This window comes from Mytilus galloprovincialis, chromosome 4 (genome assembly GCF_965363235.1).
Source record: "Mytilus galloprovincialis chromosome 4, xbMytGall1.hap1.1, whole genome shotgun sequence".
NCBI lineage: Eukaryota > Metazoa > Mollusca > Bivalvia > Mytilida > Mytilidae > Mytilus > Mytilus galloprovincialis.
In genome coordinates, this window is record NC_134841.1 from 94,379,348 (window position 1) to 94,501,243 (window position 121,896).

General features: G+C 32.2%; 4 protein-coding genes across 6 annotated transcripts; 3 read left to right on the forward strand and 1 right to left on the reverse strand.

Annotated features, from left to right (window-relative positions):
• Positions 1–2,331: 2,331 nt before the first annotated feature.
• Positions 2,332–22,713, reverse strand: LOC143073443 (uncharacterized). The gene is made up of 7 exons (XM_076248994.1): positions 22,523–22,713; positions 10,555–10,790; positions 7,500–7,703; positions 6,489–6,622; positions 4,868–5,022; positions 4,016–4,133; positions 2,332–3,179 (listed from the first exon to the last, which is right to left on the reverse strand). The coding sequence occupies exons 2-7, from the start codon at positions 10,748–10,750 to the stop codon at positions 2,931–2,933; spliced, it is 1,056 nt and encodes a 351-aa protein (XP_076105109.1). The 5' UTR covers positions 10,751–10,790; positions 22,523–22,713; the 3' UTR covers positions 2,332–2,930.
• On the forward strand, positions 14,875–16,724 carry LOC143073787 (uncharacterized). The gene is made up of 2 exons (XM_076249544.1): positions 14,875–15,793; positions 16,660–16,724. Exons 1-2 carry the CDS (start codon positions 14,875–14,877, stop codon positions 16,722–16,724), a joined length of 984 nt encoding a protein of 327 aa, XP_076105659.1.
• Positions 22,714–31,435: 8,722 nt separating the features above from the next.
• Positions 31,436–52,200, forward strand: LOC143073444 (polypeptide N-acetylgalactosaminyltransferase 13-like). 2 transcript variants are annotated; one of them, XM_076248995.1, is made up of 11 exons: positions 31,436–31,576; positions 32,826–33,436; positions 34,324–34,490; positions 38,535–38,712; positions 40,441–40,641; positions 43,906–44,023; positions 46,157–46,345; positions 47,832–47,966; positions 48,515–48,619; positions 51,080–51,214; positions 51,941–52,200. In XM_076248995.1, the coding sequence occupies exons 2-11, from the start codon at positions 33,012–33,014 to the stop codon at positions 52,064–52,066; spliced, it is 1,779 nt and encodes a 592-aa protein (XP_076105110.1). In that variant the 5' UTR covers positions 31,436–31,576; positions 32,826–33,011; the 3' UTR covers positions 52,067–52,200. The 2 variants fall into 2 exon arrangements, with proteins under 2 accessions (XP_076105110.1, XP_076105112.1); XM_076248997.1 differs by lacking the exon at positions 46,157–46,345.
• Positions 52,201–64,158: 11,958 nt separating this feature from the next.
• LOC143073445 (polypeptide N-acetylgalactosaminyltransferase 1-like) lies at positions 64,159–119,700 on the forward strand. Of its 2 annotated transcripts, none has more exons than XM_076248998.1 (10): positions 64,159–65,099; positions 106,460–106,626; positions 109,159–109,336; positions 110,101–110,301; positions 111,155–111,272; positions 111,740–111,928; positions 112,269–112,403; positions 114,060–114,164; positions 114,928–115,062; positions 116,877–119,700. In XM_076248998.1, exons 1-10 carry the CDS (start codon positions 64,630–64,632, stop codon positions 117,000–117,002), a joined length of 1,824 nt encoding a protein of 607 aa, XP_076105113.1. In that variant the 5' UTR covers positions 64,159–64,629; the 3' UTR covers positions 117,003–119,700. The 2 variants fall into 2 exon arrangements, with proteins under 2 accessions (XP_076105113.1, XP_076105114.1); XM_076248999.1 differs by lacking the exon at positions 64,159–65,099 and adding an exon at positions 80,177–80,340.
• Positions 119,701–121,896: the final 2,196 nt, after the last annotated feature.

A 121,896-nucleotide genomic window follows, 5' to 3' on the forward strand; every position in this document is an offset into this window, starting at 1 on the left:
TGAGTTATAAAAGAAGTAACGCAGTGTAGAGCACATTCACTGATGAGTGTTGTGTAGACGAAATGCGCGTCTGGCGTATTAAAGTATAGGGCCTTTGATAACTAATCATAATACTCGCACACATTATGGTGTATGATATAACAATACCCAATTAAAGGTTTTTTAAAAGGTCGATTGACAACTACTTCTACAACAGATCTACCCATTGCCGTCAGCAGTATAAACTAGAGGCTCTAAAGAGCCTGTCTCGCTCACCTTGGTCTATGTGCATATTAAACAAAGGACACAAATGGATTCATGACAAAATTGTATTTTGGTGATGGTGATGTATTTGAAGTTCTTACTTTATTGAACGATTTTGCTTCTTACAATTATATCTATAATGAACTTTGCCCATTAGTAACAGAGAACTATATTTGGTAAAAATTTACATAAATTTACCAAATTAATGAAAATTGTTAAAAATTGACTATAACGGGCAATAACTCCTTAAGGGGTCAATTGACCATTTAGGTCATGTTGACTTATTTGTAGATCTTACTTTGCTGAACATTATTGCTGTTTACAGTTTATCGCTATCTATAATAGTATTCAAGATAACCAAAAACGTCAAAATTTCTTTAAAAATTACCAATTGGACGGCAGCAACCCAACAACCAGTTGTCCAATTCATCTGAAAAATTCAGGGCAGATAGATATTGACCTGATAAACATTTTTACCCCATGTCAGATTTGCTCTAAATGCTTTGGTTTTTGAGTTATAAGCCAAAAACTGCATTTTACCCCTATGTTCTATTTTTAGCCGTGGCGGCCATCTTGGTTGGTTGACCGGGTCACGCCACACATTTTTTAAACTAGATACCCCAATGATGATTTTGGCCAAGTTTGGTTAAATTTGGCCGAGTAGTTTCAGAGTAGAAGATTTTTGTAAAAGTTACTGACGACGGACGACGACGATGACGGACGACGCCGGACGCTGGACGCCAAGTGATGAGAAAAGCTCACTTGGCCCTTTGGGTCAGGTGAGCTAAAAGGAATTGTAGCCTATAGTAGAAATCGACAAATTTGTAAGTGTAAACACAGCTCTCCCACTCATCTGACTTAATTGAAATCCGTCTTTACAGGCAACAGGCTAAATTGATCTGCAACTAATGTTTGTTTAAAAATCAAGATAATGGAAACACAAAAATAAATATCAAATACACATCTTATGTCTATCAAATGCATTTTCAGGTACTCAATGGTATGTAACATAAATTCGTGCAACATAAAAAGAGTGTTTGATGATTGCATGATGAAAAACCCCAAATATATACATAAAATGTCGAAAAACATCCCCAAGCAATATTGTAAACTTTTGAATTAACTAAAACAGTAGAGTATAAATGATAAGTTCATCAGTAAACTCCAAATAGAGTATGATGAAACGGTAATCATCTCTTGTTGTGCATAAATCACCAAGGCGATCATATACATATTCAAAAAGGGGGAAGACCAGAAAATTCTGACAAAATCAAATGTTAGATTAGATAAATCAACGGAACAAATGGAAAACAACTATCATATTCCTGACTTTGTACATACATTTTTAATTGAAGAATAGAAAGCAACTGTCATATTCCTGACTTTGTACATACATTTTTAATTGAAGAATAGAAAGCAACTGTCATATTCCTGACTTTGTACATACATTTTTAATTGAAGAATAGAAAGCAACTGTCATATTCCTGACTTTGTACATACATTTTTATTGAAGAATAGAAAGCATTCCTGACTTTCAACAGGCATTATGGATGAATGATTGTAGACCAGAGACACATAACGTACTATATTTGTTTCTTGAGTTAGTACATTGGATCTATTTTGACAGAGTGAAATGCCTCTTGTTATTTGAGAATCCAAGTTGGTTCACTGTTAAAGAATATCTGTTTCACAGAAGACAAAGGGTATACTCAAATCCGCTCCACCAAATCTCTTGAAATGAGAATATAGATTTAGACTTGTCAGCGGATTTGTACTTATATCAGTAACACGATGGGTGCTTCATGTTGAGCTGGATTCGCCTACCCTTCAAGATCACCTCAGATTCTCCCTGGTTTTGTAGGGGTTGTGTTGCTCAGTCTTTAGTTTTCATTTTTATGCTTTGTTTATTGTTGTTTGAGAGTTATGCATTTTATTTCAGTCTTCAACAGTTTTTAAATTTGGGTATATCAGTTTTATTTTTCCACCCAGACTGTTTATAGGGTTGGAAATTGTTCACATTGAGTATAGATTCAGGGGAGTAATACATATTCTTCAAAAGTATCCAAAAGATTTACAAAAACACAAAACTAAAAATGCATTACTTTTATTAAATAGTTAAAAATATTACAAAAGATAGTGGGTCTATAGAATTTGAACATATATATTTCTAAACATATATAAAACAATAATAACTTTGAACACATATAAAAACAAGAGCTGATAAGTAAAGATTCTACCACACCATGTTGTTAATAGTATATTTATACACTCAAGATAGCCAAATTTGGATTTCAAACCTATGTGAAAAACACAAAAAAATCTAAATCATATTGCATCAAATTATAAGATAAAATCTATTTCTGACAGATTACCTACTTTTACTTATGCTTTTTGATAAATTATATATTTTTAAAAGTTCTAGAAAGTGTGAAGATCAAACCAAAAGCAATCGAAATTTAAATATAATCACAACTAAAAGACAACCAACAATAACAAAACATTACAAGTATAACTTGGTTTGACAACATGAACCCCAAGATGATCTCAGGAGGTCCAGAACAGTAAGTATTTCCTGCTCAATATAATAACATATGTGCTTCACACACATTTTGAGAACCCCATATAAATTTAAAAAAATAGACCTTATTTATTGTTAGAGATTATGAATGGGTACCGGTCCAAATATGTCAGTGTCCCTGTCTGTTATACTGCTCACTAGAAAATGTATAAACAGAATACAAAGATATAACAAGTTTGACAATTGGTGTTATCAGTATTGTCATAATGGGTATAAAATAATATTGAATATAGTGCATGACATCTCTGATGGTTACCAGTCCAAGTAATGTCAGTGTCCCTGTCTGTGGTACTGTCCTCCAGTAACTAATCATATTAGATAACTTTGTTATATCTGCATTCTGTTCCAATGCTTCACCCTGTAAAATATGTTTTCCATCAACAATGTGTAGACTTACAAAGTAATATGGTGATCATTTAGAGCTAGGGTACTATTTTCTGTTTAGATGATTTCTGCTATCAAAAGAGCTACTGAAACAATGCTTTTTATGGTCAAATTCAAATATATTTTAGAAAGTTTGACTGAAGAAATCATAAGTTTGTTGACTGTTATAAAAACCATGTAACAGATAACCATGGATACGTCTTGGAAGTAATAATCATGTTCTCCTTTATGATTTATCACTAATAGCAACTTGTCAGTAGTTTTGAGCGACATGTCAATAGCAACTAGAGGAATTGGAACTACTTACCCTTCCTGAGAACACAAGTTCAAATCAGGTTAATATAATTCAAGGTTTATTTCTAAATCCTGGGTTTCTCATTATATATTTTTGGAATTATGTTGTTTTTTTAAAGTGGTTTTTTTTCTTGGAAATAGTGTTACTTTGCCTTTGGGGCCTTTCATATCAGACTCTATAGTGTGGCTTCATTCCTTGTTGAAGGATGTACCATGAACCATAATTTCTTATCATTTTTGTCATTTCAACTCTGGTTAATAGTTGTATCATTCTCAATCGTACCATATTTCCATATTTTTAATTATTTTGTACTCCGTTGTATTAGATTTTGATTAAAAATGCCTCTTAGTATCATAAAACTTTATTTAGAAATAATCAAAGATTTTTTTAGTAGATTAAATTAGATCAATTCCATAGAAATCATAACAAAGAGTAGGTTTAATTCATCAAATTGTTTTAAAATACTTAAGATATTAATGTATGGACCTAAAAACTTACTAAGATGATATACTTACTAAAACATATACTAGTCTGGTAACATTACTTTCTATTGCTGATTCTACAAGGTAGGCTACCATCAAAAAATAAAACAGGGCTCCAGTCCATGTGCTGATTACGACTAATATACTGACCCTAAGATTAAACAAATAAAATATAAATACAAATAGATATGAAGTACTGTTGATTCATAATTTTTGTGGGTACCCCTTTTTTCTACCAGTAAAAAAATTCAAAAATTCAAAAGCTGAACTCACAAAATAATAAAAAAAATTGTTGCTATAGTATTCTGAATTGACAATGATTAAACACAAGGACAATAAATCTGAAAAAGTATACTATTTTTTTTAACATAATTATGGTGTCATAAGAGTTGCATTCACAGAGTGTCATTCAGCAACAGTTGGCTAAATAAGGTAAACTGGTAGTAGGTGTCGGATGGATTCAAGGAGTGTTAAGATGTTGTAACACATCACTGTCAAGCTACTGACTATTTATTCTTGTCAGTACTTTTTGAGAAAACTGTGATGAAATACATGTTTGTTTTCATTCAACATGATGAAAAAAAAATCCAAGTATCAGTAAACAGGAAGTTGTTGAGTGATGAATTTGAAAATGCACCACACGGTAAAGCTGATTTATATCAACCCTGAAACCAAATTTCAGAAATTCCTGTATTGTCGTTCCTGAGAAAAGTGCCAAAAAAATATTCATGAGACAGACAGACTGAAGGATGGATGGACTGACAAATGGACTGATGGATAGACAGAGGTGAAACAGTATACCCCCACTTTTTTAAAGCAGGGCTATTATTAACATACAAGGTGATAGCAATATAACTCCTTTTTCAGATAATATACTAAACTTACCATTGTTTAATTCTGTTAGGTGACAATTTACTTTTGGCAAACATATTGTCTACCAGAAAGTAGATAAGAAATCCCATCCCTCCACAATAAACCAACATATACATCACATACATCAGTGGAACACGACTCATGTCAAAAGACGAGTGAATCTGTTGCTGTAATGGAATGGAATTAATAATTTAACATCTCCTCTTTATTTTTTATGTGATGTTTTGAAAAGCTAAATATGGTTTAAAAAGAACATAAATTTCAATACTCAAAGGGCAATCACTCTGCAAAATAACAAAACAACAGAACATTCACAGCTGAAAATAACAATCTAACAATGTAACAAGTTTCATTATACTATATGTAAAACAAGTTATGTAATTATACAATTTAAAAAATTAAACTACTCCTCTAAAAACAACAATTGACAAAAAATTGCAACCCCCCCCCCCAAAAAAAAAACCCCAACAAAACAAATTGGAATCTATACCCATTAAAACATTTATGCAATTCCTCAAATGGTCCTAGAACCTTTATTCCCAAAAAGATATAAAGTTCTGAAAATACACAATTTTTTCCTTATGTAAAACAAAAGAAGCAGACTAGGACCCTGTTTGAACAATGGTTGCACATAAAAACATGCACAGGAGACATGTTTTCACCATCATAAACACTTCCACAACCCAGCTCATTATGAATGTTCTTTGTTTGGAAAACAATTGACCCCACCAATTTGTCTTATTAACTATAATGTATTTTTTTATTGGGCTTATTAGAAATCATGAAGGTCTATTTCATAGATAGTCACTGATTTCTCCAAATCTTAATGTACATAAAATCTCTACAACTGGGCGGCCACAAAGGCCTTGAAATTATCAAATTCTAAAAGTGTATCCTGTAATACTGTGGGTAAGTACTAACATCATATATTCAACCTAAATTTTAACCATGATCAATGACCCATGAAATCATACCTTTGGGGTATTTCATATATATTGATGAATATTGTGGTTAATTTTAGAAGAGATATCATATAAGAGGGTGATAAAGGGGGTACTGAACACGGAAACACTTAAAAAAAAAATCACAAAAACGTAGCAGGAAAAATAAAAATCGGGAAAATCAAAGCATGAGAAATAAAATTGTAAATATTAAGGAAAAAAGTACTAGAAGTTATTACTCAGCCGTTCTTGGAGATCATGTAGCCATTATCAATGGACATGAAGATGGACTTTATTACACAGCATACATAATCAATAGAAAGTAGAATGGTTACAATATACATCAATTTCTATAAGATTACACAAGTTTCAGAAAACACACTGACTTTAAATTAGTTCCAATTTACTTTTTAATCAAATGTGGAATAATGTAAGCATGAGAAATTAAGCACACCGACACGAAACATGGAAAATAAATAAGGGGAAGAATGAAGCACGCACATGGAACCAAACACGAGAAAACGATAAATAAAACACCAAAACACGAAAACATGTGAAATAAAAAGGCTGAAAACATTGTACGAAAATAACCCTTTACCACCCTCATATAAGATTCACATAAAAAAATACCTTATATTGTAAAAGAAAATGAACCATGAAATTGATGCCACATTCTTCATTTAATTACTTACAATAAGTTTTCTATATTCTTTGTGCCATCTTTGTAAACCACTGTCTAAAGATGACTGACTCACTGATATGTAATGGTTGCCATGGAAATCTTTTAGTACATTGTGATATTTATACAATTCTTCAATTGTTGATCCTGTGAATACAAACATTCCCATGTTAAGAAAATGATTAGTTAAAAGAAATCTTACATGTATAAATATGCAATGTTGATCTATTTGCAATTGTTGGGGGATTTTTCCTCAGGAAGGGGGATTTACTATCTACTACGAGGAAGGGATGAGTTGGTATTTCAACATTTAAAACCATTTTCTGCATTAGAAAATGCCTGTACCAAGTCAGAAATATGACAATTGTTGTCCATTCATTTTATGTGTTTGAACCTTTAATTATGCCATTTGATAAGGAACTTTCCTTTTTGAATTTTCCTATGAGTTTAGTATTTTTGTGATTTTACTTTTTTCAAGGCTTCATAATATATGATAAGGGTGAGAAATTCTGATTAACAATGTTATTATAACAAAAATTTCTAAAACTGTTGAATTAAAAGTAAGATGTTTTGATATGCATAAAATTACAGTGGTTAATGCATCAGATATTTGTCAAATATATTATAACTTCTTCAAGAAGTAGTGTAATAAAGCTTTTAATACATGTGTAGGTCATTTGTTATAGGGTATGCATATTTTTAATATTCAATATATATGAAAAGATAATTGCAAAATTTTCCTCCATCTACACATTGGCCATACAATTTCCAATCCTTATTAATCCCCACCACATATTAGCCTTGTCATTTGTTGACTAATGTCATATCTTCCTACCTTTTGTAATTTGGAGAATTTATTATTGATGGTATATTATTGATTGCTTCTTATTTATAGGATAGGGACGATTTAGAGCTTGACTAATGTGAAGACACATGTCTATTGTTGAAGACTGCAAGATTATTGTTGTTTTGTTGATGTTTCATTGATAAAAACTAGTACCAAAATATATAAATGAACTCATACCATGAAGTTTATTAAAGGCTATAACAACAGCTACCAATAAGAAAACAGATACAATAAGAATTTCGATGATTTCTCGCCGTGACAATCTCATGTCATCCATCCCAGGCCACAAACACACTCCTCCCCCAACATTTAACTTGTCTGCTTTCTGTCGTACACTGCTATGTTTGCTAGCCAACAATTCCCTATCTTTTAACACACGCCCTAAAATAGAAAACAACATTTCATGACGTATCTATGCAATCAAAGTTCTTTTCAAAGTCAAAGAGCTTCCCATTTCAAATTTGTTCACAATGATTTCTGAATGTTACAGCATGGTTTTATTGTATTTGAAAAACAAACCAATTCATTCCTACCCATCAAAGGAATTAAAGGGGAAGACTCTCCTATTCACTCCTTTCTAGTCATAGAATCCAAATTCTGATGTGACAGGAACAGGCAAACTGCCAAACTAAATATTTGCATCAATGACAATGAGAGACTTTAGTTATGGTTCTAAATAGATGACAAAATCCATGACTTAAGTTATACATAGAGTACATTAGGTGAAATCTTAAACTCTGTTTAATACAGACATAACAAAACCATCTAGTTCACCATCATAGGACAGGGATAAAACTTAAGACTCTGGCAAAGGTAGCCCACAGCTGAAATTGTGTAGCCCAGATATATAGTCCTATCTAAGAAAAGCAGAAATATTAGTAGCCCACACCAAATTTTAGGGGCCATTGGCCTGTGCGCCCTGCTAATTTCATACCCTGCATGTAAAGACATCGTAACAGTCCTAACCAGATGCTCCGCAGGGCGCAGCTTTATACGACCGCATAGGTTGAACCCTGAACGGTTGGGGCAAGTATGGACACAACATTCAAGCTGGATTCAGCTCTAAATTTGGATTGTGATTAAATAGTTGACACAGCATAGGTTTTGGACACAGAATGAATGTGGTCTAATGAACTTAAAATAATTTTTTTGTCTTTGAGCAATCACTATGCTGTTGAATATTAATCCTCTCAAAAAAATGTTTGAAGAAATTTTCTTTTTATTTATGAAATCTGAAATGAGAAAAATTAAACCCCTCCCCCACCATTTTTTTTCACATCCCCCTTTCCCTTTTTTCAAAACTGATCTCAATTCAAATTTCTAATGGAGTTTGCAACAATAACTACTCATTTAAATACATCCTAAAATATTAAAATGTAACAAAAAGTGCTTGTTATCACTGAATGGTAAAGAGTGTTTTAATTTATCAGTTGGTAGTAAAAGTGAATATACATTGTGCATTGTATAAAACAATGATTTAAGTTGATTCAACTACTATTCTGGACAAAGAAAGATAACTCCAATCAATTGAAAATTTCTTGCTATTGCACAATATTGTGCAATTAGATATTTCTTGCTATTGCGCAATACTGTGCAATTGAAAATATTTGCTATTGCACAATACTGTGCAATTGAAGATTTCTTGCTATTGCACAATACTGTGCAATTGAACATTTTTTGCTATTGCACAATACTGTGCAATTGAAGATTTCTTGCTATTGCTGAATACTGTGCAATTGAAAATTTCTTGCTATTGCACAATACTTAATATAATAATTTTGGATCCTGATTTGAACCAACTTGAAAACTGGGCCCATAATCAAAAATCTAAGTACATGATTAAATTCAGCATATCAAAAAAGCCAAAGAATTCAATTTTTATTAAAATCAAACTTAGTTTAATTTTGGACCCTTTGGTATTTAATGTAGACCAATTTGAAAACGGGACTAAAAATTAAGAATCTACATACACAGTTAGATTTGGCATATCAAAGAACCCCAATTATTCAATTTTTGATGAAATCAAACAAAGTTTAATTTTGGACCCCGATTTGGACCAACTTGAAAACTGGGCCAATAATCAAAAATCTAAGTACATTTTTAGATTCAGCATATCAAAGAACCCCAAGGATTCAATTTTTGTTAAAATCAAACTAAGTTTAATTTTGGACCCTTTGGACCTTAATGTAGACCAATTGGAAAACGGGACCAAAAATTAAGAATCTACATACACAGTTAGATCCGGCATATCAAAGAACCCCAATTATTCAATTTTTGATGAAATCAAACAAAGTTCAATTTTGGACCCTTTGGGCCCCTTATTCCTAAAAACCTGTTGGGACCAAAACTCCCAAAATCAAACCCAACCTTCCTTTTATGGTCATAAACCTTGTGTTTAAATTTCAAAGATTTCTATTTACTTATACTAAAGTTATGGTGCGAAAACCAAGAATAATGCTTACTTGGGCCCCTTTTTGGCCCCTAATTCCTAAACTGTTCAGACCTCAACTCCCAAAATCAATCCCAACCTTCCTTTTGTGGTCATAAACCTTGTGTTTAAATTTCATTGATTTCTATTTACTTATACTAAAGTTATTGTGCGAAAACCAAGAATAATGCTTATTTGGGCCCTTTTTTGGCCCCTAATTCCTAAACTGTTTAAACTAAAACTCCCAAAATCAATCCCAACCTTCCTTTTGTGGTCATAAACCTTGTGTCAAAATTTCATAGATTTCTATTTACTTAAACTAAAGTTATAGTGCGAAAACCAAGAAAATGCTTATTTGGGCCCTTTTTGGCCCCTAATTCCTAAAATTTTGGGACTAAAACTCCCAAAATCAATCCCAACCTTCCTTTTGTGGTTATAAACCTTGTGTTTAAATTTCATAGATTTCTATTCACTTTTACTAAAGTTAGAGTGCGAAAACTAAAAGTATTCGGACGACGACGACGACGCAAGACGCAAGACGACGCAGGACGACGACGCCAACGTGATAGCAATATACGACGAAAAATTAAAATTTTTGCGGTCGTATAAAAAGGAAATTTATCAACATCAGTTGATTTAATTTTTATAAAAAAATTCTCTTACAAGGTCGGATTATCTCTCACCTTTGTAATTTCAGGTTTTCGAGTCTGTGACTGGTGTGTTTTCAGGTTTTGTGTGGATGCTTCCCCTACCTATGTTTCAGATGGGTCTGTGTTTCCAGCATGTAAGTGATAAATCTCTTACCTGGGGTCATTTTAAGTTTTTCTAGTGTTGGACTGATCTGTTTATCTAGTTTTCCTTGGCTGTTTTCTATCTGTCGCTCCAACCTTTCTCTTAGGTGATACAGACCACTACGGGAGGGTGTTGACATGACAGTTGGTGTACCCAATGGTGGACGCTGTTTTACATCACTTGTAGATTCTTTTTTTCTAGCTGCCATGTTGTTTCACATACATGTATTCTCAATTGGAATTTGCTACCTAAAAGGTCAACAGGACAATAAAACATCTGTTAATCTTTACAATATCATCCAACCTTAATTCCTTTGTTTGCATTTCAGAAATCAGAGCAAGAGCTTTCCAGTGGTCTAATATAAAAAGTTACATAAAAAAAACCAGGAACTTAAAAGATATAAAAAATAAGTTGTGGTGTGATTGCCAACAAGGCAACTCCTTTCATAAAAACAAATGACACAGAGGTTAAAATCTATAGGTCAGAGGTGGATTTAGGATGTGGGCTCCTCCCCCCTTTTCTGCGAAAAAATTGGTTGATGATATAGGGAATCACTGAAGCATGACCAGAACAGGCCCCCTCTAAGGCAGTCAGTGGACCCCCACTTATGAAAAGTTCCAGGTTTCTCCACTGTAGGTCACCATACCCCAACAATAAGCAAAGCATCTACCTCATAGTTAGCTTTAAAAGGCCTAAAAATAAATCAATTCAAACATTAGAAAACAACAAGATAAATCTAAATATTGATTACTTAATAAAACTAGAGGCTCTCAAGAGCCTGTGTCGCTCACCTTGGTCTATGTGCATATTAAACAATGGACACAGATAAATTCATGACAAAATTGTGTTTTGGTGATCATGATGTGTTTGTAGATCTTACTTTACTGGACATTCTTCTTGCTACAGTTATCTCTATTTATAATGAACTTGGCCCAGTAATTACAGTGGAAAATATATTCTACAAATTTACAAAAATTTACAAAAATGACTATAAAGGGCAATAACTCCTTAAGGGGTAACTTGACAATTTTGGTCATGTTGACTTATTTGTAGATCTTACTTTGCTGAACATTATTGCTGTTTACAGTTTATCTCTATCTATAATAATATTCAAGATAATAACCAAAAACTGCAAAATTTCCTTAAAATTACTAATTCTGGGGCAGCAACCCAACAACAGGGTGTCTGTTTTGTCTGAAAATTTCAGATCTTGACCTGATAAACAATTTATCCCTTGTCAGATTTGCTCTAAATACTTTGGTTTCAGAGATATAAGCCAAAATCTACATTTTACCCCTATGTTCTATTTTTAGCCATGGCGGCTATTTTGGTTGGTTGGCAGGGTCACGCCACACATTTTTTTAAACTAGATACCCCAATGATGATTTTGGCCAAGTTTGGATTAATTTGGCCCAGTAGTTTCAGAGAAGAAGATTTTTGTAAAAGATAACTAAGATTTACGAAAAATGGTTAAAAATTGACTACAAAGGGCAATAACTCCTAAAGGGGTCAACTGACCATTTCGGTCATGTTTGACCTTTTTGTAAATCTTACTTATTAACATTATTGCTGTTTACAGTTTATCTCTATCTATAATAATATTCAAGATAATAACCAAAAACAGTAAAATTTCCATAAAATTGTCAATTTAGGGACAGCAACCCAACAACAGGTTGTCCGATTCATCTGAAAATTTCAGGGCAGATAGATCTTGACCTGATAAACAATGATACTCCTTGTCAGATTTGCTCTAAATGCTTTTGTTTTTGAGTTATAAGCCAAAAACTGCATTTTACCACTATGTTCTATTTTTAGCCATGGCGGCCATCTTGGTTGGTTGGCCGGGTCACCAGACACATTTTTTTAAACTAGATACCCCAATGATGATTGTGGCCAAGTTTGGTTTGATTTGGCCCAGTAGTTTCAGAGGAGAAGATTTTTGTAAAAGTTAACGACGATGGACGCCGGACGACGACGCCGGACGCCAAGTGATGAGAAAAGCTCACTTGGCCTTTTAGGCCAGGTGAGCTAAAAATGTTATAATACTGTTATCTTGGAATTGTGAACAGCATGTTTTTTTCTGAATTTTATGTTGTTCCATATATTCATCACAATTTCAGAAAAAAAGTGGTTGCAGTATCATCTCCCCTTCCTGTCCTTTCCCTAATATATAAGTCTACACATCAGCTACATGTATTGTGAGTACACATGGTTTTTATAAAATTTACAGTGGAAAATCCATCACTGTATTAAATATAATATTACTGCTTACTGTTTTGTACTAATGTATATTATTATAGTTCAACATGTTTAACATGTTTAATCAGCTTTTGTAATTTTGAATATTTTTTTTATTCATTTTTATTTAAAAAAAACATGAATTTTAAAGTTCCCTAGATAAAAAAATTTAATAATTCAACTTGTATTTGTATAATGAAGCCTTTATCAAGTTCTTTTAATCAACTGAAATTATCGTTATCTTAGTATTCTGTATTTATCTGTGTATTTAACCACCTTGACTTACAACCCATGATCAACCAAACTACATACAGGGTACCTTATCAAGGTACTATATACATTGTATATATATATGTTACAGGCATTTTCTAAATTTAGGCATTTTGTAAAATGACTGAAAGTTTTAGGCATTTTCTAAAATGCCTGCAAGATTTAGGCATTTTACAAATTGACTATTTTTTTCAGGCATTTTATAAAATGCCTAAAAAAATTGTAAGGCATTTTACAAAATGCCTAAAAGACTAAAACTGAATGGAATGTACTCAAAATTTAACGACTGGAAATATCAAATAGATAATTTTATTCTATCATTAAACGTAGCATGCAACTTAAACAGTTACAGTTTTATGATTGTAATTAAATCATTCACAATAACACTGAAGATGACAATTATTTGTTGCTACATGTAATGTTTGGATGACAGCGACTGTTACACATTTGTCCTGACTTTTTGAAAAGACAACGTTTAGTGTTACATCTAGTCTTACCACTAGCACTATAGCCACATTTTGTGTAACTCTGATCATCACACAAAGAAACTTTACTGACAGCTTTTCTAAAGGATATTTCATTATCATAATTTACAGATTGAATAGCAATAAAATTACTGTAAGACAGTTCAAACTGATATTGGTGTAAAGTCCACGTAGTTTTCCATCTTTAATTCCCAGTTGATAACCATGCTCTTTCTTTCCAGTGACAACAGCTAAAAGGTTACGCGGGTCTCCTTTCCCTCGATCCACATAGGGAATTGCAACTAACACATTCGCTCCAACACCTCTGTCAAAACTCTTTCCGATAGATTTCTCATCCTGACAGCTTGTTTTGTCATGGAGTCTGATGCATGCCTTCTTTCATTTCTGATGTCTTCATTTGAACACAGATGACAAGTAATAGTTTCAGACATGTTTCCTTTTGAATACAGCTCATGTATGTACTGTGCACAAGTCAAAAACTTGATATTCGAAAGTATGATAAGATGAAACGTTACTTTTCATTGGATGTCATATCGATTGCTCATTTGAAGTGAAGTGTTTTAGGCTAGCTCGCCGTCTGACTGGGGATTTCTAACAGGGGTAAGAAAATACGGTTTAAGATGATACGCCTAGTAAGTAACCACAGTCTGCATGGTTTTCCAAGTACGCTTTAACTCCACTCTCATTCCAAATAAAAGTTTCTTATTTGATAATGTCCTTTTTTTTATTTGACCAATTGTTAAAATATACCTTGAGTGCATCATATTTTTATTTTCAATATTTTGCCAGCTGAGCAATTCAGGCCCCTAGGAGCCTATAGATTTTCTTATTACTGTTTGTTATGAAAACTTTAAAATAACTTATAGCTCAACAGAAGAAATGTACCTACCTTTGCATATGATGATAATCCGAAGAATGTCCTATTATTCCAATCTTAATTTTGTTCAAAATAGTTTTATATTTTTCTCTATTCCATATAACACTTTTCTGTTAATTGTTTTTTTAAATATTTGTTCTGCCATAATAACCCTTTTTTGTAGCTTAACAATAGATTTTGATCGTCTATTTCATGTATTTTATATTTACACAAGTTTGCTTGAAACAGACCAGGCAATTTGTGAAATTTTCATTAAAAATTTCAGGCATTTTACAAAATGACTAGGTTTTTTTAGGCATTTTGTTAAATGCCTGTCAACTTTAGGCATTTTACAAAATGCCTAAAAATTCAGTCATTTTACAAAATGCCTAAATTTAGAAAATGCCTGTAACATATATATATATACCATTTATAGATATAAATTTAACCAGAAATAAAATCTGTCATATCTATTCATCTAAAATGGCGTTCTCTCAGTCTGTTATAAGAAGTCAAGCCCCAGCTAAATGTGGACTATGTGAGACTGACCAACCAATCAAATGGAAGTGTATTGATTGTTGTAAAATACTGTGCAATCACTGTAAAGAAAAAGTACATCCAGAATTCCAAAATGCCAAAGATCATAAGATAGTAAACATCAAAGATGTGGGACAACCAATAGTTGTAGAACTAAACATTAATAAACAATATTCTACTGAAGTGTCTGGAGTAGATTATATGTCTTATTGTGATGATGATTCACTATGGATAAGTGATAACAAAGATAAAGTATTACAGAGAGTAAAACCTGAAGGAACCAAACTGAACATACTATCTAGCTTTAATATCCCCGTCTATGCTATGGCTATTACTCAAACAAATAATCTACTTATATCCGCACTGGAATCAAGACTTAAACAAATCAGTAATACAGGTACACTGACAGACTCAGTATATAATGTGTCACCATTCCATTCTGCAGCAGTCCATATCACCAGTGACAATAAAGTTCTAGTAGGATGTATTAATAAAGACTACCCTGAACCAGGAAGAACAGTTGTAATACTGATGAATCAGAATGGAGACCATGAGAGAGTGTATGAACATGATCAACATAAACAACCTATATTCACTGTTCCCTGCAGTATAACCAGTACCAGTAATGGGAATATTTATGTGGTGGATATAACAAGTTATGGCAGATATAGAGTAGAAGTGTTAGGACGGGGTGGTGATATCATCAATATCTATACAGGAGATACAGAGATCAACAGGGACAGACCATTCCATCCAACAGACATAGTGACAACACCTAGAGACAATGTTATTGTAGCTGATGTCAGAACTAATACCCTTCATATCCTGAACAATGCTGGCCTACTGATGACATGGTATAAAACAAGTGACATAAACATAATGTATCCATTGTCTCTTGCTTTCTCTCCAACAGGACACCTCTACATAGGATGTACTAGCACATCCAAGGATGCCAAGTTATATGAAGTGACAGTCTCAGGATGGTAAATTGATGTGACTAAGAAACAAATTCTTTAAATTATGCATAATATTATGTTTCATTGCTTTAAACTTCATGCACCTGCACCAGTATAAAATCTAAAGACGGATATTCATGTAGTGGTTTTAGTAAGTACTATGATGGCATATGTAGAGTAAAGGTGTAAGGACAGGTTACCAGGAACGCCGACATTTATATTCGGTGAACTCTTCAGGCTGTTAAAACATTCCATATAACATTTACATTTATATATAAAACAATTAAAAACTGTTGCTAAAAGTATTAACTGGAGTTTTGTTTTATTTATGAACAAGAGTTGAGCTGGAGTTGACAGGAACCCAGGTTTTATGTGCTGTGAAGGTGAGAATTTTTTTGAATGTAATCAAAGGGTAATTAATTAAAAAAAAAAAATGTGGTCTGAGAAGGTAACAATTTGAAATTGTACTCTTTTGACCTCAATATGGACCAATTTGATAATAGGGCTTTAAATATTGTTGTAAAGTATTCGTTACACTAACATTAGAATAAAACACAAACTCAACTGAATCCTTTAATAATCCATTTGTATCATGTTACAGCATTTTATTAATGGTTATCATCTCATTAATATTATCAATGTTCTTGTTTATATATAAAATATATCTCCGTTAACTCCGTTGCACGATTTTATAATGAGTAAATAACAAAGAAAACATACAATTACAGGAGTCATTAAACACTTAAAGGAGTCAAATTATATTATATTCAAACAGAGTTACAGGTAAATAAGGAGGAGTTGGAGTTTCCTAACAAATATGAAATTTTAATGCAAGGTTAGCAATGTTAAATTCAGTATATCAAATAACCCTTTTTATTTGTCTCCTACCGACGAAGTCAAAATGGACTTTAGGTTTGCACTCTGTCTGTCTGTCTGTCCTGGCATCTGTCAGTCTGGCAAATCAGTTTTCCACACTTTGCTTTAAGATGTTGATTTGATATTTGTTGTATTGTTTTATCATGACAAGCTACAGTTCAAGTTTAAATTTTGTTTTGGTCTGAGGATTTTTTGCAGAGTTATGGTCCTTGGACTTAGAAAATTCACTCAAATAATCAGTTTTCCACACCTTTTTTGTCATGCTTGATGATATATATTGGTTTGTTATTTGTTGTAATGTTTTATCATTACAAGTTACAGATAAAGTTTAAATTTTGTTATGGTCTGAGTATTTTTTGAAGGGTTATGGTCCTTGGACTTTTTTTCATCGTACTTGAAGATATTAACTTGATAGTTTACACCATGAGACATTACAGATCAAGTTAGAATTTTGTTCCAATAAAATGAATCTTTAACAGGTAGGGACTGTATTGCCATGAAATACTCACAGAATACTTATTAAATCTTTGTTGAGATCTAACAAAAACTTAATTTGGATTCTGATTTGGACCAACTAGAAAACTCAGTCCAAAATCAGACATCTTTTTCATCAGATCAAAGAACAAAGATTTGAATTTTTGATGACATCAATGGACCCATTGAACCACAATGTTGAACAATTTGAAAACAGGATATTATTAAAGTCCAATATAAAAAATATAAAAGACAGATTTACCATATTAATAAAGAACCAAAGAATTCAAGACTTCGATGAAACCCACTTGGACCTGAGAACAGAACACCAAGTTGATATAACAAGCAATTTGGAAAAATCAATTTGTCGGTTTCTATTATGGAAATAAAAGGAAAAACAGTGTTCAGGGAGATAACTTTTGTAAAGAAAAGTATTTCGTCAAACAGGGTAGGAATAAGTGCTACTGTGCCTTATCATGTGCAATATATCTAATCAGCATGTTACGAAACAAAAAAACAACATGAAAATGATGTTGGAATCTCAGAAAGATATAAGAAAAAAATTAATCAGAACAAATTCTAAATGTTTAATTTTCCATAGAAAAGTGAACAAATCCTAATAAGTTAAGCAGGCTAAAAATATAAGTGTGTGCACTCTTGTCTTAACATATATACCATGTATACCAGGTATGTAGGACTCAAAAGTGAAATGGTATTCTAAAGTGTGCTGGTCACAATAAAGTGAAATGGCCTACATAACTTTTTGTACGTAAATGAGTCTGTTAGTTTTCTCGTTTGAATTGGTTTACATTTGTCATTTCAGGGCCTTTGCGGTATGGGCTTTGTTATTTGTTGAAAGCTGTATGGTGACCTATAGTTGTTAATTTCAGTGTCATTTGATCTCTTGTGGAGAGTTGTCTCATTGGCAATCATACTACATCTTCTTTTTAATATACGATAAAGTGCAATTTTGTCAGACATACATGTAAAAGTACGATCAGATAATACACTAATGTGTGATGGTATGACAAAGTCAATGTGCAACGTATGACAGGATAAAGTCCAATGATGTAACAATAATGTGGATCAGACAATGATTTTTGTTTTATTGATATATCAATCAGTAGTCTTTCTCTTTTGTATTGTTTTACACTGGGTCATTAATAATATAGCCAAAAATAGCTGATTATTTGTTATGGGCCAAGACTTTATTAGATAAGATTATTAGTTGCATTCACAAACAACATTAGGGGTTGGATAGATAGTTCATAGTACATCTTCTTAGTCAAAGTAAGATAGTTGTCAAAAAGTGTAATGGATATATATCTACATTGTAATAGATTGTTAATCTGGACTTTGTTGGTTTATATTTCATATATCTGCTGTTTGTTTATTGTTTTCATGTATATATTTAGGTTGTTGTTTTACACTGGTTGTTTTGAGGTCCTATGGTCTTAATGGAGTACTATGTGGTGAAAGCCAATGCTTCAAGTTCAAGGTCATACTACATTGTATAACCATAACCTGAAGTTAAAATTGAGGATGGAAATGCACACATTAATGACATACGGGCTTGGCAAGAGAGTCTTATTGAAAATCATATTATGCTACTGCACATCTGTTTGTCCGGTTGCTGTCTGGTTGATATACATGTATAATCATTTTTTAAAAGAAATAACAACCCATACTGATTTTATTCAAAGAATTATTCAAGAAGTAAGAAAAAAAAAAGACTTTTCTGCACCAAGTAATTTTAATTGAATGTCTCTTTGTAATTTATATAGAAATTAAGTCAACATATTCCTGCAGTAATGACGAAAATATCCCAAAGTGTGATAAATTGTTTCTCTCTTCTTTCTTTTCTTGTGAAATAAAAACCCTTAATTTGGACAAACATCCTAGTCATAATGCTGTCTAACATTGCTTACATGTACGTTATTTGTACATCGATACTTTTGCAGAAAAAAACCCAACATTTTAGGGTGTTTAAATGAATAGCACATTCCATCACACTTTAGTGTGAACCATTACATTTAATCTTGACCATTGCGCTTTAGCATCTCAATCACACTTTTGAGTCCTACATAAAAATATGGTATAGCTTATGTTTTACACAAAAAATATATGAGTTGTGTTATATATTTAAAAAATCATAATTGAATTCTTCACTTCAACCATTTATATATAAAGTCAAGGACAGATCAAACATGTCAGACAGACATAAACACTTTACAATCTTCTTACTCCAAACATACAAACAAATGTAGTTGACCTATTGATTATACTTATAGGAATTGATACAATGATTTAACAATAAAACATTGACCAATGAACCATGAAAATGAGGTCCAGGTCAATGAAAACTGCATGCAAGACAGACATGTACAGTTAACAATAATTCAATACAACACATAAAGTGGCCATATACATTTTCTAGTGTCTAAGAAATACATTAAACTACAATTAAATAGCATGGTTCAATGAAACCTGAAAAAAGTTCAAGGTCAGATGAAACTTGCTAGACAGATATGAATACCTTATAATCATGCCATATATACATGTACCAAATACAACTATCTAGATTGCTCATATTTACTTAGAAAAATACCCCACCACAAAATCTTGTCAATGACCAGAGAACAATGAAAATGAGGTCAAGGTCAGGTGATACCTGTGAGTTAGACATGTACACAATCTTTCCATACATTACATTTAGTTATATATCATATATAACAGTCATATTGCTTCATTACAAAATGTATGGTATCACGGATACAGACTTTATCTGTCACCAAAAAACTTTACTTTGATCAATGATCCAAGGGAAAATAACAATACAACTATTTTTGTTTATTGCTGTGTATTAGATGTGCCTTGATGTGCCTTGGTTAATTCCCTTTAAATTGGACAGATTAATTATTTAGTATTTAAATGTTGATTTTAAGTTTAATTTGATTCAAACATAGTAAGATAAAAGTAAGGATTGTTAATTGTACTGTTTTAGTATTTAACTTTGATGTTTTTATAATTTTTTAAGAATATTCATTTATTTAACTTTTCTTCAGTACCTTTTATGTTAAAATTGTCCTGTTTAATTACAAGTTTAGGAATTTGTTTGATATTCAGTCAGAGTGGGCCTTGCACAGGCCTCCAAACACCTGCTGGAATGTATAATTCCACTTCAGGCTCTCCGAAACTAAAACAGTACCACATGCACTTGAGCATAGAGTTAGCCACCACTTCGTTGCAGTTCGCCAGAGTTATTCACCCGTTTAGGGTGCAATTTTTATTACTTTTAATACGCAACACGAAGCTATTTTACTTTATTTAAGACTAACTCTGGGAACACTTTATTTTCATTTTACATTTGAAATTACTCTATTTTTGAACTTCAGTTAAGAAAGTTTTCTAACTCTTGATTATCTGACTTTGTTTAATGCAATTATGGTACATTTGTGAATAAAATATAGGTTCATTTGATTAATTGTCTGTTGTTCAGCCATAATCTGATATCAGGTATCCCGATGGTCGAATAGGGGCAAAGTACTGGCCACTACACATCCCAGGAGGTGTCGTCACCGACCCCCTCCATTACAGCTGTAATTTTAGCAAACAGTTTTGTACTTACATGTACATTTTGTGCCTGATCACTGATTGATAAGTTATTACTAATATTTTTTTTTTAATTACTGTACATCAGTGCACCTTGAAATTTTGACAAGTGTGGCTGTCATGTTCCTTTATTCCCTTACAGACTGAGTGTACATGTTCATTTACAACATTCAGACCGTAAAGCCATTAAATTTTACAATTGACAAATACCATGAATACACTAAAATAAACTTTTTTCCAACTTTTGATTTATTTACACAATAAGAAGAATTTCAGTTTAATATACTCAATTATCCCTAAAGGCAGAAAATTCCAAACAAATTTGACAGTAAAAAGGCCTAATACAAGTTACCTTTTTATTAAAATTATTGTATTCAATCAGATTTGCTGTGTTTCATTCCTTAGTCAAGATTTTGTTGAATTTACAATGTTTGTATTGTATTATTATCTAATAATTATAAGGGGACAAAGTCCCCTATAATAGTAGAAAAATCAAAAAAAAAAAAAAAAAAAAAATCGGGAAAATTTCCCGAAATTTTCATTGTACACATGAACTCAAAATCGTTCAAACATTTTTTTGGTCACTTTTTTAAATTCCCTTATTTGCGCAGAAATGTACTTCCTTCTTCAGGTCTCCTTTGTCATGAGACTTTGAGCAGAATATACATTTTAGCAGTCCAGTAAAATATAGGAAGGAACACAATAACAATTTACTTTCTAATTATTTTTTTATATGAAAAAACATTACCTGATGATAGCGTTTCTTTGTTTACATTGAATATGAGGTCATAACTAAAATAACGTCACAACTAAAATCCCTAACAACAGAACCAAAATCGGAAACGTTATGGTATTTCCGTTTCTTTTTTAACAGATTTAGAACTTTAAAAAAATTAATTATACAGACTTCGTCCCCTTTCACAGGTAATGCCTGCCTCATATTAAGTTACAAATATTATTTGCCATTCTCTTCACTGAATTCACAAAGTCCCCAAATTACCGATAATTCCTAGTGTGTATAATTCAAGCTTCATTCCTGATCTTATGACATTTTATTGTAAAACAGGATGTAGGGTCACATAGTCTACAAATGCCAATTTGACTTCTGCCTTTGGTAAAATGCATAAGTTACTAAAGTTTGAATTGAGATTCACTGTCATAGGTGAAATTGTAGGTACATGTACATGGGACGAATACAGGTGCTCCACTCACTGACTCAGTATAAATAAATGTTAAAGGGGATCATAACCTTACAGTTACCTGTATGAATCACTCAATGGGAAGAATCTGAGAGTCTATTTTATAATAATCACTAACTTCTGTTATGTGTTTTTTTTCTCTCTACATATAAATACTTCTTAGTAACTCAGTCAACCATGTTTGTCAAAAGTTTCATATAATTACTCCGTAACTCACCAAAACGTACATTGTAATACTAAAAATAAATTAAAAAACTAAAAGTATATATACATAATATTTATGTTATATGAATTTAAGGCGCAATTACTACATAAGTAAACCGCCTACCAAAATCAAAAACAACAACAACAATAATCACTAACTGGAATAGTCAATTGAAGATTTTAAAATACTCAACAAGTTACAAGATTGAATAATTTCGAAATCCAGGCAACACCACACACACTTACATGTATAAATCGAATAGCAATACAAACCTTGATTCTAAACTGGAATGTCTGCTTCCCTGGCATGCCTGGCTAACAATTGAATCAATAATCTGATAAATTCTTTTCTTGATATTGATCTGTTCAATCCTATTCTGTTAGTTTAAATATTGAATTTCCCGCAATAATATTGGGTATAAAGGGGTAAGGGGACAGAAACTTAGAAATAATGATCTTATTTCCAATCAATTCTTGCGGATATCCCTCCCTGGTAAGAGGACAACCCTTGAAGCATTATCTTTCGCCCCACTTCTATTATAGGATTAAACGCCTTTTTAAAGTTTTTATTGGTGTATAAACTCGACCAATTCACTCACAAACAAAAAACTCCTAAGGACTTTTATGATATGTTTGTGAGTGACTTGGTGCAGTTTAACACCAATAAATTCCTTTAAAATTGCATTTAATCCTTATAATTCTTCAAAATTGAAGATCGGGAATATATTTTTCCTCACTTGTTACCGCTATCACACGTAAATTGTATATTATGTCATTGAATAGGGCCTGGCGCTTGATGATTTATCCTGCAATTAGCCTGCTAATTAGATATAGAAAGATGTGGTGTGAGTGCCAATGAGACAACTCTCCATCCAAATAACAATTCATAAAAGTAAATCATTATAGGTCAATGTACGGCCTTCAACACGGAGCCTTGGCTCACACCGAACAACAAGCTATAATGTACAAATAACAGGTATATGCAAATATTTTTTTTTGCTTTATTTGTACTTGTACACATTAAGTATCCTGTTACCCCACTTTCATGTTGAGCAAGCGGTAATATGAATATTTCTGTTTCCAAACCAGTTCCTTTTGGGTCCTCTTCGCGGTCCGCGTTTCCATTTTGTCGTTTTTTTTGTGAAATCTGAGACAATGATTTAGATTTTAATAACTTAATTCAAGTGTTGGAAGTAATTTCAGGATAAACACAATATATGTACATTGTCAGAAATATAAAATTTATTTGTACTCGCTGCTAAACAGGAGAAAAGCTCGGTCTTTCCACCATAGGCACCAAGTTTAGATTCTACGAAATTAATTCTATAAACTTTGTACAAATCAGCACTTATCCCACGCCTTGCTCAATGTCGAATGCATCATATATAAATCCTTTCCTTTTATAAATGTATCATATTATTCTCTGAGACTCTATACAGGTTATCAATCATTAAAATGCATTGTTCTGAAATACCCAAATGATATAGTTTCTGATTAGGTTTGTTTGACGAACTACATGGAAAGCAGATTTTGCGTCTATCAATCCGTATATTGTTTTTTTTCTTCAAATCCTTACTTTCTCTTTTGAATACCTCCATGATTAGGACTGCTATGAGTGGAGCAGTGTTTTCAATAAAACCATACTGGAGAGAGTTTTGATCTTCCAATATGTTTGGATTTGTCCCTTATTTAAGTATGGTTTCTATTATTTTTTAAACGAATGAGTAATGGTAATTCCTCTACAATTTTCTAACTGAATTTGAGATGTTTTCTTTATTTTTTGAAGATTGGTGAGAGTACCAGCTTTCGAGTTGTTTGATAAACAACAATGCTGAAATGATGCGTTGGTGATTTTAAGCAATGTGTAATCAAGTTGTCCCCCTCCGATTAGGAGGCGTTCTGCAGTACTACCAAAAATGTCAGCTGGTTTGTTTCTATTTAACTTATGTAGGGATTTCTCGATGATCTGTAGCTACTTCTTCATGCTTGTAGACATCTATACATATTTAAATAATTTGAAGATATTCTGAGTCAACCAAATCGTAATAACTTGATGAAATTTGATAGGATCGGATTATTTTCCCAACTTTAGCAAAACGGGTCTTTCAACCTTCAGTGTTTCCACCTCTCAGACTGGTTTCATCTACTTGAAGTTCATCAATGAATCGATTTGATTTCCATCTTTGTTTATTTAATGAGCTGGTGGAAAAGACTATCCATTGTTCTTGCATCAATGATTGTTTGTCTCTCTGTTATCTGAAGTTTGGCATTTTCGGCTCTGCGTATAGTTTTGTAAGGTCATAAGTTGTTTTCTTTCTATTTAAAAATATAGGATTTGAAGGATTGACCGGTCTGCCGTTGATATTATCGGTTTTCAACTTACTTTCATTCATAAACTCATAAATTTCTTTGCTACTTTTGTTGCTTGAGGTAACTAGAAGGTTTTCATCAAAATCTACCCGAATAAAGATTGCATTTGTTCATATAATATATCAATATATTCCTGAAATTAAGCTTCTATACGACATATAATAGATATATTCAAGGAGTCATTTGTTAGTTATTCCTTTCTTTCCAAAACATTGAATTCTTTCATTTCCAATAGGTGAAAGGATGATTCAGTTCTTTTTTCAAGAGTACTACAACCCCCTCCACCTCCCTTCGGCATACGGTATGTGATGGAGGCAGTGGATCTCTTTCATCTACTGATTTACCTATACCAATAAGGTTTTCATTTAATTCCTTTAGTAAGTTAAATTGGCAGTTGAATAGCCAAGCTCTTGTATCAGGCATATATCAAAATGATTTGTAGTTTAATTCAGCAAAAAATGGTCAACATGTTAAATTGTTTTTAATGCTAAAAGTTAAAAGTTTGACAGTTTTAAGACGTTATCTACATTATTTACACTATTAACAATCTGACTGTCTTTTATGTACTTTCTATTGCATTAATCAGCTGATTCAGTAATTTTGGTCTATTCTGGATAAACCAAAATAGTTGTATGATTCATTTCGAGTAGTATAAAAGATAAGTCTAGCAATACAATTTTGCCTAGAGGTAGCATGGTTTTGTTGTGGTGGAATATAAGGTTTAAACTGTTGTAATCTGGGGGTCGTCCTTATACATTTATGTGTTCTGGTAGTATGCTGTATCTCAGTTTTTTTTAAATTTGTAATTGCCTAGTACTTTACCGGTATTGCGCATGGGTTTCCTCATACTTGTTGGTATAGCGAGTATCATCATGAAGTTGTATTCTATCAGAGTGGTTGTTATCACAGTATGAGCTTTATGCTGTTTGTATCAAAATGATGTTTTGTTAACTCGGTTGATCAACGTTGGAATTGTTTCTGATCGGCTCTGAGAAATAAGCTACTACTTCTGGGTTATCTTTACCATGATCATTCTGTGAAAGTAATTTAACAAGTTAATTGTCAATTTTTGATAGAACAAAACGGGTCACTTTATCTCGTACGCAAATAATTAATTTGTCAGTTGCTTTTTCTGTGCAGTTGTTTCGTGGTTGAGAATTAGTTCCTTAGCTTTAAACATTGGCTGTGCTACTTAAATGGAGATTCTTCTATTTAAAGTTTTTTGGTAGTCTGCTCTAGTTCAAAATTTTTTTTTCTGCTTGGATAATCTCTCAGTTATATTTTCTTTTTCTTTTGAGTCATCATTTCTTCCAATTTTTTTAGTCTCTGTTCTAGCTGACGTAAGTCTTTTGATTTATCAGATGAATATTGCTGTATGTTGAGCATAATTTGTTGTTTCGCTTGGTTATTTATCAAGAATTATGAACGGTCTTCTCTAAACTGTTGAGGAAGTGTGTAGGGTCACCCCTGTTTTTATAGAATCGGATAATGCATGCAATATAAAAAAAGAAGATGTGGTATGCTTGCCAATGAGACAACACTTCGCAAGAGACTACATGATAAAGAAATATAGGTCACCGTACGGCAAGTTTTTTGTCGATGTAGTAGTTTTCACTGGTTCGGAATCTTAAGGAAGAGAAAGGATCAGAGCATTTTTGTTGGTTTCTAACAAAACAGGGATAGCAAACATCTAAATCAGCAATAAAGCATTCAATGTGGAATAGTCTATTTGCCAATTTCCGTAATTGACCCTGTAATTACAAATCCCTTTTTTTTAGTTGTCTCCCTTATGAGGGACATTTTTTTTTAATTTGCAATGGAGAGCTAGCAGAAAGAGCAAATTTACCTTTGTGTAATGTGAGTAATCTATAAGATTTTCAAGTCTTTTAATTAATGAAATTGTTGTTAGGCTTAATACTTTTGACATCAGAAATTATTTTTCATGAAACTTATATTTCATTTAGAAATCTCTTTTTAGAAATCATACAACATCTTCTAACTGTTATATTTAGTTTTTTTTCTTCTTTCATCTTTGGTTGAAAATCCATGTGAACATAAAACAGACTAGAACACATGAGATCACCATACACTTTGTGAGGTTCGTGATGAGTAGTCTTAAGCTTTTTTTATCCGTGTTTTGTGGACTAGTGTGGCATGAGTCTTCGATGTCCCCTTATTTCTTACGCCTCTTTGTATGTGTTTATATAGATCTAGTAACATAATGCTAATGAATAAGTGAAAACAATCATCATTTGCAGCATCGAACAAACCATAAGAACGTCCAAATAAATATTGTACTTATTTATATAAAGTATCCTTTTGATATTGAAATCCCAACGTTGATATCGAAAGGTAAATGTTGTCATGACGTGGTGCATATTGAATATTGAATGATGATTGAAAATCAAATGCTGCAGGATAAAAAATAATATAGAATTTTATTACAGAATACTGTATGATATAATCTCTTGTGCCCCAATCGTTTCAGTCTATGGCGTCAAAATGTGTCAGAAATAAAATAAAATGATAGCTTTCAATGAAAAATACAGATGAGCATTTCTTGCTACTCTGATGGTAATCATAAGTGGAGAAAGAACTGCTTAGCTTCCCAAGATTATCGATGGGATTTTCTATTAGGTGTATGATGTTGCTTAATCCTTACTTTTCTGTGTAGTGTTTTGTCGATGATTGCCTATCTATTTATCCGTTCCCTTTAGGACATCATGATATTCGCCTTACAGTTTCACATATAGAAATAATGACATATATTGTTTGACAATGGGACAATAATCCACCCATTACTAAGATGAAATTAATTATAGATCTCATTTTTTTTTTAAATTTTCCCTCAGAAATTATCATCATTTGAACGTTGTAGTCGACTTGATATTGATTACTTGATAATTGAATGTGTTACGTTGAATGTTCTTTTTATGTTATTAAAACTGTGTTGATTGTAGAATAGTAAACCTCTTAGTATTCATCAAAGAGGATTGGTATGATGATGGAAGTGTTTAACGACCTTGACTGGCTTTTCAGCACTCGCACGGTCGGTAAATTGGTATGTTTACACAATCAGTGCTTACGTAAGGGCATACGATACAGTTTTGATCATATATTTACATTTTGATATACAATTTCCATATAGACTTTTTTTTACCTGATTAAATCAAATAATTAAAAAAAGTAATAAAAAATACCTTCATATGTGCTGCTTTTTGAGTAAAATGAGGTCAAAGTTCTGTATATTTGCTAAAAATTTGGATTTGGAAGAACGCAAAACTTTTTTTTTGTATTTTCCGTTTCGAAAGAAAGTCACAACTTTTTTGTTTTAAAAAAAATCACAAATTGTGTTTTGGTAAATAATTTGTAATTTCTGTATTTTAGTAGTATCCTTAAAAGTTATACATTTTTTTATTCAGAAATAACTCATATTTATCAAATGTTTATGAATGTAGAAACAAACATAATTTTTTGCTATATATTTATCAAATTTAAAAAAATTGCACCATTAACGTTTTCATGGAAATTGGCACACATTATCTTCTCGCGTAATCAAACCAAATGGCATTTTAAAAAGAGGAATCATGAACTCGTTTTCAAGTTTGATAAGTTTGAATGATAAAAATCAGTCGAAAACTGAATCTCTTCCCGATAAGTCACCGTTTGACGCGAAAATAACAAATTACGTTAGCAACATCATTACCTCCCCTGTAACTGTATCGTATGCCATTAACAGCAGATATATCGACCCAGTGTTAGTTACAGCAATAGCGGCATCTTTTTTGAACACCAGATGCAAACTTCGACAATTACCGTCGCTCCAGTGATGTTCGAGGATAGAAATTTGAAATTCTAAAAACTAGTTGACCCAGTAGTAGTAATACATCAACAGTCAAATGTTTTAGGTTCAGCAAATGCGTATTTTGACAATTAATGCATATTCAGTAATGGTCGAGGGCAACATATTTGAAATTTCAAAAGCGCATTAAAAAATTTAAGATCAATACCGTTATTTATATATTGTCAAATTATTCCAGGAAATCAAATACATACTTGTATAATAAATAATTCATTTGTTACATATACAAGAGATTTGTTAGTTTCTATGGGAAAAATATTTAAAAGATGTAAACCTTCTGTTACAAATTGTATTAAGATGAACATTGATATATGTTAATGTAAAAATATTATAGCAAGATAATTTGCTACACTGAACACAATCCATAGAGATCATACGGCAGGTGTAAATTATGTACATGACCTCTAGATTATGTAGAAATTACAAATGTACATCAATACAATTTATTTTATTGAAAAGAATAATAGTGGAATAACACTGGAAAGGGTATCGTTCTTTGTATTTATTTGTAATGTAATATAATATTTAACTTTCTAGGAAATATGTCTTGCGTTATTACAAAATTAAATGGTAAGTTATTTTTGCAAAACTACGAATCTACACCTCTTCTGTCAACGATGTGTGAAAGGAATCGCTGTAATTAATCTTTACAGTGTAGACATATAGATTCAGAGTTTTGCCAACCTAAAAAATAATATTGGTAATTGTTTTTTATTCTTACTATTAATATTAATGCTTTTTGTTTATTATTTAAGTAAAATGCGATCGCTCAAGAAAGGGAGAGTAGATTTGATTAACATTTAAATCATATCAAAGTGTTCTGTTCCCCCTTTGTGTTCCTTTGTATGGTTTTTAAACTTTTAAAATTTGCCAAGAATAACAAACACAAAAATACCAAATCCCTTAATTTTCAAATTCAACTGGTTTCAGTAGATATTTACTTGTAATTAATTCTCTTGCGAAAATGTCAATTCTTTTTTTTTTTTTATAGATAAACTCATCATAGATAACATAATTGAACATTCGTATTTGCGCCATATGTACGTTTGTTCTACAAAAGACTCATCAGTGACGCTTCAATAAAAAAAAGTACGAACTTGAAGAGCATTGAGTACTAAAACTTCCTAAATATTTGCCAAATATAGCTAAGGTAATCTATTCCTGTCGTTTAAAAGCCAAGTATTTAAAAAAAAATCTATTTTTTGTATGATATCGACCATATCAATGACAGCTCAAGTGCTGACTACTGGGCTAAAAAAGAGAGACGAAAGATTCAAGAGGGACAGTCAATCTCATAAATCGGAAATAAACTAACAACGACATGGCTAAAAATGAAAAAGACAAACAGACAAATAATAGTTCACATGCCACAACATAGAAAACTAAAGAATAAGCAACACGAACCCCACCAAAAACTAGGGATGATCTCAAGTGCTCCGGAAGGGTAAACAGATCCTTCTCCAAATGTGGCACCCGTCGTGTTGCTCATGTTATAACAGATCCGGTAAATAGTCTTAATTCGGTGGGTCACATTAATGAAAGGGAAGGGGATTGTAGTTACGACGTAAAGAACTAATCCGATATCATCTGTAAAACGGTTATTCCATAACGGTCAACCAACTCGTGATGGCGTCCCTAAAATTAACGATGGGATGATTTCAACTTCATCATTTGGAACTCTTGGTTTAATAGCTTTCTTGTTAACAGCAACCTTCTTTCAAGAAAATCTTGATATATCATTTGAGAGATGTATACCCCGTATGCAGGTGCTGCTGGAATGTTGCTACTTAGAAATAGAAAGTTCACAATTGGAAAGCTGAACTCATCTCTTTTGTCGTAAAGTCTCGTTTTCAACCGACCCTCATTGTCAATTTCTAGATGTAAGTCAAGATATGAGGCCGAATTAACTGTATCTGTTGTATCCTTTATCTCTAGTTCGATGGGATAGATGCGTTTAACATAGTCACGAAATTTTGAATTATTTAGTGAGCAAGAAGAGGGGCACAATTTGGTTCTCATTGGAATGCCGACAGTCTGTTGAAAAACATGTTCTCCGAACGTAACAAATATGTTGTCAATCAAGAAATTACGCATCTTGATAATGTCAGTATCAGAGAATTTTTTGTTTGAATCAGGGTGATTCTTTTCAAGGAAGGATTTATCCCTCCCTAAGACAAGATACTTGTATCTACGTTGGCCATTCTTTTTATGAAACAAAGCAATACCAACTCTTTCAATTTGTCTTTTAGTTTGGAATGTGGAATGCTTGTGTAAAGTGTAGAAACGTCAAATGTTTCAATACTATTGCAAGATGAAAGAGAGTTAGATTGTATGTACTCTAAAATATCTTTGGAATATTTTAGTATCTGATTCACGTCACCTCTAGAATAGGCAGTCTCACAATAACTTGGAAGTCCGGCTCTGATAAAATAGATGTTAATAAGTTAGAAAGAGCTTTCGTGGAGCACTTGGAAGACCAAGCAATATACCGTTGTTTGTAAGGACACTTATGTAATATAGGTATCCAATACAGAGAAACATTGTACCAATGACACAAAATTTTTAATGATTGATATCTTCTATCATAAGCATAACAATTTTTAGAACGTCGACTGCTTTATAATTGACTGCTGGATCATAAAACATATTAAGATTTGTTTTTACAAATATGGTATTGATCATTTTTTATGAAAAATACATATTTTACAGTCAAAGCATTCTTAGGAGGAAACATGTTTTTTTTTATTACTGAACGGCGTTTTCAATTCTTATTTTATTATTAACTGTTGATATGACTAACTTCTTGTATTTCAAATCTATTTGTAATTTAAAACGAAAAATCACGCCTTATTTAATATATACCTAACCACTATGAATAAACACATAGTGATACAAAGTTCTACCTGTTTAAACAATCTGAAAGCATTGAAAAATTATCCATGCATACCCAAAGATGGAGTCAATAAACAAAACCAATACAAATAAAAATATATGCATTTCCGGGTAGATTCCTATCCAAAATGACAGACTTAGATGAGGAAAACTATGAATTTGATCGGAAAAGGATTTACTTTGGAATTATAATTGATATTACGGTAAGTTTTTGGAAGGATAAGTCAATTAAATGTAAATATGGGAAAAAGCTGACATACCCGGAACATATATTACTGAAAACATAGCTATTTATTGATTTTTTATATACTATATAAGCCTGTTAATTAAATTGAGTCTTCTTGAAGAACATCATAAAAGTAAAAAAAAAGCCACACAAAACATGGTATGTGTCTTTTCTATTTTTAAAATGCATCAACCTGTGACAGTTGTTTCAACAAAAGGTTTTATCACCTTACTTCTAATGCATTCTGCACACCCTAGGCAAAAAACAAATCGACATTCTTATGGCATATGCTTTATTTGCATTTTTAAATTTTCAAATCTTTCGAAACCCTTGTTCAATTGACAGGTTTACTGTCAAATAAACTTATCAGCAAGAGTAATGCCATCTTTCAAACATCCAAAGTATTATCATTTAAAGATATTAACTGTGAACAACAAATCAGAATGAATTATTTTTTTCATATCGATCTAAATGACGATAATGGTTGGGGCATACATGCAGTATTCATATCCCCCTAAAAATCTTAGTTTAGTTATTTTTCTTTATTCGTGTTAATAAGGTGCTGGACTATTGACAGATATTATCATAATTTACTTGCTGAAGGTTTACTCAATGAAGATAACACCAGCCCAGTAGTCAGCACTTCTGTGTTGTCATTGATATGGTCATAATTATAAATTAATTGGTTAACAAAATTGTTTTACCTTTAAAGAAAGTTATCTAACCAGACGGCAGTCGAGAAAAGCATTAAAATTGTACGGCCATTGTTAACTGAAAGATGGAAAGGCCTAAGGTCAAGGGGTTTGGTTGAATCTTATTTTAAAATTTCACAAATTACTATGTGTGTAAATGTCAGAATTTATATTTAAAAACAATAATTTTGAAAAGCCGTATTATTTAAATGAAAAAAAAGCTATATATATTTTTCATAAAAAAAAAGTCACTGTACTCTTTTCATTTTCGCATTCAAAATATTTTGAACTTTTACAAAATGAGGGAGGTTGTATTATTACACATTTTAGACTACATTGATACAATGCTCTTTTTTCAGTTAACATTAATAGTAAGTTAAAAAAACATGCTTTTACAAAATCAAAACAAAATTTAAATGCAAAATAATAGTTAAATGATATCTGAGATAATACTTTGCTGAGGATTTTTACTGATTCTATATTATTGTGTTAAAGAGCTTTGTCCTAATCGTACACATCACCTTTAATTTTTAGGCGCCAGTTTGACAATAGTTTCTAAAGAGTAGCATACAATGAACTCATTTGAAAAGACAAAGTACAATTTGCCTACAGGGATTTAGAAATAGTATGTGTATCCATATATCTAAATATGTACTTATATGAAAATACTACAAAAGTACAGGAACATTTCCGTATATAAAGTGCGTTGAAAATGGAAGTATGAAACTGAGGACAAGATATTTGGGAGGAAGTTTGTTTTTTTGTGTATTATTTTTGACAACGCAGTTTTATTTATTGTCTGGAAGGTATCAAAGTATATTTAGAAAAATAATTAACATACGAGGGACTTATGAACATTATTCCAAATCGTCAAATATAAATGATGATCTTTCCTTCGGAAACATAACCGTTTCCATAACAGCTGAGCAGTTTCGATTGATTCCAAATATAAGAACTGGGAATCCTCTTATAGACGAATATGGGGATAATGATTTAAACCGTTTAGGAGAAAATGGAAGAGCTGTTATGTCAACGGAGAAGGAACAACTGAATATATCTGACATACTGGAAAAATATAGATTAAATATTATAGCTAGTGACTTAGTTCCTTTAAACCGAATGGTTCCAGATTCTAGACCACCAGGGTAAGTGCATTCATGATTATGATAAAAAAAAAATAAACAGAACCGTACCAAATTGGATTAAATAAAAATCGAAATTGGCATTGATCTATATTAGCTAAAAGAAATAAAGAAAAGACAGCAGGTTGTAGAAATAATATATAAAGAAGGCAACAGTAGTATACCGCTGTTCAAAAGTCATAAATGCAGGAAAATCACTTTTTTCATTACTATGTAACATAACTTAAACTTGGACAAAGCAAAATCGCTTAGAAATACAACAGACATTCAATGGCTATAACTTTCAACGAAAATCATTGTATAATCATTATTATAAAATTTGTATAGCTCAAATAGTCGTTTAGGATTTTCAACCCTTTTGTGAACAAATGAAATTGTGGCATAGTTTCCGAATGTAACAATTTGGTTATGATAGCTAGCCCCTTGAGTGAACTGCGTGGTTGTGATAGCAAGCCCCCTCGGGTGAATTGCATTGTTTTGGTAGCAAGCCCCTTGCGTGAATTACATGTTTTCACTAATTTTGCAAATCACTAGGCATAAAGTTCGTTACAATACAGACTGCCTGGTCAGAAATCGGTTTGGTATTAATCAAATTGTTTTATAACTTCTTTTGAGCCTAGTTTAAAAAGGATATTTACAAGTAAGCTAAACCCTAGATTTCGAACAGCTGCAAAATATTAATAATATTATAATTTGATTATTTTCTATTAGATAAGTTCCCATAGTATTATGCATGAAATTTGTAACTGGTATTTATTAATATGATTATCTGTATACTGACATTTATATTCACTTGAAAGAAAATGCACTTCATGATATATACACATTGTAGACAAATGATGGATAAATACAAACCATTATACAATTATATTTTTATTACTTATTTCCAGATGTAAAAACATAATATATAGTAATGATTTACCAAAAACCAGTATCATTATCCCGTTTTACGACGAATGGCCATCGATATTAATACGCACTGTATATAGTATTATCAACAGAACCCCAAGACATCTTCTACAGGAGATAATATTGGTTGACGACAACAGTCAGTTGGGTAGGTAAACACCCCCTTGCATACTTTGATATCTTTTATAAAAGATACATATTGTCATAAAAAGAAAATAATTGCTAAACTCCACGGCAAATTAAAAAAGAGAGATCTATAAAAACTGGCAAAATCAAAGGTTTTAACCAACGGAACGGAAAATCTTTCTTGCTTTGTACAAGCATAGTCCAAGGAAGATAAGTAAAAAAAAAATAACAAGAATTACATGAAATAACAAGGATAGGTTACCTATTTTCTCCCTTAAATGACGTTTAAACAGAGCTATAGCAATCATTATTACCTAGTGGACATACAAATGTGGTATCTCAACCATGTTCGCTTGTTTGTTTTCTTCTCCCAACTAAAGACATTAGTATTAGTATAAAAAAGTATGGGCTGAAAAGATTAAAAATACCCATATTTCACATGTCGAGTATAAAATTAAGTAAATCATAGCACATTCTTAATCTGTTATAAGTAAAAATGGTTCAAATATCCTTGTGGTATCTTCCGTCTCTAGTCGATAAACTTTGTGCTTCTGAATCGTAGTTTCCCTTCTCTTTCATGAATGTGACCAACTCCGCCTCTATTCGATAAACTTTTTGCTTCTGAAGCGCAGTTTCCCTTGCCTTTCATGAATGTGACCAACTGAATTAGACTATTTACCAGATTTGTTATCACATAAGCAACACGACGGGTGCCACATATGGAGCAGGATCTGCTTACCCTTCCGGAGCACATGAGAGCCAGTTGGGTTTCGTGTTGTGCCATGTGTTCTACTGTTTGTCTGTTTGTCTTCTTTCATTTTTTGCCAGGCGTTGTCAGTTTATTTTCGATTTATGAGTTTGACCGTCCCTTTGGTATCTTTCGTCCCTCTTCGACATACCAAGATCAGGAATGCTCAAAATTCGTGTCAGATTTACCAATGAATTTCTTAAAGAAGAAGGATGAAAGATACCAGAGGGATAGTCAACCTCATAAATCGAAAATAAATAACGCCATGGCTAAAAAATAAAAAGACGAATAGACAAATAAGACTACAAAATACACAACATAGAAAACTAAAGATTAAGCAACACAAACCCCACAAAAAACTAGGTGTGATCTCATGTGCTCCGGAAGGGTAAGCTGAAACTTAAATTAAAAGCCTGACGTTTTGTATAAACGCATGCTTATTGTTGCAATCGATATGTCGATCTCCTGATTTCGTTATTGTTGTGTTGTAAAACTTTGTCTTAAGTTTTGAAAGTTGTGATTTTGAAATGGTTTACGTTTTCGTCGTCTTTAGGTTTTTTGCCCAGTTTATGTGAATGTCTTTTATGTACCTTTTGCCTTATTTTCGTGTTCCGTTTTTACGTTTTTCCAACATTTATTATTTCAATATTCAAAACTAAAAAAATATGTTCGGAATTCCGTTGTATTTCCACTATTTCAAACTAAATGATTGACAATAAAGAAAAAGTAATTTAGATACACGCATTTTGCTTGCAATACATTCCCCAGTTTCATCAAAATTAGTATTCGTTCCTTTGGGAGATTGGAAATATTGAAGAATGACGACCCTAAGTGAACTTTTAATAAGCACACACTGGATTAAAAGATTTAAACAGGAAGCTATCTTTTCTATACTGCCACTCGAGGATAATGTTGATACAATAGTACTTACGATTTCGAACAAGTGAATGATGTTTTAATTTTCGTAAAATACTTCATGTTATTGAGGATTATCAAAAATATTTTATTTTACAAATTTTATTGCATTCTTCGTGTGCAAAAATTAAATACAGTTTGATTGTTATTGATATTAACTTATGAAAACTTTAAGAAAAATACGTTTCAGTTAAAATTGATCATCTATAAAAAAAATTGTATTGATTTCATCATTTTAACAAAATGTTAATCATATTTTAAAACTTATTGCTAGGTCATATTTTTATATCAAAATTGGTTCTGTTGATTTTACTTCATTTGATATTGGACGAATTAGAATTTTCCTCGGAGTTTTCTCTTTTAGAGGTTGGTAAATTTAAAACGTCTCCAAAGTTTCAGAAACTTTATAGTTTACGAATATGCTCAAATAATTACCTTGATTGAGTGTTACTTAATGTACCATTTTTAAAGAATAATGGGGATAAAACTCTGTGGCACTGATTAATTCGCATCCGTTTATTTCTGAATGCCTCACTTCAACTAAATATTCAACTTCTTAATATCAAACATTGAAACAACAACATGATATATAATCATAAAGTCTATGTTGCATATCAAAGATTATCATATTTCATAGGACCTTTAACAATTAAACACATTTTTTTCTCGATTGGTGATGACGTTATTTTACGAAAAAGTGGGTCTTCCACTGAAAGGTAGTACGACATATGACATTGGTCCCCATTATTCTTAAAAATGGCATAAGGAGTTATATATTTAATGGGGATAATTATGTTTAATAACACATTCCTCAATATGCTTATTCGTCAATGAGGCTGGGTCTCTCCTTTGCAACATACGGGTTTTTCAGAGCCAAACAGATAAAGGACAGGGAACCAGTCTGATACGTCAACGTATCAGATACTTTCGGTACATTTTCAACTGACCGACCTCTAATGGTAACATCTTTTTTATCTACAGAAAAATTAACATATACATAAGACGCAACTGTTTTTTTTCTTCTGATGTTTAAATATCGTAAATCCAGTTCGAATATTGATACCAAGGTAAATATATTAAAACAATTGAGTTAAATAGTCATTTAAAGGCAGAAACTTTTATTTACATTTGGAAAGATAAAGTTAGCTCTATTTGGCAAAACGTTTAGGACTTTTAGTCCTTAATGCTCAACTTCGTACTTTATTTGGACTTTTTTACCCTTTTGGATTCGAGCGTCAATGATTAGTCTTTTGTAGACGAAACACGCGTCTGGCGTAAGCGTAAATATAAAATTTAATCCTAGTATCTATGATGAGTTTATTGGTCTTAAAGCTGTCTATATGTTTTGAAAAAGAATTTTATTTGATCTCTTTAACTTTATCTATTTGAGCGTCATAGGTGAGTCATTTGTAGCTGAAATGCGCGTAGAACGAACACAATTATAAACCTGGTATCTTTAAAGAATTTGTTTTATTTCCACAAAGTAACAGTTTTGTACGGCCCTTTCATGATTTTTTTTTTACTATCAATTGGTCGATGGAAATAGTGGATGGAGGTCTCATCCCTCAGGGTATTAAACACTCAATAGTCAGCATTTCTGTGTTGACCTGAAATATCATTGATTTGATTATATTGATAAATAACTGTTAAAAAAATCTTGAACTGCTCGAAATACTAAGGAGGTTCTTTCCCGGGAAACTATTACCTTAAGTTAGCTGTATGTGGCAAAACCTCTTCAAAATTGTACATGTACTTTATTTGGATTTCTAACTCGGTTAAATCTAGCGTCACTTGTGATACTTTTGTAGACAACACGCGCATCTGATTGGAGATATTTCAATGCGACTGTCATACAAGTTAGAGGTTTAGCAAGCTATAAAGTCAAGTTTATTCCACCCTTTTCTGCATGACGAAGTTCATGTTCGAAGTCAGGAATATTACAGTTGTTTTCCATTAGTTTGATGTGTTTGAGCGTTTGATTTTGCTATTTGGTGAAGGACTTTCAGTTTTGAATTTTCCTACAAGTTCGGCATGTTTGCTATTTTACATTTTTTTAAGTACTTGCGATCAAAAATAAATGAGACAAACAAACACCAGTACAATATCTTTTTAACACTTTATGGTGTGTTCATATCAGTAGTTGTACGATCTGATATCATGAAACTTTTGTGAGCAGATCACTTTTGTGAGCAGATCTGATTATACTAATCAGCGGTCTACAGTCGTTATATGATGTATCAACAACATTTTTCAGTGTTATTTAAGAGTAGATAAACTGAATTACAAAAAGGAACAAAATTCAAATTATCAAAGTAATAAAGGTTGAATATTCATTGTACTTGAAAATAAGACACATGTTAACATCAGCTTACAGATAATATACATTAAACGATATATTTTCAGTTGAACTAAAATCTCTGCTAGACAACTATATCAGAAAAAAGTTTCCAAAGGGTTTAGTAAAACTGATACGAAATCCTACACGTGAGGGATTAATAAAGGCGAGGATAAAAGGATGGAAACAATCAACGGGGGAGGTAGTTGTCTTCTTTGACAGCCATATGGAGGTTAATATAGACTGGTAAGTGTAATGGTTGTCACATAAGTCTCTCACAATATTAATTGATTTAAAAGGGATTAATAAAGGCGTGGATAAAAGGATGGATATAATCGGCGGGGAAGGTAGTTGTCTTCTTTGACAGCCATATAGCAGTTTATAATGACTGGTAAGTGTAATAGTTGTCATATAAATCACCCGCAATGGATTATGTGAGCGGAAGTGTTTTTTTTTTTAAATGACATATATTGAAATGCAATAATTCTTCTAATGTTTAGACACTGTCATTTAAGCCGACTAGTGTCCTTGCACATGATGAAGTAACAGTATTTACCGATGGTCATATCTCATAAATCGTTTTTAAAACATACACCAAGGTTACAAACACAACTTGAAGAAATCGTATGCATTTCAAAGGATCAAGATATGTGTGTCGAAAAAATAAGAGTCTTATACGTTTGCATCACTAGCAATGAGAGTACAAATCAGACAAAAAGTCTCAATCTTGAATAAGAATCAACCAATAAAATTTATCAGTCTATAATATATATACATGTTGCTATGTATAAAACAAAAACTGAAATTTTAATATTCACAGTGAGTTCAAAAATAAAGTAAAATTAGTTGTTATGAAGGGTTCATTTGGTTATGTAAACTGACAGAATGTTTTTTAAATGTTACAAGTTGTTTATTCGTACTAAATATACACAATCATAAATAATAGGAAGAAAAAGGACATCAATACATTTTGACCAATATATAAAAAGATCCTAAGCATTGAAACGTGCTAACCCTCTCACTTTGATGACAGTCTCATTAATTTCCATTATATTTACAATGATCGAATTTTAAGAACATAACGACAAAATGTCGTATGACTATTTGAACAAAATCTAATAAAAAAGATACTGTAACTTTAACCATTAACATATAGAAGGATTATAAGCTCCAGACACGCCACTATATGGACATTATGTAAAATGAGTCGTATTTTTGATTTTTGAGAAACGTTCATTTGAATAACAAAAAGTTAAATCACAAAAATACTGAACTCCGAAGAAAATTCAAAACGAAAAGTCCCTAATCAAATGGCAAGATCAATGATAAAACATATCAAACGAATGGACAACAACTGTCATATTCCTGACTTGGTACATGCCTGCATTTTCAAATGTAGAAAATTGTGGATTGAACTTTTTTTATCGCGCTAAACCTCTCACTTGTATGACAGTCGTATTAAATTGTTATATTTACAACGATAGGTGAACAAAACAGACATAATAGGTAAAATAGTCAAAATATGGGTACAGCAGTAATCACTGTGTCACAATCTCAAAACAAACAAACATTTTTAAAACAAAAAACACAAAAAGCATCTTTTAAATTAAAAAAAAAACCATGCATTGCTTCGCGTGTTTGACGTCATAAAATCTAAACGTCACATGTAAGGAAATATAAAATAATAGTACCCTTAAATTTGTTTTCTTCAACAAAATTATAATATCACATGGGGAATGGTAGTATACAGGGTTAAACAATCAATAGTATGTTAGAACTAATTTCAGGAACAGACCGAGATTTAAAATTGTCCAGAAGTTCTTTAGAATTCTTAACAATCCACATATGTCTTTTCTAATATACTAGAGCGTAACTGATGAATCCTCTGAGACGAAACACGCGTCTCGCGCGAATAAAATTTCAATCGTGGTATATATGATGACTTTATTTTGATTGAATTGAATGTTGTTTTAGGTTACAACCGTTACTGACTGCTGTAAAGAAAGATAGAAAAACAATAGCCATGGGTATGCTGGATTATATAAACAGCAGAACACTGGAGTATGCACATTATCCGGGTTATTTTACAAGATACGGGTTTGATTGGAGATTGGTATTTTTCGAAACGTTTTTCAGGCCAGACCAAATTGGTTCAAACATAGAAGACCCAAGACCGTATGTTCTAATAGTAATTTTATCATTATTAACAATAGTACTTTGTTACGATCCTCCGAGTTAAGTCGAATGCTACAATATATTTACGATAATGTTAAGCATATATTATCATATGAAATATAAAATGGAATTGGTGAATGTGTCAAAGAGACAGCAACCCGACCAAAGAATAGAAATAAAGGCAACAGTAGTATACCGCTGTTCGAAATTCATAAATCGATTTAGAAAAAAATCCGGGTTACAAACTAAAACTGAGGGAAACGCATCAAATATAAGAGAAGAAAAAAAAACTACGACACAACAGAAACACTACATTAAAATGTAACACACACAGAAACGAACTATCATATAACAAGGGCTATTTTACTGACTTGGTACAGGACATTTTAAGAAAATAATGGTGAGTTGTACCTGGTTTTGTGGCATGCCAAATCTCCCGCTTTTGTGCCAATGTTAAATATAACATTAGAATGACATTCTTACATGACAGGACTACAAAACGAATATGGATGAACATATAGGACAGAGAATCACATAAATTATAGCTAACAAAAGTTAACAGGTTTAAAATTTAATACGCCAGACGTATATTTCGTCCACACAAGACCAACCAGCGACGCCCAGATGAATAAAGTCCGAAAGTCAAAACAAGTACAAATTTGAAGAGCACTGAGGTCCAAAAGTTCATAAACGTTGTGACCAATACGGTTAGGGTTATCTGCCGGGAATAAGAACATCCTCATGATTTAGAATAATTCATACTTTTGCAGACAGTAAATATAAAATGACTATATAATAGATATACGTGAAAAAACCGAATTGTAGAAAAACAGTTGAAGGCCATCAAAGAGTCTTCAACACAGCGATAAAATACTACACCTATACTTTGGCAATGCACAAGGTCGTGTTCAATTACTCAGACTGTTAAAGTTTTCTTGACACTAAATCCATTGGATTTCGGATGTGTACTGACTGATATTTTAGTCTTAGATACATGATTTTTGTATAAGTCGCCATTGATTTTGAACTACCTTTCAGTAACTGGAGTAGTTCTTTTTTGTTGTTAGGGATGTATAAATACCCAGCCACTTCCAGTCTGGGTTTTTATTACATGTGTTTCTGCTTTTTATCGACCCGATGAGTGAACTCTTTTTCATCAGATTTGTATAGTTTGTTCTTTATTACTACTCTCTCAGGTAAGTGAGACAGTGAAGCGCTCACAAACATATTTAACCCTGCAACATGCTTTATGTATCTGTCTAAAGTCAGGAGTCTATAGTTTCAGTGGTTGTTATTTGGTCATGTATGTCATATTTATTTTTCGTGAATTGGTTTGTTATAACGTTGGCCGATAGTTTTCTCAATGAATTGTTTCATATCTTTTATGTTTGGGACTTGTATATCCGAGTATATACGAAATGAGTTTGTACATTATTGAAGGCCGTGCAGTTGCCTTTCATTACCTACATCCACTTTGTTTTGACTTTAGTGGATAGTTTTCTCATTTTCTATCAAACCACCTCTCCTTATCTGCATATAGAAGTAGTCATTTTGACATTTGTAAATGACATAAACTAATAAACAGTTTCGTGATTATATCATGTCTTAATGTATGTCTAAACGGTTTAGTCTTATAAATAAAGGCATCAGCAGTATACCGCCGTTCGAAAGTCATAAATCGATTGAAATAAAACAAATCCGGGTTACAAACTAAAACTGAGGTAACCACATCAACTACAAGAGGAAAACAACAAAACAATGGCAACACTGAAGTGCAACAAAAAACTAGAGGCTCTTAAGAGCCTGTGTCGCTCACCTTGGTCTAAGTGCATATTAAACGAAGGACACAGATGGAATCATGACAAAATTGTGTTTTGGTGATGGTGATAAGTTTGAAGTTCTTACTTTACTGAACGTTCTTGCTACTTACAATTATCTCTATACATAATGAACTTTGCCCATTAGTAACAGAGGAAGTTATTTTGTAAAAAATTACCAACATTTACCAAATTAATGAAAATTGTTAAAAAATTACTATAAAGGTCAATGACTCCTTAAGGGGTCAAATGACCATTTTGGTCATGTCAACTCATTTGTAAATATTACTTAGCTTAACATTATTGCTGTTTACAGTTTATCTCTATCTATGATAGTATTCAAGGTAATAACAAAAAACGGCCAAAATTCTTAAAAAATTACCAATAGGGGGCAGCAACCCAACAACCGGTTGTACTATTCATCTGAAAATTTCAGGACAGATAGATATTGACTTGATAAACAATTTCAACATGTCAGATTTGCTCTAAATGCTAAGGTGTCAGAGTTATAAGCAAAAATCTACATTTGACCCCTATGTTCTATTTTTAGCCATGGCGGCCATTTTGGTTGGTTGGCTGGGTCACCGCACACATGTTTAAAATTATAAACCCCAATGATGATTGTGGCCAAGTTTGGTTAAATTTGGCCTTGTAGGTGCAGAGGAGAAGATTTTTGTAAATGATTACAAAAAATTATGAAAAATTGGTAAAAAATGACAATAACGGGCAATAATTCCTTAACGGGTCAACTGACCATTTTAGTCATGTTGACTTATTTGTAGATCTGACTTTGCTGAACATTATTGCTGTTTACAGTTTATCTCTATCTATAATATTCAAGATAATAACCAAAAACGACAAAATTTCTTTTAAAATTACCAATTCAGGGGCAGCAACCCAACAATCAGTTGTCTGATTCATCTGAAAATTTCAGAGCAGATAGATATTTACTTAATAAACAATTTAACCCCTTTCAGATTTGCTTTAAATCTTTGGCCAGGTCAGCTAAAAACCAATCGACAATGCAACACACACAGAAACGAACTATAAGATAACAACTGCCATTTTCCTCACTTGGTACAGGATATTTTAAGAAAAAAAATAGTTGGTTGAACCTGGTTTTTCGGCTAGCCAAACCTCGTGTTTTATGGCAATTTTAAATATTACACTTAAACGATTACACTAAATGACAGGACTACAATACCAATAAATACAAGAAAATTACGGACAGAGATATACACAAATAAACATTACAATAGGACCTTTCGACATACTAATAGTTATCAAAGGTAACAGGCTTATAATTGTATACACTATAAGTGCGTTTCAGCTACATATAATAGATATAAAACAACTAAAACATCAACCTGTTGATTAACAAAAACAAAATAAAAACATTCTATCATTTCTATAAATATTGTATTAGTTGAGGATGTATATTATTCAGTGGTGTTGTCATGGTTGGTCCGGCTTATGCAGTTGATAGTAAATATTTCGGTGAAATTGGTGCATACGATGAAGGAATGAAGATATGGGGAGGTGAAAACCTAGAATTTCCATGGCGGGTAATAATTATAAATTACAAATATTGTTATTTTTTCATATATTTAAAAATAGTCAATTGTACTGAAAAGGAGGTGGGTTAATGTTACCAAAGGTGAGTCAAACAATGAAACCCACAAGCCGAAGAAAAAAGCCGACTAGATAGAGACTATCATTCTATAGAACAGATATGAATGATGAATACTTGAACACGTGCATGTAGGTCTTTATATGACCTAAACAGAAACAGAATGAAAACAATGAATATTAAATACGTGAACACGTAGGGCGCTTTATATGACCTAAATAGAACAAGAGTGCACACGCTGAAATGTCTCGCCTTCTATACTAATCATTGATATTATGTTGATAGTCCTAAGTATAAAGCTAAGCTTTACTACAACTGTCACATACACTTTACATTAACCAAGATACTAAACAAAGACCAATGAACCTTGAAAATGAGGTCAAGGTCAAATGAACCATGCCAGGCAGACATGTTCAGCTAACAATGCTTCTATACAACATATATAGTTGACCCATTACTTATAGTTTAAGAAAAATAGACCAAACACAAAAACTTAACACTGTGCAATGAACTGTGAAAATGAGGTCACGGTAATATAAAACCTGCGCGACTGACATAATATAGTTGACCTATGGCATATAGTATAAGATAAAAGACCAAAACTCAAAAACTTAACTTTGACCACTGAACCATGAAAACGAGGTCAAGGTCACATGACATCTGCCCGGTAGACATGTACACCTTACAATCATTCCATACAACAAATATAGTCGACCTATTGCATATAGTATGAGAAAAACAGACCAAAACACAAAAATTTAACTATAACCACTGAACCATGAAAATGAGGTCAAGGTCAGATGACACACGCCAGTTGGAAATGTACACCTTACAGTCCTTCCATACACCGAATATACTAGCCCTATTCCTTATAGTTTCTCAGATATGGACTTGACACCAAAACTTAACCTTGTTCACTGATCCATGAAATGAGGTCGAGGTCAAGTGAAAACTGTCTGACAGACATCAGGACCTTGCAAGGTACGCACATATCAAATATAGTTATCCTATTACTTATAATAAGAGAGAATTCAACATAACAAAAAATTTGAACTTTTTTCTCAAGTGGTCACTGAACCATGAAAATGAGGTCAAGGACATTGGAAATGTGACTGACGGAAACGGTAACATGAAGCATCTATATACAAAGTATGAAGCATCCAGGTCTTCCACCTTCTAAAATATAAAGCTTTAAGAAGTGAGCTAACGCCGCCTCCGCCGTATCACTATCCCTATGTCGAGCTTTCTGCAACAAAAGTTGCAGGCTCGACAAAAATTATGAAAGTAACGAATTGTGAATACTTTAAAACACGTAGTGCGCTATATGACCTAAGTAGAAAAATAATGAAATAGACAAACATATATCATCACGTTTTCTATTTATTTATATACCAATGAATGCCGAAAAAATGCGTAGGGCGTGATATGACCTAAACAGAAAAATAATGAAAACAATATACATGCTATATATATACGGTACTCCAACACGTAGGGCGCAATATGACCTAAACAGAAAAACAACAAAGAATGGTGATGCTCAACAAGCAGTGCACTTTATACCTAAACAGAAAAAAAATGAAAATCATGAATGCTAAATATGTGAACACTTAGAGTGTTTTATAACATAACACAGAAAAAGAATAAAAAACCATGAATGCTATATACGTTAACACGTAGGGCGAATTATGACCTAAACAGAAAAAGAATGGCCAACACCATTTTAGTTTCACTTCAATTTGCTCGAGGAAATACAACTCAAGTGCCTGGCCAATTTCTAAATTTTTCAATCGCAGTATGTTATAAATCACATCAGTCGCTTATCAATCTTATTATATTTTTTTAACATATCACAATATACACAACGCTTTGACAAAATATGAACAAATTCTATTATTTTTAATTTATACTCCCATACCGCCTTAGATTGAAAATCGAAGTTTGTTTTGGAGCTTTGGACTCCATCTAGGGAATGCACAGTTAAGTCTTCTGATGAAAGTGTGTTCATCGTCGTATTTAAAGATTTGTTTCTCTCAGGTTTTAATAAATAATTCCAGTACTGATTATACAGGTGTGGATGTGTGGAGGTAATCTTTTACATTTTCCATGTTCACGAATCGGACACATCGCTCGATTTCAGCCATATTCGTTTCCTGGTGGAAGAAGACATATTGAGGCATATAACTATAAAAGAGCTATGGATGTTTGGATGGAACCAAACCATAAAAAATTTGTTTACAACCACTATCCTGAAATGGAGGTATGTTTCAAAGAGTTGATAAACATGTCACTACAGAGCAGGCATCCCTTCAGATGAAGAAAGACCGAAAATACCATTGTCAAAGGAAAACAAGAAAAACACAAAAAAAAAATCTGCATAGCGAGTAATGGATGAAATTTTACACTAGGTTATCTCACTGTAAGCCATATTGTTTAAGGCATTCAAATGCATATATGCAGAGGACTTCGAAAATCTGACCAAAAGCCAAAACATGACAAGCGAACTTCCTCAATATATAATGTAGATTACTCGTCAATCGACATAAACGTATGACACTACAGAGCAGGCAATGACAAACCATCAGTCGAAGAAAGACAGAAAATGCCATTGTCAAAGGAAACCAAGACAACACAACTGTATAGCGAGTAATGGATGAAATTTTACACTAGGTTATCTCACTATGTTAAGCAAAATAAAAGTGATTCATGAGGTTTTCTGGTCCCTGTTTCACAAAGGAAACGGGGACAGATTATCAAAAAACCGGACATGGTTTTCCCGTTTGAATGGTTTTACACTAGTCATTTTATGGGCGCTGCTGTTCGGTGCGAGCCTAGTCTCCGTGTTAAAGACATTACTTTGACCTATAATGGTTTACTTTTACAAATTGTGACTTGGATACATTGCACTCATACCACATCCTCTTATATCTTTTTACATTTGCATGGTGAGAGCTAAGCTTTAGCTGCGTGTGTGAATGATATGACAAATTTTACATTAGGGTTAACTCCCTTATAGCAGAATAAAACTTTTGTGTTGTGTTTGTTGATAGGCACGTCAAGTCCTCTTTGAAATAAGATTGTACAATTTGCAATGTTGTTCTAAACATCAAAGTTTAACATAGAGCCCTATGGGAAAAGATAGCCAATGTTTGGTCAGAAACCATGTCAGACATCTAAACATACTATCCACAGTAATCTGTGTCTACACTTGTAAAGTTCTTAAAATAAAATCAAAACGTAGAAATAGAGAGAAATCATTATTAAGTTGATTACCAATTAAGTTATCTTAAAATTCATTTGTTGATCATATATGTCTTATCTATTTCCGTAAACATTTTCTTTCTTCAAATCTATAATACTTTTTAGAAAATAGCATAACAAACAGTTTACAGTTTATCTATATAATAAATGACAATTTGTCGCATCTGGGGCTACATGAATAGTATAGTCTCTTGGTTCCAGGTTGTCTATTCCTTCTTATAGTGTGTTTATGATCTATTACCTGTTTTGAAATTTGCTGAATGTCCAGTGAACATCGCATCATTGAAGATAATACTAGTATTTATGCATGATTCAAGACCAAAATAAAAATAAGAAAATAGTATTGCCAATTAGAAAACTCTAATCAAGAGACCAAATTACACAAAACCTAACAAACATAGGTCACTCTTCGTCCTTTAACAATTAATGAAAACCATTCTGCATATTCAGCTGTTATAGTTCTTATTACATTTATGATTTTTCAGAACATGGATGTAGGAGATTTGACAGAAAGATTAATAATAAAGGAAAGATTACAATGTAAAAACTTCACATGGTTTTTAACCAATATCTGGCCAGAGCTTACAATATTTGACAAAGATACAATCGCTTGGGGTTCTGTGAGTATTATTAAAAAGGGTGCTTAAACTAGATATATGCCAACACTATTTCTAGCTACTAACTGAATAACTGACTATTCAATCGTCAAAATTGTGTTTTAGGAGTATAATAGAAGATTCAATCTTAAACCGTTGCTGTCTCAACTTAGGGAGCTACCATTTGATTTTTATGGGGCAGGATAAGACACTTTGCCACAAAAAAGTAGGATGACAATTTATATAAAAACAAACATGACAATTTTATTACACTAAAAACTGCATGATAAAAATCTAGGATCTAGAAATTGACAATCGAGACTATTGATAACTAACTGCTCCACAAAAGTGATGATTCTAATTTTCCAATTGTTCACTCGCCATGTCTGTAAAGCAACATTGCATCAGCGCCTACATATGCAGTGTATATCTCTTTACTGATATTGTTACGATACGCGAGTATTATAAAGATATTAAGATACATTAAACTTTCAATTTTATGCACCATCTTTGTGTATAGAATCTTAAAAGTTTTATAAATAATGACCAATCGTTTGTGTAATTAATTTCAGATACGAAATATAAATCATAATAAGTGCTTAGACAACCACGAGTACTTATTTCAAGCTGAAGAATTGCTTTATACAGAAATATGCTCTCATCAACTTGCAACACAGGTACGTCGAAAAACATTTTGTTTTTTTGGAAAGTTAAAAAAATTTAAAGTAAGGTTGGAAGGACAGATTATAACTGCAAGAGTGGATAGATAAAGCCGTGCCTGAATAATTAAAATTGAAAGGTTGAAAATTATAAAACAAAAGTAATTAGCAAGCAAACGAAAAAAGTAAACTGTGTTTCCAACGATCAATTCAAAAGATAAAGGATTATTCTCCTAGATCTCAACATAAATTTGTTCCACTCCACATGTAGCTATAGCATAATCCTATAAACTATAGACTTGCTACTTCTTGTTGTACAGTCACCTTGTCCTGGAAGCTTTTTGTTGCTGACAAATTTCTACAAAAACAGTCGTTAACATTTCAATATTAAAAAATTGTTATACATGTATATATTTTCGGTCCCCAAAAGTAACATGAACAAATAAATACGGTTTTAAATAAAGGCAGCAGTAGTAAACCGCTGTTAGAATTCATAAATCGATGAAGAAAATATTAAATTCGGTTTACAAAGCAAAACTGAGGGAAACATTCTAAATTTAAGAAGAAGAGAACTACGACACAACACTAAAATGTAACATACACAGAAACGAACTATGATATAACAATGGCCATTTTCCTGACTTTGTACTGACATCTTTAAAACAATGATGGATTGAACTTGGTATTGTGGTTAACACCGAGAAAGAGGCCAAAATACCCATCATATTATATATTTCTTCGTTATTTAATTGAACAAGATACAAGAATTACCAGAAAAAGAGGCTTTCTTCATTCATAGATACCAGGGCTTAATTTTGTATTATCGCCAGACGCGCGTTTCGTCTACATAAGACTCATCAGTAACGCTCGAATCCAAAAAAGTTAAAAAGGCCAAATAAAGTAAGAAGCTGAAGAGCATTGAGGACCAGAATTCCTAATGCTTTGCCAAATACAGCTAATGTAAGCTATTCCTGATAAGAAAATCCGTAGTATTTCGAAAATTCTAAATTTTTGTAAACAGTTAATTTATAAATATGACTATATCAATGATAATTCATGTCAGCACAGAAGCGCTGACTACTGGGCTCGTGATACACTCAGGGAATTAAAACTCCACCAGCAGTGGAATCGATCAAGTGGTTGTAAATAAACTCATCATAGAAACCTTGACTTAATTTTTGACTTGCCAAACGCGCGTTATGTCTTCAAAAGACTCATCGATGACACTCGAATCCAAAAAGGTTAAATATGCATCCTACCTCTAGACAAGAAACAAGCTTAATACTCATCTCACCTCCTCCCTGGCAGCGGGAAACAAGGCTAATATGCATCCTACCTATAGACAAAAATCAAGCTTAATACGCATCCCACCTGCTCACAGGAAACGGGAAACAAGCATCTTATGCATCCTACCTCTAGACAAGAAACAAGCATAATACTCATCCCACCTCCTCCCTGGCAGCAGGAAACAAGCCTAATACGCATCCTACTTCTAGACAAGAAACAAGCTTAATATGCATCCTACCGCTAGACAAGAAAATAGCATAATACTAATCCCACCTCCACACTTGAAACGGGAAACAAGCCTTATATGCATCCTACCTCTAAACAAGAAACAAGCTTAATACTCATCTCACCTCCACACTGGAAACGGGAAACAAGCCTAATATGCATCCTACCTCTAGACAATAAACAAGCTTAATACTCATCTCACCTGCTCACTGGAAGCGGGAAACTAGCCTTATATGCATCCTACCTCTAGAAAATAAACAAACTTAATACTCATCCCACCTGCTCACTAGAAACGGGAAACAGGCCTTATATGCATCCTACCTCTAGACAAGAAACAAGCTTAACTCTCACCCCACCTCCTCACTGGAAACAAACATTATACTCATTCTACCTTGTCACTGAAAACCAGCATAATGCTATTCCCTCATTCCCGACGGTATCACAAGCCAAGTAGTCAGCACGTCTGTGCTGACATGAATTATCGTTGAAATGGTCATATTTATAAATTTACTGTTAACAAAATTTTCGCATTTTTGAAATGCTAAGGCTTTTTTAACTCAGGAATAGATTACCTTAGCGGTATTTGGCAAAACATTTAGGAATTTTGGTCATCAATGCTCTTCAACTTCGTGCTTTATTTGGTCTTTTAAACAATTATGGAGTTGAGAGTCAGTGAAGAGTCTTTTGTAGACAAAACGCGCGTCTGGCGTAAATACCAAAATTCAATCCTGGTATATATGATGAATTTATCCTCACTGGAAACAAGATACAAACTTAATCACTGCTCTTCCTCGTCACTGTGAACAGAAAATAAACCTGTTCATCTTCTAACTTCCTTACAAGCAACAATCCCAATCCCTTTATGTCTTAACCTGTATTTCAGACTGTTTTTACAACTTTGTTGTAGTATAAAGACGATAGTCGATTTATGATGGTTTATATTTTAATATTTTTTGTACTTCAAAGGGATTTTCTTGGACTAAAGACCTTTTGCTACGAACTTCTCTTCAATGTGTGGTTGTAAAAGAAGGTACAAATGGTACCAAACCGAAACTACAAGACTGTATAATCGGCCCACGAGATAAATGGCAACACGAGAAGGTATTCACACAATATTAAGTACCGGAATTTTCTATTCTGAGAATTTGTTATGTACGCTATAATTTTGGTCAAAGCGATTTAACGTCCATCTAAATGTGAAACATGGAAACATGATTACGGAATAAAATACATTTGACTGTTGATTGTCATCTGTGTAAATGACATCCACTACAATAAACTAACCTTGCAAAATCCTCCTTATTTTGTCCCCAGATGACATTGACCAACATTTGGGCTTGTCTGTTCTGTTAAGCCCCTTTTTACAAATTATTGCTTTTGCACATCTTATATATAGATAAACACATGTAATTGAAGTTTTGGTATCAAACAGTAAGGTATATCCCACATCACGGATCGTGCATGCAGACGTTCGAAAATAGTATAATTCGGCAGGTCAAATTCGAAAACAGGGGGCCGGATTGTAGTTACGACACAAGGAACACAACCGATATCATCTGTGAAAAGAATAAAAGAATGGACACCCGATTCTTCTTATGTCATTATTACAGAATATGTATCTGATTTTTCTTGTTAATGGTAATAGTATGCTGAAGCCCACCTCCGGGTTCGGTATTTCTCGCTGTGTTGAAAGCCCGTTGTTGGCATTGTGTGGTATTCTGCTCTTTTGTTGGGTTTCTTTCACACATTCCCCATTTCATTACCCAGTTTTGTTATCATTACAAAACTGATAACCCTTTTTTGTTAATGTTTATGTTATTATTACAGAATGGATATCTGATACATGTTAAAAGTGGTTTATGTATGAACTATGATGGATTTAATCTCTTTATGGACAAATGTGATACATCATCTCGTCATCAAAAATGGAGTTTTCAACATTACAATATTTAATTGTCTTATGTATGATACTATTACCTTATATGTATGGTTTTTTTTCAAAATGATCTCATATCTCAATATTTCCATAGCAAACTGAAACTTATTATAGTAAAGTTTTTACACAATAAAGTCGCATTTTATTCTTATGATTGTTTTGTTTTATAATTGCTATGTTATTCTGACTAGCTGTCTGACCAAATAAGTAAATTTAAGTTAAACAGAAAAAAAAGGTGGAACTTTATATATGTATGCCTACGGGTTGCGCTCTTATAAGCGTATTTCTACGCCCTCTCCCACACACATCTCATATTACTCATATAAAAAAGATGTCACCTGACTTAAGGAGGCTCGAGGGTATAAAAATTTCAGGAAAAAATCAAACATTTGTTTTTCATTACAAATTTTATTTATTTCCTTTTGTAGTTGTTACTTTATCATATGGTACAAAAATCATTCAAAACAATCAATTCGTGTTGTCCCCTGATGACTTTTAAAATGTATACATCATTGAAAAAGTTCCAAATTATCTCCCTTTGGTGGAAAAATGCCATTTTTTGGCTCTAAAATTGAAATATCTTTTTCAAATCATCGGTGACCTATCTTTTTTAATATAATTTCCATATAAGCTGTACTTAATCTAAATTATTGTAAAATTTTAGCGATTTCTGTAATAAATTTCTTTATTTTATTTCGATATTACCTTTATTTCTCCTATTACTTCAACACAAAAAAAAAACACCTTTACCAAAATGTATGCTTCTTTCGGAGGCAGATTGTGAGCGCAAATGAACGGTGACCCGACTTTTTTATTCTATTTTTCTATTAACTATAAGATAAAGTTCATTTATAGAAAAAAATAGAGAAATCCTATATAAATGATTTAGACCCGCGAACCCCCTTAATAGTTCATTAGCAGTTCCTGTTATATATCATTTACGCTTGTGGCACCGTATTTTCTAATTATTAAACAAAATATCCTACTTGAGCGTCAGAATAAAATAATAATTGTTAAAAATATATTTTACCTAAGATCATTTTTAAAGATTTCAAAGTGACAAGATTACAATTATTATGGAAATAGTACCCTAAAGCAGTAAATGTTTTGATCCTGGTTGATAAGGCTGCTAACAATATCATTATTATTTGATGTAAATTTTACATTGAGGTTCTACAAAAGGAAATCACGAATTCACCAACATTTCAACTGACCTCATTTTTGGAAATTGACAAACATAAAATTTAAGCTACCTCTTTACAAGCAGAAAATACAATGAGAGTTACAACTATGTACTGTCTTCCGATGCTGCACAAAACTCCTTACAAATATAGATTTATTTCGTCTTCAAGACATTATTCTACTACTAAACTATATATTCTACTTACTAGTACGCTTGGTACAATCAAAAACCTTATAATAAATTGTTCAAATAAGGCCTTTGAATATAGTGGAATTACTTACTTTTAGAGTGTCAAACATTCGTTGGAAGTACTTGAAAAGTTGACTGTACCAAATCAGGAATATGACAGTTGTTGTCCGTTCGCTTGATGTGTTTTATCATTTGATTTTGATATTTGATTAGGGACTTTCCGTTTTGAATTTTTCCCGGAGTTCAGTATTTTTGTAATTTTACTTTTTGCATGCTTATATTGGTGATTTCGAATCTGTTCAAAGTTTTGATTTTTCTACTTTATATACCACTTTGCCTCATAATTTTATTTAGAATAAAATCACATACCTGATTGAATGGGCATTTACAAAGTCGTAATGCACATGTATATGTCCAAACTCTGAAGTCCTTTTTAAGTAACAACAAACTTAGTAACAACAAACAAAAGAACTATTTTAGCTGGGCCTGCTTTTATACTATAACTGCTCCTTAATTTTGTACTTATAATAATATTTTTGTTTGATATGGAGATTCCATATATCGTCAGGTTATCGGAATTTCCATGGGAATTAACTGTGCACCACTTATTGCGGACCTGTTTCTGTAGTGTTATGAGTTACAATTTATGAATATAATCAGCATAGACCAATCGAAGCAACATCTGATTCAAAAATTTAATAACACTTTTACATATTTAGATAATAATTATATTGGCTCTCAATAATGACGACTTCATTATGTACACTAAAGAGATTTATCCTGTCGAACTGACTTTAGATAAAGTTAATAATAACAATGAACACTTCTCTTTCCTGGATCTTGATATCTTTATCTTTAACGGAAAGCTTAATACAACAAGAGATGATAAAATAGATGATTTTTCATTTTCTATTGGTAATTTTTAGATAGTGAAGTTCCCTTGGCACCATCTTACGGTGTATATATCTCAACTTGTTTGATTTGCTCGTGTTTTCATTTCAACGAAAGAAATGTCTGTATTACTAAAAATGTATTTATCCAGAGTTTTCGATATCACAAACTATTCAAAACATTTATTAAATGTTATCATCAGTACAAGGACATCATTCGTAAATATATGGATCAACATGCAGACATCTTATACGTTCAGGTATTTCACATCCAATATTTTATGGTAATATTCTTTATAAAGCACAAATATGTCGGTATGCACCTCAAAAGCTAACCAAACCTTTAATAGACTTATTCGGAAAGGATTTAGTTGACAATTAGGATTGCATATTTTGGTATTAATATCAATTTGATTCAATTATAGGGTCTTTGCATCGGAAATAAACACATTTACTCTAAAACCAGTTGTTGGCATTATATGGGTTATGTTATTCTAATATATTTTATGATGGTATGATACTAAACCCTTAACGGGAGGGATTGTACTTGATTTTCAAATGATGAAGACATAATCTTTAAATCAGTTTAATTGAGGTCTGGAGCTGGCATGTCAGTAACTGCTGGTAGACCTTTGTAAATTTATGTATCATTGTCATCTTGCTTACTAGTTTCTTTTGTTACCTTTAAACAATTGGACTTGGACTTCTTTCAAACTGAGTTTTCTGTACGTTTTGCCATGTTTTTCTTTATTCTTCATTGGCTACGTGTATTTAGGGGGTGGTGTGTTGAGATATCTCAAAACATGTTAACCTTGACGCATTTTTGCGCCTCTCTCAAGTCAGGAGCCTCTGGTCTTTGTTAGTCTTGTATGTTTTTAAATTTTAGTTCATTTATATGTTTTGGAGTTTAGTGTGACATTAATTTTCACTGAATTACATGTAGTACACAATTTAATTTAGGAGCTAGCTGAGGACCAACTCCAGGTGCGGGATTTTCTCGCTGCGTTGAAGACCTATTGATGGCCTTCGACTGTTATCAGCTCATTGGTCGGGTTGTTGTCTCTTTAACATATTCCCCATTTCCATTCTTAATTTTAATATTCGACCATATCATAATTTTTTTCATGTAGAAATGTGACAAATCATATCAATTGCATGCATGTACACAGATATAAACGGAAAGTAGTCATATAGAGTACAGCACATGCCACAATAATCATTCTGATTAGATACGTTATCCTGTGTGTCAAACACATTGACATTAAATGTATTGTTCATGTAAAAAATGTTTATGCCTTCAAAGATTTCAAGGCTATCTCAGCAGACATAAATTGTTCGTATTTACAAATTTACAAATAAACAGCGTCGATCAACATAGCATTAACAACAATTTGAATGCATGTTATGTGCATTTAAGAAATGGTAACAGATTTGATTATAATTTGAAAATCTTATCATGCAGATAAAATGTATTCAGTTAAAGAAGTCGTAAAAAAGAATTGTGTTATATGTTATAGATTAGCCTTTTTGTTGAAGAAGTCATAAAAAAGTTTTTGTTATGAATGAATGAACTGTTAAACACAATGTATGTTGTCCTTTTCAGTTAAAGAAGTCGTAAATAGGAAATATTTGTAATGAATAATTTTTTATAATTGTTCAAACCTAGTATAACAATTTATTTATAACAAAAACGTCTTATTTTACTAGAAAGCTCCATGATATGATCTTTAGATTATAAATATGTTACCATATCTAAAATCCCATAGCCATGCCGTACCTTGACCTATAACGGTTTACTTTTATAAATTGTTACTTTGATAGAAGTTGGCACTCGTACCACATCTTCCTATAACTATTGAAACTGTTTGAAATCATTACTTTTTTGCAAAACACCTTTACAAATGATCCATGTATAAGTACCGGGGCGTATTGCATTTCCGCTAATTTTTCAAAGTCCCAATGCTACGTTTCCGCAAATTTAAAGTATACGTTTCCGCAATTTGTATTTATTACTTTTCCGGAAATTTACCTGGTAAATTATAAATATTTGAATATATATTGACTTGGAAAATGTTGCTATGTCCTTATACAGAGACAGGCGAAATTAGTCAATGATTTTGATTCAGGAATCGTTATACTTTCATGTTTCACCAACTTGGTATGTCTATGTAATGAAATGACTGATATTTTCATAGATGGCACATTTAAATCCTGTCCGAAATTCTTCTACCAACTCAGTTTATTCGATACGTGGATGTAAAAATGGTAACTACATTCGTCTTGTATTTGCGTTACTTCCACTAAAATCCGAGGAATGTTACACGAAACTGTTGGATCGGCTTATTGATGTGTGCACTACCCGAAAAATAACTCTCCAGCCCGAGGTAGTTCATAATGACTTTGAATGTGTAATGCATACTGCTGTTACGAAAACACGAATAGTGCCGAGTCTTTTCATGCCCTGCAGTTTTACGCTAGCCATCCTAACATTTTTGTTTTTATCAATGTGTTATTGAAACTGCAAACGACATCTTACATAAAGATGAGAACTCTAACTGTAAAAGCACCCGTTTGGGAATGTGAAAAGGAGAAGATGGACTTCCTTCTTGAACAAAATACAAAACTTGTAAACGGTGAATGTACTACTGTGGACTTTGTATGGCGTGTTGGCTACAAATATTCTGCCAGAACTGACTTATGAACTCATATCAAGATATTTCTGATTAGTGCTAACTTTTGAACATACGTTTTCAAAGATTTAAATGATGAATTTTACTTGCATGTTATGATGACCTTTGACTTACTTAAAATTTATTTTATATTATGGCTTTGCTTTCGATCAACAGGTATTCCTCAATTATTTGCGGAAAAGCAATAATTTATTTTTTCCGGAATAGTTACTTTTTTTCCGGAAAAGTAAGATATTTATTTGCGGAAACGTAAACTTTTTTTTTCCGGAAACGTCATCTTTTTTTTGCGGAAAAGTAATGCCAATTTGCGGAAACGTAAAACGCCGAAGTACCGATTATCATAAACATGCTATGAGTATATTCATTTCGACATCCTACCTTTGAACAAGTTCAAAATAGTCAGGGTAATCTACCATTACAAATTAAACGCAATAATTTCATTTCAAAAACATTTTGTTGCATAAAATTATATTTTATTTTACACTAAAAACGCAATTATTTCTAAAGTCATGTGTGCTCTAATGATACTCGTATTTACTGCTTTTATGGTTCATTGTGCTCTTTGTGTATATAGTATTTCTTTGCGGAGACTTTAGACACTTTGAAATGACCAGCGCTATTAAAAATTAAAATTTCTAAACTGCATCAATTCCCAGGTTTCATAAAGTCAATCTATAACTCTGACACAAAATAGTGCTTTTGATGTCATTGTTTACTTAAACTAACCAACAAATATGCAGAAATGAAACTTTTGGTGAAAGGGTAATATATTTAGACCATTTTGAGTCAAAATTCACTTGTCTATGAGTTTGCGTTAAAAATTCAGGATTAATGCGCTACATAGTACACTAATTTAAGATTTCCAGAAATTCAGGAGTTATTTTGGTAGTACCTGTGTTTTGAAGATCAGAAATTTCATATAAGACCTTAAACATCGGTTGAAAATTGGCATGTAGAAAGGTGATACATGTACAATTCAAAATATACCTGGTTTGCTTGAAGTTACACTTAAGGTAAAATATTTAGATAGCTGTGAAAATTGCAAGATTTGGTTGAACAGATAGGGATTTTTAATTGGTGGTCTGACACCTTTATTTTCGTTTTCCTTCCAAAATAACCCAAACTGAATAATCATAAGAAAAGATGACAAATGCGACTATATCTATATAGAACACAGAGGCATGATGATTAATTTATTGTAGAAGGAAGAGAAGCGACAAACAAAATGAGGTCTTCTCGTTTATTAGTATAGATACTCTAACTTTTCTTTTACAGTACTTTGTATATTCTCATCCCTGTTTCACTTGAATTATTGTCAGCTTATTCGAATATGTGCATGTTTTCTGGCACGTTTGAAATAAATGCAATTCATCTAATGCTTGAATGTATATTTACACAATCATGTAATTATAAACATTTAGCATGTTTTAAAACAGGAAGAAATGTTTATAAGTGCAACACACGGTATTTTTGGACAAAAAAATCAAATTTTCTTACACTTTTAAAATTCAAATGAAGTAAAACAAGAAATCAATCTGGTTGACGCAACAATGACAATCTGTTACACAGAATAATACTGTAGTGCATTTCTTTCCAGTGGGTCTCAATCAACACTGATTTAAAGAAATTTTGGTAAGAATTTAGTCTTAGATGCTTGATTTGTTTATAAGTTGTTATTGGCTTTGAACAAGCTGTCAGTAACTGCGTCTCTATCTTCATCTTGAATGTACAAAAAGCACTGATAAAGTGTTTTTACTTTTACATTTTTGTTCAACCAGCAAGCAAATACCATTGTCACGGTTATGTAAAGTATATACTGTGATACATGACTGTGGATTGTACACAATGAAGTTATCTTCCGTGGTTACATTGTCGAAAAAGACACTTACACACTTACATGTTTGTACGTATACTGCTGAGTGCAATATGTAAGAACACGGTTTTAACATTTAGTTATTTTTTTAAATAATGAATCAGCCACAAAGAAATTAAAAATCAAAAGTCTTTTGAAGTTTAATCTTAAAAGAACGTATTACTTTTTATGATAACAGACATCGATTTTGTCATTAGCAAATTAAAACATAACTAAATTGTATCTTCTTTTGAGGCGGGATGTATAGAGACACAGACACGTTAATTTTTATCTCTATAGAAGTCGCTCCTCACTATCCTACTACCTGTCGATACATTCATTTTTGGCATTGCACAAGTCATGTCTTCTCTGACTGTTCATGACGTTAAAATACTAAATCCCTGGGATGTGTTTTCTCTGATACATGATTTTTTATTATCAATTGTTTTTAGCTTTTAACTAGCTGTCAGTAACTGCGAGTACTCTCAAATCGTATTTTCATGTTAATTCGACCTGTTGATACTGTTTATAATACTTTTTTTGTTATTTATATTTATACGGATCTTGTCTATATACCAGCTTTGATTATTTGGAATATATTCTAAGTTTCACTTCTTCTTACTACATTTATATAAACTTCAAGATTTACCTGTATTTTTTAAAACCGATTTTTTTTCTAAAGGGAATATTTTCGAAGGGTTAAATATTTCGCAGTTGTGACTTGCCATGGCTTTGTTTGGACTTGTTTGTTTGCTTTTTGGACTTGAATGTTTGTCCCTAATATTTTATTAACTGTGCATTTGCATTCAGATATCGCAGATCAAATTTATTCGTTTATAGTGTATTAATGTACGTTTTTTGATTGAGTTAAGCATGCCAATTGATATTTTATTGTGTGTTTTTCTATGTTGTGTATTATGCTATTGTTTCAGAAAAAGGGAGAAGGTTTGGATCCATTAAAACGTTTAATCCCGCTGTAAATGTTGCACCTGTCCTAAGTCAGGAATCTGATAAACAGTAGTTGTCGTTTGTTTATACAATTATTGTCTGTTCATAACATTAAAAAGCTTAACAATCTAGGTAAATGCCTTTATTTAGCTGATAAGATTCGTTATTCATAATATTATACTTATATTTCATTATTTATATTATTTGTTGTCATTCTCCGCCATTGATACAAACTGTTTCATGTGTTTGTAATTATAACACATGTATGTAATTATTCACTGATGCTATTATATTTGTATATGTAAATTCTATAAGCTGTATTGCTTCTGAATAAAAGACTATTATTATTATGTAATTTATACGTGTTTCTCGTTTCTCGTTTTTTTTATTTTATATAGATTAGAGCATTGGTTTTCCCGTTTGAATGGTTTTACACTAGTAATTTTGGGGCCCTTTATAGCTTGTTGTTCGGTGTGAGCCAAGGCTTCGTGTTGAAGGCCGTACATTGACCTTTAATGGTTTACTTTTTTAAATTGTTATTTGGATGGAGAGTTGTCTCATTGGCACTCACACCTCATCTTCCTGTAGATAGCTATTAATTTTTGTTTTTAATGAGTTTGATGTAAAATTGCCCAAAATACAATTACAATAGGTAAACAAGAATCTCCCAGAAATTATGACAATTTTCATCTTACAACACCGTCTACCAACATTCTAGTTTTCCTCCAAAAGACAGACAAATTGTTTGTCATTAATGTACGATAACTCTTGGCTGGTTAAATTTCCCAACTGGGAGATATATATAGTCTTTTTCATAAAAGCTAAAAATGCTTTATAACGGTTCTTATCATGATTTCTCACTAAGGCATATGACAAAAGTTCGAAGTTTCTACAATAAAGTGGTGATAAGGCCAAATAAAATAGTATGTGTGGTTCCAGTTACATATGAAAAAAGTGATGGTAGGTAGGTAGGTATTTTTTTTACATTGATTCTATGGGAGCAACATTCTGACCTTAACAGTGCTTCATGAAAAATGACAAAAAAATCTTTAGGGTAGGCTGTTATTATGACTAAGAAGTAGGTTTGATAGGGTAACTGGAACCACAAACATATTTTTATTTGGCCTTATGGTGTTCTGTTTTTGAGTTTGTACATATGTGTATTTGTGTGTGTTTGTGTTAGAGTGTCACATCATACATGCATGTATTTGTCTTTAAGGAATCAAGTATTGCAACTATATTAAAGCAATTTGACTGTTTTATTTGAATTTTGACATATTTATGACATATTAAAATAATAAATGTTTTTACAAGTATCAGGGTCAATACTGTTGTAGGTTAGATGATGTGGACATAATTTAAAACAGTGTACCTTGACAGTACAATGGCTACAGGTGCTTAAACACGTGTGTTGTTGTTCACCTAAATGTTTGACCTCAAATTATAAATAAACAGAAAACTGTGTCTTCCTGAGGCAAATGCACTGTAATTTGCCTCACTTAACACAATAAGTTGAGAGTGAGATGGTTAAGAATGACCGTAAATCCCGATGCAAGTGTTGCATGGTCGGTGTTATAATTCCTTGCATGTAACTGAATAATATTTAAAAAATTATGAAAAGTTCAATAGCTGTATTGGTATATAAAAATTTAAAATGTTTCAAAACAATAAAATTGAGGTTTCGAGCTGGCATATCAGTAACTGCTAGTAGTCGTTTGTTCATTTGAGTATCATTGTCGTTTTGCATATTTTCTTTTGTTACCTATTCTGACATCGGACTCGGACTTCTTATAAACTGAGTTGTAATGTGCGTATTGCTATGTGTATCCTTATTCTACATTGACTAGAAGTATAAAGGGGGGTGAGATCTCACAACAAATGTTTAACCCCGCCGTATTTTTGCGCCTGTCCCAAGTCAGGAGCTTTTGACCTTTGTAAGTCTTGTATGTTTTTTTAATATTTGTTCATTTATATGTTTTGGAGTTTAGTGTGACGTTCATTTTAACTGAACTAGTACACAATTTTATGTAGGGGCCAGCTGATGCCCACCTCCGGTTGCGGGATTTTCTCGCTGCGTTAAAGACCCATTAGTGGCCTTCGGCTGTTTGCTCTCTGGTCGGGGTTGTTGTCTTTGACATATTCCCCATTTCCATTCCCAATTTTAAATACGCTACCTAAAGAGTAAATAAAGGCAACATTAGTATACCGCTGTTTAATAGTCATCAATAGATTTAGCTAAAGCAAATCCGGGTCACAAACCTCGATTAAGCGACAGAAAATCTGGTCACAAACCTCGATTGAGAGAAAACAAATCCTGGGCACAACCATATAGATAGATAGATAAACGGATACTCATTTCTTAAGTTTTCTTTATCATAAAAATACTAACCAATGACCCTTTTGTATCATCCAATAAGACAATTTACCTCGCTTACTTTGAATGAAATCTTGCCTTTAAAAATACGTTTCATTCGCATTCAAATTACAAATTAAATAGAACATGTTACACCCTAAAGCCTCGGTCACACCTTACCGGATAGCTCGAACGGACGCCTAACGGATAACTTTTTTTTAATCCGTTCATGTCCGTTAGACGTCCGTTCTTATCCGTTAGACGTCCGTTGCATGTCCGTTAAGCGTACGTTTTATCCGTCGACGTCCGTTCTGTCCGGTGGAAAATTTTGAGCATGTTCAAAACTTTGAACGGACGTCCAACGGATAAAATGTCCGTTGAACGTCCGTTAGGCGTCCGTTTTGTACGGTACTCGTCCGTTTCGTTTCCGTTTTGTATCCGTTACGTGTCCGTTATACATCCGTTAGAGGTCTGGAAGATAAATTCACCAACGGACTTCTACCGGACGTTTAACGGATAAAACGGATGTTGAACGGATGAGAAACGGACTTCTACCGGACGTATAACGGATAAAACGGATGATGAACGGATCTAAAACGGATAAAAGCCAATTGAAAATTTCGGGTCAGAAATGCCAATTATTGGTATGTCAGATTTCTTAAGGTTCATGAATTCTTATTATTCATAATCGATCTTAGAGTATAGGCACGTCTTCACAATCAAGCAGTTCTTATTCAGGCCAGACACTGCCTTTTGGTGGAATCTTGAAGAACAAACCAAAACCAGTTACACAGAAACATTTTGAATATTTATGCGATTTACATGTATTATTATTGTCACCTTTGATTTTTCCGTATATATCTTGTTCATCCGTTTTATCCGGTACGCTTCCGTTAGGTGTCCGTTTTATGCGGTACTCGTCCGTTAGATGTACGTTCGACATCCGTTCTGTCCGGTACGTGTCCGTTTCTCGTACGTTGCATATCCGTTGTGTGTCCGTTATGCATCCGTTACACGTCCGTTTTATTCGGTCAGTACTTCAACGGACTCCCAACGGATAACAATTTTGTCAATGGACAACTTTTATTTTCATCCGTTAGGCATCCGTTCGTGCTATCCGGTAAGGTGTGACCGAGGCTTAAGTAAACGAAAACTAATATAATTTAAGTCGAAAATAAATGGTATAAGTGTTTCTATTTTTTAAAGCAAATACAATGTACAAAATTAATAAACTGTTTAGAGTCTTTAAAATATAAGTTGTATTTGTACTCGGCTCGTAACAGGAGTAATCTCTCTCTGAAGCTCGTATTATACCTGTTTCTTAGCCTCGTACAAATACAGCTGAGTTATAGTTGTCTTTCATGTACCCTGTGCTATGGTTTGTTTGCTAAAAAAAAATGATGAGAAAAAAATTGTACAAGCAGAGGACAAGAAAAATATTCTGAATCTTTACCTTTTGAACAAAATAATTTTGCTTGATAGCGTTGAAATATTCATTTAAATTGTTCGCGCTTTTGTTCGTGGAAATAATTTTCTAACTCGGACAAAAACACATACCCCCTCTTTGAAGCTTAATATTTGCTCCCAAATGATGTACTGTACAGACGACTGCTGTGTGATGTACTTAGAAAAAAGACGTATTTACTACATTACAGAAACTGTTTATGAAGCCTCAATGTATTTCCAACACCGGAATAGAATCGATGATTATTGCTTGTAAGCGTATTGACGAAAGCATTACCATTTTTGCAAATGTAAATGGATTTTTTTCTGTGTTTTTATTTATTGATAACATACTTGTCAATGAACCTTTTGTATCATAAAAAAGGACAAAAGGACGAATCTTACCTCCCTTACTGTATATGATAAATCGCCTTAAAAAAAAACTTTTAATTCGCTTTCGAATTACAAATTAAATAGTATCTGGTTACACATGGTTGACCCTTTGTAAAATCAATAAAGGACGATGGCACAGTATAGGATTGTTTATATAAATAGTTTTACCTGGACAATCTACCTGTTTTTATCAGTTAAAACAAGAGTATGTCAATTTGCAGGTGATAATGCATTGCGTTCACCAATTATTACTTAAAAGGGTATGATAATGACGGTACCGTATTATCCAACCTTTGGAAACAATTGTGTTGTCACTTTCATGATAACGAACGTGAGAAATAAACATCTGACTTCCGAAGACATGTGGTCACGTTCAGTTAAGAATATACGGATCTTTTCAATGATTTGGATTTTACATGTTTAATAAGTGACAACATTATTTTTGCTGCATTTGAACCTGATAACGATTGATTTACGTTCGCTAATCCGTTCATATGTTAAATTCTTTATAAAAGATGAAAGGATTACGGAGATTTAATGAGCATGCATTATTCAGGTGTGCAATAGGATATATAAATTACAATTGTTTTGTGTAAATACGATTCTACTGTACAACTTTTGTGATATTCTGCTTCAATAATGAGACTAAGAACCCGTTATATCGGTGCTGGAGTTGCAGTGTTTCTGATGCTATTAACATATGAAGTATATGTGTATTCTGCAGATACAAAATGGTTAATAAGTAATGGACTCTTAACCAAACAGGATTATATTAAGAAAATGAAGTCAACTTTTGTACAAAAAGTTAATTTATCAAATAGTAATGCGCCTGTTACTTTTAAATTGGTTCCTAATATAAGAACAGGGCCAAAAGTGTCTATATCTGCTGAAGAATTTAGGAAAAATGATAAAATCCAAACTGGCAATATTTTAATTGATAATTATGGAAAAAACGATCCAATGAAAAATGGAGAAAAAGGACGTGGCGTAACGTTTGTGGGACAAGAAAAACGAAATGCGTCTGAATTGATGCAAAAATATCAAGTTAATATTTTAGCCAGTGATATAATTCCTTTAAACAGACTGGTTCCTGATGCAAGACCTCCTGGGTAAGTTTCTCCAGAATCTTTATAATCATTCCACATTTATAATTCATCTTTTTTGGTGAACACGATTTATGATGATTCACTGCATACCACTAAAGATATATTTTTGTCGATAATTTGCTTAAACTTCAGTCTACCTTGTTCAAATGTTATACCATGCATTTATAGTGCTAAAAGTATGCAGTGAACACAAAGTCCCGAGACGTAAGCAGTGAAAACAAATATATTGACAGTCAATCTCACTCTTTCTTTTTTTGACTGTTATGATTTTTTAATTATGATTTTTTTCCGGCCATTTCGTTTGTGCACGCAAGTGCGTTGTTGAGTCAATGGTAGCTACGCCACTTGAGTGAATTCAATATCTATGTAGAACTGAAAAAAATCACCATCTGCACGAGGAACAACCAATAACTGAAGAGCATCCAGTATTTTTTTTTTTTTTTTGAAGTAGACACTGAATATATTTTATCTATTAGGTCTTGGTATTTTCCAAAAAAACATATTTGTGGAAAAGGGGTAGACGTGCTTTCACAACTTCTGGCTCATTATTTTTTTTAACTCGGATACTGATGACATTTTACAAATTCTAAGTAGTAGATGCAAGCTCCTGAATATCGTACGAGTTGAGTAATGTATAATACTCCATACGCGGATGAAGTTGGTAAATTGCTGCTAAGTTGAGGAAAATTTATAATTTCAAAATTGAAATCATCTCGTTTGTCATAGACTTTGTTATTGGAATGACTGCTGTAGGCAAATCGTGAAATTAGACCAAGTAAGCTGTATTTGTAATCCCTGTAATCTCTAGTTAAGGAGTATTAATGCGACCCAATCAGAAAAGTTTGTATTATTAATGGAAAGAACATCTTTAATATACCTGTAATGATGTATGCAAAATCAAACGATCTACCTTCTTCTGTTCTTTGATCTAACCCTGATGATAACAAAACATACACATTAAAAAGTTTCAAGAGGAAGACCACCGGACCCCCGTTTCTCTCATTCGTGGATGCATTTAGCATTATAAATACAAAGAATTTTACTTTTCGAAAATTTACGCTCCTTGAAGTCTTATTATCTGTGATTCCTTCATCGCATTGCCTCTTAAATGAAAACAGGATTACAGAATGGCCTTGATGAATATATGTGTAGGACTCGGAGGTGCAATGGGGAATCTGTAGTGCGATGGTCACGCTGAAGTGCGATGGGCTACGCCGAAGTGCGATGCTCCGTACGCTGATGTGTGATGGTCAATTTGTCGCATGGTTGTAAGTTTAAAAGCCTACAGACGTGCAAGTATCATGAGAAGTATTTTTTTTAATAGCGCTAGTATATTAATTTACCTTCATTATGCATGGTCTGTGGCTGTCCTTAATTGCAGTTGCATGTTACATATCGCCCTCTCTGATTTTCGACATGTAGAAATAATTATGAATTAGCATTTTATCTATATGTTGTTTCTCTAATGAGTTCCTCATTTACCGTTATAGTATAAAGAAGAGAGTTTGTTGGTTTTTATGGGACCTTATGCATTTAGAGAATGTCGCGCCCAATCGTTTACGTAAAACAGAACCTTTTGAAGATTTTGAACTTATCAACCTAAAAACCTGGAAAACTATATCGATATGAAAAGCATTGCAAACAAATTTTGTGTAGACCATCGCACCTCAGCGTTTCGCCCATCGTCAATATGCCAAGTTCGCACTTCAGCGTGATCAAAGAAGCACTTCAGCTTCAAACCATATTGGACCTCAGCGTGACCATCGCGGTTCAGAGTCCAACATATCTTTTACCAAAAATGAAAGCATTAATTTACGTTCTTAGTACTAATTAATTTTACGAATCAAGCAATTACAAGTATATCATTTGGTTAAAGAAATTTTCTAATCATTAAGTCTGATCACGCCTTTTCGTTCACGATCGAAATTATGATCGCGCTTTTTCGTTCACGATCGAAATAATGATCGCGCTTTTTCGTTCACGATCGAAATAATGCGTTGTCTGATCATTAACGATCAATTTTGATAAAAATCATGAAAATTATACTTCTTGAAATCATATGAATTTCTTCAAGTAATAACATTACTTTATATTTCTATCTGATACACTAAGGATTAGGGTTTAAATTTATCATGATATATTTAATGTAGTGTGCAATTTTTTTAAGGAAGCTGAATCCTTTTGACGTAGATTTTTCTGTTTTCTATTTTTTCCACCTTTTAAAAATACAGCAGGATTTTACATATAGTATGAAGTAGAATTGCAATTAAAGTCATATGAAACTTCAAATTTAAAAACAAAATGAACATGTTTATATATACTTGCATGGCTAAGTTTTACTCTAAAAAAATAGAACGTGGACTTTTTTTGTAAAGAAAATTCTTTATATTATCAAAATCTTCATTAATGCACGATATTGAATTATTGACTTCCAAGACACTTATTCGCCAATATTTTCCCGTATGCAGTTGTCTCAACTACAAGACTTCGTGTTATAACTTCGGCAAACGCCAACGAAATTGCGATGGGAAAACCGTGATGAAAGAAAGTAAACACACGCGCTCTTAAGAAGTAAACAGAAATTTTGAAGTTGCATATGACTTTAATTGCATTTACGGTCCGATACTAAAACTATCATGATCTGATATATGCTCTTAAACAGACCCTTTAATCGTTAATGGATTTAACAAAATATTTGTATTAGTATTCATTAACATGGATTTTTCTAGCATTCCACAGGGTCCGGTATTCGGACCCATTCCCAACGGCAAAAACCCTACATTTTTCCCAATTTTGGCAGCAAAATTCCCAAATGATCACAAAATTCATTTTAATCTTTATTATTCATGACAGAGATGTTTATTTTATTCAACCGCTAGCTTTATGTAAAAAAATCGCCAACAAGTAATGTGTAAATCCAAGTTGAAACATATTGAATGAAAACAACATTGACAAACAATGGCTGCCATAAATAAATAAACAGGAAGTGTGGGAATAAAATAAAACCAGGTCAAATCCGGAAACGGACAAGTATATAAATACGGGTTTGTCAATCAAATACAGTAAATAAAAAACGAATAGAACCAAACATGTGACAGCTATCATAGCAACACTAAAATTGAAAACTAAAAGATATATAAAAAAGAAAATAGAAACAGGATATATTTTATACAGAACTTAAAATATTTTAATTTCACAAATTTTCATGTCAAAATCAAAAAAATGTAACAATCCTTTAAGAAGTTGGAACTCATTATTTTGATACTCAAATAAACTGAAATGCCATGTTGTTATATTTAAAAAAACAAAGAAGGTGTAGTCCTTACTTTATTTTCACCAACAAAAAATAATTTTATGAACTAATCACACTAAAACTAACATCTGGTATATTGGTTGTTTTTCCCAATTTCATTGAAAACCGCGTTAAAAAATTCCCTAAACTGGCCAGGGTCCTTTTCCCCAAAATACCCAGATAAACCCCTGATTAAACCATATACATAAGACATTTGACTTTCGAAACACAACTTATAAAAAATTGTTTTCTTTGTTCGCTTTAATAGCCTCAGAGATATATAGTACATGTACGTATATATACACTTATAATTATTGTTACGTATAAACGACCTTCAACACCTACTAACTTAGTCTATATCAACGAGTTACGTTATTTCACGTAATCTTTTATTTGAACATAAACTTATCTGTGATAAAGAAATAGGCGAGAAGGAATAAATATGTTTGACCCTTTCGCTAAACACAGTTTAAAGGAATGCTGCACATAGGCGGATCGGGAGGGGGAAATTTTTTGTTGATTATATAGAGAATCACTGAAGCATGACTGGAGCGGCCAACCCCCTTAGGTCAGTCAGCCCCCCCCCCCCCCCCCCCCCCCCCACACACACACACATTTATGAAAAGTTTTCTGGATCTGCAATTGCTCTGCCACTGCTGCATTGCATGATATGATGCAATATTGTTATTTCAATTTATTCATACGACATGCTTCCCCTAAATTATCTAACCTCACATATCCAAACGTGTAAGCCAACTATTAAGCTGACAATAAAATATCAAATAGTTTAAAAAGGACAACAGGAATAACTTAAACTTTACACAATACAAATGATCACCCCATCGGCGCTTGTGTACATGATTTTGATATCAATTTTCTATTCACTGTCCACTAATTAAATAACACCCAGGCAATTATCTTTAATAGTTATCCCACAAGGACGCGGTGTGTTAGTGTAAGATCACCCCGATGGCCGGAGGCCAGAGGGTGATCTAACACTGACACACCAAGTCCGAATGGGATAACTATTTTACATCCCAGCTCTTTTAGATTGGACGAAAAAACATTTACAATTCATAAAATCTAGTTTAGAACGCCACACAACCATTATAATATACTTTATATATTACTATATATGATGTATACCCTTTATGACCCTCAAACACGATGAGTAGATATCAAACAATGTCAACTCGTCCCACTTGCCTATAGGCCCACACTATATCGCCACTTCAAAAAAAAAAATCAACACAACTCTTGTTTACTGACTCGCCCAACTTTTGAAAAAGTGTAAAATCAAATTTAACAATCAGTCTGACAACTCACTTATTAACGAAAAAGGTTTTAACCCCACTGAATAAAGGTCTGCCAACTCGCTCCACTTCTTAAAAGATCTTGCTTCCTTTAAGTATGTTAAATTATTGTAATTTCGTATCCAGTCCTTCTGGTGCAGTGGTATGTGTCGTGGCTTGATATGCTAAAGGTCTTGAGTTCGAATCCCAGCATATACACTGGATTTTTTCTACGTGAATTTTGATAGATAGTCTTTTCCGTATAATTAATTATAATTTTATAGTTTTATAATGGATTTGACATTCCCGCCAAAATGTAACAGAACAAAGGAAAGCATGCATAACAAAGAAACTCAAACTGGGGTGATCTGGTAGATCGATCCGGCTCAGATCACCCCTGTTAGAACAAAGGAGCTGGGATGTAACTAAAATGTTTTGCCTATATACCTTAGACACATGTCTCTAATCCTATATACATTGATATTAGGTATTTAGGAAATTTGTTTTCAGGGTTATGTGCCTATGATTTAAATATACTATGAATGTTCTTGTCCTTCCTCGTTTTTTGTTAACTTATCGACTGCAATAGAATCCATGATAGTTTTACTACCCATAAGTAAAAAACACGGTGTTTTGAAGTATGAATAGAAAAATAAGGGAGTTTATGAGATCACCCTAAGAAAGTAGGTCAACCATAGAGCGATACAAATCTCACGGTACATTGCAATGAAAATTGGTCATAGAACTTTACAACACTGCCTGTATATTATATGACACAGTAATGCATGTACAATCAATATAAGAATCAGCAATCCTATACGATAGATGACACAGCAATGCCTATACAATAGATGACACAGCAATGCGTATACAATATATGACACAGCAATGCGTATACAATATATGACGTATCAATGTCTACATGGTAAATGACACATCAATGTCTTTACAGTATTAAATTAAGAATTGAAATGGGGAATGTGTCAAAGAGACAACAAACCGACCAAAATGCAAAACATAACCGAAGGCAACCAATGCTTCACACACGAGTATATATGTATGACGCAGCAGATGTCTGTATAACAGATGAAAAAGCAATGCCGATACAATACATCAAACAGCAACTCCTGTACAATATATGACATGTCAATGCCTATACAGTCCATTACGCAGTAATGTTTATACAATACGAAATTATAAAAAGTGCAAGTACAGTACATATGAGCGTTGTAAGTACATTAGAAGTGTACTTTAACCCATACGAACGAAAAGATTTAATCGGAATGTGAACTTATAGTATTTGAGTATATCGCATATAAATGTGACAAATTATTACTAATTTCCAATAAATGCGCATTCAAATTCTTCTAAACATAAGGAAATAACTTCTGAATCAATATACTTATCCTGTTTTATGGAGAAATTTATCGATATGTCCTAGCGTTTAATATACTTTTAACAAAAAGGCGATTGTAATTGTTACACAAATCCCTAACAGCACAACGGCTTATTTTAAGTATGTCTATGTTTTAAAATTTAACATCGAGTTATGAATACAAGTTATTGCTATACTTCACATAAAATTTTTAACATCTTTGTCTTCTAACTTTTTGTTGCTTAGCTGTCTCATTGGCAATCATACAACTCCGTTTTTCATAATGTATATGTGTTTGTAAGAGACATTGAAAGTTAAGTACTCTCAAGTCCACTGTAATGGTGATAAGAAAGAATAGAGAAATGTGAAGAAGAAAAATAAATTACAAAAAAACCAAAAAAACGAAATGATAATACAAACGAAATTAATGAACTATCCCGATTATATTTTGTTGTTGTTTTTGTCAACCGTCCAGTACTCTTAAAATTGTGTCGGTTTGTATACTGTATGAAGAAAACTTAGTTGTGTTGCTGGTATTATAGTGGAAATACCGATTCATTATGTATTTCTTAGTAACCAATTTGCTTATACTTTGGTTTAGCTTTGTATAATGTACATTTCGATACCTGCTTTGTTTAGCCAATGGTGGACATTGCGATATCTAATTTAGCCTATGGTGTGCAAGGTGCGATATCGACGGGCATTGTGCAATATTTGTTTCATACTTCCATGGACACTTTGTGATATATGGTTCAACCTTAAGTTTGATGTCTTGTTCAATATAAAAAAGAAGAAAGAAGATGTGGTATGATTGCCAATGAGACAACTATCCACAAGAGACCAAAAGACACACAAGTTAACAACTATTAGGTCACCGTACGGCCTTCAACAATGAGCAAAGCCCATGCCGCATAGTCAGCTATAAAAGACCCCGAAATGACAATGTAAAACAATGCAAACGACTAAACTAATGGACTAATGTATTTACAAAAAAATGAACGACCACTGAATTACAGGCTCCTCACTTGGGACAGGCACATACATACAGAATGTGGCGGGGTTAAACATGTTGGCGTGATCCCAACCCTCCCCTAACCTGGGACAGTGGTATAACAGTACAACATAAGAACTAACTATAAAAATCAGTTGAAAAGGCTTAACTCATTAGATGAATACAAATACAAATACTACATCCCAATAACAAAAAAGACACTTAGTACAGATCTAAGGGTACTTGCAGTTACTTACAGCTAGTTCAAAGCCATTAACAACTAAATTAAAAAATCATGCCTCTAAGACTAAATTATCAATCCGTACACACCCAGCATCAAATGAACCATAGATGTGCACTTCACAATGGGCTATTCCAGTTAATTTCTGACAGGTGGGGACGGATGGGGAGATTTTTTTTTTATACATATATAAAAAAAAAAACAACAAAAAAAAACATTATGAAAAGCTACCTATCAGATCTAAAAATAATGACCTAACAGATGAACAGTTTCTGTTCATATTGGGTGGATGGGCTTTCATGGAAAAAAATTGGCCTATCAGAATTTTTTACTGCAAGGTGTGTACCCATCAAATTTTGCTGACACTTAATACAATATTACAAGATAATGTATGATAAGAAACTGTCTAGATACCATAGCACCCCTAAGATCGGAAATATGCATTTGTGTAACCCCTAAGATGTAATTATTTTGACCCTTGCAAACTATTTAGCAGAAGTTTTTTGCGTATAATTGTACATGTCAGATGAAAAAACCCAGAATTACACCCCATAAGATGTATAATTTTTACACCCCTCAGAAAGGACCATCCAACCCCCTTTAGTAGACATTAATTGGAATGGCCCAATATCAGTTTGGGATGATGAGCATATCTGGTTTAACCTACGACGGGCATATATATGCTTTAAACTATAATTGGTATTGTGCGATATCTGGGTTAACCCAGACATTTTATTTGCGATACAAATAATATTGCATTTTATTAACTGTTTACTGTATAGTGTGACTTGTCACTAGATTTGAGCTCATAATAAACTTGTAACATTTCATAATATATTGATAAAGCAATGGCCAGTCTTTTTTTCTCGGATTTTTAGAACATACTGAAAATGAAGTTTGCACTGTTCATGGTCGATGTACCTATATATGGGTCATTATAAAAAAAAAAAAACATGCAAAACTATGTTATTCGGTATGTTTAAGTCAAACGACATGAAAATATATCAAAATATATCAAAATATATCAAAATAACACTTGATTATGTTAGATATGAGTGTTTTGTGATACACTATATACAGTTTACAGTATGAAATGTTATAAAACCATCCTTAATGTTTTCTTAAACCCTTGGATATAGCCAGAATCAACTGTTATTTTTTACTATAAATCCTTTCAGACCTGAAATAGGACTATTATTCATATCATTTGTTATTCGGATTTATCACTTTTAATTGCATTTTGATAAATACAAACATTTTTTAATGATTTGGGAGATGTATCTTTCTCAAGATTTCAGCATTTGAAATAGTTTCTCCCTTAGCAATGTTACCTGTAAGCATGTTATGCAAAAGAAAACAAATAATTATGTTGAAAATTTAGTGAAAAAATCTTAAAAGTAAGTTAAAGCTATATCAGAAATGAAAATAGTGTCCATGGTGTACCCTAGCTTGTAAAAATCATTTTTTGAAAACATTTCCTTAACTTTGAATTATGAAATATATTGATTATAGAAACATGCACTAGTAACAACATATAGAATAGGGGAATGGAGCACTTATTTCGTAACTGAATCTTAAAATACACCTTAAATCATTGGTGTTACTGTCAATGGTGAGACCATTTTGATAAAATAACACCATTGACCAGTTTAGTAACACCACTGAATATATCATGACAATCAGCATTGTTTTGTGTTTCTTTCATGTTTAACAAGCGAAACATCATATAATTTATGAAAAACAATACTTATTTAACAATGTTTTAATAATATAGGGTTATTGCACGAATATTGGGGAATATTGTCCTGAGTAGAATTTTATATTGCACGAGCTTGCGAGTGCAATATATGTTCTACGAGGGACAATATTTCCCAATATTCATGCAATAACCCTTTTATTGTATAGCAATATAATATTTTAAAGTAAAAATTAGTTTAAACTAAGATTTAAACGTTGATGACGTCATGAATTTTGAAGATTTATTGCACTAGTGCAATATTAGAATTTATTACACGCTAACTTTTGGTTACGTTCTGTGGGAAATATTATATTTTGCTATACAATAATATCATGTATTACATATACAAAGTTTTTACAAACTGATGTATGCTGGTAACATCAATGACACTATTTAGTAACACTATTGACATTTTAGTAATGGATTTTATGTTAAGTAATTTGAGATTTTTTAGCCTAAGAAGTATTTTTTCATCTTTTTCTTTTGCTCTGTGTTTTTGACTTTGTACTTAATAAAAGTAAAATTTGAAATGTGATGTCAATGGTGATACTTCTGTGTCATTGGAGTTACTGAGAGGTCAGTGGTGTTACTATATAAAAATGCGACATTTTTTTATTTTTATTCATAAATGAAAGTTTTTTTTATGTCGTATACGAAGGATTAGGTATATTATTATCATTTAATCTTATACATTTGACATATATTCAGTTAAGTGTATTTTTTAGTATTTACAATGGACATACTAGGAGAGACAACTTTTTTACGACAATGTATTAAGAAATTTATGTTTGAATAGAATGGACAGCTATATGAATATTGTCAATAAGTCGTAATTTAAACATTAACAACAAATTGGAACAGTTGTTTGATGTTTAACAGTAATATTTAGTACCTAAATGTATGTTTTAAAGGTGTCTTCCTCCTATTCCCACTTTTTAAAAATGCTATTCCTTCAATTCCCACTTGCAAATAACAATAGATGTTTTGATAAATAATTTGTTTTTATAACAATCAAGGTTAATTAGAATTTCACCTAAGATTTACCTGTATTTTTTTTTTGAAGCATAACATATTTGGTACACTGTTTAGGTATAATACCTTGTTTATTTGACAGCAGTCCTTTAGCGCCAATTACTGTTTTTCAGGGGTATCGTTTGCGCCAAATTTTGTTTTCCAAATGTATCATTTGCGCCAATAATCGGAACTCATTTGCGCCAATTTACCTGTACACATATCTATCATAAATATTAATGATTAATATTTATTCTTATTTTTGGCCTAAAAAGTATCATATGATCGGAGATATTTCACCATGAAGATGAGCATCTGGAGATAAATGACTTGAAATACAGTAGACAGTCCATGTACAGAGAGAGAAGAAAACTTATTACTTTGCTGAATATTTGATACAAGATATGTCAAAAGAGAAGAAAATATAAGCTTTTGCTGATGATGTTTTAGACACATACGTTGATGACACAGTGCTTTGCTCCCACCATCCGTATGGGCTAAAACTCCATCTACCGCAAGACGTATTAGTAATGGAGCAGAAGCATTCCACGGGGCATTATTATGCACTGTTTTATGCATTTTATCCTTCAATGTTTGTCTTTTTGGACAATAAAGTTAAGTGACAAGCTACATTAAATTAGTAGGTAACCAAGAGCAGCAGTTAGAAGAAAGTATGTTTCAGTAAAGGAAACATTTGCCGTGTAAACTGCTGGTTCAAAGTCAGAATAAAGGTGGAGGGAAGTCATTTTTCTTCTAATTGATGCAATCGTATGTTTTATTTTTGGCGCAAATGATACCATGTAATTTTAAAACAGGTGGCGCAAACGTAGCATTGGAAAAAAAAGTTGTGGCGCAAAAGGACGCATTTTTGGCGCAAACGGATCTCTCCCGTTTATTTGTAATATGTTTCTTAAAAATAAAGAAAAATAATGATAAATAGATTGGAGTAAGATTATTTTTAATTTTTGAATTTGTACTTGTCACTGAAAATAAAGAAAAATTATGATAAATAGATGGAGTTAGATTTATTAAAAAAAAAAAAAAAAATGAATTTGTACTTAAAAATAAAGAAAAATTAAAAATAAAGAAAAATTTTGATAAATAGATTGGAGTCAGATTTATTTAAAAATTTTAAAAAATGGAAGAACTAGTTAAACTCAGAACCGACGACACACAAGAACTTGTAGAGAACATTCCAACTTTTCCATCTTGCAAGATCACAATGTACAAAAAACGCAAGAATAACCTTCCAGTTTTACCAAAAAGCTGTTGACCAAATCAATATAGATCTCTGCCACTACAATGTAACACCAACTACAACTTCAGCCTACCACTATCTTCCTGGACTATGAAGTCGCCATCCGAAGTGCAGCATACTCTGTATTTTCTGGTATCAACGAAAAAGGCTGTTTCTTCCACTACACGCAATGCATTTGGAGAAAAGCACAAGAAACAAGTCTTCAGCTTCCATACAAGAATGACGACAATATTCATCAACTTGTACGCCGTGCTGCTGTACTTCCACTTATACCCTTTGCTGAGGTTGAAGATGTGTGGTTTAACACCCTAACAGACATAGATCAGATTGATACAAACATACAGTGATTGTCGAATGTTTGTGCTACAATGTATTATTTGAGTTATTGCTGTTGTATAAATTGTGTTATTTTATGCTTGCTTGAATCTACAATTAAATTTGTGTTATAAAAGTTTAAAATAATATACTTATATTTGTTTTAATTTCTTTCATATTTATTTTGTTTAAAAAAAATCAGAATTCATACAGATGCAAAAATAACTTATTACCTGTTGTAATAAAAAAAAAAAAATACTGGTCAATTAACAGCTGATTAAAAAATGTTTGTACAACATAATCCTTTGTTTGCATAAGTTTTCCTCCTATTCCCACATGAAATTTTACCTTTTCTTACCAGATTTTTAAAAAGTGGGAATAGAGGGAATGAACCGTTTTAAATTGGTAACACCATTGACACGATTCTATCAAAGGATGATCTAAAATTATTAAAATTGAAGGAACTCTTCATTTTCCCAATTGCATATTTCTGAATATCGTTGCTACCATACTATAGAATAGAGGGCCACATTCAAATGTTTTAAACAATGACATCATTTTTCAAAATATTACCTCGTCGAAATTTGCACTTTTTTTTTATAATGACCCATATGTGACACGACAGAATGTACATACAAATTTATCTAACATTTTTTTAAACCTGTCTAAGTTCACTTCATCTTTGCCTGGAAGATATGGAATGTTACGTCATGTTTATCGTGAATAAACATTGATTAGTTAATTATTTTGTTCTTTGTTACATAACCTCAAGAGTTTTCCAATTAAACGTGACATTTGTCAAAACTATTACAGATAAAAAAAAAAAAAAAATAATTTAAAAAAACATGTACAGAAATCCCGTTAAAAAGAGAATTTAAAATTGTTTGACTAAAAGCATTTCGTGGATAATAGAAGATTTTTGTTTCCGTATATTAAAGTTCAGAAATGTAAATACTCCTCCGGGCACTCGGATATCCTCGACCGCCACAAAATAGCCGAAAGTTGCGTTAAACATGCACCAATTAATCAATCAAACAATTGATAGAGTACTCCTTTTAGGAAATTTTGTTAATTTGCGTATCTGTCAAAAAATATAAAATCAGATGATAGTATGAGAACAAATATCCACCGGATACCATCAAAGGAAGAGGATGTCTTGATGCAGATAGAATGAAATTCAAAACAGTGTGGCTGTGGCCATTGATTGACACATTAAATTCATCCATTGACTGGGACAATTTACGTGAACGTTTGTCTGTAACGACCACTGTTCACGACGTACCAACTATAGACATTTAAACTGTGGGGTCACCAAAGGTTTCTTAACGCCTTTAATTATAAAGTAATTCGAAAAATTAATCAGGAATAACCTTTATGTTTTGATTTATATAATTGATATAAATCAAAACATCGTGTTATTTCTGATTAATTTTTCGAATTACTTTATTAAGGTGTTGAGAACCTTTAGTGACCCCATAGTTTAAGTTTCTTTAGAAAGTACATAGTGAGCAGTGGTCGTTACATACAAACGTTCACCTAAATTGTCCCAGTCAATGGATGAATTTAAAGTGTCAATCAATGGCCACAGCCACACTGTTTTGAATTTCATTCTATTTATTCACAAAATGAGGCTGGATAATTATATATTTTGAATTGTTATCAAAGATATATATCTGATTTCTTTCAAAATTTTGACCATTTCAATACTGACATTTAATTGAAATACTTTGGACTTTTTTTTTTTATTTTTTTCTTTAAAAGCTAAAATGCCGAACGAAAATTCATGACAAAGTTTCAGTTTTGATTATATCTTACGAAACATTATTCTAACAATTGTTGTTGATTTTTCTTTTAGTGAACAAAAAAGCCTGGTGTCTACATCCGTTTTCAAGCTGCAAGGTTTTTTTTTAATTCATTGTTTTACTCGTGAAATATCCTTGACGATTTTATTGTCATTGTTTTGCTGTTGTCTCTGACGAATACAACATATATCGTATTCACATGACCATAAATATATAAAAATAGGTGCATAAAATTGGACAAAATGCATGATTATCCATCCGAACAATTTATAGATTTTTCATGACCTGACGTGCACTGGCACGTTTTTGCTGAAATAAGATTTGAATCTAATTTAGACCGTTGGTTTTTCCGTTTGAATGGTTTTACACTAGCCCATATAGCTTGCTATTTGGTGAGAGCCAATTGACTCCGTTTTGAAGACCTTACTTTGACCTATAATGGTTAACTTTTATAACTTGTGACTTGGATGGAGAGTTGATATCTTTAAAATATTTGTAACACACGGTACCTAACTTTTATATTTGAGAAACGTCACCCGGTCGAGAACTTCCGTAATATTTCGTCTCTGCGGTTGTTCCCACTAAAACGTTAAGAAATGACTAAGAAACAAAGGTCCTTTCTCCATCAGGCAAATATAAAAAAGAAGATGCGGTATGATTGCCAATAAGACAGTTCTTCACAAGAGACCAAATGACTCAGAAATTAACAACTATAGGTCACCGTACTGTACTGTCTCCACACGGCACTAAAGATAACCTCTGTAAAAAATAAAATTGAGAATGGAAATGGGGAATGTGTCAAAGAGACAACAACCCGACCATAGAACAGATAATAGAATGGGGCTGAATATTGAAATACTACTTTTTGATAAATATTCCTAAAGTAACTAACTAGAGAAGTTCTCGCCCGGACACACACTCCATAATCTAGAATATTATAAGAGCATATTTTTTTAATGTTAGAAAAACGTAAATTATTTTACGCACTTCACAGGTCAGAACAGACAAGGGCCTTTTTACCTGCCCATACATGTATGCACTTGCTTTTTTATCTTTATTATAGTCACACTTGTAATATACATATACCAGAGTTTAGAATTACACATCAATGAAAACAATGTTATCAATAATTGTCCTTCCTCTGAAAAGATTCATATTTAATATTTTACATTTACAATAGCGTGAAATATTTGCCCATATGCACTTGTCTCAGAAAAATACAAGACAAGTTCCTGTGTATCTGCCTCATGCTACAATGTAGTTTATGTTAAAGATTAATAGCTTCATACTTTGACAGTTGCAAAACAACTTGTAGGAGTTAACTTTTTACTTCGTGTTTTGATAAGAATTGCTTTTACTTTGACTGACAGCTTGCAAAATTGATTTGGGTTGATCAATACTTATCATACATGTTAATTTAAATAAAACACTCCGGTTAACACATACTTTTCAATTTGAATATTAGTATACGAGTGTAAGAATGAGATTGAGTGGTCGTTACTTAGGAACCTTTATCATTACGTTCATATTAGTTGTATCATTTAAATCTTTGATTTATTTGGAAGAAGTCAAAATTTTATTTAAAAAAGAAATCTCGAAAGAGGAGTATTTACGAAACGTTAAAAAATCAGAGTTTATTCAAAACGTTAGTTTTTCAATTCCGAATGCGACTATAAGAAATTTGAAAAAGATAATAATTTCTGCTGAAGAGTTTAGGAAATATAGCTATATCAAAACATGAAATGTTTTAATAGATAACTATGGAAGTAATAATAATAATATGCATAACGGAGAAAACGGCCGAGGGGTTACGTTTGTAGGAGAAGAAAAGAAAAAAGTTACGGAGTTATTAAAGAAACACCGAATTAATGTTCTGGCTAGTGATATTATACCTTTGAATAGACTCGTTCCGGATTCTAGACCTCATAGGTAAGATTAAAATGATGAAGGTTATATTATAATTCTATTGTAGTCTACATTGTATCTTCATTGAGGGAAAGCATGTAGTGCTGTTAACTTAAAGTCATATGAAACCTCAAATTAAAAAAAAATGATGCATATGTTTTTTTTTATAACAAAATGGATAGTTTTCGTTATTAAACTTATGTATTGTACACATACTTTTTTCTGAAGAAAATTCTTTAATTTGTCCACATTTAGAAGAAAGCCGACATATTTTCCGTATGCAAAGTGACCTTATAGCGTGACCCTTCTCGTAAAAATCCGGTGATCGCAATACTCATGGGTCTGTCACTGAAATAAACTATTATCTGATTGTACATGTTAAACACGTGCTTAATATCCATGCTTTTTTGTTGATTGTTTACTATAAGGTGACAATCGGTAAACTTCGGAGTCGAAACACGGCATTTAATGAGCTGTCATATTTATTAAATCATAACAGACAGAGAGAAAACAAAATGACGATTATACGATACATTTGCGTAAAATATGATTATATCGTGCACAGAGGACTAAGCTTATAATATATACATGCATTGAATCAAGAATTGGATGAACATTATTTTTAACCAATCACTCGTTTCATATCACTTTAAGCCAGACTTCGGATAATACTGATAATAATGATAGAAATAATATAGTAATGATATTGCTGCTGCTGATAATGATGATGATGATGATGATAAGGATGATATTGATGATAATTATGATAATGGTGATAAAAGCTAGGATAAGATAATAAACATTATAATTGTTAACGTTTGTAATACACTGTCACTTGGATGGAGAGTTGTATCATTAGCACTCATACCACATCTTGTTTACTTTTTTTCCAAATTTCCAATGGATATTAGTATCATTACCTACGTTTACCTACGTTCGTTATGACCGCAGGAGCTGCTGCTCCTCTGTGTTCATCTCTATCGTGTCTTCTACTGTAGTGTCTTCTTTTCCGGTTACTCTAAGTGTGTATCCGATAATAATGGTCCATACTCAATTGTATAGTCTAATTTCATAGGATGATCTTTCCAGTAAGTGTCTAGTCTGTTTTCGAATGATTTCACTTTAGTTGTTGTTACAATATGTTCTAGCAAGCTATTCCATGTGTCTACTATTCTGTTTGTGAAAAGTGTTTGCGCACATCTAATTTACATCTTTGTTTGTTAATTTTAAATTTATGTCCTCTAGTTGAACAGAGTAAACAAGTCGGTAGTTGCTTCACTATCATATATTTTAGCTAGTATTTTGAATGTTTCTATCATGTCCTCACGCATTCGTCTAAACTTTAGTGTTGTCAATTTCAGTATTTGTAGGAGTTCTATATAACTTTTGTCATTTAAGTATGGTAGCATCTTAGTAGCTCGTCTCTGGACATTTTCTAATGATTCTATGTCTTTCACTCTATATGGATTCCATACACTATTTGCATATTCTAAGTGTGCTCTAATCATTGGACACAATCGGTCAAATTACAGATCAGACGACTGACCGGTATTTTAAGTCATACAAGTGATATATTAAGGGCATACGATACAGTTACAGGGAATGTAATGACGTTGCTAACGTAAAATGTTATTTTCGCGACGTCAAACTCTGACATATCGGGAAAAGATGCATTTTTCGACTGATTTTTATCATTCAAACTGATTTAATTTGAAAACGAGTGCATGGACCCCTATTTTTTAAAACAGCAATTTGTTTCATTTTGCAAGGAGATTATGTGACCCAAAATTTTGATAAACATGCAGCAATTTCCTCTATTCATGAACATTTGATAAATATAGAGTTATTTCGGAATAAAAATTGCATAATTTTTAATGATACTTATAAAATACAGAAATTACCGATTATTTAACAAAAACCATTTTGTGTTTATCTTTTAAAACAAAAAAGTTATGTCTTTCTTTCGGAAAAGAAAATACGGACACAAATCTGAATTTTGAGCAAATATACAAAATTTCAAACTCATTTTACTCAAAAAGTAGCACATGAAGGTATATTTGATTTAATGAGGTAAAAAATAGCCTATATGCAAATTTTCATCAACTTGTAAATACAGGTTCAATACTGTATCGTATGCCCTTAAATAACAGACAGAATGATTTATATTAAACGTTCTTCGGATAATACCGACTATTTGGTTTGCCTTATTCACTTGAATTTGTATATGTTTATCAAACGCCAGATGACTATCTATGTTTACACCAATATCTTTTTCTTTATCTATCACATCTAATGGTGTCATATCACCATTATACTTTTTCATTTGGTAACTATATGTGTCAACTTGTTTCCGCTTGTTGTAAATTTTCAGAACTTACATTTATCAGGATGGAAGGGTAGCATCCATTCGACTCTCCAATCGAACAAATTGTCCAAAATCATGCTGTAGTAGGCTAACATCATTCTCTGATTTAATTTCTCTGAAAAGCTTAATGTCATCAGCAAATAAGAACACCTCTGATATCACACTTTCGGGTAAGTCGTTGATAAAAATGACAAATAGTATCGGACCCAGGACTGATCCTTGAGGGATTTCACTAGTTACATTATGCCAGCTGGAATAATTTCCACAAATGTTTACACGTTGTTTTCTGTCACTTAGGAAGCTTTGGATCCAGTTATAGGTTATGTCGCTTATGCCATACTGTTTAAGTTTAAGTAAAAGGCGCCTGTGAGGGACCTTACCAAACGCCTTCATAAAGTCCATATAGATTGAGTGTATTATTCCTCCATTGTCTAGAATTTCAGTTCATCTATCAAGAACCTTTATAAGTTGTAAGTAGGTGGATCTCCCACTTAGAAAACCAAATTGTTTGTTACTGAATAAATTTTAACTATTCATGTGTTGGTCTATTCTCTGTCTCACAAGTTTTTCCATTATTTTGCAAATAATACTGGTCAAACTAACCGGTCTTTAGTTGGATGGGGATGTTTTATCACCTTTCTTAAATAATACAGATATTTGGCCTATTTTCCATCTTTGGGGTACTGTCCCACTCTTAAAACTTTCATTAAATATATTACTCAGTGGCGAGTCAATTGTGTATGCTAGTTCAAATAAAACTTTTGGGTGTACTTGATCTCGGCCCGGTGATTTAAATGTATTAAGATCCTTTAGTAATTTGTTTACCTCTTTACTATTAAAAAGCTCATCACTTGAGAAAGTGTCACAGTATCTCTTACCACTATCTACTGGGTTGTCTGACTCTAGAGTAAATACACTACTGAAGAATTCATGCAGCTAGTACTTCAGCTTTCTCACTGTCTGCGGATGCTATAAATTATGTTCCATTTACTTTAATGTGTAATTCTGATATACCAGATATCGATTTTCGTTTCGAGTTTACATATTTCCAAAAAGTATTACAGTTAGTTTTGGCACTTTCTGCTATCTGTTTCTCATGACGTTTTCTTTCATTTCTAGTAACTGTTTTAACCTTATTTCTAGCTTTACAATAATCTCTATTTATCCTGCAATTGGGTGTCCTACTATACAGATACAGCCCTACGGATATTGGTATGCTGTATCTTTATACAATACAGATATCGCTTTAAAGCTCCGCCCACTGCCGGACTGAGTATTGTTTGAACCTGTGTGACCTCAGAATGTGTATTCAAGTGACGATTACAATTGTCGATTTCAAAACTTGAATGTGTATGATTGTGTTACAAAAATCAACCAATGTCAATTTCAGCATGCATGTTTAGTGAAAGTCAAGTCTGAAGCATAGGACATCTCGTACACTTCTGTTTCAAATTTGACAAATGTTTTGTTATTTGGTTTTACTGTTGAATTTAGTTGTTATGTTAAAATAGATAATTATTCACTTTGAGCGATGTATTATTGCTGACCATTCAAGATTCTTTTTTGCGAACCCGTCTTCAGCGTAATGTGTGATTTTGATATTACTACGCGGGCCTTAAGCGATTACGAATCGAAAATAAATGCTAAATATGTTACTTTTTGTGTCTTTCAAACCACAAACAATATACAGAATCAATTGCAGGATAAAGACAATAACTGTTTAGTGTCTTAAATATCAGCTGTATTTGTACTCGGCTCGAAACAGGTGTAGTAGCTCGCTAAAAGCTCGCATACACCTTGTTTCCTAGCCTCTACAAATACAGCTGGTATTTAAAGACACTAAACAGTTATTGTCTATATCTTGTACTGTCTGTAGTCTCTAAGAAGCGAGTCCATAGCCTCTGTTTCCTCTTAATGCATCTTACTGCTTCACTCGAGAGTGGTGTTTTCCCCTTTATTACTTACTTTATTTGGCCCCTTGAATTCAAAACCAATAAAGTAAGATAAATAAATTACATAGCAACCTTTACTTATTCACATGATTTCGTCAGATATATATAAGTAAGGACCTACTATAGTAATTAAGTTACAATATTTATGGAGATCACCTTTCATATTAGAATAATTACATTAGATGTATGTTTCATTATAATGCTTTATTCTGATTGGCTAACTGCACATAACGTGTTATTCCGTAAGCAGTTGCATTGCTCAATACAACTTTTCATTCATGATAACACGTGGTCAAACAATAAAGTGCACAGGTGAATTAAATAAAAAAATATATAAAATTCGTGTTTTCATGATCATAGCTAAAAAAAATGTAATTATAAGTATTGAACGCTTCTTTTTGTAACTTTATAGGGTTGTAAAAGCGTTGACCGTGCGCACATTTTGCTTCTGCGCTTCATACAAAATGTACTTCGGTCAACGCTTTTACACCCCAATAAATTTACAAAAAGAAGCATTCAATTCTTAAAATAAGGATTTTAATTTACTGCATAAACTGTAAAAATAGTTATATCTAAATATGAAAAATGCTGATCTTTAAACCACTTTTGCCATATGTTTTGCAGAAGACACGCTGCTTCATCAATATGTTACAGTAATACACTTTTGGACGAACAATACAACTGTCCATACCAGTAACAGTCGTTCTACGACTTTAAAATTGATAAAAAAGATACCTATCACAGTTAGGCTGTTGCAACCATATTTGAAACTTGTAACAATTATTTAATAACTGAGGACTGACACGCAAAACGTTGTAACAATCATATATAAACGGAGAAGGTTTGGTACCTTTAAGACGTTTAATCCCGCTGCAATTGTTTGCACCTGTCCTAAGTCAGGAATCTGATGTTCAGTGGTTGTCGTCTGTTTATGTGGTTCATAAGTGTTTCTCGTTTTTTGGTTTTTATGTAGATTAGACCATTGGTTTTCCCGTTTGAATGGTTGTACACTTGTATTTTTTGGGGCCCTTTATAGCTTGCTGTTCGGTGTGAGCCAAAGCTCCGTGTTGAAGGCCGTACCTTGACCTACAATGGTTTACTTTTATAAATTGATACTTGGATGGAGAGTTGTCTCATACCACATCTTCCTATATCTATAAACTGTTTAACCTCCGAAAAAGTTGTTGCATGCAGTTTTAAAATATGATTGCTACAATCATGATATAGTCATAGCTGATTTATAAGTGTCGCAACTTTCAAACATTGATAGTCATTTTATATACAGACCTTAAAGTCACGGATACAAAATATTTGACAGTCCGGTATAGGTTAAATTGGACGTTATACGATTTCACCGTGTGCAATATATTAAGAAGGTTATTGTTTAATAAATAAATTTGTTGTTTTTACTGTCTTCTGATTGGTTAAAATTGTTAGTTTTATTTTCAATGTTGTCAATTTTGATGGCGACACGCCCACTCTGACGTTGTGTATTCATACGCCAACATGTGTGTACGTTGTTATTGTTAATATAAATAATATAAAAAAAAGTTCTTTGAGCCTTATTTTTGATAGAAATTTATTTATAATGAATGGCAATAATCTATTTTGATTTTAATGAACCATAAAACTAATTTTTGACTCTTCACATTTAACATAATCCGCTTCGCGGATTATTCAATGTGAAGAGTCAAAAATTAGTTTTATGGTTCAATAAATTCAAAATAGATAATAGCCATTCATTAAAAAAAAAGGACACAACTGTCACACCAAGTTTATTACATTAAATTAAATAGAAACTGATTGTAAAAACAAAAACGAAATTGAAATATTTGCCGCTGAACATGTTGGTATTTCCTGCTTCTGTTTTATATGTGGTAAATCTTATTACCACTACTGTGTATTGATCTGTAATTATTATCTAACATTCGATGCTGGAGACATTTATGTTTTTACATAATGATGTTTAATTCTACCAAATGTTACCACTTATGCTAAGTTATTTATTAATCTGTTTAACATATACTTTCAACAAAATTAGCATGATACTAGTATGTAAGGGGACAATCATTTGATTCTAAGGTGGGGTCTGGCAGATTTTAGAAATAAATAGTTTGGCCCCAATTTAGTTTAAAATGAATAATTTTGTCTTATAACACATGAAAGATAAATATTCTGGTCCGATATTCACTTTTGTTATCATTTACAAAGTTATCCTTTATACTGAAACAAAATATCCGGAAAGAAGTACTATCAGTTGTTGTTTTGGGGGATGTGCAGTGATCGTTCCCCTCTCTTTTTCACCTTAAAAAATATAACTTCGTGCATGAAATCTAAAAAAAAAAATAAAAAATAACTCGCCAATTTTATCATTTTGGATAATGAAACTTCTCTTTTCGAGGACCCACTTTGTAACGATATTACGTAATCTGTCAAACTTCGTAAAGCGATCGTTTCTGTTTTGGAACTATTTTCCTTACTCCATCAATGTAGAGTAGTACTCGGATCGGAGCTGGAACTGCTAGGGAGTTCGGTAATCTGTATCATAACGGTTGAAAAATTGATGCCGAGGGGTGGCAAAGAGGGGCAGATTTGAAGTCAATGTGGGAATGATCCGGCAGAAAATAAATATTCTGGTCCAGGTGTACCAGGCGCCATGTAAAAATATAAATTTCACTGTTTTGCTAATTAAATAATTTAAATCTTAAATTAAACCAACTATCAAGTGGGTGAAATAAAAGGAAGTCAATAAGTATAATTTGTATTGCCTGTTATAAATATTTTTTCAATATATTACAGAACACAATACATCATAAATAATTAAATACACAAATGAAAATACATAAACATAAATATATAATGAATATATTTTTTGGCAAACATCCGCCAAGCCTGCAAGGCCGCCAAAAAAAATAAAGATAAAATAATAATTATCAAAACAGTTAATCATGATAAACACCAGACATACTATTATCACTCTTTTTTCTCTCTTCAAATAAGCTCCATCCTTTCAAAATGTGTATAGATAATGAAAGGACAAAACAGCAAACCAACTCAAAATATATGTAGATCCTGAGTAGTTAGAGGAAAACCAACATCATATTCAGGATGCAAGTTCTCTGAAAAGAGAAAAAAGAATAATTATAGTAAACAATATACATGTATGAAGTAAATAAAAACACAATTGTAACACATTACAATTTATATACTCTGATGCTTAATAATGTTGATTATCTTTTTTTCTGAAAAGTTCTGTACCAGCAAAATTTAAACGAAGCCCATCTCTCGGAGCAAATAAGGAAGAATCTGGAATATTGTCGAGTAAGAAACTCCTATACAAATTACAATATAATAAATTATTTCTTTTACACAATCTTTTTAACTCAGTATTAACTTTATTAACTTTAGCTCCAGTTTTCATGTGATCAACTGGTCTAGGAAGAATAGAAGTAAATATCAACTTAGCAAATGTCTTTTTTTTTTAACTTGTGAATTAAATCTCCGAAATAAGACATAAAAGTATCTACGGATTGAGACGAAGAAATATTATTAGTACCAACATGTACTATAACGAAATCTAATGAAATTAAATCTACTTTCCCAGATGAAATTAATTCAGTAAGACGACCAATAGTGGCACCAGGAAAGGCCTGAGTTGTACACCCATCTATTCCACTAACATATTTAGATATAGAAGCTGACACAATGGTCGCCCTTTTTTCTAAGAAATTCCCTGTAAAATTTATAATAAAACATCTGAAATATGTGCCGTCATCTTTTCTGCTACTGAAATCTTATCGTCTAATGAAAATATTAAATATCTCTTGTAAGCATCGCTTTTCCAATATCCGTACAATTGAATTAATTCCGTAGGTACTTCGGCTGCAAAAGCCAGCCCCCCCCCCCCCCCTCGCCTAAAACTATGTGTAGAATATGACGACGCATCTATACCAATCTCAGTAATTAACTGTTTCAGTATTGTCTGAAATAAATTGTCTATACGTGACAGGTACACATAATTTATTTTTTATAAAACAATAAGCTGGACTGTTATCAGAAGTACAAACCAAAGACTTCATATTCAAAAAAGCTTGAACGGGACACAATGGAGAATCTGGTATTGAGACTAGAGGTATCAATAATTCTCTCTCACCAAACTGAATGGTTTTCGACCATTTAACACTTATCAATAATAGCTTACGCTTACAATCGAAAATAATACTATCCCTACAAAGCTGTTTATTATGATCAAAAGTAGAAACGGAATCTGGAACCAAATTAGATTTTCTAAACATAAGGAAAAAGGCATGTAAAAATAAACACCATATAGTAGCATCATGCGCACTATTCATATCTAGCTTATTATAAATTTGAAGTAAAATGTGAGGAGTAATTGGCAAGGCCTGTTTAAGACAATGTGCCTTAATTCTACATAAACCTCTTAATACTAACCTCAAATGAAAAGCTTCAAACTGTGGATATTCTAAATCTAACAATAAATGCAGATATTTTACTGAACTAATATAATTCTTGATAGAGTCAACAGATTTAAAACTTCTACTTAGAAACTGTGCATATAATGTCAAAACATAAACTGTAGCAGGAACAGGAATAAGTTCAAAATATATACAAAACATAAAATATGATTCTAACTGAGTTTTTTTTATTTTTATAAGTACTCTCCGCAAAAGCATGCTTAGCAGAATCTTTACATTGAAACCGCAGAACCTCTAACTCTGTAAAATAAATTACCAATTATTTAAAAATGAAAAATCTGACATGAGAACTGGTACCGAAGTTCATATCTATCTACTGAAATAGCTGACTTAAATAACTCTCTGTATTTATGACTACAATGCCATCGAGACAAATGGTCAGCAAGCAAGTCTATTTTCTACACCTAAAATGTGTCTGGCTCGAACTTCAAACTGAAAACTCGCTTGAATAAAACAAAGCTCTCTCAAACAAGTTTGCATAAAAGCATCCTTAGATGAACCTGAATTGATGACCTGAACAGACACCTCATTATCACAAAAGATCAGAATTTTTTTCCGTAAAATTTTTTTCCCCAAATTTTAACAGCAACTACAATAGCAAGTAACTCCAAACAATTGATATGTAATTGATCTTTTGTGATATCAGAAGGAAAAACAGCATGAAAATACTGATTTGAAGTAATAGCTCCAAACCCTTCTAAACAAGCATCGCTTGAAAAAATCTCATCTGGAGACGACCAATCTTCAAGAGACATCATAGAGATACCATTATAGCTCGACAGAAACCTATGCCACCACAATAAGTCCTTCTGTACCTCTACCGGAATCTTTCTATATATCTTATGTCCACTGCCTACGACATTTGAAGGGAAAGCACTACGAAGCCAGTTCAACAAACGACTAACAAATAATCTACCAGGTCGTACAAAGGGGGACACAAAATGAAGTTTTCAAAGTATTGACTGTAACTCTCTTAAAGAAGCTTTTTTTCTCTCTTAACCAAGCCTGAACTAACAACGAAATCTCTAGAACACGATCAGAAGTAACTTCCAAAGTCAACTTCACAGTGTCAACTGTGATTCCTAAAAATTCCATCCTCGTAGTAGGAGCTACTCCTTTTTGCTTTGACTCCTCTAGCCCACAACTATCTAGTAATGCACCTAAAGCAATATAAGCTTCATCAGCTTTATCCACCGTATCCGCACCACCAAAATCATCTAGATAATTGATAACCATGTATCCCATCTTATAAAACATAAAACTAACAGCTGTAGTGATTCTTTGACAAATCAAAGCACTAGACCGTAAACCCATAGGAAGAACACTATCCGCAAAGAGCTTATTATCCCACTGAAAACCAACTAAATGCAAATCACCTGGATCAATTGGAATTTGCCTGTAGGCCCTTTTCAAATCCTTCTTAAAAACCAGACACTTACCACCTTTATCCTTAATTATTCCGACTAAATCATGAACTTTCGGATACGATAATTGAACCTTTTCATCTAAATAAACATCCTTTGCGATAAAATCATTTACGGATCTTCCAGGTCGGAAACTTAAGTCTAAAATGACCCTTCGTTCCACCGAGTCTTTTTTATACACCGAATTTAACGGTGAAATTTTGAAATGACAAGAAAAAGGATTTTTGTCAAACAGTCCAATTATTGCTCTATATGTAGCTTCCTTTAATAAGTAAGCCAGAATTTCATCATGAAAATCTGTAGCCCCTTTATGATTCTTAACTTTAGATGAACCTTCATTTAACATTTCACCCTGATATCCAATTGGCGCACCAAACTGTAAAAACTCGCAAATGATTTCATCCTCATAGTCTATCAAATTTTCCCTAAAAAAATCTACATTAATTCCAGATTTAACTGGAATTCTACAACCCAAATAATTTGGGTAACCTGATTGAACAATTTGATTATGTATTTCAATAGTATTTTTAAACTCAGTATCATTCAGCTTATCCTGAGCAACTGAACCAACCTTATTAATCTTAATATTCAATGTGTCTACATTTACATCACACAATAAATCTTTCTTGTATTTTTTACAAAAATGTGTACACTTATTAATAAATGCATTTCCCTTGTCAAGATTATCCACCTTATCATTATCAAGTTTGTCATCACTCTCCAACGATTTCATATAGCTTTGTAAAAAAACTTCTGCTAGTGGATTTAACATTGTACCAAACACATTTTTCATTGCCAGTCATTTAGTTTGATACGGACAACTTTCTGACGATTCCGGATGATAAGCCTTTCTGTTATCTTCTCTCCATCAAGTCGCACAAATATGTTGAAGGTACTTATCGACACCTCGGATTTTGCCATAATGTGAATCATTATGCACACATTTTTTCTTTTGAAAATGCGAACAATAAAACAAAGTCTCTTCTTTCTTTACTGGTTTTTAGTTTTCCCCGTACTGAATAGATTTTTTAGACTTGACATCTGATTTTACATATTTTATCAAAATGGGAGTTTCAATCTCACTGAAATCTTTGGACCAATCAGCCAAACCATTTTCAATCTGCCTTATTATATGAGCATACATTTTTTTCAAACCCTTCCACTCATACAATTCTGTATAATACGCAATTTTTTTCAACAGCTTTGTTCTACCAATTCTTTCGACATCACCTATCTTTGAAGAGGACAAAATTTCCAATTCTCCAGCCACAAATAAATTAAACTCAAGATCATCAAAATTGATTTTAGACCCCGCGTATTCAAACTGCAATTTTGATTGCGGCCACAATTGCTTTTTTACTACTTCATCTGACGGATGATCAAAAATACCAGACTTTTTCTTGCTTTTGTTTTTGTGTCTTTTGGATTTTTTTAAAGAATCACTTTATTCATCGGACTCACAGCTAGAAGTGGTATCCCCACTTTCATCAGACGAATCATCTGAATCAATTTCTAAAATTTTCTTAACAGCCGATTCTGCCTTTTTCTTAATTGAAGGACATTTTCTTAACGAATTAATGTTAAGAGAATCATTTATTTTAGCAGTACCTTTTTGTTTCTCCGTTTTCTTCTTTAACTCTTTTTTTCTCCTTCTCTATTTCCTTCCTGATCTTTTCTTTGCTCCTTCTTTTCCGCTTTACTTTCGCCAACTCCTAACCTTTAACTTTAACCTCTGCAACTCCTCGTCTTCCTCGCTGCTTTCACCACTGTCATTGCTGTCGACCTCCGACTCAATTTCCTCCACTTTCTGTAGTCTTCTTGACTTCACTGGAGTCATCTCCTTCTCCAAACTGAACACATCCTCCGTAACATTAGGGCTAGACATTCCCATACAATGTAATTGTTTATAGTTAACGTTCTTACTTTCCCTTAAGGGAGTTCGCTTCTCAGTTTCAAAGTAATTAACTTTTCAAAAAACTAGTTTATATAGATAGGGGATTGATAAAGGAATCCAAAGAGCAAAAAAAATATATAGGTCACCGTGCTTGTTTTCGAGATATTAGCCATTGAAATTTTGACGGGAAAATATTCTCTCTTGACTTTTCACAGCTTTTTCATTGACAAGTTGAAGTTCTCAAAAACTGTAAAAAAGTAATTAAAATTTTATAAGACTTTTACAGATGGCTTATCATTATACATGTAAAAGATTTGCAAAAAGAAAAATGGGGGTCACCTGGCAAATTTTTTCAAGGCATTCAAATGGTTAAAACCAGAGGATTCCGAAAATCTGACAAAAAATCTAAAACATGACAAGCCAGCTTCCTTAAATGCCGAGACATACTTTAACGGCGGAAAAGTTCATTACTATCAACTTCAAAAGTCACTTTAACTCCAAAAAGACAATAAAAAAAAAAAAAAAAAAAAAAATGTAAAGAAAACACTTTGCAATAGTATAAATAAACAATTAACAACAAAGGAAAAGTTTATATCCAATAAAAAGGGCGAAACAATATAGTGAGTAAATTTAATGCAAGAGTTTATACTAACGAACATCTAGTTTGAACCAGTGTGATAACTGAGGTGTAAAAATATAAATTTCACTGTTTTGCTAATTAAATAATTTAAATCTTAAATTAAACCTAAATTTAATATATAATATATAAAACTAAAACTAAAGCCGGCCACTCTAAAAACATTCAGAAATATAAATAGAAATATCTATGGAAAGCCAAAAAAGAAAGAAATATATAATGAAAACCTATCGCTCAGATGACGGTGAGACCCCCTGGTCTTTCAAATTTTCAATATTATGTGTTGTAAATATGAAAAATTCGCTATAAGGGCAACTTTTAACCTCTATGGTGGCCAGACGGGCCCGGATCCCAGAAAAAATATTTAAGTGGGGCCCGTCTGGCCACCACAGAGGTTCAAAGTTGCCCTAATAGCGAATCTTTCATATTTACCACACATTCGGTACTCCTCGGCATATCTCTACGGCAAAGTTCCGAACCGGACCTGGCTCATTTCAAAGGTATTGACCCAGGCTATTCGCCACTTAAATATTTTTCTGGGTTTCGGGCCCGTCTGGCCACCACAGAGGTTCAAATTCGCCAGTGGGTGACCCGTCACAATGTCATTTAAGCAGTCTCCGATAGGTTTTCAGTATACAATTCTGTTTTTCTTTTTCTGCCTTTCCATAAATATTTTTCTATTTATATTTTTTAAATGTTTCCGGAGTGATGGTTTTTGGGTTTTGTTTTATATATTATATATTGAATTACATCTTTTTGAATCTTGCGTGCCGTTTTATTGATAAAAATCTTTATTACATAAAGACACAAATATGCACGTTATATAAGGGTTTATAATCGAAAATTTACGACAGTTTGAAAGGGTTATAAAACGATTTTCGACGTATCTTTTCCCGCATGCTTTTTAATGATTTTCAACTAAATTTGAATATTGAATCGACTGCTACAAGCCTGTTGGATATTGAATATCAATTATCGAATATCAAATAACGAACAGACCTCTAGCTTCACAATGACATACATATTTAAAACGGAATGAAATGCTTTTAAAATCAGTACAAGTCGTGAAATTGTCGATTTCCGCTGATAGATTGCATTTAACTAAGATTGAGTCTGGTCTAAATATATGATAAACCACTAGACAATTGTTTAAGGTTACGTGCACATATTTTGACAAATTGACTTATTCGTTGTAAAAAAAATGATTCAGGATTATATCCAATAAACAAATAAAATTTCTCAATCTCCAATGCATGGTAGAGACAATTTTCACTATTTAGATATTGATAGTAGAATTTCTATTGCAAATCTATTATACATAGAAGTAATGCCAATTTTCCCATAAAAGGGGTACTAAGAAAATTTACAGAAAATCATAGTGTTTGCAGCTCAATTTTTGAGGGGTTAACTTTAAGCTAGTCAACTCGAAAATGCTTGTTAAAATTTTCAATCCTGAATTAACTTTGTTGGAATTTAGTAAAATGACAGGGCGGGTTGTTTTCTGCATGTTCTGTGTCCGGAAACTTGTTTACACATTAAAGTATTTATTTTTGGTAGAATGTATTAAAATTGGTCATTGTGATAAAGTCAATTAGATATAAGTCAATTAAATTAACCTGATAACGTAGTGTCAGAGGTGTTATTATTTAAACATCGTGTGCTCCTTTATTATATGCTTGACATGATAATAATGTATTTTTTCGATATGATAAAAGTTATTTTCTCATATATCTTCATCAATAATGCGAACCGGAAACTCGAGTAAGGACAGAGATTATTGTAACTATCGTTTAATTTCATGCGCTATAAAATTTAAACAATTTATAGAGCCATTTCAACACACCCCTTTAATGCCAAAAAAAAGGGCCAACCGTAGCTATATGAATTTGTGGTCCTCAATGCTCTTCAACTTCATACTTTGTTTGGCCTCTTTAACATTTGTTGATTCCACCGTTTATATTGTTATCCTGATATCTATGATGAGTTTATTTCCATTACAAATAGAAGGGCTTTTAGTTATATCTCTTGCAATGGTAATTGAACTGTTTGCTGATAAAATGATGATTTTTTTTATTTCGATAGGTTATGCATCTGCTGATGCCAATTTTATTCTAAGACTAGCTTAAACATCAGATTTAAAATTTGAATATTTTATACAACAGCTTTGTAGATACATCTGCGTATAAATACATAAACTGAAGAATGGTGACAATTATTAAAGGGCTGTTTGATTGATGAGTGTAATGGAGCACATTTACCTGACGATATCGGGATATCGGTATTTAGTCGGATCTTAACATGTACTTGTGATTTGTTACAAACCGGTATTTTTAAAAATAAACAACCTCAGAAGCTTACAAAACCTTTAAATAGACTTATTAAGAAGGGATATAGTTACGATACTGTTGTCAGGTCATTAAAGATTGCATATTTTGGCGTTAATATTGATTAACTTATAGGGTCTTTGCATCGGAACTAAACACATTTATCATTAATAAACCAGTTGTTGGCATGACACGGGTTATGTTCTTCTCATATATGTTATGATGGTATGATACTAAACCCCTCACGGGGAGGATTGTGCCTGATATTCATATGATGAAGACATAATTTTTCAATCCGGGCAGTTTAATTGAGGTCCGGACCTGGCATGTCAGTTAACTGCTAGTAGTCTGATGTTATTTATGTATTATTGTCATTTTGTTTATTTTCTTTGGTTACATCTTCTGACATCAGACTCGGACTTCTCTTGAACTGAATTTTAATGTGCTTATTGTTAAGCGTTTACTTTTCTGCATTGGCTAGAGGTATAGGGGGAGGGTTAAGATCTCACAAACATGTTTAACCCCGCCGCATTTTTGCACCTGTCCCAAGTCAGGAGCCTCTGGCTTTTGTTAGTCTTGTATTATTTTAACTTTTAGTTTCTTGTGTACAATTTGGAGTTTAGTATGGTGTTCATTATCACTGAACCAGTATATATTTGTTTAGGGGCCAGCTGAAGGACGCCTCCGGGTGCGAGAATTTCTCGTTGCATTGAAGACCTGTTGGTGACCTTCTGCTGTTGTCTGCTCTATGGTTGGGTTGTTGTCTCTTTGGCACATTCCCCATTTCCATTCTCAATTTTAAACTAATGTCGAAATGATCAGGACTGAATTAAATCTATATTTGGGTAAGCTGATGCAAGCATACGATTTTTATTGCGTCTTACACTTTGAAAAGCAAATAATCTTATACTACTTTATTAAAATATTGTGTAAAAACGTTAATTAAAGCTCCGGCCTATTCGAAGTTTCTATCAGAAGTGCCGGATTTTTTGTTTTTTTATTCTTTACAGAAAGTGAATCAAATTGGTCGAAAAAAATAGGGGGTCACGGACCATTTAAGCTCAAAATTTTACTTTTAAACAGGAATGTAAAAGGGACCATTGTTCAATGAAATGATAGGGAAAATAGAGGTGTTGACATACTTTAATCGGAATATCAAAAAAACATTCTACGACATTTGGTCCAAATCTGTAATATAAAAAGCTGAAATATAGCTTTAAAGAAAGCTAATAAAGAACATATGTCAACGATAAAGAAACAAAAATAGTTTGCCTTAAAACCCAAATTTTGGCGGGAAAATGGTGAAAATGGGTGAAATGTCATTTTGACCCTTTAACAAATACAGATAATAAAGAAAATATTCTATAATTCACATTACTACAAAGATTTAACATTTCTAATCAGTGGCGCTGACTGACCTAAGGGGGGCCCGCTCCAGTCATGCTTCAATGATTCCCTATATAATCAACCAAATTTTTCCCACGAAAGGGGGGGCCCGGGCCCCCCAGGGCCCCCTGGATCTGCCTATGCTAATCAATCAAAATATTTTAAAAAAGCCACCTTAAGTCAAGTGGCTCGAGCATTTTTCTGAGGATGTTTTAAAAAATTTCAAAGAAATATTTTTACAGTGGGTTAGCTTTCATTAGTCTTCACTATCCTATAGATTAACAACTTTTGTTTATATTTATAATTTAGAATCTTCATTGAAGGTGGAGCACGAACGCACAGTTAATTAATTATATTGATGTGCCATTTGTATGCAAGAGTGACATTCCTTTGTATTATGTGCCGATTCGAAAAAGTTATGCGAGTATTGTCTCCCTCTAACATGTTCATTTTTTTATCATTAAGGATGTACTTAGGTGAGGTTAAGTGAAAATTAATAAATTAAGATGTTAAAATTGATTCTATAAGCTGGTAGAGCATCAATTAAGGATAAAATTAAGTTAAAGATATTGATAGGTCATGGAGCTCCTTTGCGAGATGTTTGAGATTTAAAATATGGCGGAAAAAGGCTGACTCGGACTTTTACCTTATATTTGTATTGATATTATATTGGGTCTCAAAACAAAAGAAAGAAAATCAAGAATCTTCTAAATTTTGGTGAATGACCTTTCATGAGCTATTAAGTCTTATATGAAAAAATAGATGGGTGTTATGGGGCAAAATATTTTACATTGTATTGTATGGAAAAACTCCAAGGGTTCCGAACATTTGACACAAATTCCAAAACCTCACCTAAGTACATCCTTAAGTATAGGTTTCTGATATAATTTTGAATAATTACAAAATGTATGAATTCAATATATTTCAGTTTTTGTTATTGGTGTATCAAAAACATTGATGTACGAATATGATTTAATAATTTTGAAACGTTTAAAATGATAACATACCAATATAAAGAACCGTTCATTATTTTTGAAAAAGACTATAAATAAACTCATCATAGATACCAGGACTAAAACTTCCATTTGTTGTCCAGGACTAAATTTTGTAAATACGCCAGACGCGCGTTTCGTCTACAAACGACGCTCGAATCTAAAAAAGTTAAAAAGGCCAAATAAAGTACGAAGTTGAAGAGCATTGAGGACCAAAATTCCTATAAAAGTTTTGCCAAATACAGCTAAGGTAATCTATGCCTGATGTAGAAAAGCCTTAGTATTAAAAACATTCAAAATTTTGTAAACAGGTAATTTATAAATATAACCATATCAATGATAATTCATGCTAGCACAAAAAACTGCTGACTACTGGGCTGGTGACACCCTCGGGGAAATAAATCTCCACCAGCAGTGGCATCGACCCAGGTGTTGTAAATAAACTCATCATAGATACCAGGACTAAATTTTGTATATACGCCAGACGCGCGTTTCGTCTACAAAAGACTCATCGGTGACGCTCGAATCAAAAAAAGTTAAAAAGGCCAAATGAAGTACGAAGTTGAAGAGCATTGAGGACAAAAATTCCTAAAAGTTTTGCCAAATACGGCTAAGGTAATCTATGCCTGATGTAGAAAAGCCTTAGTATTTAAAAATTCAAAAAATTTGTAATAGGTAATTTATAAATATAACCATATCAATGATAATTCATGCCAGCACAAAAAAAGTGCTTGATAGATTGATTGGGAAATTAACCAGAGTGATCTAATATTAATCACAGAGAGGGACTAGCAAGCAATTTTTAATAGTAACTTATTTAACGTTAAGGTGGCTCGTTGGTACAAAAATTTCAGCAAAAAATTAAAGCTTTAGTTTTTCATTACAAATTTTATTTATTACACTATTAGTTATTACTTTATGATATTGTTCAAAAATCAACCCAAAAAAATCGATTCGGTTTGGCCCCAGATGACTTTTAAAATGTTTATATCATTGAAAAAGCTCCAAAGTATCTCCCTTTGGTGCAAAAATGCCATTTTTTGGAATTAAATTTAAAATATCTTTTTTAACTCATCGGTGACCTATATTTTTTATTATTGTTTTCAAATAGGCTCTACATAAACTAAATGATTGTAAGATTTAAGCGATTTCAGTAATTAGGTTATTTTTTTATTTCGATATAACCTCTATTTCTCCTATTAGTTCAACAGAAAAAAAGGACATTAACAAAAATGTATGCTTCTTCCGGAGGCAGATTGTGAGCTTAATGAACGGTGACACCATTTTTTTATTTCATATATTTGTATATGATAAAGTTCTTTTATAAAAAAATAAAGCGAAATCCTATATTTGAAAAAAAAAATGATTTATACCCAGGAGCCCCCTTAAAACAATTTTCCACTATAAACGAATGTTACTTTTACAAATATAAGGACTTAGTTAGCTAAATCTACAAATTTTATTAGATATTATGATTTTTTATTACAATAGATTAATATGCTATGTAATGTTGTAAACCGTCAATTATTCATTCATCAAAAAGGACAATTCATGTACAAAGTAGTAATAAAAAAAAAATAATCTGAAAGTAATTAAATCAAAATGTTTTCAAAGTTTATGTATTATGTAAAGAAAAAAAATATGGAAATATTGAAATTTGTGTAAAAGTTTAAAGCTACTTTTGATTGAAATGAGATCGAAAACAAAGTTAATACTGGTTGTTGTAAGATAACATTATCCAGTTACAATACGAATAACAACCACAAAGTAATACAAGTGCACAAGAAATATATAAAAAAAATCTATTATATTTTTATGAATCATATTCGCTGTTTTAGTTTTTAAGATATGATGTGTTTAATATTCATATAATCTGTTATCTTTGTCACGAAACCTTCTTACACAGTTCAAGTCTGTTTCATTCATAAATATTCTGTAAGGTAGAGTCACCGTTTACCGCCAGGGTTACAGTAAATTAAAACTATTCTTTTCTATCTGTCATATTTATATGAGAGGTTTACCTAGCTACTAGTATAAACCCAGGTTAAACTGGCCATTTTCTACATAAAGAAATACCTGTACCAAGTCAGAAATATGACAGTTATTCCATTCGTTTGATGTGTTTGAACTTTTGATATTGTCATTAGTTAAGGAACTTTAGTTTTAAATTTCTGGAGTTTGGTATTGTTGTTATTTTACGTTTTATCTAATTTAACGTCCGGCATCCTTTTATAAACGCAAGTAGATGTTTATAGCTCTTCACTTGTGTTGGCGTGTCTGTGTAATTTTTAAGTATGTAGATTTTTAAGAAATATTATCAATAGAAAACAAAAGTACCAACCCGAATGTTTTATTAAAATTGCAATAATACACTCGACATTAAAAGATGGGGACAACTCCTGTAAGGCAAAATCCTTGTATGGTCATCAATAAAATGACAACATCTGCTGAACTTAAACTGATAAAACCCATTTATATATCCAATAAATCTACATTTTTATTTCATTTTTCAAAATGCTTTCAATGGTCTTCATAGTCTTCATTGTAAAAACGATAAAAACAAAATAACCAGCCCAAAGCAGTATCGTGTACGTCAGGCTAGTATATTTGGTATTGGACTTTGAAAATCGTTTGGAAAGCAAATATTAGACATGCCTGAGGAATGCAGAAACATATCTATAATACTAAATTTAAATAACGAGGTCCAATTTGTCAGCCATCATAGGGTAAAAACGACAAATCAAAGAATTCAACTTTATATACACGCTAATATAGGACAATGGGGTAGATTAAAAATTACACCACTCCAGACCCTTTTGTTTTACACATAATTAATAGTGCCAATAATTAACAAGTTCCGGGTCGAATCCGATACCAATACCAATAGTATATTCACTTGTTATGTTACCTATTACCTTATTTGTACGTTCCACCTCTAACAGGCGCACAACCAAATGGTGTATTTAGTATTTTGCTATATACACAGGTCATAATCACAGGGTTGACACTACTAAACTCAATCATTGTCAAATTGTTCTCTATTGTAGTATTTTAATCAGTAAGATTTTATACGATAACAATACGAATACTAAAAATCTGGATTTAAAACAAGGCGTATAGGTACACTTTTCAATTTGTTAGCGGGCATGACGTAAAACAGCGAATGAAAAAATTCAACTTTATTCCATTCCAGGACCTTTTGTTTTCAAATAATTAATAAAAACAATAATTGATAAGTTCCAGGTCGACGGGTTAAAACAGAAAGATTTTGACAGCAGAGAAAACTGTATATCTTATAATCGGCATTATTTTATCAGATGACAATACCAATTCTAAGATAAGGCTTACGCATAGTTATATACTTTAATTCAGTCACGGACCCGCGATATCACGGGTGTGTTCTAGTATATACGCAGAGGTTCACTGCAAAGGACACTCTTTTAAACATGTCATCTGTCAATAACATGTCAAAAATTCCATATCTCCTGAGCAACTACTAATATTACGTCATATTGTATGATTAAAACTTGTTAAAGCCTAATCAAAATATAATTTTTATTTAGTCATGAACCAATATTTCTGAATAAATTGCCCAATTCAAAAGTTAATTAAATTTGTTTCAATAGAACAAATTTTGTCTAACTTGCAAAAAAAACTTCTATGTAAGTACATTTTACTATTCCAAATTGATACCCGGTGCTCAAAATTGGTATTTCCTAAAAAGTACAAATTGTGAAAAAAAACATTTTTTTGGCCGAGGATTTCAAGATAATATAAATATAGATATATGATGCGATTTCGAATTGATTAACTATGTACAGCATTATCCTTTATACATTAACACAAATCGTAGTAATCTAAAATTTATGAAACTTAATATTTATCTAGAACATACTTGCATCCGGATTTTATTGCCTGAAATCTAAATTTATGGTGTAACTTTGAAGCATGATTTAGTGTATTGCTTTGTTTGTTTCAAAATTGTTTATTAGTCGAATGCAAAATGTGCAAGTTGGGCCCTACCTGACTATGGCAAGTTTTCTAGTGTTAGAGGAAACATAATATACTTAGAAAAGAGCACCATTGAAAAACCAGAAATATTTATACTTATTTATAGCTCACCTGGCCCAGAGGTGAGCTTTTCTCATCACTTGGCGTCCGTCGTCCATCGTCGTCGTCGTCGTCGTCCGGCGTCGTCTGTTAACTTTTACAAAAATCTTCTCCTCTGAAGCTACTGTGCCAAATTTAACCAAACTTTGTCACAATCAACATTGGGGTATCTAGTTCAAAAAATGTGTCCGGTGACCCGGCCAGCCAACCAAGATATCCACCATGGCTAAAAATAGAACATAGGGTAAACAGGTAGATTTTGGCTTATAACTGTGAAACCAAAGCATTAAGAGCAAATCTGACAGTGGTAAAATTGTTTATCAAGTCAAGATCTATCTGCTCTGTAATTTTCAGATAAATCAGACAACCGGTTGTTAGGTTGCTGCCCCTGAATTGGTCATTTTAAGGAAATTTTGCCTGTTTTTGGCTATTATCTTGAATATTATTATAGCTAGAGATAAACTGTAAACAACAATAATGTTCAGCAAAGTAAGATCTACAAATAAGTTAACATGACCAAAATGGTCAGTTGACCCCTTAAGGAGTTATTGTCCTTTATAGTCAATTTTACAATTTTTTTTAAATTTTTGTAATCTTTTACATAAATCTTCTTCTCTGAAACTACTGGGCCAAGTTTAACCAAACTTTAACCAAACTTGGCAACAATCATCATTGGGGTATTGAGTTTAAAAAATGTGTCCGGTGACCCAGCCAGCCAACCAAGATGGCTGCCATGGCTTAAAATAGATCATAGGGGTAAAATTTAGATTTTGGCTTATAATTCTGTAACCAAAGCATTTAGAGCAAATCTGACTTGGGGGTTAAATTGATTAAATTGATAAAAGTCAACACCTATCTGCCCTGAAATTTTCAGATGAATAGGACAACAGGTTGTTGGGTTGCTGCCCCTGAATTGGTTATTTTGAGGAAAATTTGCCTTTTTGGTTATTATCTCTAATATTATTATAGATAGAGATAAACTGTAAACAATAATAATGTACAGCAAAGGAAGACCTAAAAATAAGTCATGATGAGAAAAATGGTCAATTGACCCCTTTAGGAGTTATTGCCCTTTTTAGTCAATTTCTAACAATTTTCATAAATTTTGTAAATTCAGGTAAATTTTACAAAATGTTTTTCTCTGTAACTACTGGGCAAAGTGCATTATAGACAGATATATTGTTAACAGCAAGATTGTTCAGTACAGTAATATCTACAAACACATCACCATCACCAAAACCCAATTTTGTCATAAATCCATCTGTGTCCCTTAGGCTTGTTTAATATACACATAGACCAAGGTGAGCGACACAGGCTCTTTAGATCTTCTAGTTAATTTCACATTCCAACAAAGTCTGTATATAGAGTATCTTGAAGTTGATCCGAAATTGCAGGGCTTGCGTTTCCTATCAAGATTTTTACAAATAGAGGATTATTGCTAACCAGAGTAATTGCAATACAGTTTAAAAATGGTAAGTCCAAGTCATCAATTTGAAAGTCAGGATTTTCCCCAAACACGGCAGAAACACCGGGCCTAACATTTATTCTCATGGGTGAGCTCAGATGCGTTTATTTAAATAAATCAAATAGATAGTCTCCACAAAATCATCCCATAAAAAGATAGTACACTGTACAAACTTGTCTGTACAGAGTACTAACTTTTTACCCGGAAGTAAAAAAACAAGAAAAAAACCAAAGAAGTAAAAAACAAGAGTACTATCTTTTAATCCGGAAGTAAAACAACAACTTGAAGATAGTACTATGTACAAACTTTCTGTCATAGTACTATCTTTTAACCAGGAAGTAAAACAACAAGAAAGTACTATGTTCAAACTTTCTGTACAAAGTTAAATAGTATTTTTGTCGGCTCACTTCGGCCATCGTAGAAGGTTATGTTTCACTGCTATGGAATATCTGTGTTACAGATGCATTATCACTGATATGTTCGTCTCGTTATGAACATAATCTGTGTGATTCTCATATTTTTTTCCTCAAATTCTACATTATCACTCTCAATATAAGATAGAAATAAATAGCGTAGGATGTGTAAATGAATAAATACGCATGGTGCTATGCGACCACAGGACTCAATTGTTACTGCATGTAAATTGAAGAAAAACCGAATCTCTTTAAATAATGTCTTTAACAAGATTAATTAAACTTCTGATTATTAATGATGAACATTTAAAATTCGAGATATTATGCTTGCTTTCTTCTTCGTTTTTATTTATAATGATATCATATACAATATTACTTTTTTGTGTCTTACTAGAAAAAAAGTAATACAACTACCAGTAGGTTTTTAAAACCTGTTTTCGTCTATGTAATTTCAAGATTGACCTAACCCACCCGATTAGAATGTAATTGTTTTGTACAACAGCTGTGTTGGTATCTATGATGAGTTTATTGATACATCTGTTTATAGATAAATATACTGAGGAATGGTGACAATTAAAATATTTCTGTTTGATTGATGAGTGTAATGATGGTAAACTTTAAACTATAAAGTCATCAAATAAGTCAATAGAAGTTAAAAAAAATGAAATCTGAAAGAAATTCACATTGTTTTTTTAAGACCACATTTCAAGTATCGAAATCAACATATTTACATTTTGAAATTTTTTTTAATTATACTTTAATTAGACAATAACATCCAGGATTAAACTTTTGTACGATAGACGCTGGATTTGCATACAAAAGCCTCATCAGTGAGGCTCAAATCAAAACAGTTTTCGTATGTGGTACAGAACAATCGTTTCGTTAATATTATAATGTGTAGGCTAAAACTTGAATACAATATATTTCATGGACATATTCGCTGTTTTAGTTTTTAAGATAAGGTGTGTTTAATTGTCACATAGTCCCTTATCTTTGACACGAAACGTTCCCACACAGTTTATGCCCTTTTCATTGAGAAATATGTTAGTGCATTTGATTTATTATATGAAAAAGAAATCTATTTTGATGTTTTGAATTGATCAAAACAATTAAATAGCAAATAAATAGGAAAATAGGAAATGAATAAATCTTGAAATTACACTGTACAAATCAAAAAAAATATTTAAGTACTGTAAATCAATCAAATAACATTTAACAGTTTATCAAAGTCGGTTTGCTTATTGTACTGGTAATCATATTCCACGTAAAATTCTGCATCATTACGTATTCTTTAAAAGAGAACATACCTTACATTCTATCCGGTATACTTATAGGATTGAAATGCCTTATAATCGTTGGTGTGCTCATTCAGAAGTTATTGAAATTTTACCAGTAGATCAAAAAATACCAGCGCATTTGGTTCAGCAGATTTTCAAAACAACCGGGTTTGGGATTTTTTGCATTATGAATTTTTGTTTGTTCGCCCTACTTCTTCAATATAAACGTGTATAAAGTCAGCTGTAAACAAGTAAATATAAACACAAAACAAGTTGTCACATTCAGTTCCATTCATGTTATTCATTTTATAAACGATAGAAAAACAAAATAACAAGCATAAAGCCATATCGTATACGTCAGGAAAGTATTTTTGATATTGGACTTACGTGTGGAAAGCAGATATAGATACGAAGTGGTTCACTGCTAAGAACACTCTTTTAAACATGTCATCTGTCAAAAACATGTCAAAAGACCCATGTTTGCTGAGCAACCACTAATATTACGTCATACCACAGGATTACAAACTTGTTAAAGTCTCATCAAAATATAATTTTTATTACGTAACGAACCAATATTTCTGAATAAACTGCACTATTCAAAAGTTAATTAAATTTGTTTCTAAAGATCTTTTTGAACTTGTAGGTAGGTCATACTATGTTTGTAATAAGAAATGTACAGGAATGTTTCTCTTTTGGAAATGCATTTCCTGCCTTTTAACTTGTTTTATTCGAGCGTTTTAGTCTTTTGTAATCAAAATGTACGTCGGGCGTACACTATTATTAAGTTTGCATCTGTGATGAGTTTTGTAGCTTTTTCACTCTTTAGATCGTCCAACACGAAGAAAATGACCTATTCAAATCATTGACAACTTGAATGAAGTTATATGATTTGAAGTAAAAGATGCAGTAAAATTGCTTGAAAATTAAAATTTAAAAAAATAATTAAATCAGTAGAACAACACGCTAAATCGTTGATCATTATGGTTACTTAAGGTTGAACATAAGAACAGAAGATAGTACATACATTAAACTCCTGGTCGTTTGAAGTACAAGTAATCGTGCCATTGTGACATTCTGTCATCTACTAGCAAACAGTGACTTATATATTCACTTGCCTTAAAAAAAAAAAACATTTCGGATTTTTTATTTTGGGTAGCAACGAGAAATGAACCAATACTAGATAGCTTCGCACTTTAAGAAAACGCAAGTAAAATCTGACTTTGTGTCGTTCTACAATATTGACTATTTGTGTTGCGTATCTTTTGTTGACACATGAATTATGACTCCCCCCCCCCCTTTCCCCCTCAATTATGATGCTCAGTCGTCATCGATAAACTTTAAAAAACAAAATCAAACTGTATAATTATTATTTGTAACAGGTTTCGAATTTTATTTTCTCTAATTTCAGGTGTAAATACAGGACTTACGCGCATGATCTCCCTACAACAAGTATCATAATTCCATTTTATGACGAATGGCCATCGATTTTAATTCGAACGTTATACAGCATAATAAACAGAACTCCTAGACATTTACTTCAAGAGATTATATTGGTAGATGACAACAGTCAGATGGGTAGGTTGATTTCAAGGTTGATGATAAATTAAGGCAATAATAGTAAACCGGTGTTCAAAAGTCATAAATCGATAGAGGGAAAAAAATTCGGGTACAAAAACAAAACCGAGGGAAAAACCTCAACTATAAGAGGAAAATAAAGGAACAACAGTAACACCGAAGTGCAACAAAAAGAAACGCCAACATACATAGACACGAAATATTAGATAACAATCTCCATATTCCAATAACAATGATGATGACCTCTAACAAGGCAATTAAAGGGAAATAAGTCTTTCCAAAATTTTGTAAATCAAATACAATCTATTTGAATTCAAAATATATATTTAAAGATATTCATTAAAAGCGAATGCCTTTGCATAAATGTCTACTCGTGGTAAGGTAAATGCAAACCCCTTACCATTGAATGCTGTGGTCATAGAATTCGCCGTTTCAGAATCTAATGCATTCTAGGTTATATTTTCAAAAGCGTACACCAAAACGTTGTGATTTGTTTGAAACGTACTTAACAAATGGAAATTCAACCAACGACGTAACGTTATTTTCATTTTTGGTGTACGAACAATGAGATTGCCCGTAGTGCTCTAGATTCTGAAAAGGCGAATTGTGGTTATTAAAGTTTGTCATATGTTATAATTTGAAATTAATAAGATCAGCTCGTCCTTTATGAAACTTCTCAGTGGGTGTTTCTAATTCCTTTTCAATAGTATTGTCGTACTAAAAAAACACTTTCAAATTCAAAACTAACATGATTGCAGGGATCCATTATAGACTTAATTTTGTCATCTTGAAACTATTGTGTATGTTTTGAGGATAACAAAATAAGTGTTACACATCAATATCATAGCCCCAAACATCAGCAATCAAAAAACAGTTTTAGGTTTTCATATGCTAGTTCTCAGTCTGGAAAGATTGTCAATAATTCAAAAAACTACCATCTACAAATACAAGTTACTAACATTAAATTGACGATCATTTGGTTTTTCTCTAATGGAGAAGCACCAAAACATAACATGTTGATATAATGCTGCTTTAATATTATTGTTGTACTACAAATTGACTCACTGTCTGGTTAAATATTTGTGTGTTTAACAAGAACATATGTTTTTGTATTATGTTGTTTATTACGAATATTTTTTGTATAAAAAGTAAAATCACAAAAATACTAAACTCCGAGGAAAAATTCAAAACGGACAGTCCTTAGTCAAATGACAAAATCAAATGATAAAACACACCAACCGAATGGACAACAATTGTCATATTCCTGACTTGATAGCATTTCCAAATGTAGAAAATGATGGATTGAACCTGGTTTTATAGCACTAAACCTCTCACTTATGACAGTCGCATCAAATTCCATTATATTTACAACGATGCGTGAAAAAAACAGACATAATATGTACAATAATCAAAATAGAGGTATATAAATAGTTATAAGATTTTATTTAGGTTTAAATACTATTTATTTTAATAACCAAATATCGATTTTCCAATCTCATGTTATTATTAGTTTAAGATTTGTATCTTCCCGTTGACACACTTTATCTGGGGAGACGGGTCGTTCAAAGATAAAAACGAAGTGTTACCATAGATTAAACAACCAGACATAACAATGTCAACAAACTTAAGACGTGGTCACATATAAAACAAATATTTACATTTTTATTTCATATTCAATAATTATTTTACATTATTTCTGTACAAATTTGTGTATTCCTTGTATTTACTTTCGACTCTGAAGATACCGTGTGGGATATGAAACACAACAACCAACCGATTTTGGTTTTTATCAATTGTTTGTAGTTTTTTTCTAGGTTGCATATTAATTTTGTGAGGTAGATTAGCTATGTTGCAATGTCTGTAGATATTTTGTTGTCAAATTTATCTAACGAAAAATCTTAAAAGAAAACGACTTATAGTCAATTGAAAATAAAATGATTTATGTTATAGTAATTTATTTTAAAAGGATACTTACAATTTAGCAATGTATCTGTTTACTGATATGATCACTTTGTGATCTTGGATAAAGATTTAAAAAAAAAATCCCTCACCCTAAAAAAATAATACACAAACAAAAACATTACTTAAATAGCCTATTTGCCCTGCAGATGTTCTAATGGGATTTGCCTATTTCTGAAGGCTTTACGGTGACCTAAAGCTGTTTATTTTAGTGTCATTTTGGCCTCTTGTGTATATCATCCACCTTATTCTAATTAAAAAATACCTGTACCAAGTCAGGAATATGACTGTTGTTATCCATTTGTTTGATGTGTTTGAGCTTTTGATTCTGTCTTTGATTAGGGACTTTTCGTTTTTAATTTTCCTCGAGGTTCAGGTTTATTGTGATTTTGGAAAGTTGGGTTTGTTTTGTCAGTTAGTTATTCCACATCTTTTTTATATTTCCTTCTTTTTGTTACTGTCTCATTTACGTATATCTCATATTTACAATTAGTCATGAACAAATGAAAACCTAAGCAAATGATTATAATTACAGATGACATGTGATATAACCACTTTTATTTAATATTACAGCTGAGCTGAAAAGGCCACTAGATGAGTATATTAGTGACAATTTTCCCAAAGGCATAATAAAAGTCTTACGTAACCCTTCGCGTTTAGGCTTAATCAAGGCTCGGTTAAAAGGATGGCGGGAATCTACTGGACAAGTTGTTGTGTTCTTTGACAGTCATATGGAAGTCAATATCGACTGGTAAGATACTTAAGTATAACATTAAAAATTAATCATTTTTGGCATGTATAAAAAATCCAAACACGGATATTGAAACTGTTGAAATCGACTACATTTCAAAGCTACAGAAGTTATAAAATTTTAAAATGTTCATGTACCATTTACAATATAACCCAAGAACACCATTTGTGCATTCTGGTTATGACCATCTTAAAACTAGTAATGCTTTCAGTTGTAGTACCGTTTAAGTTCGCTATGTGAGAAGTATGATAAGGTTCCAGGGGTTCATTTCTTCATTGAGGACCCCTGTCATTACCACAATTTGCTACTATTTAGTGTTTGGATTTTAGACAAAGAAAATATTCTTATTACTATTACATATTAAGAGGAATATGAAAATATCGCTTCCTTTTTATATTGGTTATTTTATAGTATTTCACCAAATGTTTTGTTCAGATAAATGAAGAATCTATTAAGGACTAACAATAACAACGAGAAAGTGGTACGATGGAAAAAAGTGTGATGGTAATGACAAAACGTTAAAATAAATTATGATTTTTCAGTCCTTGTCTTTTTGAAGTAGATGTTTACAAGTGAAGAGTTCACCTCTACTTATTACTTTTTTTTTCTAAATGATCAATTCTATGGTAATTTGAAAAGGGGAAAAATTCATGAATCCAGACAAAATCAAACCCTTTACTATTTCATTCAACAGAATAAATTGAAAACAACTGTCAGATTCCTTGAAAATACGTTTTCATATTATATCAATCACTCTCTTTCAGGTTACAACCCTTACTTACAGAAGTTAAAAAGGACAGAAAAACAATAGCTATGGGTGTACTTGATTATGTGAATGCGGAAAGTTTTGAATATCGTTTTAACGAGGGTTATATGACTCGATATGGGTTTGATTGGAGACTTGTGTTTTTCGAAACTTTCTTCAGGCAGGATCAGATTGGAGCAACAGAGGAAGACGTAAGGCCGTATGTAAATATTTTAATATCAGGAGAAGTAGTTTAACTTTAAATCTATTTGTGATAGTAATCTTAACACGTATTGGAACACTTTACAGGTCAAATTAAGTATTATTTTCATACAATTATTACAACATCTCTTAAACTCTTGAAAGGCTAAAAAATATCAAATAAAATGGAATGACTAGAAAGGTAAATTCTGAAAATAGACTAATGCGTCATTGAATTAAAATATGATTGATTACTTTTATTCGACATAGCTAGCCGCTTCGTAGCCAGTGCTCTGAAACTTGCATGGTGTTCACAATTAATTTAAATTAGAAATATCAGTTTTACTGGAAAACAATCTACGACTTCACATAATGTTAAGTTAACACTCACGCAGGAAATAAGCAATTTTGACTGTTCTTAGGTATACATATTCAGGATAAGTAATATATAATTATCTTGCACATTTCTTATGGTACGTTTTGTAGTTGTACGTGTCATTATCAATAGAGCAAAGCCAACTAAAACAGCTAAAGACAGCATTCAATATTTTTTTAGGGTTCTTAGGTAATGCATTTACATGATATGAAGTATATTATCATTAAATCTATGCTTGCAAATTTCTAATTGTATATTTTTAAAGTTTTACATGTCATTAGCATTAGAAAGATCGTAGCAAATGAATAGATATTGAATTTTCATCGTCGTTCGTTTTTATGATTTGACCTTTTACCCAATAAACACATAGGAAAGGATAGCAAATCATTAAAACATGTCAGAGACCAGTTAATATGCCTATGTTTTGAGTATAATTTTACGAAACACAATTAATTTGCCTTTCATTATCATTTTTCTTCTAATCATTATATTTCAGAGGTACGGTAATGGTTGGTGCTGCTTATGCCGTAGACAGTAAATATTTTGGTGAGATTGGTGCTTATGATGAAGGCATGACTGTATGGGGTGGTGAAAATCTAGAAATGTCTTGGAGGGTATGTATCAATTGTTCATTGAATATGCACACATGCAATTTTTAATTATGTTTGAATTGAAGATGATTATATTGTCTTAAACCTTATTGGTATTACGCAGAGTGGTAGAAATATAATGTCTAAATGGACAATACGAGAACATGTTGCCTAGGCAACTGAACAAAACTATTGTTTTGTTATCTCATAAATGTCTTTACTATACCTCTATTATGTTTTAAAGTGTATTGGAGCGATATGTACCTTATAAGTCGTATATCATTGACATTGACAATTGGATATTCTTGACGGCTTTATTGTCTCAATGACGCTCTCAGTATTTTACTTTTTTCGTCACATCTTGAAACTCATATCTATGCAACGTTGGTTAATTTAAATGAAACATTACTGTAAAATACAATATCTTAATTAGATTATTGCCTTAACATTATATAGGTTGTTTATGTATGAAGTTTTTGTTGTTATTTAAGGTATGGATGTGTGGAGGACGCTTTGTTCACCTCCCTTGCTCTCATCTCGGGCATATAGCACGTGTACAGCCCTACGACTTTCCCGGTGGTAGAAGGAATATTGAGGTTTATAATTACAAACGGGCAGTAGAGGTGTGGATGGAACCAAATCATAAACAGTTTGTTTATGATCATTTCCCGGAAATGGCGGTATGATTTGATTAAGATATGTATATATATTGAGCGTATCAATAAAACATGATTCATCATTCAAAAAGTAAACAGTTAACTGAAGTTCTCACAAAAATATGTACAAAGAAAAATACGAGCTAAGAATCAGTGTTAATACGAGCTAAGAATCAGTGTTAACATCGGAATAATAATAAATTTTCAAAAGCTTGCATTGAAATGAGACATTCAGCATTCTCTTGAAGTACAATCTGTATGTACTAGAAGGATATACTTGTTCTTATACTTGTTCTACAACATTGATTGTTACTTATACACTGAAACTCGTGTAACTATTCATTTCGGTTTTCTTCTATTTCAGACTATTAATGCTGGTGATTTATCAGAACGATTTAAGCTGAAGGAAAAATTACAGTGTAAAAATTTTACTTGGTTTATAACAAATGTCTGGCAGGAACTGTCTATCTTTGATCATAATGTTTTTGCTTGGGGATCGGTTAGTATAAGCAGCTACCATCAAACAAATGCATTGGCAAAAAATTACAAAGGGAACAATCAAAGTTCACAAGCCAAAGGAAGACAAACAAATCTATGATTTCAAAAGAGGAAAAAAGGAACTCTTATTTTCAAAAAAACTTAGTGATTTCTACTTTAAATAGTGACAACCTTTTGTGTTACTAATGTTAAATCCAATAATGTATTGCTGCTGCCAATGCATTTATACAAAAGCAGAATAACATCTGGCTTACGCTAAGACGTTATCAAAATAACAAAATATCGGTAAAAGAACAATTTCAAATCCTAACTACATGATTTATTACAAAGTTGATAATAAAAAAAAACTTTCCACAAAAAGTAAAATCACAAAAACTCCGAGGAAAATTCAATCGGAAAGTCCCTTGTCAAATGGCAAAATCATGACAATAGTTATCAAAGGTACCAGGATTATAATTTAGTATGCCAGACGCGCGTTTCGTCTACACAAAACACACCAAACGAATGGATAACAACTGTCATATACCAGGATTATAATTTAGTACGCCAGACGCGCGTTTCGTCTACACAAAACACACCAAACGAATGGATAACAACTGTCATATTCCTGACATGGTACAGGTATTTTCAAATGTAGAAAATGGTGGATTGAATCTGGTTTTATAGCGTAAAACCTCTCACTTGTATGACAGGCGCATCAAATTCCGTTATGATTACAACGATGCGTGAACAAAACAGACATAATAGGTAAAATAGTCAAAATATCGGTACAGCAGTCATCACTGTGTTACAATCTCAAAAACAAACAATCATTTACAAAAAAAGCACAAAAGCATCTATCAAATTAAAAAACCACATGCATTGCTTCCCGTTTCTGACGTCAGAAAATGATAGACAGCACTGAAATCTGATATATACCAAGAACAACACAAAACTTTAGCAAATGCAACACGACCTCATTCTAAAAAGGGTGACATATGATGGCATGACCCCTACAGTATATATAGTGACTTTTTGTTGGTGTATTTTTATGCTCTGTACCAAGTCAGGAAAATGGCCATTGTTATATTATAGTTCGTTTCTGTGTTGTGTTTCTGTTGTGTCGTAGTTCTCTTATATTTGATACGTTTCCCTAAGTTTTAGTCTGTAACCCGGATTTGTTTTCTCTCGATTTATGAATTCCGAACAGCGGTATACTACTGTTGCCTTTATTTATGCGTTTTAGTTTAGTTTCTAATTGAGGAAAACGAATAAGTTTTCTGGCGATAATTATCATAAAGGTAGTTGGTTCAAACCCCAGTAGGATTAAAAAAAAACATTAAATTAACCTTTTCTACCTCTCCACCATCATCATCGTCTTAGGAGTCGGAAATGTATTCAAATAAGGATATAAGGTTTGATTGCCGATGAAACAACTATCAACAAGTGTAAAAAACCGTGAATGTAAGCTCATATAGAGCACGATATGGCCCACAACAATGAGAACACCCTATACATGAAAGTGAGTCATTTACAAAAGAGAAATTATGCTATGAAAATAAACCAAGTTTTGTCAGACGGAAACCGACGACAATCACCAAATTTTTGTTTTTGTTGAAAATAATTAAATTATAAAACAAATTGATTTGCATAAATAAGACTATTGTTTCTTTTGTAGGCACGCAATTTACAGAACAATCAATGTTTAGACAATCATAGCTACTTATTTCAAGCCCCGGAAGCGCTTTATGTGGAAATATGCCATTACAAACTGGCAACTCAGGTAATGATGTTTATATGTTCTTCATCTTGGATTTCGGATATTTATTTCGCTATTTTTGACCGTTTATTTTGTTTCAAGGAGTTTCAAAAATAATCTGTTTGTGTTATTAAACATAAGTATATTAAAGATGATTTAAACAAAGTTCGTGACATATGATAATTTACACGATTCGTTTGGAAATTCCTAAATAGAGTGGGTCAGCTGCTTGATCTTAATATTTTTAGTTTCCAAATGGTTATAAGATATGACTATTAATTTATTGACTGGTTATTCTGAAATGTTTTATTGGTTGAGTTCTATGTCTTTTATCACAGATGAATAAATGTAACTAAAACTGACATATTGACTTCGAGCGTCACTAGTTAATCCTCTATAGACTAAACTCGCGTCTGGCGTACAAAATCAGTAGCTTCGAATCTTTGTTGATTTCTTTTTTTTTTTTTAGAAAATCTCTGGATTATTATTTTGTACGCCTGTTACTGACGTCGTCTGCTTTGGCTCATCACTGACACTTGAATCAAAAACGTTGGAGGGCAACATCAAGTACAAAATTCAATTGATTTAAGATTAAAAAAAAATCCAAAGGTTTTCAAAATACAGCTAAAGTAATCTGGGTTGGGATTTTCTAAGTAATATATATGCTGTCAAAACCGTACGTTGACATTAAGAGTTGCTGTTACATTTCAGTGATTATACTGTAGTTTCTTAGAATTGTACCCATATCGCTTTTGATTTCTACGTTAATTTGTTAATCCTAATTCAGGGATTTTCATGGACCAAAGAGAAACTTCTTCGAACATCGTTACAGTGTGTAGTTGTAAAAGATATGCAAGAAGGTACCAGACCAATTTTAGAAGACTGCATTATAGGTCCTCGTGATCAATGGGACCATACAAAGGTCAGTAATTTGGTGTTAAAATACTGTTCTGTAGAAGCACGTGATAAATTGGACCATATAAGGTCTCCTGAGTAAGAAGACTGTTCAAAAGGTCAGGTAATTCATGGGATCATAAAAACACCACAGAAATATATATCCTAGGTCCGGTGATGAAAGGAACAATAAAACGTCACGATGATTGTTTAAGATGACCGTTTATTGAGACCATGAGATGAATTGCACTATTTTAACGGTCGTCATTTTGGTACTTATTGTACTGCACCAGATGCGCATTTTCACGAGTTATGTCTCTTCAATGATGGTTGAGACAAGTAAATATTTGAAAAATACAAAACCCTAATACAAACGTTGATAAGCTGATAAAACAAAAAGAAACTAAAGTTAATTCAAGTCCGGACAAGGAAGAAGAGCTTTGTATGAGGGATTTATACATAAAAGTTCGCAAGGTAACAATCCAGAGGAAGATATGTTTCTTCACACAGACAAATTATTCTTATTCCAAGCAGATCAGTTTTTGTTCTTATTTCTGAAACCCGCGGATAAGGCCAGTATTCTGGTGTTAGAATATTTGTTTGTTCATTATGGTCGCGTAAAAGATGAGGGTAAGAATGCACTTTACCGTCATGCACCAAACGGTCATTTTCGACTACCATTAAATAGCGTCAAATTGCTAAAACATTTACCGTAATTCATCAAAATATTCTTATCGCAATTCGCCAGAGGTCTTAAATAATTATGGTCACCGCTACTTTTTAAAAAAATATAACGTAATTCGTCAAAATCAGTCGATGTTTTTTATCGTCTAAAAGAAAGTGCACATTTTATCGTCAGGCACCACAAATTACCGTTTACGTCATTTTGCAAGAATTTTTACCGTTATTCGTCATGAAGTTACCCCTATTATTACCCTCATACATGGAACCATAAACATGTCAGTTAACTTATGACAAAGGTAAAGTTAATCTTGTTTTTTTTTAGAAAATCTTGTATATATTTATTTTAATAGGCGTGCAATTGCATTATGTCGATAATATTGATATCGTTTTTTATACAGTTATGGTCTATCATGTCTATGACGTTAATCAGTGGAAATGCATCTCAATAATGTTCAAACATTTATAAAACTATGATATTTTTTTTTATTTTGGTCGATACTTCGCTCGTTCAATCATTATCAATCATTTTTATGGCCCCGCAACGAAGTTGTCGGTGTCATATAGTTTTACCCTGTCCGTTATTCCGTCATTCCGTCATTCCGTCATTCCGACATTCCGTTATTCTGCAACAAACCATTATACGGAGTTTTTTCTAAACCCCTTCAGATATTGGGCTAATTTTTGGTATGTGTGTTAACCATGATGAGTTACAGATCAAGTTTAAGTTTCGTTCCGCTCCGATAAGTTTTGCTGTAATTTAGGGCTTTTGTCTTTGATAAATTTTTGAAAATCACAGTTATACGGACCTTTTTTTCTAAATGCTTTCATATGCTGGGCTGAGTTTTGGTATGTGAGCTAACAATGATGAGTTACAGATCAAGTTTAATTTTCATTCTGCTCCACTTATTTTTTCCAAAATTAAGGGTTTACAATTTTGAAAATTATTGAAAATCAGTTATACAGACTTTTCCTATACGCCTCCAGATTTTGAGCTGATTTTTTATATGTGTGACTACCATCATGTTTGTGTCTACATGTGTTATTGAAATTGCACATTTTTCAACATTTTGGAAGGGGCCATTAGTGTCGCTTTGACACATCTAGTTTAAAATTGAAATAATATTCATTAATTTATATTTGAACGTTTATTTTTTTCAGAGTGGCTTTCTGAAACATATGAAGAGTGGATTTTGTTTAGATCATGATGGCCAGGGTCCAATAATGCGTGCATGTAACAGTCAAATAGTTACACAACATTGGCAGTTTAACCATTATAATTTTTGATAGTACTACCATTAGTCTTTCAAACTGTCATTCACAGTTAGCACACTATTGATGGTTTGTTTTTGTTTTTGTTATTATACTTTTTCATTTTTCCACCTATACAAATATTAAGGATGTTCGCTCCTCTTGTCTTTTTTATTTTTGTCAGTTATTCGGAATTCTCTGGGTTTTATCCATGTAGTGTCATTACCAATTTCTCCCGCATATCCCTACTCTTCTTTTTAGTAATTCATTACAAATAGATTTTAAAAGCTTTATTTTAAAATGATTTAAACTCTTGTATTTTTTTTTATAGTTTTGAAAGAAAAAAGATGCAAATGTTAAATCTAGGGAGAATAATTTTCAATGGCTTATATCTCAAAAACTTGGACACAGACCCCCTATATTCTGTTTTATTTTAGTTCCGTTATATTTTTTTCCTCTTAAAAGCCTGTTATTTTCAAACAGAATAGCAAACATCCTTAAAGATGTATCACCATCATTTGTTTACACAGTTTTAAAGATTATTGTTTATTCATCCATTCATCAAAATCAAATGATCGTTCATGTATGTACCAAGTTTCAGATCATAATCAAAACTTGTCTTTTTGTATATTAATGATCTCTTAAAATCCACCTTCTTAATATTATCTTGAACGTATCCAAGTGGTTTCTAGTATTAAATCATAAGCTTTGCTCTCTTGTATTCGAACTTGAAATTGAAACTTGTACTATTTCTGAAACAAACTGCAGTATTTCTTTTTGTATAATTTGATGTGCAATGATCATGCATGAATTTGGTTAACGTGTGATAGCATGATTATACATCGTTTCCATTAATTATAAATTAATATTTTGTTTCTCATTCTTAATACCTTTATAATTAAAAAAATAAGTAGTTAATGACAACGCAATCACAACATTAATTGTTAAATATTCAAAAGTGATGATTACCTAGCCCATTAACATTTAAAGATTTGATACAATGTAAATGAACAGGGGTAAATGGTTTAAAAAAACAGCAAAAAACTATGATTATGAAAGGTCAATATTGAACCAAATTTTAAGTTATATTATAGTAACCATTTAATAGAAAATATGTAAAAATATATTGCATAGGTGCACTGGACGTTAAGCAACCAACAATCAATCAATCTTGCATAGGTATACAAACAACCAGCTTTGATACATTCCAATATAATTCATTCTTATGACGAAACTAAAAATTTGTATTGTTTATAATTTGGACCACAACATCATCATGTGTTGACTAAGGTTTTCGATAGAATATGTTTCTAAAGACAATTTAATTCGATTGAAGAGAATGTACTTATTTTTACCTCTCAACAGACACTTCATTGTTTGTAGAATTATTTGTTTTAATTATTTAATAGGGATGTTTTTTAAACATTCATTTAGGTCTTTACATTTTTTGGTAACAGGGTATGCGTATCGTGGATTTAAATCCGACAAATCCCTCAATTCATCAATAGGGCCATGTATTTTGTGTTGTGTAATGCTGATCGATAAAGAAAAACTTTTCAAATGTGTATACAAGACTGACAAAGGCAGTATAGTCCTGTTAGTATATTTAAAGATCACATTTATTATTGCATAGAAACATGTGTATGCATAATGTATGATTTCTTACTTTCATTAATACTTCGTAAACACGCAAATATATTGTAAATGTCAGTTTAAGACATTTTCAATTAGTCCGCATTATTGTATCTTTATTTTGCCAAATAATATATTTTTTGTTCTTTTTTGTAATATTATATTTGTTGAAAAATATGTCTCTGCTTGCCATGAATATATTATTCATGGGGTTAGCTATCTGAAGAATTCAGTTAATTAAGAATGTTTTAAAAAATCATTATGTTTAAAAATTATGTTCCGATAATTACAGAAGTTCATATAAAACAAGAATTTATGTAAACTCATTTTAAATTTACCATTTATTCATATGCTGATATTTCCCCTTTTGATGAATTATTATACATTTAGATGTTGAATTGTCTTGCAATTTGATATCTAATTGCAATGCTAAGTTTTGTGTCTGCTAAAATTAAATTAAAAAAAAACAGGTAGAGAAACTAAACAGTAGCTGTAAGACAGGACCATTTCCTTGCATGGTAGATGATTTAATGTTTTATAACTTCACAAACGGTTTAATATACTAATTTGAATTTCCAAAAACACTTGAACAGTCGAAATGTAAAATTTATACAGGTGTAATTGAGATGCGCAGTCATGTGTAACAAATTAGTTTCTTTTCTCATGAAGAGTTAGGTCCCTTTCACATGTAAATGTTCATCACTCATATTACATTACTAGTTGCAAATATGAAACCTGATACAAACATAATCGAACAAGTAATATCAGCTATAAATGAGGGACAAACTGTGTATCGTAAATTTAACTTTTAAAGAAGAAAAAAAATCAGTTTGAAAAACTTGTGAATTAAATGTAACTTTCCATTCACCAAAAATTCTATTCCAGAATTCCGAACGATTTATACATAGATAGCTCTTTTTATGAATATGTGTGTAAATAGTTGCAATGTGTGTGTGTAAGTGATTTAGGCATATGTTGTTTGTATCTTGTTAAATGATTGATATAATTATGTTATGCAACATTCAAAGGGTGCTTTCTGGGTTTTGTTTTTGTATTATTGTTATGCAATTCAATTGTTTTAAAATTAAACAATGATGCTCTTTTGGTTGTTTTCTTAACACCATATCTTGAACTACTTAGAGTAAACCAGCAACCATATTCAAGTTATCTCAGACAGGATGCTTTAGTTTAAATAAACTCATCAAAAATTCCTAGCTTATAATTGTGTACTACAGACGTCAGTATCGAAGTGCAAATGCCATGACACTTTTTAAATAATAACCATTTATAATGCATTCGTGATTAGAATATATGAGGTAAGACAAGTACACCATATAGGAAAATCAAAACTAAAGAGGATCAAACAGAAAGCCAAATCAGAGGTAAATTTTGTTCATGACGTTTAAAAACGTAATTGCCTATTTTCATTCGTTTCCATTCCAAATCTCAATAATGACAGGTTGTTCTTCATTCTTCTACATTTCGAATTTTCGGTACAATTTATAGGTTAGTTTTTGTCCAGAAAACTGCGATTCATCGAGGACAATATTTCGGTTTCTGTAGGTTTTTTTTCTCACTTTAATTTTGTTTTCAACATTTGGTTCTTTCTTATTGACGTATACCCGGACCGGCTTTGTTCACATTACAAGTGGTATAAAGATATAATCAAATGAATTTCTTTGCGTGTTACTTTTACAAGTTGTAGACATAGAAACATTCTTTATAACTTGTACGATTTCAAACTACAAACAAAGCCATCAATAGCTTTTTTAACAAAAAAGGGCAGAAGATATTGAAATGTTATTAAAAACGACAAACTAAAATACCAAAAACAGACAGCATTAGCATCTGACGAAAAAAAGCGAACGAATAGCCGTGCAACGATACACTCCTAAATGAGAACCACTTATAACCAAATCGAAAACGAATGATAAATTCCAGAAGGGTGCACAGTTTATGCTAAAATAGTGGTACTTCAATTCAAACGCAGAAATAAGTCGCTGCGTGATAAAGATATCGACAAACATATCCGAAGTCATCTTTAACAAACGTATACGATGTCAATCGTCTATATTATGATGACAGCTGTATATTTTTTGAATGATTTGAACTTCAATATTAAAAAATCCTTATTTCAATACTTTTTGTGTAAGCATCAACGATATTTTAAAAACAGATGATGGAAATGTTATAAAAAAATTGACAATGAGAGTCGGTTGATAACACAACTTTACGACAAAAGACATGATTTCAGCTTACAAATTCTGAACTTACCATTTCTACAAAACAACATTTAAGACGCGCCTGCTTACGAAGAATATATCTTCCAGTTGCTACGATATGCCGGAACTTGTATTCTTATTAGGATTTCCTTGACAGAGAGTTGCTGCTCGCAATGAAATTAATAAAGAAAGAGTTACAAGTGGTGATATTGAAATCATCCCTTCGTAAATTGTATGGACACTATCACTAAGTTGAGTGGCCCTTATAGAATATCTGTTTTAACGACCGTTCCTTTTCCCCCGAAAATGACCAATCGAATTAGACTTATAACCGTGTTTACACTTATACGAGCAACACGACGGGTGCAACGTGTGGATCAGGATCAGTCTGCCTTCTTTTCCGGAGCACATGAGAGCACCCCGAGTGTTTTTGTAAGTACGTGTCGCTTTATTTTTCTATATGTTTTTTTGTTTAATGTTTGTCTGTTTGTCTGTTTGTCTTTTCAGTTTGAGTCATGTCGTTGTCAGTTTATTTTCGACTAATGATTGAGTAAGGATGTCTCTTGGAATTGTTTTTCTCTCCTTTATGAATTGAAAGACACTGTCCAAGAATGTGCTATTGGATTAGTATTACATTTAAGTTCGCAATTGAAAAAATGAACTCATTACTTTTGTTGTTAAATTTGGTAAATTATTTACTGTCAAAACATCTCGAGAACATCCCTGTTTTGTAGTTTCTAAAGTTTGTTCTTCGTGATGGTATTGATGCTTTTTATATATCCTCTTAAAATTAGTTTTAAAACCCTTGTTTTGTTATAGAAACAACATATACGATACGAATGCAATGAGATAAAATTCCAAGAGGAATAGGAAAATTAGAATAAGACAACTATTTGTCACCATCCGACCTTCAATAATGAGCAATATCATAACTGCACATTCGGGTACCAATACAAACATAAAGTGTATACTTTAGGGGCATTTTTAGTGTACATGACACTATACGGTGTTGGTGGTAGTAGACATGTCTTAAATCAGGAGCCTGTGGTCTTTGTTAGTAAACGTCATATAAGCGG

Coding starts and splice junctions, on each gene's coding strand:
- LOC143073443 (XM_076248994.1), bottom strand. CDS start 10,750: ATGGCAGCTAGAAAAAAAGAATCTACAAGTGATGTAAAACAGCGTCCA. Junction 7,704..10,554: donor AAAACTTAAAATGACCCCAG/GTAAGAGATTTA, acceptor TTTCTATTTTAG/GGCGTGTGTTAAAAGATAGG. Junction 6,623..7,499: donor AGCCTTTAATAAACTTCATG/GTATGAGTTCAT, acceptor TTGTATTCACAG/GATCAACAATTGAAGAATTG.
- LOC143073787 (XM_076249544.1), top strand. CDS start 14,875: ATGGCGTTCTCTCAGTCTGTTATAAGAAGTCAAGCCCCAGCTAAATGT. Junction 15,794..16,659: donor GATGACATGGTATAAAACAA/GTGACATAAACA, acceptor ATATTCAAACAG/AGTTACAGGTAAATAAGGAG.
- LOC143073444 (XM_076248995.1), top strand. CDS start 33,012: ATGAAACTGAGGACAAGATATTTGGGAGGAAGTTTGTTTTTTTGTGTA. Junction 44,024..46,156: donor ACCTAGAATTTCCATGGCGG/GTAATAATTATA, acceptor CTGATTATACAG/GTGTGGATGTGTGGAGGTAA. Junction 51,215..51,940: donor ATAAATGGCAACACGAGAAG/GTATTCACACAA, acceptor TTATTATTACAG/AATGGATATCTGATACATGT.
- LOC143073445 (XM_076248998.1), top strand. CDS start 64,630: ATGAGACTAAGAACCCGTTATATCGGTGCTGGAGTTGCAGTGTTTCTG. Junction 110,302..111,154: donor ACAGAGGAAGACGTAAGGCC/GTATGTAAATAT, acceptor ATTATATTTCAG/AGGTACGGTAATGGTTGGTG. Junction 111,273..111,739: donor ATCTAGAAATGTCTTGGAGG/GTATGTATCAAT, acceptor TTGTTATTTAAG/GTATGGATGTGTGGAGGACG.